This window comes from Larimichthys crocea, chromosome XXII, assembly GCF_000972845.2.
Source record: "Larimichthys crocea isolate SSNF chromosome XXII, L_crocea_2.0, whole genome shotgun sequence".
Lineage (NCBI taxonomy): Eukaryota > Metazoa > Chordata > Actinopteri > Sciaenidae > Larimichthys > Larimichthys crocea.
Genome location: NC_040032.1, coordinates 708811 through 840089, shown reverse-complemented (window position 1 = coordinate 840089; position 131279 = coordinate 708811). Strand labels below are relative to the sequence as shown.

At 40.2% G+C, this 131279-nt stretch overlaps 18 protein-coding genes, 1 long non-coding RNA gene and 3 other non-coding genes across 25 annotated transcripts; 5 read left to right on the top strand and 17 right to left on the bottom strand.

The window, feature by feature from the left end:
• Positions 1-15127: 15127 nt before the first annotated feature.
• On the bottom strand, positions 15128-17134 carry LOC113744294 (uncharacterized). The gene is made up of 4 exons (XR_003461423.1): positions 17055-17134; positions 16220-16303; positions 15461-15544; positions 15128-15217 (listed from the first exon to the last, which is right to left on the bottom strand). It is a non-coding gene; the product is annotated as an uncharacterized LOC113744294 (long non-coding RNA).
• A 1159-nt stretch (positions 17135-18293) lies between these two features.
• On the bottom strand, positions 18294-28541 carry nf2b (NF2, moesin-ezrin-radixin like (MERLIN) tumor suppressor b). Its single transcript, XM_019272892.2, has 17 exons — positions 28213-28541; positions 27819-27934; positions 26807-26932; positions 26363-26485; positions 26118-26201; positions 25930-25998; positions 25710-25792; positions 24808-24883; positions 24581-24718; positions 23488-23562; positions 23273-23386; positions 23030-23152; positions 22584-22801; positions 21948-22050; positions 21411-21550; positions 21161-21329; positions 18294-21069 (listed from the first exon to the last, which is right to left on the bottom strand). The coding sequence occupies exons 2-17, from the start codon at positions 27906-27908 to the stop codon at positions 21022-21024; spliced, it is 1779 nt and encodes a 592-aa protein (XP_019128437.1). The 5' UTR covers positions 27909-27934; positions 28213-28541; the 3' UTR covers positions 18294-21021.
• Positions 27853-33234, top strand: mettl27 (methyltransferase like 27). Of its 2 annotated transcripts, none has more exons than XM_010739505.3 (6): positions 27853-27951; positions 29754-29884; positions 30156-30284; positions 30681-30816; positions 32641-32733; positions 32850-33234. In XM_010739505.3, the coding sequence occupies exons 2-6, from the start codon at positions 29765-29767 to the stop codon at positions 33056-33058; spliced, it is 687 nt and encodes a 228-aa protein (XP_010737807.1). In that variant the 5' UTR covers positions 27853-27951; positions 29754-29764; the 3' UTR covers positions 33059-33234. The 2 variants fall into 2 exon arrangements, with proteins under 2 accessions (XP_010737807.1, XP_010737806.1); XM_010739504.3 differs by lacking the exon at positions 27853-27951 and adding an exon at positions 28687-28974.
• A 2463-nt stretch (positions 33235-35697) lies between these two features.
• Positions 35698-38116, bottom strand: LOC104925799 (claudin-4). The gene has a single exon (XM_010739502.3). The coding sequence runs from the start codon at positions 37467-37469 to the stop codon at positions 36492-36494; it is 978 nt and encodes a 325-aa protein (XP_010737804.2). The 5' UTR covers positions 37470-38116; the 3' UTR covers positions 35698-36491.
• A 516-nt stretch (positions 38117-38632) lies between these two features.
• Positions 38633-40158, bottom strand: LOC104925798 (claudin-4). The gene has a single exon (XM_010739501.3). It carries the CDS (start codon positions 40006-40008, stop codon positions 39376-39378), a length of 633 nt encoding a protein of 210 aa, XP_010737803.1. The 5' UTR covers positions 40009-40158; the 3' UTR covers positions 38633-39375.
• Positions 40159-40792: 634 nt separating this feature from the next.
• Positions 40793-44876, bottom strand: LOC104925797 (claudin-4). Its single transcript, XM_019272883.2, has 3 exons — positions 44549-44876; positions 43914-44156; positions 40793-42662 (listed from the first exon to the last, which is right to left on the bottom strand). The coding sequence occupies exons 1-3, from the start codon at positions 44681-44683 to the stop codon at positions 42147-42149; spliced, it is 894 nt and encodes a 297-aa protein (XP_019128428.1). The 5' UTR covers positions 44684-44876; the 3' UTR covers positions 40793-42146.
• Positions 44877-45107: 231 nt separating this feature from the next.
• LOC104925796 (claudin-4) lies at positions 45108-47727 on the bottom strand. Its single transcript, XM_010739499.3, has one exon. It carries the CDS (start codon positions 46338-46340, stop codon positions 45783-45785), a length of 558 nt encoding a protein of 185 aa, XP_010737801.3. The 5' UTR covers positions 46341-47727; the 3' UTR covers positions 45108-45782.
• A 38-nt stretch (positions 47728-47765) lies between these two features.
• LOC104925795 (claudin-like protein ZF-A89) lies at positions 47766-48584 on the bottom strand. The gene has a single exon (XM_010739497.3). It carries the CDS (start codon positions 48582-48584, stop codon positions 47874-47876), a length of 711 nt encoding a protein of 236 aa, XP_010737799.3. The 3' UTR covers positions 47766-47873.
• A 480-nt stretch (positions 48585-49064) lies between these two features.
• cldn29 (claudin 29) lies at positions 49065-51938 on the top strand. Of its 2 annotated transcripts, none has more exons than XM_010739496.3 (2): positions 49065-49291; positions 50500-51938. In XM_010739496.3, exon 2 carries the CDS (start codon positions 50741-50743, stop codon positions 51371-51373), a length of 633 nt encoding a protein of 210 aa, XP_010737798.1. In that variant the 5' UTR covers positions 49065-49291; positions 50500-50740; the 3' UTR covers positions 51374-51938. The 2 variants fall into 2 exon arrangements, with proteins under 2 accessions (XP_010737798.1, XP_027129627.1); XM_027273826.1 differs by lacking the exon at positions 49065-49291 and adding an exon at positions 49713-49831.
• Positions 51939-53602: 1664 nt separating this feature from the next.
• LOC104925793 (claudin-4) lies at positions 53603-55013 on the bottom strand. Its single transcript, XM_010739495.3, has one exon. The coding sequence runs from the start codon at positions 54748-54750 to the stop codon at positions 54115-54117; it is 636 nt and encodes a 211-aa protein (XP_010737797.2). The 5' UTR covers positions 54751-55013; the 3' UTR covers positions 53603-54114.
• Positions 55014-56031: 1018 nt separating this feature from the next.
• On the bottom strand, positions 56032-57015 carry LOC104925792 (claudin-4). Its single transcript, XM_010739494.2, has one exon. The coding sequence runs from the start codon at positions 56865-56867 to the stop codon at positions 56223-56225; it is 645 nt and encodes a 214-aa protein (XP_010737796.1). The 5' UTR covers positions 56868-57015; the 3' UTR covers positions 56032-56222.
• A 7879-nt stretch (positions 57016-64894) lies between these two features.
• cldn3d (claudin 3d) lies at positions 64895-66663 on the top strand. Its single transcript, XM_010739493.3, has one exon. The coding sequence runs from the start codon at positions 65167-65169 to the stop codon at positions 65836-65838; it is 672 nt and encodes a 223-aa protein (XP_010737795.1). The 5' UTR covers positions 64895-65166; the 3' UTR covers positions 65839-66663.
• A 2437-nt stretch (positions 66664-69100) lies between these two features.
• Positions 69101-71017, top strand: cldn3c (claudin 3c). Its single transcript, XM_010739492.3, has one exon. The coding sequence runs from the start codon at positions 69330-69332 to the stop codon at positions 69978-69980; it is 651 nt and encodes a 216-aa protein (XP_010737794.1). The 5' UTR covers positions 69101-69329; the 3' UTR covers positions 69981-71017.
• An 8044-nt stretch (positions 71018-79061) lies between these two features.
• abhd11 (abhydrolase domain containing 11) lies at positions 79062-86262 on the top strand. The gene is made up of 6 exons (XM_010739490.3): positions 79062-79351; positions 80786-80921; positions 81310-81483; positions 81656-81826; positions 82466-82647; positions 84019-86262. The coding sequence occupies exons 1-6, from the start codon at positions 79227-79229 to the stop codon at positions 84152-84154; spliced, it is 924 nt and encodes a 307-aa protein (XP_010737792.2). The 5' UTR covers positions 79062-79226; the 3' UTR covers positions 84155-86262.
• Positions 86263-86676: 414 nt separating this feature from the next.
• Positions 86677-90881, bottom strand: bicdl2l (bicaudal-D-related protein 2-like). The gene is made up of 6 exons (XM_010739524.3): positions 90146-90881; positions 89407-89526; positions 89160-89312; positions 88571-88641; positions 88277-88397; positions 86677-87563 (listed from the first exon to the last, which is right to left on the bottom strand). Exons 1-6 carry the CDS (start codon positions 90668-90670, stop codon positions 87201-87203), a joined length of 1353 nt encoding a protein of 450 aa, XP_010737826.2. The 5' UTR covers positions 90671-90881; the 3' UTR covers positions 86677-87200.
• A 3717-nt stretch (positions 90882-94598) lies between these two features.
• On the bottom strand, positions 94599-98716 carry sumf2 (sulfatase modifying factor 2). Of its 2 annotated transcripts, none has more exons than XM_019272891.2 (9): positions 98583-98716; positions 98356-98497; positions 98151-98265; positions 96733-96777; positions 96496-96646; positions 96111-96166; positions 95304-95388; positions 95011-95152; positions 94599-94924 (listed from the first exon to the last, which is right to left on the bottom strand). In XM_019272891.2, exons 1-9 carry the CDS (start codon positions 98635-98637, stop codon positions 94822-94824), a joined length of 894 nt encoding a protein of 297 aa, XP_019128436.2. In that variant the 5' UTR covers positions 98638-98716; the 3' UTR covers positions 94599-94821. The 2 variants fall into 2 exon arrangements, with proteins under 2 accessions (XP_019128436.2, XP_019128435.2); XM_019272890.2 differs by having other exon boundaries at positions 98356-98500; positions 98583-98681.
• A 1235-nt stretch (positions 98717-99951) lies between these two features.
• cct6a (chaperonin containing TCP1, subunit 6A (zeta 1)) lies at positions 99952-107644 on the bottom strand. Its single transcript, XM_010739488.3, has 13 exons — positions 107393-107644; positions 106665-106728; positions 105449-105583; positions 105146-105319; positions 104884-104987; positions 104531-104801; positions 104020-104102; positions 101914-102010; positions 101678-101825; positions 101084-101217; positions 100795-100897; positions 100420-100492; positions 99952-100322 (listed from the first exon to the last, which is right to left on the bottom strand). The coding sequence occupies exons 1-13, from the start codon at positions 107527-107529 to the stop codon at positions 100250-100252; spliced, it is 1596 nt and encodes a 531-aa protein (XP_010737790.1). The 5' UTR covers positions 107530-107644; the 3' UTR covers positions 99952-100249.
• Positions 101319-101453, bottom strand: LOC113744430 (small nucleolar RNA SNORA22). Its single transcript, XR_003461521.1, has one exon. It is a non-coding gene; the product is annotated as a small nucleolar RNA SNORA22 (small nucleolar RNA).
• Positions 103298-103432, bottom strand: LOC113744431 (small nucleolar RNA SNORA22). Its single transcript, XR_003461522.1, has one exon. It is a non-coding gene; the product is annotated as a small nucleolar RNA SNORA22 (small nucleolar RNA).
• Positions 104177-104312, bottom strand: LOC113744429 (small nucleolar RNA SNORA22). Its single transcript, XR_003461520.1, has one exon. It is a non-coding gene; the product is annotated as a small nucleolar RNA SNORA22 (small nucleolar RNA).
• A 741-nt stretch (positions 107645-108385) lies between the features above and the next one.
• Positions 108386-117309, bottom strand: LOC104925785 (protein NipSnap homolog 2). Its single transcript, XM_010739487.3, has 10 exons — positions 117031-117309; positions 115380-115507; positions 115210-115255; positions 115009-115103; positions 113939-114009; positions 112414-112554; positions 112273-112304; positions 111604-111698; positions 111208-111291; positions 108386-109764 (listed from the first exon to the last, which is right to left on the bottom strand). The coding sequence occupies exons 1-10, from the start codon at positions 117120-117122 to the stop codon at positions 109700-109702; spliced, it is 849 nt and encodes a 282-aa protein (XP_010737789.1). The 5' UTR covers positions 117123-117309; the 3' UTR covers positions 108386-109699.
• A 373-nt stretch (positions 117310-117682) lies between these two features.
• On the bottom strand, positions 117683-119734 carry mrps17 (mitochondrial ribosomal protein S17). The gene is made up of 3 exons (XM_010739486.3): positions 119603-119734; positions 118583-118726; positions 117683-118201 (listed from the first exon to the last, which is right to left on the bottom strand). The coding sequence occupies exons 2-3, from the start codon at positions 118703-118705 to the stop codon at positions 117890-117892; spliced, it is 435 nt and encodes a 144-aa protein (XP_010737788.1). The 5' UTR covers positions 118706-118726; positions 119603-119734; the 3' UTR covers positions 117683-117889.
• Between the last annotated feature and the right edge of the window lie 11545 nt (positions 119735-131279).

Genomic DNA, 131279 nt, shown 5'->3' with positions numbered 1-131279 from the left:
CACACACACACACACACACACACACACACACACACACACACACATTTTAATATCTAAATATACATATACAAACAGGGTGAAGCTGCCAAATCTCGGATGATAAGATGAACAGCCTGAGGATTTAGGAGGTTGAGCCAAAGCACACATACACACTCTCTCTCTCTCTCTCACACACACACACACACACACACACACACACTTGAATCCATTGATATCTAATATAAGATAAAAGCTGCCACTTGGAATTTATTTTACCCTCTGTTCTATGCATTTTTGAAAAGTATGACATGTAGATAAGCACTTTTTTCATTTCTCAAGATCTCGTAAAATAGAAGCAAGTTTGTTTGAGATGGCATCTTCTAACAGCACAAATGCACACAAACATTTTATGGTTTAAAAAAACATTTCCACACGTCAGCCTCTGACAACAGAGGCCAGACCTGCAGCTTGTCGTTCTGTGCAGACATCTATATTCTGCTGTGTGCTGCTTCCTCTGCTGAGTCATCTTCAAATTGTCTTTCTTCATGTCATATCATGTTTTTAAACTAAACCTCTGAGAGTCTGACACTCTGGAGGCAAAGTTTGAGCTCATGGAGTGGCTCAGTTTGGCTGCTTCAGGTGGCTTTCTTATGTGATTATCTTAGTGTATGTGCAGCTGTAAATGGACGGGACATGGAGCCGCGTTGGTATTCATCTGAAGTCATGTTCCTGTTCATCTGGTAAATATCAGTCCAAGATTTACTTTTTTTTAGCGCTGGTTCTTGACCAATTCTTGAGGGAATATCTGGCTCTGTATCTGTTAAATGCTTCACTATGTTCACCAGCTTGTCACTACCGTGTCTATTTGCTCTCTGGTGCTAAGAAAGACGCATCAAGTTTTGAGATTGTAGCAAACATGCTGCCTGCTGAATATCAATATGAGACCAGGGAGAGTGTACTGAAACATTAAAGCTGTGTGCCAGACAATCTAAACAATAAGCTGAAACTCACTATAGAAATCTGAGCTACAGATTGAGGTCATATTCTCTATAGGTTCATTACTATGAGCGACCCCATTTCATATTGTCAAATACATTGTTTTAAAATATAGATTACAGCTGCCTGAACATGAAAACGCATGTACGCATACGAATACATTAAGCACGATCTATTAAAGACCAAGAGATTTTTGAACACAGAGTACTGCCGTGTAAAAAAGCTCAGTAAAGAAGTAAGGAAGCTTGATAATGTATCATTGGTCATAAACAAAATGTTCAGGATCATTGCACCTGAGAAAATAGAAAGTATGAAGTGTGTGTGTGTGTGTGTGTGTGTGTGTGTGTGTGTGTGTGTGTGTGTGTGTGTGTGTGTGTGTGTGTGTGTGTGTGTGTGTGTTGTACTGCTGAAATTGTAAGGAGAGTGTAAAAGTCAACAACTTTTTGGTTGAACCTAAAGTGTGCTATATTACAATATATACTACTAGATAAAATATTTCTATAAAATTACAGTGCATGTCAAAGAAATGCATTCAAAATGGTGTGACAGTGTCATGGAGAATATTACTATCATAATGTTTGTGTTTCGTCGTAATATCAAAAAAACATTTGTAGGAGTAATAACACAACCCAACCAGCCATAACATCTTTATATTTCATTTCTTCTCTTGAAATCAAAACAGATCTCAGTATCGACTGCAACCTTCACTCTGCTCCCCACATCCTTCACTGCAACCCCTGTCTTGTGATTCAGAGACCTGAGCAGTGGGATGATTTGATGGTAGGGAGCTGTGAGGTGGTGCACTATGTGTAAATGTAAGGAAATCAATGTGAGCGCCATTTAATGTTAGCGTTGATCCCATGCACAACAGGACTTCACTTGTCTATAAAACAGCACGCAAAAAGACAATATTTGTCCTGGTATCTGAAGCGGTGTCACTTTTCAATGAAGTATATCTTTGTAGCACTAAAAACAATTCTAAATATCCTAATCTTTGCTTAAAATTACACAGCAGACCAAATAAAATGTATTAAAAATGTCATTAACCACATGATGCTGTGAGTGTGAGTGTGTGCCTCATTAGCTCCTGGTTTGACAGCATCCTCTCCTATTGATCTACCCTCAAATCAACAGTGTCACCTTATGTTGGTGAGCAGCATAACAGATAAAGGAGGCTCAGCCTTCACATTCAGGGTCTGTCCACACAAATAAGATCGATGCGCTAATATTTGTTGAATGCATAGCACACATTTAAAGAAGAGAGAAGGCATTAAATATTCAACAAATGGCTAATCGCTAACATGTCCCGAGGATCTGAGTATCAAAGAGTGACCTGCAGTTCACGGAGGCTTAAAAGCTTTTAAATAAATTGAATATAGTGAGACTGGAAACGTACCCACAATAAGATCTCACACACACTAAAGATCAATATCTAATCTACACAGCTATCACCTTCACCAGATCTGTGGAGCAAAGCAAAAACACAGAGTGCCTCCGACTCTCATCACTGAGCGGTGATGGTAACCATATGGCTCATGTTATGTGACCAAGACTCCTCTGATCTCGGATTATGTAGGATGACTCGTTGTATGTTACTGGGTAGTTAGCGTAGCTTTCATAGGAGATGATCTGTCATTAAGCCATTTTCCCAAAGGGAGAAGAGACTAATGCTGGGATCAGAGAACATGATGTCAGCCTGATAAATACACAAATCTGCTGGGAACAGAAATGAAAAACAATGCAAAAAAAGAATAAAGTGCAAAGAAATGGACAAACCATGACATACGTTTGTTAAATGTCACTACTGCACAAAAATGTTGGTGGATGAAAGCAACGGATATATGTGGACAGTGAGGAGAGACTGTAATGTTACTAAAGGAATGTATTGAAACCAAACCATGGATGCCAGATTTCCATCATGTTCCACATCTTGAAGTTTGACTGGCACTGTTTCAAAATATACCATCTTGTTTCGTCCCTTCTTCTGCAGAAGAATAATGACACCAGCCAAACCCTGAACTAACGCAGTACCAAAAACTGCAGTTACTCAAACACCTATTTGAGGCTGGCTACAGAACGTCAACCTCCATAAGCCCCCATGTTAAAATGTCCAACTTCAGAAAACTGTGGTGACATCATGGATATGACATCTGTTACATTTACATTACATTTAGTCATTTAGCTGACGCTTTTACCCAAAGCGACTTTCAGAGAAGGGAACAATCAAGGTACAGTGTGATAAGAAAGTGCAACAATAAGTGCTGTGACAGTTCTTAAAGGGATAGATTTATCATGTCCAGTTGTTGGTAGTGTTGGAGAGGAGGTCCTCTCTGAAGAGCTGGACTTCAGGAGTTTTTTAAAGGTAGGAACTGGTGCACGTTCCACCAACGTGAGACCAGTGTGCCGCGTGTTTCTGATCATCTGAAGAGGTTTCACTGTGGAGGCTGGGAGGCCCGTCAGGAGGGCATCACAGTAGTCTAGTCTTGAAATGACCACAGCTTGTGTCAGTAGTTGAGTGGCGTGTTGAGTTAAGTAAGGTCTGATTTTTCTGATGTTGTAAAGTGTGAAGCGGCATGACCGGACAACTGACATGTGACGTGATTGGATAAGGTTAGTGGTCATCAATCATAACCCCTAAGTTTCTCACCATCCTTGCGGGGGCGAGACATAGGGAGTCAATTCTTGATTGTTGATGTCATGGTGCATAGTAGGTTTGGCCTGGAGGACCAGCAGTTCAATTTTGAGAGGTTCAGCTGGAGGTGATGTGTCTTCATACATGTAGCGATATCTGAGAGGCAATCTGAAAACCCGTGCCCGACTGTGACGTCTCTTTGTTTGTCTTGGGGCAGAATGATGTCTCTGTGATTATCTAATCCGACATGTTGACCTCTGAAAAAATATTGCTTTATAGTCTCAGTATTGCAATAATGTTTAGAAAGGTTAATATTTCAAAATATTTTGAGTGAATTTACACCTTTACACCTCTGTTCTGGATTTACATGTAACATTTACTGTTGATTGAGAAACAAAACTCAACAAACTGAATTCCATTTACTTTGATTTCACTGACTGAACTGAAAACTTTTGGCTATGATAACCTGAAGCTGAAAGGGATCTATAATTGGAATACAATTGTTCTGTTATTGAATAAAGCCCCACATGGAATACCTGTATGCAGCTGATTGGATTTTGTGAGGTGAGGCTTGATTCAATTTGTGCTTTTACCCAGATTACCCAGATGGCTCTCTGTGTGCTGGACCTGAGCAGCGGCGGTGTGTGAATCACTAAGTGACTGATCAAGAAGAAAGACACTCTCACTATGCAGTGTCTCAGCAGATGCATGTTTAAAGGAGAAGCTGGGTCTGTGGTGTGTGTGTGTGTGTGTTGTGTGTGTGTGTGTGTGTGTGTGTGTGTGTGTGTGTGCGCGCACACTGGCCCAGCTCCGTTGGCTTTTTCCCTCCTCTGCGCTGCATGGATTTGCATCTCATTGGCAAAGTTTATCAGCTGAAGAGCCCGCTCTCTCTGTGAGTTGACAACAAAAAGCCTCTAAAACAGCCCATTTGAACCAGAGTCTCTGTTTCATCTGTTCTTTCTTCTGTGTTATGTCAAATGGCGAGAATAAACAATAAAAAATGAAGTTCTCATATTGCTGTCTGGCTGGTCCCTGCTGAGGCTGCATCACGTTTACAGTATGCCCATATGAACACGCTACTCAAACCTTGTATCTGTCTGTTGTCTGTCTGTCTGTGTCTGTGGTGCGTGCCTGTCTTGCTCTCCACTCTCTCTCCCTCTCTCTCTCTCTCTCTCTCTCTCTTCTCTCTCTCTCTCCCTCTCCCTCCATCACCCTTACCACCACCATCTGTAAACATACATGTCTCATTAATGCATGTTACTAACTAAACTTCTCCCAGAGTTTCTGTGCTCTGTCGTCCCGCAGGTTCTCATGGATCGTGGCTGCTGCTGTAGTCCTGCATGACGTCCCTCATATATTACTACTGTCATTATTGTTACCCTATCTCTATTACAGTTTATAGTTAGTGTAATGATTTGCTGCTGCGTGCATCTGTGTCTCTCTATCTCTATCACAGGTTCCATGCTACTGTAATCATTTTATCATTCATTGTATTCATTGTCATTTTATCATCATTGTAATTCATTGTATTTTATCATTCATTGTAATTCATTGTCATTTTATCTTCATTGTAATTGTACAATATGTTTATATTGTTGCCTGTACACGTGACATCCATTGCACGTCTGTCCATCCTGGGAGAGGGATCCCTCCTCTGTGGCTCTTCCTGGAGGTTTCTTCCACCTTTTTTCCCTGTTAAAGGGTTTTTGTGGGCAAGTTTTTCCTCACTCGACCGAGGGTCTAAGGACAGGGGTTACTCCCTGTACAGATTGTAAAGCCCTCAGAGGCAAAATGTGTTTTGTGAATTTGGGCTGATTGATTGATTGTTATATACAGCATATTTCCTGGGAAGGTGACAGCTGGGGTGGCTCAAAGTGTATTTGCTCAAAGTCTGCCTATATAGATGGTTAAGGGGAAGAGTTTGTATCTGTATTTTGTGAGTATATTGTATATCTACATTCAGGAATAACTGTTGTGGTACATGGTGAATTTTGCTGTGATTGCTATGCAGACCAGGTGAATGTAAAAAGCACTTTTCTCCATATTCTTCTACACTTGTTGGCTAATCATGGATTATGCTTTTTTTGTTTTACTCCATAATGATCATGCATGAAAGTTACTTCTTGACCTTGAAAATAAAACCAGACCAGACTTGACAGACTCCTCGCTCATCAGAGAGCACCACAAATCTCCCAGTGAGACTTCCTTATGTGGCTTATCTGGTGCTTGGACAAAGATGTGTACAAAGAGAGTGGGATGTAGAAGTAGTTTAGAATTTTAGAAGAAGTATCACTTTCATTTCACGACTACGATGAGAAGACTGATGCCACTCTCGTGTTTGGAATGATTATGAAGCCAGCAAAGCAAATGCCTCTGTCCTAGTTTAAAACACACCTGATAACCAAGCGGTGACCTCCTGAAAACGTTTCTTGGAGAACAGCAGCCGGGCACAGTCATTAGCTGGAGCCATGTTGTCACTGTGGGGTTGCCAAGCAACCAGCACTCCAACCAGAGACACTGCATAGATGTGGTGGGTGGATGGATAAACTTCTGGTAGTCAAGAAATAGAGCGACGCTTCAGATTACAGCCCACAATATATAGCATAATAGTCCAGAAGGTGGACTACAAAACGTGCATCTGAGATACTGAGATTCTTACCGTGTTGTTTCATGCAGGAAAACTAAAAGTGGACAACCCAGTGAATGATCTGACTTCATTATCAACGTCGGAATTGAAATAACACAAAAGTGAAAACAAAGTGTTTGTCATATTGACACTGGTCGCTCACACTCCTGTCCACTCTTTTATAGCAAGTTATGACAAAAGACGGATGATTAATAATCAACAGTAACTTCTAAGATGATCTGCAGGACACTGGATGTCAGTCACAGTTAGAGAAAGTATTAACAGCATCACCCTGTTTAAATAATTTGATGTGTTTTTTTATGTCTAGTTGTAAATGACCACACGGTGCAATTTCTGCATGGAATTGTGGGATGGCATTACCTCCTTTCCTTTAATAAAGGACGGAGATTAAAAAGGAAGCATAACAATTTTGCATGCCGACCCTGACAGTCAGTTCAGCTGTTTACTTTACATAAAAATGCATTCCTTTGTACTATACTTCATAACAGGAATGAACAACATCCTGACAAATGTAAATCATTTCACAGAATTGTCCTGAGCTGTCTTCATTTGAGAAATGTGGACATTTGGAGAGAGAAGGGACAGGAAAGAAGACAGATGACAATGTGAAACAGCAGTTTAGACTGTGACGTGCTTGAATGAAATATTGGTTAAATCACCTTAACTCATCTCCAGTCAATGACCTAACAGAATGAGGATGAAATGGGATAATCCTGCCCGGCTCTTGTCCTATTGTTCTTTAAACCATAGCCCAACTAGGAGGAAGAGCAGGGATTGAATTCATTGCTTTGCCTCCAGTTCTTTCTCAGGCATTCATTCATTCCTCGCCAAGTTCACCGGGGTGATACCAACCAGGGAAGCAGCCCTCTTTCATCAGCAGCGGAGCAGAGTAGCCATGAAAGGATCAATATCTCTGAAGAAGCAATGCAGTGTGTAGATCCCCTGATACCAGTGTATAACTTGGCGTCTTCCCAAGATACAATTCAACAGAAGTAATGCCCTAATTCTGCTTATATTGAATGTAGTGTGAAAGAAAATATATTAAAACCCCTTGGTTGTGATTTTACTGGATGACAACCCGTCACCCGACTTTACCTCATCTAGATGTCTCACACTCTTGGAAAGAATGGGGTTTGCATTCTTGCTTTTGCTGAGACGAGGCCTCCAGCATCCAATTATTTCACTCCTTTAAATGCCTTCACAGCAAAAGCCCTTCAAAGGCCTATTCTCTCTTTCTCTCTGTGTGTAGGATGTGATTTCACTCCTTTATGTCTTTGTAGCCCTTCTTGTCCAGTCAGCGCTGCCCTAGAATGCAATTCACAGTCTCTAAATGTACCCCATCCTCTTCTCTCCTATTACTCTAATCTGTGAGCCAAATGCCATGAGACAGATCGCAGCTAAAACTGATGGGAGGAACAGTCTCAAGGTTTCCATAGATAAAGAGGTAGCAAACCAGTCTACAGGCAAAATGAACTCTCTGGGTGACACTCATTCTCCCAAATCTGATATTCCTATGGCTGCTGGACATCATGCTGTGATGAGTCCCTGTAAGGGAAACCCTCTTCCCGCCCTCATCCACTTATCTCCCTCACTCTTCTTTAGTTCTTAGAAAATCCTTTTTTGTGTGTAATCATAATCTCATCCGAGCGGATCCATCACTGCCATTGAGACAGTTTATGCAGCAAAAGGCCCTTAAACTGATTTTGTAACTGGGAAACTTTCTTTTCTTTTTTTCTTTCTTACTGTAGAACACCCAGTCTACCTTATTTCAACTTTCTGTCTCCATCACAGCAGCAGTGATTTCATGTTGACCCATTTATATTTCATTTTTATTTGTGTTCCATGTGTTGGATAGTTCATGCATGAGCACTGCTGAGGCTGAGGGACTCATTTACATTACCCTTTCTATTCTATATTTGTTCATTTTGTATATAGCACTGCTGCATCCTTTATTACTGTCAGCTTTGTTGTTCATTATGAGCATGTGCTTATATTTACATATAGCCATATAGCTGTGTGTAATGACACTAAAGCGAAGTTGAATCTAATCTACTCTAACATATGTAAAGTCTAAAAAAATTGTTCATTTTCAGTTTGGATCATATACTATATGATGAAATAAGACATGTATTTTTTAAATAATTTATTATTATTATTATTATTTTGCACAATAAAAATGACAAAATATAAATTAAACTACATAAAAATGACAAAGATAACAGATAATGTAAAGTGCAGGGAGAGGCAGAAAACCCAGCTTATTTAAAGCCTCCACCTATAGTTAAAATTTCATAGTTACAGAGTGAGGAACAGAAAATTGACATACAGAGAATATTAACTACATAAAGTAATAACAAAGTGATAATCGAAAAAACATATGTATAACACCAATAACAAGTTGCAATGACAATAACAAAAATAGGAATATAAAAACAGAATTATGAACCTAATATAAAAGTGTGTTTGTGTATGAATTAGAATTTCAAAACAGCAGTGAAATGCGCTTTTAAACATCTTTTGAAACATTTAATAGAGAAGGAGTTCATTGCTAGATGGGAAAAGCTATTCCATAATTTGGTACCCCTAAATTTGATAGTAAATTGACCTCTGCACGTAAGAAAGCTTCTCTAGAGTTGAATAAGAGTGAACCTGTGAATTAAATTTAAAGTAAGTCTTCAAGTGCTCTGGAAAGTTTTCATGACTTGAATAAAACGTACAAATAAAAACACATATTTGAGAGATATTGATACCATGAACAGTATCTGGAGTTTGTGAAAAAAAGGGTACAGATGAGGCATGTGACGCAGATCGGGTTGCCATCCTAACAAAATGTTTCTGAAGGACCAAAATTCTGTGGAGTGTACAGTAGTAGGAAAAGTGCTTGCCCAAACTATATTACAATATGAACGATATGGATAAATTAGACTGTAATAAAATGTAAGAAGACAGTTTGTTGTAACAAAATTACTAATCCTCCTAATTATACCGATAGATTTGTGTATTTTTTTGCTAACCCAGTCAATTCGTGCTTTCCAACTCAAACTCTCATCAACAAAAACTCCCAGAATCTTTTTGACTGAGACTTGAGGCAACTCAACAGACTGAATTATAACTTTACAAAAATCCTTAGAGTATGATTTTTTGCCACACACAATTATATAGCTACATTTTTTTATATTCAGAGATACCTTATTTAATCTGATCCATGTAGCATATGTAGTTAAACCAACATTAACATTTTGAATCAGAACTGAAGAATAATTGCAGAATTGAAATTTGAGTGAGAAAGAAGAGTTGTTTCATCTGCAAACATTATTGGAGAAAGAATATTTGAGACATTTGATAAATCATTAGTATAAATAAGTAAATAAATAATAATGGTCCAAGATGAGACCCCTGTGGGACCCCACAAAGTAGTGTAGCTGTGTTGGAATAGCACCTATTAATACAAACAAACTGTCTTCTGTTTGAGACATAGTTTTTTAACCATTTGAACATGAATGGAATCATGAAAACCATATTTATGCAGTTTTTTCAAAATATGATAGTTGACTGTATCAAAAGCTTTAGAAACATTGATGAATATACTACAGGTAAATTCATTATTTTCTAATGCAGAGGTAACTTTGTCAAGTGGAGTGATTTTTCCGGAAACCATACTGATGTTTGTAAAGAATTGAATTAGAATCTACATGAGAAAGGGTCCTTTTGTCAACACCTGTTGTCATAGACAGAGAAAAAATGGAAGGATTTGAGAAATATTGTTTGTATTCTTTTTCCTCTGCAGTTTCAGCAAATCAACTGTAAACCAAGGCTTACTAAAGTCCTAACTGCATTGCCTATTGGAAAACATTCATTGAAACTATAACTTTCATACTGCTAAGCATATCTTTAAATTTAGAAATATTTGACTTGCTCATAATTCTTTTGTGCATCTTTTTCTTATTTTGTTCAGTTTTATTAGACTTGTAGATTTATGAATAAAAAATGTAATGTCCAGGAAACTTTAAGTTGATTCATTCAGTTTTGTCTCGTGTCTATGTTGTCTTGTTATTTCCTGTTTTATTTTGGTTCCACTGCCTGTCTGTGTCTATTGTCACGAGTTTTGCTTTCTGCCTTTTGTCTGTTTCCTCACTCTTGGGATTACCTGTCTCCTCCTTGATTGTTTCCACCTGTGCCCTTACCTTGTGTGTATATACTGTATAGTCAGTGTCTCCCTTTGTCCTGTGCCAGTTCGTCTTGTCCCATGTGTCAGAGAATCAGCACTTCATCCATTTCATTGCCATTGTCAGGTCTTGTTACTTTTTTGTTCAAGAGTGATTTTCTGTTTGTTTTGTTAGTCTTACTTTATTTTGAAACTTTCATCTGAGAGTTGTGCATTTATTTAGAATAAAGAATATTGAGAAAATCTACTGTTAATGTATATAATTAATTTTTTTAAAGAGGTTTATATTAAAATCTTCTAAAATATAACAAAGTTTATCCTCCTTCTTTATCAAGTCAAGAGAAGTGGACAGACTTTCATTAAAATCTTTGACAGTAGAGTCAGGTGGGCGATAAATAACACCAACTATAACATTTTTTCCACCAAAGACACCAGAGAGCTCCACAAAAACATATTCCACCTGAGCCCTAGCTGACTGTCATTTAAATATTTCTCTAGAATCTTCTGTAAGCCATGTTTCAGATAAGGCAATAACAGAGAAATTATGTTTAAGTGAAGATAAATAATGAATAAATTTGTCATAGTTGCAAGGAAGACTTCTTATATTCAGGTGTAAAGTGGAGAATATATTAGAGGAGGTTACTGGCATCAAATGATGAAATAAAATGTAGATCTGGGTCAACATCAAAATTGCAGAGGAATCAAAAGGCTTAAAAATATGGCCACCAAAGTCAGATGTGTTGCAGTAGTCCATAGAGTATAAATTTAATGTACTGTAGACATGTGTAGCAACCAATAATGTAATAAAGTCCAATAATGTAATACCTGCCAATAACGTGATAAAGCTTTTGAGCCAATATTGTAATAACATTTTGCCAATAATGTGAGTAATGAGTTATTACGTTATTGGTATACCATTAAAAAAATGGTTATCCAGTAACGTAATAATATATAAATAGGGCTGCATTTCTTGGAAATAAAAGATTATTTTGCAGGTTTTGTGCAGTTTGCTCATCAAAAGTAGATATAGTGGAGGGCATAGTCGTCATATTCATTCATCAAGCGTAGATACTATGCAGCACTCTCTCTCCTTTATTATGATCTGAGACAATCTGAATTATTTGTTGTACAAAAATCTTTATTTATAATATTGTTTATTTGCTTAGATATGTAAATTCAGGAATAGTATTTCATTCATTACTGTGAAGTGTATATTGTAGTTAGATCACTTAGTGGAATGTGCTAGAATTCAGGAAGAGAACAGTGACCTACATGTGTTTGCTCAGTGTTAGATGAAAAAGGCTAATCAGTCTAGTTATTACTAAGTTATTAGATTATTGGCATGTTATTACATTATTGGTTGCTACAACATGTCATAAAAAATCAGAGTACTGTATAAATGAGTTATGGTGGGCACTACTGAGCCAGACTATGAGTGTTAGCCCTCCTTTGTTGCGGAGGGTTTTGAGTAGGTGGATGGACAATAAGTTTGTCGTATCTCAAATATGCAATGTCACCTCTCTCTCGAGCTGCCTTCATTGCAGGGAGCAGATCTTTCCTTCTTTGTCAGACGGTTTCAGGAAAGTCCTCATTGATGAAGATGCCTGAGCCCTTCAGGTTTTTAGCTTTATCTAGAACAGCAAGTTTGTCCTTCAGCCGCAGGAATCTGACCACAGTGGGTCTCGGTTTTTATGATGGTGTCACCAGCTTCCTAGTTCTATGAGCCCAGTCCAGCTTTATTTTCAAGTGATCCAGCTGTAATTTTTCACTTGAATAGTTTTATCGCTTTTTCTTCAGATTCAGACACCTTTTCTTTCACAGGCTCTTTGATGACATCCACAAGAATATTATGCCATCTTGTCTGTCCCTCCAGATATTCAGTCTTATCTGAGATTGTCTCAAAACTTTTACAAATTGTGTCCAAATCTGTCCTGGTTTCACTACAGTTCTTGGACAAAGTGCCACAAGAGATTTTAAAATCATCAAATTCCTTTTGAGTCATTTCCAGACTCACCTTGAAATCATAAACTTGCTTTGACAGATCATCTATCCTCTTATTAGAAGAATCAACTATGATCTATACACAAGATCTGAAGCTTTTTTCTTGTTGTTTAAGCAAAGTTCTGTAGAAGTCCTTTTGCTGATCCAATAATTCACGCACTTGAGCCATGGTAACATATTCCTCAGTGGTGTAGTTGGAAGCTTTAGGTGGCATTGTTTGACGATCAAGGCCTACTAGGCCCAAAGATTGAGCAGTAGAGTCCCAGAAACACATCACACAATACAAACAATGGTCACAGTTTTACTGTAGATATTTGATTAGACTCTTATAGACTCAGCAGATATTATGAGTTTTAAGTAGGATTCCTCAGATTATTGTTGGAGAGAAAACCAGCCATAAGTTCAGAGAAACACTTACTTATGTTTTCAGTCCATTTCTATTGTTATTACTGTCTTCTCCGACGTTTTTCTTTGTTTTCCACAGAAAAGTAGAGGAGAGAAAATGTGTTATTATATTGTCACAGAATTTAATTTTATAAGGGGTCTTTATCTGCACATGTGAACACCTTCATTCATTCTTTCTCTTTCCTCTAAACATTTCATCCGTTTCTAAATGACAATAAACTGTTAAACTGTCCAACAGTATATAGTATAGAGTTTATTCCACCTGAAGCAGCTACTTCTCTTCTTTTACTTAAGTAAGATTTTGAACAAATCTAACCTGTGATTAAATATGTTTCCATTCTTGCTCTTATTAAAGTAAAGGTTGTCTATACTTGTCCCACTACTGCTGCAGCCTGTCCCAACATTCATAGTGCTGAATGTATAGAGAAGCATCCTACACAGGCTGACATCAATGATTTTCCAACTCCACACAGAAAGAATCACAGGAGGGGGAATCAACTGTGGAGTGTTGATTGTTGGCACGAGGCAAGTTAAGTTACATGTTGACTACAGATGTTCTTTTAAGATGGACTAAGTCCATTTAAGATGGACTGAGCTCATTTAAGATGGACTGAGTTCATTTAAGATGGACTAAGTTCTTTTAAGATGGACTGAGCTTAATTAAGATGAACTGAGCTCATCTAAGATGGACTAAGAGATTTTAAGATGGACTGTGCTTATTTTAAGATGGACTGAGCTCATCTAAGATGGACTGAGTTCTTTAAGATAGACTGAGTTCGTTTAAGACGGACTGAGTTATTTAAGATGAACTGAGTTCTTTAAGATGGACTGAGCTTATTTAAGATGGACTGAGCTTGTCCTGTGGTCTGATGAGTCCACATTTAAAATTTAGTTTTGAAATCATGGACGCCGTGTCTAAAGAGGAGAGGAACCATCCGACTTGTTATCAGCACAGTTTAATAGCCAGCATCAGTGATGGTATGGGGGTGCATTAGTGCACATCACATGATGCATGATGGGTAAAGGCACCCTTAAGACTGAATAAAATAAACAGGTTTTGGAGAAACATATGCTGCCATTGAGACGTCTTTTTCATGGTTTTCCAGCCAGACAATGTCAAACCACATTGTTCTACATTGTTACAGCATGGCTCCATAGTAAAAAAAACATGTCACCTATTTAAAAGGTTTGCTTTGGTCTTTTTAAAATGATTTTATTTTGATAGAGACAGCTAAGGAGTGACAGGAGAATAGGGGGAATGACGTGCAGCAAAGAGCCACAGGTCAGACTCAAACCTGGGCCTCTGCGTCGAAGCCTAAGGCTCTGCACATGGGGTGTATGCTATACCAGGCGAGCTGTCAGGGTACCATACACCTCTCTGCTCTCCTGGCTGGCCTGCTCTCGGCTTTATCTTGCTGTAGGACAGGTCTGAATCAATTAAAAGTTGTCTTTGTGCTACTCTCTATTAACTATGCTGTTTCAATGTTTTACACATCATCGCATTTTGTTTTTATTTACATTTCATACAGGATACATAATCCTAGAAAATACGATGTACTGTAATCTGAAATGATGTAGAAGTTTTGATTTATTTGAACATTGTTTTCATGTGACAGACACACAGATTTGAGTAGTTACAGTTTGTGAAGATCAGAGCAGTTCATAGAATTATCTCATGTGAAGTTTCTATATGAAGACCAACACTCAGTGATAACAAACACAGTCCAAAATCTTCCCTGCATCTTTGATTTTATTTAATGGAATGTTGTTTTAATGTGACAACACAAGAGTGAAAGTCATAATGACATTTCATACATGCAGTAAATGTAAAGAAATGCCTTCTGAATCAGAGTGTAGCCAATAACAACAGGGTTTGTGACAAATAAATCACACAGCAGTCAAACCAACATCCTTAAAGTGGGAAGAGGAGGGCACCACTGAAGGTGCAGTGGTTATGTTCACTGTCAAAGACAGCAGTGCCTCCTGGAAGAATCAGGCGAAGTTCATCTCCTGCTCCAGGATAACAGAGTTAGTGAAATATTCAACACCACTGTCATGCTGCCACTCCACATTAAACATAATATTTTGGTTGTTCTTGTACACATATACACCCACATTGTAGTTTAGGCTACCAAACACAGTGAACTGGAAATAGTAGACCCCTTTGACTGGTGCTGTGAAGAAACCTACAGAGTGAGAGCAGAACATGAAAAACAGTTTATCTACATGACAACACGTGATCATGTGACCTGCAGTGTATTACCTGTAGCTGGACTGTAAGCATTGCCAATGTTGGTGAAGACCTTGCTGTATTTCAGTGTTACATCTGTGTTGTATGGACCAACATGCCCTGCATCAGACAGAGCTGTGGAAAAGGCCACCTTTGTTTACTCTGTTAACACAAAAAGTAGATTCAGACATGATCATCACTGATTCTTGACCAAAACGACCTTTTTCTACCTAAACACAATGCAGACTGACTGTTAAATGTACAGTGTTTGTTTCAGTCCAATTTATAGGTGTGTCTGTGTGTGTGTGTGTGTGTGTGTGTGTGTGTGTGTGTGTGTGTGTGTGCGTGCTGTGGATGTGGATGTGGATGTGGATGTGGATGTGGGTGAGTAGTTACAATCATCACCTGTGGTTTCTCTCTCCAGCTCGTCAATCCTGGACTTGATGATGAGAAGTTCACTCTCAGTGCTGCTCAGTCTGGCCTGCAAGTCTGGAGTTAAAGCACCGACAGTGAATCACTGAGCAGGACAGTCAACATGTCAAAACATTACATGAAATATTATAACTTTCTTATATGTTGAAGTGATACTCAAAAATGTACTAGAAACTGCTGTAAATGTCCATGAAAAAATGAAACCATATTTAGCTTTCACTGTCTGACAAAATATGTCATTTAACTGTGCTGTCACAAAACTACCAAGATAAATATTAAAAAGAATTCACATAAGTCATTTCTGATCTGACAAGAGGTTTTGACCAGTGAAGAGTGCTTTCCTTTCTGCGTGTACCTGCTTGTTGTAGTTAGCTGAAGTCTTCCAGGGTTACTTTAATTGTCATGATATCTAATACAGACATGATGACCAAAGGATGAGTCCTACTGAGTTTGGTGATACTCTGACTTTTCCTCTGGCGCCACCATGAGTTTAACATTTGTACTTGCTTTAACACATCACATCACATCACCATGATCTCTGAACTGCTCATTTGTTTATGAGTAAATTCCTCATTTCAACAGTTTTTTTTAGCTACTTTTAAATAAACTGAAACTAAAGTTAAATTCAGAGATGTACATATGGAACTTCTGACAGAGGTTCTAATCAAATAATAGCATAGAAAAGAACAAACTATCAAACTTAATAGAGCATCATGTTGATCAGTGAAATACCTGCATTCTGTTTTTGGAGGTCACTTGTTTTGCTCTCCGTAGCAGTCAGTCTGCTTTTTAAAGACATCAGTGCTGTGGCTTGGGCTGAAAAACAGAAGAAGTTGTTTGTGTTTCTGAAAGTTTCAATAACACACTGTGAGCTGTCGTTTCATTAAATGTAGCTAAATGATCCTCTCCATATCGTTACCAGTTCCTTATAGAATTGACTATAAACTACTATAGAGTGTCTATAAATGCCTAAATGGTCTAGCCCCGGCCTATCTGACAGATCTCATCAATACATATGTCCCACATCGCTTGCTCAGGTCAGTCGACCAACAACTATTAGTAGTTCCCAGATCTAGACTGGTGCTCAGGGCCGACAGGGCTTTCTCAGTGGCAGCTCGAAAACTGTGGAACAGCCTCCCCCTCCGGATCAGGTTGGCAACCTCACTACCAGCCTTCAAATCTGGATTAAAAACACATTTATTCATGCTGGCATTTAAGAGTTGATCAATTTTCAATTTTGTAATTGTCTACAGTATTTATGACTATCCATTACTGTAATGGATGTAATTGCTTAATTTGTCTTTAACGTGTTTTATTGATTTATTTATTTTTTTCTTTCTTCCTTCTAATGTATTTTATTTTGTTTTGATGTTGTGCAGCACTTTGGGCAATGTCTTGTTGTATTTAAATGTGTTATATAAATAAATTGACTTATGACTTATATCATATTGATCTATTCTAGAGCTCACACTGAATGCATCAGTGCACTGTCACGCTTCAGTCAAACTCTTAAACATCATCAACACGAGAAACAGTGCGCGCGTGTGTGAGTAGTTACAATCATCACCTGTGGTTTCTCTCTCCAGCTCGTCAATCCTGGACTGGCCTGCAAGTCTGGAGTTAAAGCACCGACAGTGAATCACTGAGCAGGACAGTCAACGCAGCATTTATTAAAAAATAAATATTTTTCATCACTGTTTCTTTTTAAATAAACGACTTTTTGGAGGTCACTTGTTTTGCTCTCCGTAGCAGTCAGTCTGCTTTCTAAAGACATCAGTGCTGTGGCTTGGGCTGAAAAACAGAAGAAGTTGTTTGTGTTTCTGAAAGTTTCAATAACACACTGTGAGCTGTCGTTTCATTAAATGTAGCTAAATGATCCTCTCCATATCATGTTGATTTTTAAAGATTGATTCTGGAGCTCACACTAAATGTATCAGTGCACTGACACACTTCAGTCAAACTCTTAAACATCATCAACGTTGAACGAGAAAACCAGTGTGTACCAGAATTCTCTCTCTGCAGCAGCTCCACGTGCACCTTGGTGACGATCAGCTCAGCTTTCAGTTCATTTACTTGGCTCTCACTGTCCTTCACTCTGCTCTCCATGTTCTTCAGCTCCACCTTAAGCTCCACCACCATGTCTCTCAGTGCCCTCACCTCAGCCCAGATGTCAGTGTAGGTTTGCTCTGTGGTCTGCTCGGACGCTTCCTCAACAGCATCTCTTGGATCAGTCTTCTGAAACTCACTAAGCTCAACCACTTCACTCAGGCCTCCACCCTCCCCCTGAGCTCCTGAACCACACAGACCGAGCAGCACCAACTGCAAACCAAGAACAACCCTCATTGTCCAGTTACCTGTCTTAACAAAGGTACAGTGGTTGAGTTGGTCTGTCTTATATCGTCTCCAAACTTCAGCTGGCTGAGCCAATGAGAAAAACAACAGTTTGATTCAAGGTCTTTAGATAATTCAGTTTTATTTCTGTGCTGCTGAGAAAATACAAGCTGCTGCAGGCTGCTGAAACATGTTTGCTATGATACACTCACTTTTTTTTCTTGCAAACAAACATTTGCGTTTTAATATTATATTTCACACACTATGAAAAGTCTTGATGAATGAATCCTTTGTCTGTACATGCAGCGCTCGTGATTAGAACTGCCTGACAGACCAAATTCATTTGTACTTTTGAAGCTGAAGTGTTCTCGCTTAGCATACATTGACATGTTCTAACATATTCATATAATACTGTTTTCTATATTTAAAAATCACAATCCAGAAAGCAGAACTGCAGATTAACATGGCTCTCATAAGGTCATTGTAACTGTATTAAAGACAGGCACATTTTCATTTCACCTCACACAAAACCAAATGATTTTAGTGAACACAAAAATGCTCTTTATTCTATATTTGAATATGAATATTTCTGAACATACACACACACTTATCAGTTTGTACAAGTGTACCCAAAGGTATGTGCGTGTATTTCAGAAGGGCCATGTCACATTTAGTGCAGTCTGCAATATTTTACTCATTTGTTTAAAGGTCCAGTGTTAGGAACAGACTCAGATTCATAACTATGTTTTCATTAGTGTATAATCTGAACCACCTGAAAATAAGAATCCGTATGTTTTTACAATTAACCTTTTATATCAGCAGAGGCTGCAGGTCTTCCTCCATGGAGTCCACCATTTTTCTACAGGAGCCCTGAATGGATAAACTAAAGCCTGGCTCTAGTTAGGGTCTTCTGTGGGGGTTTTTTGTGGGCAACCATAGTTTATCTCTCATCACCAGAAAGCAGACCAGGAGGTTGCAATCACCAACTACAAGCCTAGATGCTACTAAATCCTACACATTGGTCCTTTAATGCAAACATGCAACAGTGCTGAGTATTCCCTCAGATGTGACCCCTGGAGAACAGGACGCTGTGATCATTGACTACATTTGATCTGCACTAAACAGTATAAATAGTGACATCATGCAGCTTATGTCACAAATGAAGCACATTCATTTGTGACACCAAATACAACTTTTCAGTTCTTAATGGCATCTGGTCTTCTGCACATGTGAGTGATCACCCGTAGACTGCACTACAGGGACATAATAACTGTAAATAGACACTGCAAAGATGATAACCACAGTCACTGTCTGTAAATATTTAGATTTGATTGATTCAACTGCAGATTATGCAATTTTAATAAGAATGTATTATCACACATTTAGAGGCCCATGCAGCCTTGATGGTAGTGTTCGCTCTGTAGTTCACATGATTGCATTTTAAGAAGCCAGAATAATTATATCATTATTTACAAGACAGTCCTTATGTCTGCACCGACATCAGGCAAAACAAACACTGCTGTAATGACACAGAGAAACCTGTCACTTGAGAGTGAAGCTAATCCCATAAGACACAACACTGTTTCAGATGTGGAACACTTTTCTAACACAGGACATTCATTTGGCAGAATGCCATTATAGAAAAATAAAAACAAACAATAAATTATATTACAGACCCCGGCAATAAAAGACCTCAGAAAATGTGTATGTGTGTAAGTTATTGAACGGTTTATAGCTCAAATAAATAAAGTTAGAGATGCAAACTGAAGCACTAAAGCAAAAAGAACATTTCTACTTGGTCATTTGACACAATACAAATGTTAGCCTAAGTTATTTATAACCTGATCATGAGGGCAATAACGAAGCAACTGTTTGTCATCAGTCCATAATCAAGTGGTTCTAACGGGCCGGTCTAAATAAACATCTCTGCCTGTTCGTAGCATCCAGCCTCTCCCCTTTAAGGATGTACTGAAGATAGATTTGTGAAGTTACGATTGGACAAAGAGTTCATAAAGGTAAACATCGATGAATACCATACTGTATATCTCAGGGGGTGAAAAACAATGAGATTCTACCTGCAGTGATTGTCTCTACTAACCCTGAGAAGAACACGAGCTGAAGAACAAGAAGAAAATGATGTGCTGTTCTGTAAATCAGTCTTGGTATGACATCAAACCCAAACATAACCCTAATGCTAAGACGCATGAGCACAATGATCCCAAATAAAACTGAAAAAACACAAATCATAATAGTACAAAATAAAGTTCACGGCACATTGACGGTCTAGAGTACAAAATACATTTGAAATGACAGAGCTCAAGCTTGTGGCTGTACACTACACTTCTATTAACCTAATAACTATCATGTTGACGCACTAGAAACAATAAAGGCACCTGTGTGTAACAGAAAGAGCAAGCAAATACAAATGAAAGACCAAACACTGGATTTTACATTTTCGTGGAGTGTCACATCTAGACACCGTCCCTGCACGTCTAGAGGTCAAATTTAGACTTTTCTTTAATAAATTACCTTTATGAGCAAGATCACTATGTTCTTTTTCACACCACACATCAGTCATTAGATCAAAAGTGATCTTGAATGTTTTCACTGTTCAAAGCTACATTGGACCATACCTTGTTCAATGGATTTGGAATTTGGGACTCACTGAACACTGAAAGAAAATGACCAAATGCTTCCAGACATACAAAATATTTATGCCTTTCCAGATTTGTCCCACAGCCTGAAGAAATGACCTCAATACATCTGATGCAGGAACTTTGTCTATAGCTGGTTTGTGACAAATCTGAACCCAAAATGTGTTAAGGCATAAATGTAAAACTTTCACTGAAATATGATTCTGTATGCGACCATCTTAGTGCTGAGCATCCCTTACAGCCACAAAAACACATCAGCAAATCAAAACTCGTCATACATCCATCTTCAGCACCCTTTCCCCGAATCAGTGTGATACACGTTGTTGTGTCCACATGTGAAAGGTGCTGTAGTGTAGCAGGTGGTACAATGTAGCAGGACAGCCTGTGCAGGCTGCCGAGCTAGTGGAAAGTCTTTCCAAAGCGCACAGTCATGGTGTTTGTGTCCGTCTGTCTGTTAGTTTCAGCCAGGTAAAAAATTAACCAAACGTTTAGAGAAAGCACAGTGTCACAACGACCGATGCCATCCTTCCTCATCTTGCAGGGCTACGATCACACTTCTTCGAAGTAGGCCATCTGGGACATGTATGCAGAGTTTCGCTGCAAAACAAGACGAGTATGAGCAGTTTGAGAGAGAACTAATGGTGTGATTAGAAACTCAAAGAAATGTTGTTCATGTGATCATACGCACGTTGCTGTGAGGTATGTACACAGGCTCCTGGACGTATCCCCTCGCCTCACTGCGGAGGTTGTAAAGGCCAGCCTGTTGCTGCTGCTCCTCCAACTTCAGAGACTCGATCTCAGTCTTCAGCTCCTTCAGCTGGTCCTGCAGGTGTTTGCTCTTCTCCATGTACTCCAGCCTGAATCGAACCGTGACAAGTTAGCACAAACAAGCTGACCTTAACTTTTTCTAAAGCATCCCATCAGAGATTTAAACCCACCTCTCTCTCTCGATCTCCATAGACAGCCTTTTCATATCAGAGTCCTTGAAGTCAAGGCGTGTAGACGCAGATTCGTAGGCGAAGTCAGGTGTTTCAGGAGGAACAGGGGGAGCAGGGGGGGTAGAGTATGCCGCTATGAGCTGGAAGACAAGTCAAGTGAGTTGTTACAGGTACAGTGGTAGCACATGTTGCATCACTTCCTTACTCTGAGCTGACAGCTTCTGAACTGAAAGCGATATAAAACATAACTTAATACACATCATCAGCAAGTCAACACTACTTTCTGATTCCAGGTGACTATTCTGATCCAACTAAAATCAAACATGGTTTCTCATTCCTGCTTGTATTTTCCTGATTAGTGTTTTATTTCTCTGTGTGAACTCACACAAACGGACAAAAGAAGTCCTGAAATTCACAGAATGACAGATTGGCAATTCTGACATTTATATAATCAATAATAAGACTTTAAACTAAAATAAACTGCATTCATCTCCAATAAGTTACAACAAAGAGTTGGCACAAGCAGAATCACCGTACAGGGTATGTTGTTTTGGTGATCTCCAGCAGCTTCTGTTTGGCTCTCCGCTCAGCATCCTTTGCCTCAGTCAGGTCCTGTTTCAGGTGATCTGCCTCCTTCAGCCTGAAAGCAGAGACTTGGTGAGTTCAAGGTTCATGTAAGACAGCAATAGTGTTACTAAAATACAGTAAATACTTGGGAGTATTATAGCAATACTGTGAGGACTGTGGGGTGGTATTTACTGTATATTAGAGGACAGTATCGTGTATCCTCGAATTAGAAAGAGAAGGGAACACGTTAAAAACAAGTTTACCAGTCCTCTGTTGCCCACTACATTAGCTGCTACTAGTATCACACACTTGACTCTCTGACTTAATTGTTGGTAGTCAGGGTGCATTGTGGGTAATGTAGGCCCCAAGTTTTTGACAAGAATGAAGAAGATTACATAGCATAGAAGAAAACTATAAAACTTTGTCTGGTTCTGCTGCATTTTCTTTTTTTTTCAAAAAGTTTACAGCATTGTCATCAATAGTGTTTTAATTATTCATGGTGAAGTTACTGGATGCTGCTGTGTGATTTGTGGGGAAATCAGATTCACTGAAAATAAGATAAATGTAGTGCACATAGAAAAACTTTAAGTGAAACAAACTCCAGACCTCCTCTCAGACTGCTCCACCAGTTTGACAGCCAGCTGCTCGGCCTCCCTCATCTTCTGCTCCATCAGCCTTTTCTCCTCCTTGGTCTTCATGGCAGTGACCTCCAATCTCTGCCTCTCCTGCTCAGCCTCTGCAGCCTTGTGGGCCAACAGCTTGGCCTCCTCCTCGGCAATCTGAGCCTTCTCCGCCAGCAGGTCTGCCGTCTCTTCGGATCGCAGCTGGATAAAAATGTAACATTCCAAAAACATGTTTTACTCCAGTATAAGATAAATCTTATTGTGATGGAATCTGTCATTTTATTAATACTATGTTAATGGGACCATTTCTGTCATCATTTCTGTCATGACTTTAACAACAGGAATATTAAAGCTGCCCCCAGAGGAGTTCACACACAAGGAAGACTGGAAGACTCAACAATTATGTCACGTCAAGGATGAAGCTCTCACCAGTGCCTCGTTGGCCAGTCGTGCCTCGTCTTGCAGCTGGAAAAGTCTTCGTTCCATCTCTTCTTTTGCTCGTTCTGCTTCCTCCCTCATCTGTTTTTCTCTTGCCAGGATTTGACGCTCCATCTAGGTAAAGGTCAAGAAATCCAAATAAAGCTACACGACCAACTGTGATCAAATATTTAGGACTGTAGCTTCCATATGCATGCATCCCATTTCATCTGTTACTCTCACGAGAGTGCTAACCTTCTTGCGGGCCTTCTCTTCTTTAGCTTGAGCCTTCATCTGCTGCACTTCAATGGAGTCCACCTTCCTCCTCCTCATGAAAAGATCATGGTTACCAATGCACAGCTGCAGGATCTAGAGAGACAGGCGATACAAACAGCAGAATATTAATTCATATATCTCTGCTATGACTTTGGTATGGCTGAACATTTGCATGCACACAGACGTAAACCAACCAGCTTATTGACACGCAGTTGAGATGAGTAGAACTTGAAAACATCTTTCTTCTTGTCCAGGGGTTTGATTGTAAACTGAAACATAGGAAAGTGACAAACTTCAGCTCCACTGCAGTCCTGACAGAGTGTTTCGCCTTTTTTTCACAGACAGGACAGATTAGAATGAACTTTACAGCAGCACAGCTAACGAGTTCAATTAGAATGCTGCACTGAAAGGTTGCAGGTTTATGAACAGCTGTTTGTGTTGCTATGAGAAATACTGAAACATTTCAACTCACAGGACAGTGATGAGAGTCTTACATGTACACATACACAGTGATGCCTAAAAGTGTGTGAACCTAGAGCATTTAAGTTTTCTATTCTTTTTACTTATTTAACCAATACCAGACTTTATATGAAATAACATGGCTATGTTTATAAATGTATTTGTGTGTTTAAGGAAGTGACCTGTGTAGTCAAAAGAATTAAAGAGTTAATGATCCCTGAGCTGCATTGCTTAAAGGTACAATATGTAACCTGATTGTAACAGTGATCTCTAGTGGTTAAAAATGGACAGTGCAGCCCGAATTCAAAACACCGGAGAGTCGTCTCTCCTTGCCCCCCTCCGCACACTGAAGCTCACGCAGGTTGACAGAGAGAGAGAGAAATACTACATTCTAATTGTTTTATAGTGGTTCAAGCTCAGCATGAAAAAACTAATCTGTAGATCTCAGTAAAAGACCCGATCAGTCCTCCCAACGGACTCTACGGCTCAGTTCTCCCGGGAAAGCAGCCTCCTTCTCAGGCAGTAAGAGCCGAGTAGGTTCTACTGTTCACCGATGATGATTACGTGAGGTGATTTCAATACTCAAACTCAGTGACCTTATAACTTCCCACAGTGGTGATGTAGGAAGTGTCTTTGGAAACTTTACAAGGAAAATAATTGATGAATTTATACATGGAAAAGTCACCATTACCTGCACAGTCCTCCATACCGACACTACAGTGAACTCAGTGAGAGCTCACAGTGAGTAACTTTTACAATGTGTTTGTCACTTTCCACAATGCACTCCGGGACAAGTTTCTCTCACGACACTGAGTGCGGTGCATTTACCTCCTTTTCGCTGTAAGAGATATTGCGGATGCCGCTCCACGGAAAGGACTTGTTGGGGTTGAGTTTGCTGTTGGGGCTGTAGATGTGAAGACCCTGAGCATCAACTCCGAGTAGCAGGTCAGTGTCCCTCTTATTTTGCTGTCAATTCAATGTGCAAAACAGAAACTTAAACCAACATGACAGTCATGTTTAAATTTTCCAAAATGTATCACGGCACAGTCACTCACAGTGATGGCAAAGTAGCTGACACCGTACATCTCAAGGTCCTGAGCAATCTTTAGGTATTCCATCTCAGCCTCATCCCTGTATGGGTGGGGTAAGAAAAGGGCATCAAAACCATGATATATTAATCACACTCAATCTTTTGTAAAGGTGTTTAAGGGCATTATTTCCCATGTCTTTGTGTCAAATGTGACTAATGGGGACAAGAGGTTTGGAATTTGGACCAGTACAGAGAGAGAACACAGCAGCCTGCAGTCACTGAACAGACTGTAATGTAATCTTTGTGCACTGTCAAAACAGATCCATTAAAAGTACCACGAACGACCTTGGGTTGTTATTAAAGGTGTCTGACAAAATAAAAAAAAGGGCTGTACAGAAAAATGAAACTTATTTTGTGCCTTTCGTTTCATCCAGTCTGTGAAATCTCCTCCATGGGTGTAGGTGCTTCACAGCATCCACAGGAACACCATCAGTGTTCTCCAAAATTTCCCTCCTTGTTGCAACTGGTTCTCCCTCCTCTGCCTCCTAATCCACTGTTCACTTTGTGCTCTGTAGTAATCGGTAATCAGTAATAGTTGTATAAGTAATCAGTATACTCAAGCTACACCTTCTGTACTCCAGCACGACAAACTGTTCCCAGTCAGACTTCTCTTTGAGTGAGATTTGGTTAGACAGACACACGTTCTTCAAACATTTCTCTGTAGTCACATTATAAGCATTTTAACTGGACGTATTTTGATGGTGCACAACTGCCCGTAAAGATTACACTGTACCCCGTTTTCTCACTCAGAACTGGACCAAATCATATTGTACCCATTAATCACTTTGATATGATAAAACATGGGTCCAAGTTGAAAGATACCAAAGTACATGTTGGATTTCAGAAGCCCTCCTGGGTCAGTCCTACCTGGCAATGCCTCTGTGCTCTGCATACCAAGCTGTGATCTTCTCTTCCCACATGTCAGCTGTCATTTGATATTGCATCAAAACCTGGAATACAAGCAGATGATCACAGCAAAGAACAGAACATTAGCTAACTGCTGTTAGCAATTGCAACTAGTGAACAAGCCATTAGAAGCTGCTTTCAGGGATGCTCTCTCTCAATGTGTACAAAGAACTGTACTTACTCTTTTTGGCAAAAGTTCATCTTGTGCGAGGAAGCCCGGCTTATGAAAGTTTGGGTCATAGTCCCCGTACTGTGAATGAGACAGAAGAATGTTAACATTAATACAATAATGATGAACATTAGCAGAACTTTGTATGTATGCAGCAAAAGACAGTGAGGGACCATTAACCTTGACTATAGATTTCTTACCTTGGCTTGGACAGCATATGATGCCAAAAGAACAGACGCTTCAGGGGAACAGAATATCTCCTCATCTAATATCTGTTTTTTAACCTACACAGGAGATTGAAGACAGGTATGAACACAAACGAACCATGTGAAACTTTTCAAAAACACAAAGGCAAATGCTACATACCAAAATAAAAGTGCCAAAAAAAAAGTGTTCCTGCAAAAAATATCAGGCCAATGTTATATAAGATTATCAGCTACATTACCTGTAAGAAGAAGAGGTGCTGGGTTATTTCTTGGACCAGCTCTTCTTCTACTTTTTCTGGGAAGAACTTGGCCAGGAAATGAAATGTTATAGGAGAGTCCTTGGGAACCTCCTGGTCCAAGACCTTGATGAACAAATAAACAGTACAGGAAGAAAAGTGCATAATAATGTAATAAATGTAATGTAATGTTTGCTAGACCAGACGTTAGACACTGCCTCAATAATTAGTGCTTAATTGGTCAACTCCATTTACCAACAATTGAAATAACAAGCCCATAATTAAGTTAATTTATCATTCAAATGAAACAAACATTAGCTTGTTCTGGCCTCTTGAATATGAGGATTTTATGTCAGACAGAATTTGTGCAAAACGTTGTAACCTCATGTCACGTATGACACATTGTTCAGGTTATTTCTGAATCAGCCAGTTCACTTTTTCACTCACCCGTTTCTCTGGTTTCAGCCAGGCATAGGTGTCCTTTACTGTGTACCTGAGTCCAAAGAACCAGGTCTCCCTCAAACCAACAGTGCGACACACCAGGTCAAACAGGTCTTTACCTTTCCACTTCACCTGAGAAAAACAGTGAGTGGATGAGATGCTGACAGATGTGTTGGTTTGCAGCTTCAACTCCACAGCAGCAACCCTAAATGTTAAGAGACCACTTCAATTTTTTCTTAAATCTGTGTCTCTACATGTAAGGCAGCCATTCAGTGTCAAGCACACCTCATTCTACTTAATGAGGTACCAGTGAATACCTGAACCAGATCTTATTTAATGAGTAAAAGTATAAAAACACTTCTGTGGTCATCACTATCCTCTTGCAATGGGACCAGCTGGGTGGCAGAAACAGTGCTAGTAGTACCTCAAAAGTAACTGGAACCAAAAAATAAATATTGACCATGTCAAAAAAGTTGAAAAGAAAAGTTTGAGTGAGAATAAAAAAGGTTCACTTCTGCCTTTACTGGCAGAGGGATACAGTGATCAGGTTGCTTCCATCCCTGCACCCTTTTGTTAGATTAAGCAGTTGTCATTTTTTGCAAAAAAGACAAAAAAAAAAAACTTGATGACAATATTTTTATTTGGAATTTGGGAGAAATGTCATTCGTTTATAGAATAAAACAAAATGTTAATTTTACTCAAGGACATACTGAAACTAAGAATTTTAATTTACTGTTACATCATTTTGCAGAGGTCTCTTAATTTTTTTTTTCCAGAGCTGTATATAATGAGAGTGACTGTCATCTACCTAACCGATCACAAGATTAGATGTGTCAGCACTTTCACAGAGTGATTTTTGGATGGCACCGTTTTTGTCATGAATGCACCTCATGTGAGAGGCTTCTTTGCATGAAGCATTAGCTGGTAGTTATGATATGTTATAATGCATGATATATTTAGCTCCAGAGATAGATAAAGCATCATCTCAGGCTAAAAGCTTGACTGAATAAATTCATACCTCACAGCTGAACTCCATCTCGGCGTCCATGGTGATAACTTTAACTTTGAAAGTCTTCGGCTGCTTCTTCTTCAGTCCTAGGATAGACATGTTGAAGGTGTCGCTGTCAGAGGAACCTGTGGAAGAGAACTCTGTAAGTATGCCAGGAGGAAAACTGCTTTGCAGAAGAAGTGTATACATTTTACAGCTGGTTGGATGGACAGAAGTTTACTTTTTTAAACTTGTGGAGAGAGTTAAAGCGTCGCTCTGTCAGTTAACTGTTACTTATTGTGGGAATTAGCGACCAGGTTTCATGACTTTTAAACGGTTTTACGGATAATATGACTTGTTGCTGTTACTTTGTTAAACGCAACATGCAGATGTAATGTAGGACTTGACAGATGTGGTCCATTACCTGTGAATAAAGTTCCAACCTTCTGCCGTCCAACAAGGCTCAGGAGGCTGTTTTGTTAGGGAGACCAATGCTAAGCTAACTGTTATTACTAGTTTTCCAGCTATGCCACGAAAACGGACCAGAACAAGTTATATAAAGAGCGGGACCTCTGAGACACCTCCATGATGAAATGTGTCGAGCGAAATGACTATGTAACTGTTGAAGTTGTTTGAAATATGAGCCGTAAACAACTTTGCGAACTTTTCTCGGCAGCTCCGTGCTTTAGCTCGGTTAGCTTTAGCTCCGTTAGCTCTCCCTTCAGGACTTTCCCGAAGATTTGTGTTTGGGCTCGTGCTCCCTCTACAGGCGGGAACACGAACAGCAGCTCGGGACGAGGCTACTGCGCATGTGCACGAATTTGGAAGCACGAATGCCTCCTTCAAGGGTTATCGGAAATTTCGCACCCGCAGGCGTTTGGGGGCAGTGTGATATGGTGGATACAGCGTGAGGAACCCATGCCGCAGATTTATCTGTCTAGCTACTGATAGAAAGACAAAGACAAAGGTTAAAGCAGCAGAAATGTACCGCGGGCATTCCTTCTCCTGACAGTCTTTACTGAGGGGATATCGACCTTTACTCCCTACTATGATTGCTTCCTGGTTCATTTTAACACAACACTGTGTTTGCTGCAAGTCTTCACTGTTGTTCCACTAAACCAACCTGACATCCGATTGTAAACTTGTTAAGAAGAAACAGAAGAAAGAACCAGCGAGGCTACTGCAGGTAACTCAGTAGTTGTCAGTAGTTGTAGTAGCAGCAGACTGTGTTTTCTGAGCATAGGAGAGGCCAGACAAGCCCAGGCTCCCAGACAGTGCAGTTCAACTAACAGAGATTCCTCTTGGTTCACTTGAATTCATTTGCAGAATTTTCAGTTTACAAACTACACGACCTCACAGAACAAATCACCATGAGACCAAATCCAAGTCCAAGAACCAAACTCACAATCACAATTAATGTTAAGATGAGATGAGACAGACTTTAATAACCCGATTCACCTGTCACAGCAGCTGGTTTAAGCAAGGTTGATAATTACTTATAAACAAGACATGTATAGGTCAAGAAGTCATGTTGGTGTTAAAGAGTCTGAAGGACCTGTGGTAGTGGTAATGCTGTGGTCTGAGACCTCCTGAAATCGATCAATATCTCTGTGGTCTTGCTTGCGTTGATGTGGTGGTGGTGGTAGTCTGTGATGACCCCCCTGTACCCGTGTTTCCTTCTAACGATGGCTGTATCATCAGAGAACTTCTGGAGGTGACAGCTGTCATGTTGTGTTTGAAGTCTGATGTACACAGGCTGAAGAGAAAAAGAGAGAGCACCGTACCCTGTGGGGCCCCCGAGCTGCAAATCACCACATCAGACACACAGTCATGAAGCCTCACATACTGTGGTCTGTTTGTGAGGTAGTTGATAGTCTACCCAGCCAGGTGACCGTCAACTCCAGCTGTTCTGATATGAGCAATTATTATCACCTGACCATATTATCTCTCTCTTTCTCTGGACAGGTTCGGATATAATGTCAGCTGTCACTAACTCATTTGAAAATGTGAAAGCAGTTATCTTATCATGTCATAAGGACTCCTCATCCAGAGAAAAGGTCAACTTCTACAACTCCTGGGCAGAGAACTATGACCAGGTGAGAGAACTGAAGTACAGTAAGATCCTCAGTAACATACTGGCAGTGAGTCTTTGTTTTCATTGGATTTATATATTTATTTTTGGGAAAAGACAAAGACAATAGTGTAAAGAATTTGTAGCTGTTTTAGTATTTTCTCAAATAAAAATGAAATGTTTCTATTTTCTTCACATCTAGCCAAATGTAGTTTGAGTGTTCAGATACCTGCTCAGGTTTACCTTCTTCATCTGTGCTAAAAGCCACTGTTCTTGTGTGAAACTCATTTGAATAGGATGTGGCTGTTCTGGACTACCGTGCACCAAGTCTGGCAGCAAAAAACATCTCCTCTCATTTTGTCGGCGATCGTGAAGCAGCTGTCGTGTTGGATGTGGCCTGTGGTACAGGACTGGTGGCCAAACAGGTAAACTCACAAGATGGAGATACAACCACCTGCACTGATGAGAAAGGAAAGAAAACTAAGTCAGAAGAGTCAAATCAAATATTTGACTAATGCCTTCTTTTGAGTGTGTTAGGATGGCTGTGTGGCGGCGGGAGGCAGAGGTTATGTGCAGATCAACCAGCTGTTTTATTTCACCAACATTGAGACATTTTATACAGACGCACGAGCAAAAGTGGTCCTACCAGCAGCTGCTTGTGGTGGAACCTGGCAGCCTTATATAGCTTATGTGCCACAGTATGAGGGAATCTGTCCCTCCCAAACATCACAATGAAGCTGTTAAATTACATTTCTACCATGATACTATCAAGATCAGCGTTTAATTCCCACGTTAAACTGATTTGTGTCTGTGTTGTACAGTTGAAGAGTTATGGATTTGCACACTTTGTGGGTATTGATGGAAGCGAAGCTATGTTGGAGTTGGCCAGAGAGAGTGGATTTTACCAGGACCTGAAGCAATGCCTGCTGGGAGAGGACCATCTACCTGTCCAGTGCGGTAATTTAATGGTTCATACTTCACATGGCTCATTGGTCATTTGGCACCACCAGTGTAACAGACATTACAGTACAGTGGGCCAACACTGTACAGATACAGACAGTTCACACAGGAGAAAGATTTATTCCAAACAGGAAGATTTTTTTTTATTATAGGAACCAACACTAACACAGGACACAACAACAAAGACTAAGGCTGAGCAATTGTATTGATCCTGTGATATATATCGATATTTTGTTTCCCCAGAAAGTATTGATTTTTCAGCCGTGAGTATCGATACATTAAGTCCCATTCAAATCCGCCTGGCACTCGCTGCCCATTTGCCCCCATTGGCGTTGCAGGAAGAGTGATTAGGTCAGCCAGCTGCTAGTCTCACTGTAGAGTATCTAGCAAGTTACCCGTGTAGATACTCTCTTTACACAGACGTCGAATATGAATATAACATACGTGTTGACGTGATGTAAAAACTCTGATCATGAAGTGTGTTCTGTGTTGACTGTGGAGCTGCGTTCACGCAGTACAAACTGTTTGTAACTGCGTTCACACATGCACGCGTTCACACACGCAGTAAAAACTGTTTGTAACTGCGTTCTCACATGCAGTACAAACTGTTTGTAACTGCGTTCACACGCGCATTACAAACTGTTTGTAACTGCGTTCACACGCGCAGTACAAACTGTTTGTAACTGCGTTCACACGCGCAGTAAAAACTGTTTGTAACTGCGTTCACACGCGCAGTACAAACTGTTTGTAACTGCGTTCACACACGCAGTACAAACAGTTTGTAACTGCGTTCACACTCGCAGTACAAACTGTTTGTAACTGCGTTCACACGCAGTACAAACTGTTTGTAACTGCGTTCACACACGCAGTACAAACTGTTTGTAACTGCGTTCACACACCAGTAAAACTGTTTGTAACTGTGGCATCCAGCGTCCTGCAGATCATCATGTAGTTACCGTTGATTATTAATCACATATCTTTGCCATAACTTGCTAATATGTTTCTATATTAGTGGACAGGAAGGTGAGCCTAACAAACACACCAGCGTAAAAAACACTTCATCGGACTCTGTGACAGGTGGACAACATTCATTTATTATTTGAATTCTGACGTTGATAATGACGTCATATTTTTAACCGGGTTTGTCGTTTATGTTTCCTGCATTAAACTACATGCTAAAAGCGCACGAGGAGTATCTAGGAAGTATCTCAGATGTGTTTTTAGTAGTCCATCCTCTGAACTTTGTAGTTTTACCACAGGTCACTAACATTCGCCGTCGCATAATGACGTAGTCTAAGTGTAAGTGCTCTCCGCGGTCATCTTCTCCTAACTCCTGATGAACTCTTCTTCACATCTTTCCTTGACCTTGTGACTTTTTCTATCGAGGTCAAGGAAAAGTGGTTAGGAAAGGACTTAGGAGATAATATTTTTGACTATTTGACCGTACACAGAGTGAGGAGATTCAAGAGAATGGCGGCAACATAAATCCAGCAGAAGTGCTCCCACTGCTTCGGGTTTAGGATTGAGTGGATCTGCCCAAAAAGTCTTACATATCTATTAATATCTCCGAAACGGTTTATGATAGAGAGATGTGTTTTTTTGCACACGTTTTCTTGAGATTCCACTAAAGACGGAGATTTGCAGATATTTAATTTCTTTCTTTTTTTCATTTGCAAGAAGGTTCAATAAATACTCCAATATTATCAGATTATTATTATTATTATTATTATTATTATCATTATTATTATTATTATTATTACTGGTAGTTGTGTTTCTTGAAATGAAACTCTCCTCCACCTCGTCCTTCTTTACTTGTTGCAGGTTTGTTTGATGTGGTTGTGATCGTTGGAGCGCTGAGTGTTGGTCAGGTCCCGGTTGATGTGGTCAAAGAGTTATGCAAATGCACCAAACCAGGTCAGAGTATGTTTTTTTGTTTGTTTGCAGATGTGATCTTTGGTTGCAAATCAGTATCTCCTCACTGTGAGATGAGTTTTAACAGCACTGCTGCACTTTGGCCTGTTTTACACTAGGTGGCTACGTTTGCATGACAACCAGGGGTAATCGTGACAATGTGGAATACAAAGCTGCCCTGGAGTGTGAGCTGAAGCAGATGGAGGAAGAGGGGCTGTGGACTTGTGTAGAGGTCGCTGAGGTGGAAGACTGGGAGAGAGCGGTGTCAGAGCAGGAGGACGGCTACATATCTGGTGCTGTGTACATCTATAAGAAACTACAACTATAGCACAATGCATGACCATGTAGATGTGACATCACACCAGCAAAGATGCAAAACAACATCATTCAAGAAGATACAAAACATTTGATTAAACCATTTTATTTTCCTACAGATGTACAGTGCCATGTTAATAGATGATTGCATAAACGTGAGAACCATGTAATAAATGAGGGTGTAACTCATTTCTGTGCGTTTTTTTTAGTGGATTAATATCTAATCCACCTGCATTAATCAAACAAATGAATGTTAATGAGCCTGAATACACATCATGCACTTCAGTCAGTACAAAGATTCTGATTTTTGATTTCAAGCAATTAAAGCATCAAATCCTAATAACTAAAACAAGAATAGTATTTGTGTACATAATGATATAGTATATATAAGTATACAGAATTATATATACACTGTATGTGTAGTATATATAATACACATCTTATATACGTTATAGTGTATAATATACTATAGTCTGTATATAGAAATGGAAGAAATACAGTACAACTAATATGAATACAATAAGTACAAGTAGTATGGTATTGCTATGTATAGTGATGTAAGTATTAAATAATATGATATATAATGTTAAATATGTCACTACTCTTTATATTGTTACCTCTTTCTCTTTGCACCATTCTTGGTCTTCATAGCTGGTTTCCCTGTTTATAACAGCAGTGAGTAGGGTGATATACTTCTTTCCTGATATTTAGATTATCCGGGAGGAAGGAGAAGCAGGACATCCAACATGGCTGTGTCCACGTTGCATATTTTTGCCACCAAAAGTTGCCTGGTGGCCAGGGTTGAAGACTCTCGTGTTGGCCTCCTAGACATAATAGATAGCTAGCTGTTGACGTTCCATTAGCATGAACAGACGACAGTGTCTTCAGCCTAGAATGTGTTGAAGGTGAACACTAATGTGGGTAAATGCATTCCTTTTGACTATTTTGGGCGTAAAGTATTTGTGGCGTCACCTGTAAGGGTTTAAAGTCTGACCACCAGCATGAGTTGGGCAGAATAGAAACCGACTCATATGCATACCTGATTGTATGTGTGAATGTCTCTGATTCTGCTTGGCCAAGCTTACATAAATATTACAGTATAGGACATTTGTGGTTGTCCCCAAATGGTGGAATGACCTACCAACGGCTATTAGAACAGCAACATCCCTTTCTACCTTAAAAAAACTTGTAAAAACCTTTCTCTTTTGAGAATGCTTCCCTGCCTAACAAAACTAACAACTGCTGTGCTCCTTTACATCTTTGTCAGCTTATGTCCTCCTCTGTAAGTCACTTTGGATAAAAGCGTCTGCTAAATGCAATGTAATGTAATAATAATGTAATAATAATAACATCAGATCATCCTGAACACTTTCTTCTCTCCTGACCTGGTGCCATTGACTTTCAGCAATTTCTCCACACAATGAATCTGACTTCACTCTTTGTCACGTGAAAACAACGTTCAAATAAATCAAAGATGCATTGAAGATTTTGGACTGTGTATGTTATTGAGTGTTTTTGAGTATAGAAACTTCACATGACATAATTCTATGAACTCCTCTGATGTTCACAAACTGTAACTAGGGTCAAAACCGTAGCACATAATTGTGTAAAGTCTGAGTGATTTTTTATTGCTTAATATGAATCATGTAGTGTAGCATGCATAACTAGCATCTATGTTGGTCAGTGACATTTCAGCCATTTTGTCTCCTTTAAGTCCTCTCAAAGAAAAAAAAAGAGAGAGAAGCGACAGAAATAATAATAAAAAGACATACATATTCTTTTAATGTATTTTATTTTATTTTTTTGTTTTTTTTTTCATATATTCAGTCATAGACCTGTTGATTAATGGTTGGGTAGTTATGCTCATCTAACAGTACACTATTGGTCACTAGATGGCAGTGTTTTACACAAGACTATGAGATGTTTCTGATCAGTGATGAAGTGGTTTACCAGTGGGTCAGTTCAGCTAAACATTGTTTTTAATCTGTATAGGCACATCAAGAACTTTATGGAGAGAGTGGATACAATTATACACAAGAAAGACATCAAGACTATTTTCATTTGATAGAATGGTGCAGCCATAACAAATATAAAGTCTGAATATTTGAATCAATTCACAATTCATATAGTTATTAAATAAGATGATTGTATCCTTAAAACCACTTCACACGAAACAAAAGAACAAAAAAACTGAATGAGTGAATTTTTTTACTTTATTGTTGTTTGATTTATGCATTGGCTCATTACTCATCCTCATTTTTAAGCAATTTCCTCACTCGTATGTATTCATGCACTTACAGTAGTATCGATTCTTAACATAAATTATTTTTTCAAGTAACATGTATATATTTTGCATCAGATTATGACTGCTTAATTATGCAACTGCATGTTTGAAGCAACATCAATACAACACAACCACCTTACAGAAACATGATTCACTGAAACTCAATTTGAATCCTACACAAACACTTTGTGCCTCCCTCCTCCACACTCTCTGTCAAACCTGTTTGTCCTGTGGCTTTTAATGGCCAGGAAGAGGACTGAGAGTCCAGGGGATGCTGTAAACTTTAAAGGAAAGGCTCTTTTGATCTCAGGCCTGACTAGTTAGTGTGTTTATTATATGTAGACAGTTAAAAAAATGGCCTTGACTTGTTTGATCAGATTACAGTAATTTATTCAAAAGTTATTATACAAATATCTCCGTATTATCTGTCCATACAAATCAGACATAAAATTACATTTCACAGGTGACAAAAAACAAAGTCAAAAGAAACCCCTGTTAACAAAAAGTGTCACCTTTTATTTGCCACACGTGGATTTTTCATGGCTGCAGAGCTCATCAAAATGAGCATATAACTTGTAATGCTACAAATTTAAAGTAATGGTGTAAAACATGTAACTGCTTCATTGCTAATGTTGCATTCACATTGCTGTATATCCAGTAGAAACATACAAGCTCAAAAGTCTGAGGTAAAATTCTTCATTTGGACGGATTCATCTTCATTTAGTGCAATAACAGTGAGAAAAAGTTAATACCAGTCACTGTTAACATATCAAACCTACCATGTCCAAATTTATGTCCAGTATTAATGAATGTTGTTTATCTGAAGATGTTTTTAGTGAAAAAAGAAGATAAAAGGTGTATACTTCAACTGCACGTGGATTTAGTTTGTTTCTGTATGTGGTGTTATGTTCCAGTTGTAGTGCAAATATTATATTATAACTACTATTCTCCTGCACATTGATGAATGTAGTCCAGATTGTTCCTCGTCTATCCTTTGAAAACATTATGGTGTATAAAGACAGCTACACTGCCAACCTCACAAACTGCTTTTCATCAGTAAACAAACATAAAGTAACCTACTACTTCTAAATAACTTGTTGCATTTGTATGTGTGTGTGTGTGTGTGTGTGTGTGTGTGTGTGTGTGTGTGTGCGCACCCGTTTTACAGATATGTTCTTGCTGGATTTGAGGATGGATCCTCATTTTCACTCTCGACTGGTAAAGTCTCTTCCCTTTCTGTTCGTTTCAGTTCAGACTTTGTAGACGGTGCCTCACTGTGTTCAGATTTTGTCGACTCTGGTCTTTTCATCTGAGACTTTGTCGACGGTGCCCATGATCTTTCTGACTCCTGCCTCCAGCTCTGCTCAGACTCAACCTCATAAGGTGGCCTTGTGTACAGCTGAGACTTTGTTGATGCCCCCTCATAGCTTTGAGATCTGGAAAACACCGCTCGGGCAGGCTGAGAATTTGCTGGTGGCATTCTGCTGCGCTGAGAACCTGCCTGGCTGGACCCATTAGAGGAACGGACCACCAGGTAGCGGACAGAGGGGCTCTTGTCTGCGTTGTGGGCTTTGAGGGGGCACGCTGAGCTAATGAACAACCCACCTCCCAGAATAAGCAGGATGGATGCTCCCCAGCCGATGTAGAGACAGGCTCCAAGCTCCCTCCGCTGAGCATCAATGGAGGCACTGTAGAACGTCCTCACAACAGCGCCAGCTGCCCATGATGTAGGAACCAAACACAGCAGTCCTGTGGCAATCAACACTCCCCCTGCAGCTATAGCCACCTTGCCCTTAACCCCGCCTCCTTCTTCATCCAAAAAGCGGGTGCACTTTCCTCCAACGAAGGCCAAAATGAGGCCCACGCTACCCGTAGTAATGGCAAGGACGGTGAGAGCCCTGGCAGCCTGCAGGTCTTTGCTGAGAGCGAGGAGAGACTCATAAGGTTTACACTGGATCTGCCCTGTGCTCTGGACCACGCAGGTCATCCAGATGCCTTCCCAGATGGTCTGGGAGGTGACAATGGTACTTCCCACAAAGGCTGTGACCCGCCACATAGGCAGTACGCAGCTGATGATGACCCCTGCCCAACCCAAGAGGCACAAGGCGCTGGCCAGCATCTGCATCCCCATTGAGGCCATGATGTAGAGGTGGAGAGAAGACCTCTGAAGCTGCTCGAGGAATCTTCACTGGCCTTTGAAATGTGTTCTGATGTGTTTAGTCTTTTCTGTGAAGCTTCTTCTGCTTCACTCCTGGTCTCTTAGATCACTCTTCCCTTGTCTTGTATTTTTCTGTGAGTTTTTCTCTGTCAGTCTGTCTTGACATGTGACGTTGCTTTTTTTCTTGCCATTGTTGCAATGTTGTGAAGTATCTATCCCAGGAACACAGAGCTGACTGTTTCAGTTGTCCATCCAGTAGCGTGTCTCACTTCAGCCTCAGTTCATTTGTTTACAGCCTCTTTGCCTCTGTTTCCCCCTCCTCCTTTGTATCCTGCAAATGCTGTACTCTCCTTCCCCCTCTGTCTCTCTCTGTCTTTTCTCTCTTTATTTCTGCACCTGAGAGTGTTCCTTCTTTTGTGTCACCTGAGTGGCTGCCTGTGTGCTACTGGTCAGGTGTACATGCACCACACCTACTCTGTTGGGAGAAGAAATGGGAGGAGGTTGACAGTAAAACAGAGAGGAGGGGGGTGTGAAACTGTGACATCATCTGTTCCCTCCCTCTTTATCTTGTATGTATACTGGAAACAATGAGCTTTGGATAAAGTAGAAAGAATGATAGGTCTCTGAGCATTAAACAAATTTTTAAGATGCACACTTGTGAGGAGCTTCACTGTTGTCGACACTCTGCCTCACACCATCTTTTGCAGGAACAGTGAATGGGATTGGGAATGGGATTGAACATCCTTTGTACATCCTTTTACAGTGTATGCGTGCATGCAGAATGATGCGAAACATAATCTCCTGGGAGAGTTTCATACTAGCAGCAGGTGCTGAGCAGAAAAACCTGTTTGAAACATGCAAAACCTCTCCCCACACACACACACACACACACACACACACACACACACACACACACACACACTCGCTCTCACACACACAACTACACACATAACCTTTTAATCGAGCTCAAAATAATCTTTAATCTTGCTGTGCTTGTAAAGTTCAGAGGGATACTTGTGTCTCTTCTTTTCCCCACAGCATTATGATATGAATTAAAATATTCATTTCCACAAACCTGATCAGAAAAATGAGGGAATACTACATACACAGATCTGAAACTCAAAGCACACACACAAACACACACAGTAATTACTCAGTCTCTTTATTTAGCAAAGTTTGTTTGTCAGGAACGACGCACATTGTTACACAGCCTGTTCGTAAGGATTCTTTTAGGTACACTTGAAGAACCAGATCCACTGCTCAGCCAGTATTTTTATTTTTTTTTTATTTTTTGTGGCATTTGTCAACACTGTAACTATTCTTCTCTTTGAAAAAATAAAAACTGCCATGACAAGATGAAAAAATCACCAAACCAAATGCTCACAAATACGTGACTTAACACACCTACATCTAATACCATGCATTAATAGAAAAAAACATACAAACAAATTATACAAAGAGAAAAACATCATATAGTTTGATTGAGAAATATCAGGCTTAGACACAGAGTAGTAACTACACAGGCAGATTTTACATCAATAAAGTCATTTTTTAACAGATGCTCTGAATCTGACACATCATAGAGAACACGCTGAGTGTCTATATGGGACTAATAAAACATAAAAAAGAAAAGGTATATTAAAAATACAAAATTTTTGTATCTATCTTCACATATAGAAAATCAAAGAACTACATGTTTCCAACACATATTAGACGTTTTTAAGACTTAACACACACTTAAGGTAAATATTCATACTGAAAAAGTTCCTATCTAGACATAATTCTGAATTATGGAACCTGACTCATCTTAATGGGACAAATATAAGGTATAACCTCTTCATCTGTCTATTTCCAACATACTGTCCCACTTCTGCTTTCCACTGAAGATCTAAACATAGGCCCTGCTGCTTTCTACAGAACGTGCCTTTGCATACTTCACATCATAGTCATTCTCATCTCTGGGGGGACAGGAGCTGCAGAGGAGAGCCCCACCCAGGAACAGTAGCCCTGCAGAGCCCCAGCCGATGTACAGCGAGGCCCCCAGCTCCCTCCTCTGAGCGTTGGTCATTACAGGGTTGTAGAAATCACGAATGATGGTGTTGGCCGTCCAGCAGACAGGGACAAGCACCAAAAAGCCTGCGATGATGAAGATAACTCCTGAGGCAATGGCCACTTTGCTCTTTTCCCTTTCGTCCTCCACAAAGTTGGTGCACTTTCCCCCAACCACACCAAGAAGGATCCCAAAGACCCCAGCGATGATGGCGATGATGACAAGTGCCCTGGCGGCCTGCAGGTCTTGAGGTAAGGCCAGAAGAGAGTCATAAACTTTGCACTGCATCTGGCCTGTACTCTGGGTCACACAGTTCATCCACAAACCTTCCCAGATTACCTGAGAAGTGACAATGTTGGCACCAATGAAGGCTGTGACTTTCCAGGTGGGTAGGGCACAGATGATGATGCTCCCCAGAAAGCCGATGATAGCTAGGGCCAAACCCAGAATCTGTCTTCCGCCGGACACCATGCTGTTGCTCTGTCAATGTCTTCAAAGATCTGAGAGATCCGAGAGTTGCTGAGAGCTGGGGTAAATTACCAGTGAGAGAGACAAAAGGAGTGGTAGTAGTTTTTATTGCTCAGTCAGAGGAAAGCTTGACAGTGTCATTGTCACTTACAGGTTTCGTTGTTGTTGGAGAATTCAGAGGAGGAGTTTTCCAGTGTTGCCTCCTAGCTGAAACTGGTTTATGAAGAAATCTCACCTGACTACATTGCTCCACAAAACTAGTAGAAAGAAGAGTTTCAAAGATGCACACAGCGAGACCTGTAGGAACTGTATTTCTCAACAACACAACAAGCATAGTTGTTCTGTACCTTTAAAACACAATTTTAAAGCATTCATGAAGAATGAAGACAGTCCAATGTTTGCTTGGATCATGCAACAAAGGGACTTACCAAGTGATAAACACTCAAAATAGTTTCAGTGTCAATTACAACATCACTTTAAGACAACAAAAGATCAGCCTTTGATCCCCAGAAGAAAAATAATGAATAGCAGGTGGTATATATAATACTAAAATAAGACTGGGAGTAAAATTGGAAACTATAGTATAGTATAGTATAGTATAGTATAGTATAGTATAGTATAGTATAGTATAGTATAGTATAGTATATATAAAAAATATAGCAAAGAACATCATAAAATATAGATGGAGTGGAAGAGACATGTGAGTGTGTGTTCATTCATTTAAATAAAATGCAAATGAAGTTTAAATGAAATGTTTTTCAAACCATTATTTTTTATTCGTGTCAGTCTTTACAATTATTCATGTGACTTTTAAATACAAATTGTCATCACTTCATAAATGACTAAGTGAAGTTCCGGTTGAGAAATCAAAATTCTTACAGCATTACTGAAATATGTGACAGTCATTCACAGTGAATGTAAATTCAATCATCTGTCAGAGATCAAAAGACATTACCCAGAGAGATCACATGACCTCCACAGCGATCACACCGCCAATCGATACCAGCAGCACATGAAGGTGTGTGAAAGCACCGTGCCTATATCACAACATGCGTGCAGGGAAAATCTCTCCAGTCCTGTCAGCAAAGGAGGATGTTTATATATTTAATATTCTATGTTCACTGTGTTGCTGAGTGTTTCAGCAGATATTTGCTGAACAGGCATCTGTTCTCCAAAAATGTCCTTGACATTAACACTTTTGGCTAAAGTTGTGACACTTGTGACAAAACTGTACCTGACCTTCATTCAGATGAGTCATTGTAACAAAGTGTAAAAATGTATCCGAACAAAAAAGAACATGAAGTGAGGATTGTGTTTCCTCAGTCCTGTACATAAAGAGAAAGCAGCAAAGTGAATCTGAAATGAAAACAGTAATTCTGATTATTATTACTTGTTTAAAACAGAAAAAAAGATATTTATACTATCATTTTAATCTCCATTATAATTCTAAACTCCTGTTTGTTTTTTATCATTGACATGATAATATTATATATTTTGCCTTGCTCAGAAAAACATACTGAAGTCTTAAATCAACATTTATCAGAACAATATCTCTGGAGGAAGAAAACTTGTAGATCCTATGATGAAATATAATGGGAAACCTAAAATGTGTGTTCACTATCTACACAACAGATTTTCCCTTTTATTTCCTTTACGGTAGAAAATATTATTCCAGAAATTCCAGTACAATGTTCAAGACTTATTTTAAGGCTGCACCATTCCATCCATCCATCCATCCATCCATCCATCCATCCATCCATCCATCCATCCATCCATCCATCCATCCATCCATTTATCCATCCACCCATATCAGTAGCCTCATGCATTATTTTAGACACAGTTTAATCATATTTGGAACCGTCTAGCTCTCCACTACAATTAGAAATAAAGTGTTGTAGGTTTGTACTATTGCTGGCCAATCATCATAAATTTATAATGACTGATCCACCACCAGCTTGTAAACCTAGATATCAAGAGTAATGAAAATGATATCAAACTTTATTGATCTGTCCAAAAATAGTGTTAATAATTACTCTCCTAACAATGATCTATGGTGATACACACATCCAGATTTAGATTATACTGTGAATATAGTCAGTGGGCACTGGCTCTGCTAGAGATTTTACACACCAGATGTGGATTCATGCCCATGAATAAGCCTTTTCCTCTTGTGTGGTGTCTCTAAAATAGAAGACTCCTGGTTGTGTCCCCTGAGGCTGATTATACCTCCCAACCTCACTCTGAGCTTGATTCGGGGAGTTATAGTCATGCACCTGAGCTATGTGCTCTACCACCCTCCTTGCTGAAGGACGATCAGAAATCCTGGAGTTGTATGATCTCGTGTCATCAGACCTCAGAATGGCCACACGGGATGAACTGTCACCTAACTGAGCATCAATGCTGTATGGCATGTGGGAGTAGTAATGGGGTTGGGATCTCTCCTTATCCCCACAGACCAAGCAGATCAGAACACCACCGAGCAGGAGCAGCAGGGAGGAGGCCCAGCCTATATAGATGGAGGAGCCCACCTCTCTCTTCAGGGCTGCAGCCACCAAAGGGTCATTGTAGAGTAAGGAGGTTGCTGCTGCTGACCAGCTGACTGAAACCACGCACAGGATGCCAGCTACGATACAGAGAACTCCACCCAACAGTGACGCCTGGAAAAACAAAGGATCAATGATGTGAAAATGATTTTTACAGTTGTTTTTTATATAGAAGAATGATTAAAAATGTTGCTGTGAAATCAGTAAAATGTTGTTTTGATACTGAATTCTTGAAGATGCTTAAAAAAGAGGCAACCACTCTGACTTGTGGATACTCGCAAGTTAAATAATGTCATCAACTCTTCCAGCTCCTTTCTCGTCTAGAACATTGCTCTTTCTTTGGAAACATCATCTCCTTTTTAACCTTTCACCTCCCCTGGGATGTGATGTAATCCTGTTCTTAAATATCCAATGATCAATTGCACAACTTGTTATGAAACTGTCCTGGGGAACTCAAGCACTTCACTTGTTTTCAGTCCATCTGTTAGCAATTCATTTATCAAACTAAATCTGCCACGTATTACATTTATTCTCTGCAACAGTTACACGACCACCAAACTGAAACATTTTCAAATGCCACACATTTAATGTGGCATCCACAGACACTATGGACATTATGGTTTTATACACCCTTTGGACATTTTTTCAGGAGATAACCAAAAAAGTTCAAGGTGTAGAAAAGCATTCTCAACAAAAGACATTTCCATCATCAATAGACTGTTGTTTTTACTTCTTTACTCAGTTTCTAATACTTTTTTTAACTCTTAATTTTAGAAAGAGTGTTTTCAACTGAAATTGAGAGTGCACCAACTCAGAAAATTCTTTATGTTTCACAACAACCTCATTGAGGACTTCCATTCATTCCATTCCACACTCCTAAAGATTCTTTTAGCAGTTAGAGGAAAGAGCAATTTTTATCCCTTTAGATATAAGCACGGCCTTCGACACTATAGATCATTGAATTTTAATTGAACATCATGTATGGCCTGGATCAGCATCAAGAGCATTTTCAAAATAGAACTGTTGCAACTCACTCCTCTCTAGTATCAACGAAAAATCACTATAAAATCTCCAAATGGTCAGAACACAACAGCTCAGCTTCTAACATCACATTTCACTAATTCTAGCTTCCCTCCACTGGCTTTAGGTGTCTTTTAGGGTTGATTTTAAGATTTTACTGATCCCTTTCAAAGCCTGTCAGGGTCTGGCCCTTAACTACGTTGTCAGCATCCAAACACCTTAATTAATCTGTCTGATATTATTATTGCCCTTCATTTCCTTTGTTGTGAGGTCAGTACCATTTTAGCAGTAAAAAGCTGGAATAAATATTCATTGTAGCAAATCAAACAAAGCAAACTTCAGCACCTTCTTCCTGGAAGAAGAGGTCGTCAGAGGCTCCAAAGGGTCAGGAGGAGCCCCGCTGCAGTTGGCCACTCCTCCGCCCATGAGGGTGACAATGAAACCGAGGAGGCCGAGGAGGATTGAGAGCAACGTGAGGGCCCGTCCAGCCTGAATGTCAGAGGTCATTGTATTGGATGTTGTGTGTCGCTTGCACTGCATCTGACCTGTGGCCTGAATGATACAGTGAAGCCACAGACCATCCCACACCTAATGAAGAGACGGGAAGAGGGAATCATCAGTGAGATTCAAAAAGCTGGATAGGGTGATATTAAGTTTTAAGTGAGGTTGTCCTAAAAAGCTGAATTCCTGTTTTTAGGTGAGAAGAAGCTTATAAGATCAGTTATTATCTGTGTTGATGCTGAAGTGCAAATGCAATTAGAAGTCTTTTTATGCAATTAGAACCATTTTGTTGTAATCCACCATCATGAGCAATGTTTCATGGCTATACTTTATGTTATATTCTTACCACTCTTTTTATATGTAATTTCATGCAGCCTACAGGGTGCTCTTGTTATTAAATAGATACACATGGTAGATGATCAAATGTAACATTAGCATGTAAAGTACATTTCTCTACAATGTACTGAACATCAACTTACCGATTGTGCAGTCACAATATTTGCTCCCACAAAAGATGTCTCCCGCCACATTGGCAGTCCACATGCCAAACACACTCCTAAAACACCTATCATAACCAGTGCCAGACCCCCAATCTGCTTGCCCTGTCCCTCCATTTAAAAAATAGGAAGCTCTTCAGCAGTAGACTAAAAACAGACATACAAAAAAATACATAAATAAAAAAATCTTGCTAATTCACCAGAAATATCCACCATGAGGCCTGAAAAAGTTATAATCTGTAATATTTCTTGGCAGATTTTTCCAGGAGAGCATTTCTTGTGTCTTGTCTCTGTTGAAATAAAGATCGTCTTATCTTAGCTGTTATGTTTTGCTGTTATGTTAAGTAGTCAGATGACACAAAGACAGGAGTGCAGAGACAGGCAGCTTGACAGGTGTCTCTGAGTACACACAGTATTCAAATAGCCCTGAGCTAAAAACCAAATCAAGCTTTTCAGGCTTTTATACAAATGACTGCTGGAGAACTAAAAAGTTTTCAGTGTCACATATTTTAGAAAAGAAAGATGCAGAACTTCTGCACAAAAATATTCAAGGAGAATTTATTGGCTTATGAAGATACAAAGATACAAACATTGATAGTTTCCTTCACCTGCCAAACAGGTCCAACAAGTGTATGACTTAGCAAACAATATAACAATATAAACTATTACTCAATACTCAAACAGATGGAAAATATTGACAAGTGAACTGAGACATTCTAGTTCTTTCTAATACAATTTAACTTCTTTCACAACTCTTGTGTAATAAAAAAAAAAGTATTAATTGACAAATATACAAAAAATACACTTAATAAATTGTATTTATTTTGTTGATTTATTTGCCTTATTCTGTTTCAGGCTCCTGTAAGTAAAAAACATTCATTCACCACACTGGCAGTTACAAAATGACTGTTAATCATGAAACCAGTGGTCTTTATTGGTTTTAATATCACATTATATTATAGCTTAACTTCAGTTTTTAATCCTTCACTTTGAAAACGACCATAAACACATGCAGTTTATTGTCCACTTCCTTCAGAATGCTGCACGTTAATATTTCACACAGATTTAGAACTCATGTTTTGTAAATCAGAAAAGTGCAATTAACTAATGCTGAACAATTCAAAAGATCTCAATAAGTCCATCACAGTTCACACATTATTGTACAGTTTCAACTACAGGATGTAGTGTAATGGATGCCATCATGTCTCTCTTCTCCTCAGCATCTGTAGGTGCTGCATAAAACTCCTCCTCCAATGACGAGCAGAGCTCCAGATGCCCAGCCCACGTATATGGAAGCCCCGAGCTCTCCCCTCCTCCCCTCGGTTGCCACGGGATTGTAGAAACCTGTGATGATGCTGTGAGCCGACCAGCTGACAGGAATAATACACAGGAGCCCCGCTATAATAAACACCACACCTCCAGACAAGCCAATATTAGATTTGGCCAGCGAGTCGTCGCGGTAGAAGTTGGTACAGCGGGCTCCGACCACAGTCAACCCAATGGCCACCACGCTGACAGCGATGGAGACACAGATCAGAGCCCTGGACGCCTGCAGTTCTTGGGGTAAAGCCAGAATGGAGTCGTAGGCCTTACACTGTGAATGACCCGTGCTCTGGATCACACAATTCATCCATAAACCTTCCCAGAAGACCTGAGCTGTGACGATGTTTGCCCCAATGAAGGCTGTCACTTTCCACATGGGCAGACCGCAGATAAGGATGGTGCCAAGAAAACCGATGATTGCCAAACACACACCAACAAGCTGAGTCCTCATTTTGCCAAAGAAGCAAATCCAAAGGCCACAAAGTCAAAGACGGCAACAAAATCCACCTTGATTCGAGCTGAAGATCATTTTTACCACAAGCTTTCACTCGACTGTAAACGCTGCTGGTTTTGTTTTGCTGAATGATTCTGTGCTGCAGGTGTGTGAAGGAAAGGCAACAGGGAGGGGACTCTGCTAGTTTGTGGATCAGGTTTCCTGCTTGTCCTGATTCCTGCTCGCTATGAAGAGGAGGAGAAAGACTGTGAACAGAGGCAACCATGCATGAATAACTGCTTTATGCCCCAAAACAAAAGGCCCAGGTCACAAATTTTCTAGAGGACTCCTTTAAAATCTTTATATTACATGGCTGCAAAACTTCTTAACTGTCTCTGTAGACTGTTCACTAAAAAAAGTAAAACAGCTCTGTCAAACAGCAATAAAACTGCACCAGCAGGTTTAAACCAGTTTATGCGAGCAGACAATGGGGAAGAATACGTGTACTCAAGCAACGTATTCAAGTACAATTTTGATATTTATTTCATGTGGCAAGTTCAGCACCCAACCCAACAGAGGTCTGATAATCCGCATATTTGATTTGGCATCAGCCACGCTCAAGTTCCCAAACTAAGTCCCTGCAGACTGAGCTCCAAGGAGTTTCCTTCAGGGAGCATCCGATTTCAAAGACCTCTTGATCTGCAGTCAACTCTACAACTGAGCGATACCCCTCCTTAGAATTTAAATCAAATATTGACCTGTCACAAAAGTGAAATGAAACATTTATAAGAATGCAACAAGTGAGGACAGTACAGACCTGTAGTCTAACTTCTAGTCATTAACATTTTTACTCACATGCAGCTGTCTGATTCTTTCATATACAATGGTCCAGTGTATCCTTTGCTAAATGAGATGAGGCACTGAGCCACATTTCTTCAACTTTTAGAAAACTTAAAACAGCCCTCATGGCTGCTACGTAAATACTTCCTGTTATTTCCAGTAAGAGCCTTCCCATTGAGCAAGTATTAAAGTTGTTTAGGATGTACATTTTAGCTTATATCATGCTTTCATTTTACCACCTGCAACTAGCAGGTGAAATTCAACCTACCTCTAAACTGCACTGCCTTAAGATACACTTATCTACATTTGCTGTAAACCTTTTCCAAAGACTGAAGAGTTCATAGGGAACAAGTTCAACAACCTGTGCTTCTACAGCTAAAGGTCTGAAAGAGCTGCTTCACGTGGAAAGTTTTAAACTGGCATAACATTTTGAAATATTGAAAGTTGTCAACCAATGAGACAAGCTAGCACAAAAGCTAACACTGGCCCCAAATTAACTTGCTAAAATGCTGAAGTACAAAGTAGCTTTTGGCATGTTTGAAAAATAGTGCTAAACTGAAGATTGGAGGCACCCCAACAAGGCTGTGATTAAGTCACACCACATTTAATTTAAAAAAAGTTTATTAAAATCATTAACACCTTTAAAAACCATTACAAGAGTTCAGTCCCATTCCATGGAGCAATAATGCAGATTTCAGACAGCTTGCAGTCTTAAACATAGGCTCCACCGCTGGTTGCTGAGCGCGGGGCAGAATATTTGACAGAGTATCTGCTATCCTTACGCTGGTCACACTGACAGCAGAGAAGTGCGCCACCAATGAGCAGGAGTCCTGCTGATCCCCAACCGATGAACAGTGATGCTCCAAGCTCCCTCCTCTGTGCGTCACTCATAATGGGGTTGTAGAAATTCCTGATGACCTCATTAGCAGACCAAGACACGGGGATCAGGCACAGGATACCGCCAACAATGAAGAACACCCCTGCAACAATTGCCACCTTGCTCTTGGCCGCCTCCTCTTCAATGCAGTTGGTGCACTTCCCACCTGCAACAGCAAGCAGGACTCCCATGAAGACAACCAGGATGGAGATCACAACCAGAGCTCGGGCCGCCTGCAGGTCACGTGGTAGAGCCAGCATGGAGTCGTAGACTTTGCACTGCATCTGCCCAGTGCTCTGCTTCACACAATTCATCCAAAGGCCCTCCCAGAAGACCTGTGCTGTCACAATGTTGTTCCCAATGAAAGCAGAGACCTTCCACATTGGCAGGGCGCAGATGATGATGTCTCCCAAAAAGCCAATGAATGCCAGAAAGACACCCAAGATCTGGAGACCTGCTGAAACCATGGTTGTTTTAGGGTGCACAGGACAAGTAAGCGTGGGCTCAACTGCTGCAGTGACAAAACTCAGTGATGCGGCTTCCATCTGCATCTGGTCTCTTTTATACCCCCATGGTTGGCAGTAGTTGCTCCTGATTGGTTGTTCAGAATTGTTCAAATTTAAAACACCTGTGGTCATTAAGTCAGTCCAATGGTTCTGAGGAAATTACAGCTGTCCATATATCAAACATTTGGATTTAAATAAAAATAGTTCCGATATCTTCACTAATTCACATTTGTGTTTTATTAATTGTAAATAGGTCCCTAAATCAGCACACTCACACATTTCACACCTTTTTAAAGTATATATGTATGCTCTTTTAATTTGATTTGTTAAATTGATGAACCATAAAATAGCCTATATCTAAAACAGAGCTAAATGTCTCAGGTACATTTCCACATGTGACTTTTGTGTATGCACATGAGATGATTTTACAGAGTGGCTTTCATCTAAATCATGGGGGACAAATAAGATGCAACATCGTGCAACAAAATATTTTACACAGTCTGTACAGACCATGAACATCAATCTGTCTGCTTGCTGCCTCATTCTCACTAAGTGACTCCACCTGTGTTGATTAGTCAGCGAGCCTCAGCTGATCTGTTGGGTTTGCTTGTCAGTGTGAACGCTTCATGCTACCCACCGCAACAATTGACATTAGTATAAGGACTAATGTGCAGTCCATGCAGTATCATAACTTATCATTGTATGTGTTGAGTAAAGTGAAGTACATGCATAACATTTCATTGCCAGTAAGTCAAGTGTCATGATTTCAACAGCTCGTTATTTCATCACATTGAACTGAATTTTCTGATATGCCTTGAAAGCACTTGAAGTAAAAGTTCAGTTTTTTTGATGGGCTTAATTGTTCCTGGAGTCCCCCAGGAATTATGTCTCACAAGACAGCTTATTGTTGCTGTTAGCAGGTTCCTACATTTCTCCATGCCAAAGCCCCCAAGACAGCATAAGCCAATCACCTGGGAGCCTTAAAAGTATTGTTATAGTATACTGTACTATTGTACTAGAATATGAAGTTAAGTTTACATGGATTTGTTGTTGCATTTTAATCTGTGATCAAAATCCTTTTTGTGGTAGACTGTTTGTAACGCAATGAGTGAAAATAAACCATGAGCCTCAACGAGTGTGAAGACGTGTAATTGTTCAAAAACCTTAAAAATGCATCAAGAGGCTGAAAATGAATTGTGTGGAACGGGGAGGACAGGTGAGGCAGAAATGCAGCCCAGTCTTTCCCTGGTCAAGGACACATGACAGCTGAAATAAAGTTGAACGAGGTATGGGCGAGGCTGAGCACATGCTATGTTAGCAGTTGTGATATATGCTATGCTAGAAGTTTTAGAAAACCCAGCTCATATAATTTGACTTTTTGATTGTAAGACAATGAAATGGGTGGTACTGTACTAATGTTGCATTTATACCTTTTTATAAAAGATTATGTTCTGAGCTGAAACATCTCCTTCTGCTGCACTCAACTTTTGTGTTGTACCTGTGAGGCCACCCACAGATTTCTGAAGAGCCTTTGTGTATTCCAGTGCTGCATCTACCACCACCTGGCTAATCTAAAAAATTGACACATGGAGCTTTCACACTAAGTAGAAAGAACAGTGCAAATGCTGACAGCTAAAATTATTCTTGCATTTAAAACTAAAAGTTTAATGTCATGCAATCTAGCGGTTGGTAGAGTGGTTTACTGTCCATTACTGAAATAAATATATATAGATATAGGTATAGATATATTTTTAACCAAATTAAATTTCTATTTTTTTATATTGTTTTTTGTACTTTTTTATACTGAAAACTTTTAAGTCACTCATTATTTTTTTATTCTTCCCTTCAATGATGTTAGATTTTTATGTCTGTGTTTCATGTTTCACTGCTTTGCAACATCAGACATGCAGGATTTTCAATGAACCACACTGTTAACGTTTCTTTTCTTTCTCAGAACTCTACTGGAGCACCAAAGGTGCTCTTTGAACCTCTGAACTCAAAGGCAGCATGATGAATGTAAATATCTGAGCAATGAAGCCAAAGCCCACCCAGAGGAGGGAACTACTTGGGGGTATCTGCAGGTCATATAAAACTCACCCGCAGTAAGAGAGCATTTAGTTAGTAGCCTGGTGAAATACTGAGACAGTGAAATACTGAGACAGAGCAACGAAGAGAAGGAGCAACAGAAAACAGCAATGGCATCTTTAGGGCTACAGATTCTAGGTGTTGGACTGGCAGTGCTCGGGTGGATTGGAAACATACTGATCTGCATGCTGCCCCTGTGGAAGGTGTCTGCTTTCATTGGGAACAACATTGTGGTGGCTCAGACCATCTGGGAAGGACTGTGGATGACCTGCGTGGTGCAGAGCACGGGACAGATGCAGTGCAAGGTCTACGACTCCCTGTTGGCCCTGCCTCCAGACCTCCAGGCAGCCCGGGCTATGGTGGTCATTGCCATCCTGTTCTCTCTGTTTGGCTTGCTGCTCTCTGTGGTCGGAGGGAAATGCACCACCTGCATTGGGGACAAGGTAGCAAAAGCCAGAGTTGCCATCTCTGCGGGTGTTTTCTTCATCCTGAGTGGGGCTCTGTGTCTTGTGACTGTGTCTCTGCCTGCTAACACTATCATCAAGGACTTCTACAACCCCCTAGTTCCTGACTCCCAGAGGAGAGAGCTGGGTGCATGTTTGTACGTGGGCTGGGGGGCATCAGGACTACTGCTGATCGGTGGTGCTCTTCTCTGCTGTCAGTGTCCATCAGGAAGAGACCGCTATAATGGAACAAAATACTCTGCGCCTAAATCCACAACACCCGGGAAGGAATTTGTCTGAGTTGCATCACATCAGATGCAGTAGATCTTGAAAACATCTGACTCTACGTATAATTCAAACCTTTACAGTCCCATTTGCTAACAGTAAACAGTTTGCTTTGTGACTAACTTTTTTGACTAACACTGTGTGCCTTTTGTTTCTGAAACATACAAGCAGCTCTAAGGTATGTGCCATGTTAGGATTACATTAGAATGAATTTCTTTGTTTTTATATTAATATTTGGCTCAGACTCTCCTGATGTTTCACAACATAAGCAGTTCACGATGACTCATGTGTTGATCATGTGAGATTTAGTTTTCATTTTGTTTTTCATTAAACAATAAACTAACCTTTTTTTTGTCTTATTATACCTGATCTGATGGCACATTGAAATATTCTGCAAGGAGTTCTTGCACGTTTTGCTTACTTCAGCTAATATGGTGATTTAAGATTTTACACATAAAACACATGCAATTTATTAAAACGATGCATTGTTATAGATTACAGTACCAAAAAATTTGTCTAATGATCGAGGGTACTGCATCCTGTACAGGCAAATTTGTGATATTTGGCTCTATAAATAAAATTGTCATTTACTTTAAGTACAACATTAAAATGTTTGAAAACTTGCACACTTGCACATGAGTATGAATAATCCAATATGACAGTGTTCTTTAAGTAACACTTTTAATGCAGGATTTTACTCAACTATTTTTACATTGTGGTACTGTTACCTACACTCAAAAAAAGGTATTAATGTGAAGCAAGTAATATGTAATTGTACTAATAAACTCAATGTGCCTGAACTACTGTACACAATAGTGTAGTAGTAACCAGGTTTATGCATTCAACATTAATGAAGCCAATTTGTTTACCCAAACCCAACATTGAAAATTAATGCAGTCATTTTAAGTTTATTAGTGCTATGACATAAATATTATTTGCTTCACATTAAGTTTATTAGTTAATTTATATTTCACCTACGTAATTCAAATGGATGGAAATTTTCTATGTAATTAAAATGCATAAGTGGCCTAAATATTTGTGTATAGTCATAAAAAACTGTTAAATGACTGGCAGCAGTGGATGCCAAACAGAAAATCCAAGTAAAATCTAATTTAAAGAAATGCATACATTTACAGGTTTTTCAAAGAAACACTTTTACTTATTTTATTACGATCAAACACCTTCAGTAAAGTGAAACACTTTCACACAGACTGGACACAATCACCCACACACATTCCTTCAGTGACATTACAGCCACCGGACAATTCATCTTGACAGAGGGAGCCAAGAACTGAACCAGAGAACCCACTGAACCACCTGGACCACCTCAACCACCTGGACCACCTCAACCACCTGCATTAGCATGCCTTTTACTCACTGGGTGTGGCCAGAGACACCACATGCCACAAAATTTCAACCTCAAGGGAGCAGTGCAGTTTTGTATTATTATTATGTTTGAGTTTGCTAAAATTGCATTCAGAATTTAAGATGAACGTAAAAGTAATTTGTATGGAATTTAGGATAAGTGTAGTCATTATTCTGTACAAAAATGAAGAATTTTGATTTGTCATTAATGGGATAATACTTAAAAATAGCATTCACAATTACATTGTTTACAGATTTACAGATCAAGTCTATAATGTAACAGATTTGTATGCAAAAAAAGAATGTAATAATTTAGAGTGATTTTTTTTACAGTGTAAAAAATGTGAATACTTGCACCACTGATCCAACCTCATCTGAGTGGCCTACATGGAAACAGACAGAAGGGTGAGAAATTACAGGGTTGTATTGTTATTCTTGTCAAACTGGTTTCACTGAAAAATGTCTGTAAACAAAAAGAAAACTGTGAAAGAGGTTTAGGATATATCAACCAGACAAGACTTGGCAGATGTTCTCTTACTGGGCAAAGTGTAAATATCCATTCTTTGGGGATCTAAAACAGTTCCTTAGCAACATGAATCCAAGTACACACAGAGCATTGTTGTCTCTGCCAGTGACATCCATTTTACTCAAGACAGAAACTGTAAATTACTGTCTTAATACAAGGGCACTCGATTACAGCATGGCAAACATCCCAAGCAGATACAGTAAATTCCCAGGACTCCACTCCCCTGAATTCCTGGATGCTTTATCACAAGTGGTAATTGAAAGGTTCGGTTGCATTTCTCTTCATATGTCTGCAGATGCAGAGTGAATGTGAGAAAGGAAAAGTCAGGATGAACAAACAAGTTTTATTTCTGACATTTGAAAAAGTAAGTCCAGCAGTGGTAATTAAATCATTATATAAGAGATTAAAATGAACTTCACACTTGATTTCAAGCACAATATTAAAAGAAGCTTCACAACCTGACTGAGCAGCAGGCTAAACACTAAGTTTTATTTTTATTACATCACTCCATTCTGTCTGAGTCTTCATTAATTAAAGCTTACAGTAAGTATTTCATGCCTAAAAAAATATTGTTCCAGAGAAATGTTACAGGTTTTCAGCTCTTAGATTTACAGTAGGCAAATATTTATTTGAAAAAAGATCACACAAGCAAACACACCACCAGATACTACTTCTCTTGTTACTTCAGTGCTCTGATTTATTTATTAAGTAAGTAACTCGATTTCTGAGCAGAGTTTTTTAAATCAAACTAATACACAGATTTCTTGCTTTTGTCAGGAGCAACACTTTGAAATCACCTCAATGAACTGATCCTTTTGTGCAACAAAATTTAACAAAAATCTGGGGACAGCTCCAGTCCAAACACTCACACATAGTCCACATTTGAAGATACGGTTCTTGCAGGGGCAAATTTGGCAGGTATGTAGGGTCTGTTGTCTTTCTGTGGGCAGTTGTTGCAGAGTAGGCCTCCTCCCAGCAGCAGCAGTCCAGCAGAGCCCCAGCCAATATAAAGTGCTGCCCCGAGCTCCCTCCGCTGAGACGCGACTACCAGGGGGTTATAAAAGTCCCTGATCACCGCGTGAGCCGACCACGACACTGGGATCATGATCAGCAAGGCAGCTATTATAAAGATCACTCCGGACACAATGCAGGCTTTGGCTTTGGCCACTTCGTCCTCCATGCAGTTAGTGCACTTCCCTCCAACCACGGCCATGAGGAGGCCAAACACCCCGACGATTACAGAGATGATCACCATGGCCCTGGCAGCCTGCAGGTCTTGAGGTAGAGCCAGCATGGAGTCATACACCTTACACTGCATCTGGCCGGTGCTCTGGACCACACAGTTCATCCATAAGCCCTCCCAAATCACCTGAGCAGTGACGATGTTCGCCCCAACGAAAGCAGTTACTCTCCACATGGGCATAGCGCAGGTGATGATGGTGCCCAACCAGCCAATGAAGGCCAGCAGCACACCCATGATCTGGAGGCCCTGAGAAGCCATGGTTACACCACTGCAGCCAAGAGTCAACTTCTACCAGCTGAAAGAAAAGGTCACTCTTACGGAAATGTTCTAGCCACACGGACTATTGGACCGAATTTATAAAACACAACCCACTCAACTTTTACACCTAATTGAGGAAGTTCGTGCTGTGCTCTGATGCTCTGAGGTCCCACTGTGAGAATAAAACTGCCTCCAATTGTGGTTCAAACTTTCAGGGTGGAGTTTCTGTGCTGCCAGACAAAAGGGGAAAACTGAGACCTAATATCCACAACCCTTGTTCTCTCTCTTTCTCTCTCTCTCTCTGTGTTCATTGTTCCCACTCATACAAGCTTTGTTACCTCAAGCAAGGCTTTCAGACTAGGAACAATGGCTCAAGATCCCACCTGTACTCACACACACACAAGATACACACAGAACCCCCCCCCACACACACACAGGTCAAGCCTTGAGCAAACACAAACAGTGTGGGTGATATTCAGCTAAAAACAGGACAGGAAGTGGATTTTCCTCAAAGGGAATCCAACTTTCATTCAAACAGAAAATTAACCCTTTATTAACTTCTTTCATTGACATTAGAATTAAAAATGATTACCTGTCTATGTCACACAAAGTACTGCGTTAACTGTTCTCTCTTTTGGTTTGTGTTTAATTAAGGGAGTTTAGTCAATCGAACAATTACTCCTGTAAATCCACATAGAGTACAAATACGTTTGCCTGTAGGCTGACAGTTTGAGGAAAAACCAGTTTCTAGCCTCTGCAAGCTGTTTTTCTGCCACACCTAAACCTGATCTACAAGAAAGTCAGACAATAGATGCTTCTCAAATGCTATGAGGGTATTTCTTTTTACAGAAAATCTTTGTTTTAATTGTAATGCAGTGGTGAAAAATCATGTATGCATCATTGATCTAGTGAGCAGAAGAATTCATATTAAAAACTGTCAATACAAAAATAAACGTTGACTGTGATTGTATTTGATTTAATTGTTTTGTTCCATTTTCAGACCACTGAATGTATTGTGTTGAACGCAGCTGCCGTGTGAATGCATGTGAAATTAAAAAGGAAACACAAGTCATCTCAGATTTGTAAACAAAATATTTATTTTCTGTATAACTGGCACATCATGAATCTCATTACAATGGTTCATAACGACAACCCACATCCAGAATTTTCAAAATAAGACAGAGATTATAGTATATATGACTAAGAAAGGTTTTACAAATGACTAATATTCATATTGACAACCATACATATACACATAGCCGTGTTAAAATAGAAAAACAAATTTACTCCTTGGGTGTGGTTCCATTCCTGCTACTGATTTCCTTTGAACACTCTCATGAAGAGTAAAGCTCAGGAATACTTTTTGCTCAAGTAGAATCCCCAAATATCGACACTCACGACCCAGTACAACAGTTCATCTGTCCCAGTAAACATTTTTTTGTGAAAGCTATTTACTGAGTTGTAGTTCTGTTTCAGACATAGTCTTTCCCGGATACTGGTGCTGAGGCATCAGATCTGGCAGGTTTGTACCTCGCAGTGTAGGAGCCTTCATCCTTAGGGGGGCAGTTGCAGCAGAGCATCCCCCCTCCGATCAGCATCAAGGCAGCTGCCCCCCAACCGATGTAGAGCGCTGCACCCAGCTCTCTCTTCTGGGCACTGACCAGCAGTGGGTTGTAGAAGTCTCGGATGATAGTGTGGGCTGTCCAGCAGACAGGGATGAGGCAGAGGACCCCAGCTACGATGAACATAACTCCAGCTGCAATGCCCACCTTCGTCTTAGCTGACTTATCCTCCACGCAGTTGGTGCATTGCCCCCCGGCTACAGAGAGCAGGATAGCCATGATGCCCACCACAATGGAGACGATGGTCAGGGCCCGGGCAGCCTGGAGGTCAGAGCTGAGGGCCAGCATGGAGTCGTAGACCTTACACTGCATCTGGCCTGTGCTCTGGACCACACAGCTCATCCAAATACCTTCCCAGGACGTCTGAGAGGTGACGATGTTGCTGCCAATAAAAGCAGTGACCTTCCACATGGGAATGGCACATACAATGATGGTACCAATCCAGCCCAGGATCCCTAGAGCTGCACCCAGCATTTGTAACCCAGCGGACACCATTTTGACAGAGGATTTGTTCTTCAAATTAAACTTCTTCCTCTTCTCAGTCGTAGGTTCTTGCTGTAATTCCTGTCTTGCAGTGAGTCTCCTTCTGTGATGGAGGGAGGTTCTCTGGTCGACAGGTGCATTTGCTAAATGGGAGAGTATTCAAAGGAGGGCAGATACATATGATTTAGTCTTTGGAAGAGGAGGAGCCATGGAGGAAAACAGGTCACATTCATCAGTCCCTGCTCTTTAGGTCCACCCCCAAACTCCACAAATCTGTTAATACTTCCCCAACCGTCCATGTAACAAAACAAAACATATGAAACTGATTTGCATCAAGCAAAAACATGTATGACAAAACACTCAATTTTAAAGCAATATAACTAACATCTTTTCAAGAAAAGTTGATAGCAAGACAACCTTTTTTTGTTTGTTTATCTCCCCTCCCCATTAACCCTCCCCCACAGTTTCACCTGAACCAGCAGGAGGGCGGGGAGTGAGAGATGACGCAGTCTGTTTTGAATGACAATAGCTCTTACAAAAAGTTCAGACTGACCATATATGGTCTTGTGCTCAATGATTTTTCTGTCTTACACCTTCACAAACTATGGATGACATGCTGCTGCGGTCACATTTAGATGCCCAGAATGTTCCCAGTCAACTGTAAGATGATCTTTGTCAAAGACCCAGCTCGATCAGTTGAGCAACAGAAGCACTTAGTTAAAGAAAGATTGTGTTTTCAATTCATTTGGTTTTCCAGCAATATCCAGTGAGGAACATTGTAGCAGCTAGACGATAGTAAGGTACACTACCTTACTATACTAGGGCAATGTTTAAGTACTTGATTCTAGTTCAAGAGGAACTTAATGGTCTTGCTGGTCAGTGGAGAGTAATTTTCTGTAACATGTTGCCTCGCAAAACTTGTTTGTTAAACCACATAGTCACATTGCGGAGGCACTCCCCTCTGACAGGAGGCTGCAAAACCTCACAGCACAAAAACAACTCACTGTCATACACGTTACATAAACATAAGAGCTACTGAATCTATGCATTATATTAACACACAGCTTTTATTTCACATCTTTTGGACTTCCATGTTTTGATAAATATCTTTTACATTTAAAATATTCTGTGAGACTGAGACTGTGCACATTACCTGGCAAATGAATTTCTTCCTGTGCAGCTCATTGTACATATATTTATATTTATTTATATATACATATAAATATTAATACTTTACTTTTTAGATAATTCAGATTCTTGAAAGTTGGGACGAAACACTTTCTGAAAAACTTTTTTTTTTAAATTTACACAATATTGATTAGAGTTATATATTCATGTAGATAAAGATCTGTGCTATTTGACCATGTAAAGGTGCAGGCTGGAGGTTAAAAAACATTTTTAACAAATTCACATGTTTACCTTAAAAACTTGATTTTTGTCAACTTCGTCAGACACATTAAAAGTATATAATTATATAATTATAATAGCCCAACAAGAATCTTAATTTCTGATGTATGTTATAATAGGGTTTAGTTACTTTGATATGCAATAAAATATAATATATAAACTAAAGGCTTAATTTCACACTGTTATGAATACACAGATTTCTAAAAAATTGCATTTTCAAACTTTATCTTTTATTTTGCCACTAAAAAAATCCTTAAGTGAATAAGAGGATGTAGATCTGATGATCCTTTATTACTTAAACAACAAAAACTGAAGAAAGAATTACAAAAACATGCTGTGCTGATGAAGATCTGACGGAGTTGACTCTTAAAGGTGCAGTGTGTGTTCCTACACCCAAACATCTACACACTGGCTTGTGCAGACAAAATCAATTTCCAGTGGAGGTAGTGGGAGATAAGACAGCCATTACAATATTCTAAGAGTATAACACAAGATGTTCAGGATTTCTTCCTGAACTCTGCATGTGTGAAAACTGAGTTAACTGATAAGAAGTAGCAGAGAATAATACTGACAGACTCAATGATCAAATTCCACATTCCACATTGATTGATTTCCTCTAGGAACCCCACTGCAAAGCTGAGCTTCACTTCATTCTGTGCTCTGAAGCCCTTCTATTATGTCACGGTATCTAACATCTGATTGGAAGATGTGTCTGTTTTGGACAAATCTGCCACAGATAACACTTTACTGGAATGTATTACACTAATGACGATGGAAAGGCAGGGTTTTGCACACAGTCCGAGTCAAAGAGACAGGATGCTGTGGCATTCTGGACACGTAGCTATGGATCCTGTCTTAAAATAGATCAAGACAAAATTACCACAGGTGCACTTTTGGTCTGATGGTCCAAGTAAACCGGATTTGAAAAAGCAGTATTGAACTTCTTCCCCGCTCTATAAGAAGCCAGTGTGTATATTTTCAATAGTAAAAACTACACACTGCACCTTTAAGCTTTTACATCAATCAATCAATCAATCAATCATGTAGACAAGTGCTTCATATAACACATATGCTGGAAAGTTATTCAATAATAAGCAGATAAAAGAAAATGATTCAATAAGCAGACCACAGCCTGCCCATCATAAGTATATTGTTAAAAAATAATGTAATTGCATACTATATGTCTACATTATTGTGCAGATAAAACCCTAAAATAACATTCTGTTCCTTATAATGTTTGAAAATAGTACAATATTAGCACATTAAGCGGTTATTGGTGGATTTGTCAACTCCGTCAGCTTACTGTTGAGTTGACTCTGGCGGAGTTGACTGACGGAGTTGACTCTGACGGAGTTGACTCTGATGGAGTTGACTCTGACAGAGTTGACTGACGGAGTTGACTGACAGAGTTGACTCTGACGGAGTTGACTGACGGAGTTGACTGACAGAGTTGACTCTGACGGAGTTGACTGACGGAGTTGACTGACGGACTTGACTCTGGCGGAGTTGACTGACGGAGTTGACTCTGGCGGAGTTGACTGACGGAGTTGACTCTGACGGAGTTGACTCTGATGGAGTTGACTGACGGAGTTGACTCTGGCGGAGTTGACTCTGACGGAGTTGACTGACAGAGTTGACTCTGACGGAGTTGACTCTGACGGAGTTGACTCTGGCGGAGTTGACTGACGGAGTTGACTCTGACGGAGTTGACTCTGATGGAGTTGACTCTGACGGAGTTGACTGATGGAGCTGACATTGTTCATCTGAAATATGTTAAAATGTCAAACATATGAGAGCATGTGTGGTACTGATGCTTTCACCACAGCCAGCCATAAACCATGATCTGGTTTTGCAGCTTGCTTGTAAATTAAATGAGTACTGTAAAAGACTGGGGAGGAAATTGTACTGAGAAAACAAGATTTTGCAGGCTAATTGTAACTATTCATTTTAAAGATATGGGGGGCCTTGTCTGAATATGACCTCTTGTAGTTATCTAGCCATATTTTACTTGCACTTCATGTATTACATTATTAGTCAAACACATTGATTTCCTCTAAAACATTACATTATTACATTACATTGCATTTAGCAGACGCTTTTATCCAAAGCGACTTACACATAATAAACATTAATTCCAGCAGCTGAAAATGAAAAAATGTGATAAACTTACAGCCCTCAGGCCAGAGGTTGGCCTTATGTGAAACTTAAACTGTATGTAAAACTAGAAAAACAACATCAACAACATGTTGCTTCAGAAAACAGCAAGAACATACTTGAAGATACTGTGAGTGCCTCTACATGTTCACAACATCCACACATCATGTGTTCAAGATGTTTCTGTGTAGAAAGAATCATCAGGATTAATAATGTGCTTCAGTATAGCTGTATTCAGTGTTACAGTGGTAAAGCAGCTCAGTCTGTACCAACCACAGAGGCTCACTCACACTTTGCCACATGTGTACACAATTCAAATGTTTTAATGAGGAGACACATTGCCGGCATGTGACCTCACACTGAAATAACACACGTCCTCCCACAAGAATTTAGACACACCAACATGATAAAGAACGCTCTCTGAGGTTACGTAATGACATCGTGTGCATGCACTGGGAAAATGTGACTGAAGCCAGTTTGTTACAGTGAAGAAGTAGAATTCCATTTCTCAAAAGAACAAACAGGAATACTCTGGAAAGTAAAAAATGACGAGGTCATGTGAGATAAAGGCCGAAATCAGTTTTGAGCTCTCTTATGTTCTGTCTGTGTGTGCTCTGTGATTCATACTGAAGGCTTATTGTGAGTGTGAACATACGTTTTTTGTTCAGAAAAGATCACAGGAAAAGAGCCTGTATTTGATTTATGTGAAACTGATGTTAGGTCTACAAAGAGGAGTCAGTGTAAGTCCAAGTGCTATGACATACGACGTATTTGACAGGTCCCCTTGCAATGTTGTAACCCTGACATGAAAAAAAATGTTGAACTCTCTGAAGTTTGGCTTTTCTGTCTGCTGTTCTCTAAATGACCAAAGGGAGGCAGCAACCACACTGAGTTTTATTTATCTGGAGCTTTATACACAAAGAGAAAGAAAGACTCAGGTGGGTGTGAAAGTGTGGCAACACCTGGTGTTCAAAGAGCGATTCTGAACCAAAAAAAAACGAGATTTATGAGGTTGTCTCAGGCCATTAGTTTCTATTGCATTATACTGCCACCAACTCATCTTGATAGACAGTTTAAGATTTTCAGTTTCTATGGTTTCATTCTTGTCCGTTTTTTTCATGTATTAATGTGAGGAAGTAAAGTGTGTCCATCTTATATTAGCTCGGAGTGCAAAATATAAGATCCTCTATTAACAGAATAAAGCAGAAATGTAATATGAGAAGTGTCTCTATTAGCTCAGTTGGTAGAGCATCTGCCCCATGAGGGGCAAGATAACATTTTTCAACACGCAAAGCATACAGATTTCCAAAATGTATGGAAGTTTTTCACTTTCTGTCAACAGCATGTTTTGACTAAAGCAGTGTTGTCGTCAAAACCACCTAAACCGAGACCAAGATAAGACCAAAGATTGTGTGTGTCACTAACAGTGACATAAATTTGAAATTAGAAATGAGTGAAGTTATTGGTGTCATTTGAGGTAGGAAGTTTTACCTAGTTCATATTCGTTTCTTTTTTCAGTGACCTGCTTCATAATAGAGTTTAATTGCAGCTGGCTCGTGGTCTTGTGGTTAAACCTTGACCTGACCTCTCTTTAGTTTTCTGTGCACAGGTATTTGCTCTATTAATAATGCTGCAGATAAAGTATGAAAACATAATTTTACATTTACAATTTACACCTGAGCTGGTTCAGTAATGACTTCCAGCTTTAACATGAGCTTAAAAGTGACACAGCTTTGCGTTCATGCTGAGTAAATAATGCACCATATAAGTGCAGATTTTGTCCCCTGTCACCTTTTTGGATTGAGGCAAATGCTTCACTCTCCTGAAGCTTGACCTATTTACATTTGGAATACTGAGGATGTGAGGCTATGAACACAAACCACAAATTACACATACTTATATTTCTACATGTCTTGTTCCTTCACTTGAGCTTTCTACTGTACATCTGTTCCAGCAGGACAGTATGGATATTTATACAAGTATGTTCCATCCTGTATCTAGGTTACTGTGATCAGCATGTTGGCTGCAGACGCACATACAGTACGTTATCTGAATCTTCCTTGGCAGTCAACCAAACCGATAAAGCCAGTTATTCATACAGTATGGTGAAATACCATCTCCACAGGCCAGTTGGATTTGATGATAGATCATTTGTGTGTTTCTCTCTGCAGCTGGAAAGGCGGAAGAGCTCACACATTCACAAACACAACAGTGCACGCAAGGGACCGGCAGGGAAATGAATAATCCTTGTGCTAACTGAAACTCACTCAATCAGCTGCTGTGAGAGATAGCTGACCAGTGAAACTCCCCTAACTGCACAAACGGAAAAAAAGGTTATATGGAGTTTATAAGGAATTTATTAGGAACTGTTCATGTTCAGCAGTTAATCTAGGCTCCACAGGCTCCAAATATGTAGTGAATGTAGTATGTTGTATAGTGTAATATAGTTCAGTTTACTTTAAAGGAATAATATGTAACATATTTACTCTATTAAATCTTAAAACTACCTTCCTACAGTATGTTATCAGAAAAACATGCTAAATTGAAATACTGGCCTCTTGACAGCAATGCCACAGCCAGTATGTTCTCCTTTGAACATTTCCACATGCACAGACGATGATGTGGACACCAAGGTCCTTAAAAGAAGTGCTACGGCATCTTCTGTTGATCAGTTGGAACAGTAATCAAACTGTAGTAAGTTCAATGTGTGGGTGAAGAGCAGATGGCATCCTTGACCAACTCAAAGCACTTTATCACTACAAAGACGAGTGCCACTGGCCAATAGTCAGTCACACACGGCAGTCTTGTCTTCTTGGAAACAGTTATACACATAAATGAACCAATTAGAGCTTTGTAGGTTGGATCAAAAATGGGAGTATATCTTCAACATGCATGGAAGAGATTGACATAGCTTTCTCCAACCAGTAGTCTACCCCTGAAAATGACCAAGAAAATAATGTTATCAGGAAGTTACATTTCCCCTGATTGTTATGGTAATGATAGCACTTTTTCTATGTAGTGGAACATTTAGCAGCAAATGAAATAGAACCGAAAAAGAGGTAAAAGAAGTGGTCGAATGAACACAACAGTGTTTCACTTGAAACTCAAATATTACTTGTTTAAGCAAGCAAACAAAGAATAACTTGATAACAATGACTGGCAGATATGATTTGAATTGTTAATAGTTTGTTTCCTTCCTTAATTCTATGATAACTCCCCTTTATAAGGCTTTATCTTATCATAGTTACTGGGCTACTATTGCAATCGTATTTAACTAATATTGAAGTGTGGTAATGTGTACACGCACACAAGATAACAGGGTGTCAGAGTCTGATAGTGGCATTGTGCAAATCTATGTAGACATACAGCAAATGGAGCCACACAGAATCTGTGTCACTATTATCTAATTTCCAAGGGTCATTCATAACTTAAGAGGAGTCATTAAGTATTGTCTGTGTATCCAAACCCTGATATAGATTTTTCCTCAGTGCCAGAGCCGTTGTCGCTTGTTCCCCAAGTTCTAGTAAAAACATGTTTCTGTATTACAAGAAAGATATGCACTGCGGTCATTTTGATTCAATCCCATATACACCGTTGTGCTGCTGTAAATATTCACAGTGCACCAAATGTGTATAAATCCACAGCTGGAAATAGTCCCCAAAAATATTTTTTTTTTACTCCGCTGTGAATAATGTTTGCTAAGATTACCTATACAGTATATCTGTGACCTGGTGCTGTGTGCGGCAAACAAAACACTCTATTTTTTCTTTTTCTCATTGGACTCATGTTTCAGTTTAGCTTTTAAACATGAATTGTTTACTCAAGTTCAGTTGGTTCGCAAAGGCTGTATAGATATATTTAGAAAATATATTAGCATTTCTAGTTTTTCATTAACTCCAATTTTATTGTACGATTGCCCATAGACTGTGTGACCCAGTGTAGACGGTACAAGTTTCTGCTATAAAAACTGTAACATCATGGTTCAGTCAGGACTATAAAAACATGACACAGCACAACAAAACTAAAAGAATCAGAACGGAGAAAGCCTGCAAAGATTTCATGCGCTCAACTTTTCTTTCTCTCTTCCTCTGATTCTTTCAAACACAATGCTACTCTATGAAAACACACATACTGGATAAATACACACACATCTACAATAAACATGTTTGGGTATCTCTTACAGTTTCATATGGTCACCTATCAACCACATAACTTGTGCCTTGGCCACTCATTACCTACTGACAGTAATAAAGCAAACACACCCAGAGCTACCATGGGCAAAAGGTTAAGCCATAAAAATATTCTTCTTTTGAACGACACACACAACACACCCAGGTGGTAAATGAGGCCAATGCCCAGAGCTAACCTGATTGGCTTGGTTTAGCAAGTGATGTCATTTCTTAGGAGGTTCCTGACCACTTGGCAATAAAACGATGCACAGATAAGGGTCATCGAATCCTTACGTGCAGCAGAACACAAGAAAAATCATCTCAGTGAGCACCTACAAGCAGAGAGGAGGAAGCACGCCGTGAAAAATCAACACTACTGGATTCAGCGGCAGGTGCAGGAGTGACAGCTTGAGGAGGAGGCGCACCAGGTGGGAAGAAGGGTCAACAAAGAAGGAGCAGATATCGAGAATTTGTCAGAAAATAAGAGGGGAGGGAAACAAGGACACCCGGAAGAAAGAGAATTAAAAAAAGAGGAATCAAGAGGATCTGATCCAAAGGGGGGACTCTTGTCTGGGTGTACAATGGTGTCTCTTGGACTTGAACTGGCTGGCGTCACTCTGTCAGCACTCGGCTGGGTGCTGAGTGTGATCAGCTGCGCCTTGCCTATGTGGAGGGTTTCTGCCTTCATTGGCGCCAACATTGTCACAGCTCAGGTGTACTGGGAGGGACTGTGGATGAACTGTGTGTTCCAGAGCACGGGCCAGATGCAGTGTAAGGTCTACGACTCTATGCTGGCTTTGCCTCAGGACCTACAGGCTGCCAGGGCGCTTACCATTGCCACCATCATCGTGGGTATAGTAGCTCTGCTCATCTCTATGGTGGGGGCAAAATGCACCAACTGCATCGAGGATGACAGGATTAAAGCCAGGGTGATGGCCTCCTCAGGCGGGGCGTTCATCACAGCAGCTCTGGCCCAGCTGGTACCCGTTTCCTGGTCAGCACACACCATCATAATTGAGTTTTACAGTCCACTCATCCCCTCTGGTCAGAAGATGGAGATTGGGGCGGCGTTGTACCTGGGTTGGGCTGCTGCAGCTCTGCTGCTTTTTGGGGGGTCCATCCTCTGTTGCAGCTGTCCTCCCGAGGAAGAGAAACCAATAAGATACAGCGTGCACCCCCAGAGTCGTATAGCATACTCCGCCGCACCAAGGTCCACCGCTCAAAGCTCGTACACTAGGAGGGACTACGTGTGAAGGAAGACCGGAGAGATCAGGAAGAACACTATTACTGTTTTCAGATTATTATCATCTTATTTGTACATTTTCTTGAAATGTGTACAGAAAGATAGCAAAATAATAATCACACTGGTTTAACTGGAAACTGGATTGGTCACTAGAAAATGGTTAAAGAGCCAAACCATGTTTTAGGTTTTTGTGGATATTTTGGACCTAAATGTGTAAGGTTTTTTGATACTTTGGGAAAATAGATTTGGAAACAGATTTGATGGTCCTGTTCACTTACTTTACTAATTACTACAGCAAGCAGAGAATAAGATCAAATTCAAGGTGTGACCAAACAAGTTCAAACATTTGGTCTATGCGCTCAGTTCAGACTTCATCCCATATATATTTATTATTTGTGCTTTACAGTGTGAATGTTCCTCATTGTGCTGATGAGTTTGTACATGTTATATCAGGTATCATACTGTCAGCAATGGAAAGCAAATAGGGATACTCTTGTGACTGTTTTGACTATATTGAGTTTGAAATGTTTTTTCTTTTTAATCTGGGGAAATAATAGTTTTTTTCTTGCTATTATTTCAAAACACAGACATAGGCTGAGTCACACAAAATCTAGCTCACTTTGGGCTCCAAAGCAAGGTCAGTGTGGAATGAGGGAATGAACAATGACGGGAATATATAAAAAGTAACAGAGTCATTTATGAGTGATTTTTCATCACTATCACATTTCTCTCATGTGCATGATGTGTTTTTCTACAAAGGTCGATGCTTTTATATAACTTTGTCTGTGTTTTACACAAATGTATCAAGTGGATATTATTTTTTGAATACAACTGTTTTGTTTTTAGATCCACTGAAATGATTGACATAATATATGATAATACAAAATAAATGAATAAAGATTATGAAGAAGTATTATGTGGGCCTAATTCATCCTGGTTAGATTTAAGACTGATTAGGATGATCATTAAATGTTTTTATACTGGGCACGAGAGAAGAGCCTCATAAGATTCTTTACATTGTAAAATAGAAGTGAACATACAAATGACCACAATGAATATAAAGTCATTCATTTCATCTGTAATCTGTTCTTTATTTGTTCCAGCATGAAAATGGGTGCTGCTGCTGTTTACATCAGAGTTTCATGTGTCAGTTCTGATTCTGCTGAACAGAAGTCTGATGTGAAGGGAAGTCCCTTCTGTTTTGTGTCTGACTCAGTGTCTGACCAACAGATACCAACTTTTTCCTGTTTTGAATAGTCAAATTTCCCCTCTGTGTTTCAGCAGGCGTGCTCAGGTATACTGACGCACCAGGAACGTTACTACATGACCTATTTCGACCACTCTGGAAAAACACTGAACAAAACACAACCAGGAAATAATCCTTCAATTAATTTTTTTAAACAAATAGTAACACCCAGTAGTGGAGGAAGGATTAGTAAAATAAATAAATAAATAAAAAGAAACAAAGCAACACATACCAACGCATGAAAAAGTACTCATTATGCAGAAGGCTTTCAGAATACTACTTAGAGTTAATGTACTTAGTTACTTTTAACCACTGTTGACACCATCATTTGTGATAATAACGGCTCATTTTTCTGAGTGTTTTGGTAACAAAAGCAGCTGGTCAGCACAAGTACACTGATATAGATAGTCTACAGATTATGACCGTTATCTCAGCGATGCATCGCCTGACGTTGTTACATAAACACAAGAAACTGACCAGTAAAGTTGCTCTCATACAAAGCCTCCCTGTCAGGTTTGTTTATGTGTGTTTTCATATCTTTGTGAGAACTGTTTTGGGCTCCACACGTGTAATGAGAGGACATGTGGAGACATTTCTTTGAGTGTGTTTGCGTGTATGACAAAAGCATCAGATCCTGCAGCCTGTTGTTCAAATGTATACATGATGAGCAATCGTAGCACCTTGAAATATATCACTGTGTGGAGAATTGGGTCTATTCTAATTCCAAGACACTTCCTAGCAAGGCCTAAATTAGTACTAATTATTGGAATGGAGATCTGTCCATAGGTAACAGAACATGTATGGAGAATAAAGTTGACAATAATAAATAAATAATGAATAATATTTACTTTGGTTTAGATGGATCTTTTTAAAATATTTTTTTTTTATTATTTCTCTTTTTGGTCATTTTGTAGCTAATTATTAGAAAATGGTGCACTTGTAATATCAAGCATTAACAAATAAAATGTTGTTTTTTTTTATATTTGCTATTATGAGTCTGGTTCCTTAACTCAAATTGAATCTATTTATAGAAATTACACTCTCCTGAAAGTCTTAAAGAAACTTTAAAACACAACAAATGTTTTGCTATTTAATTTAAAAAAAAAAATAATAAAGAAATAAATAATAATAAAATAATGTATTTATTTTTTTTCTATGTCTACCCGTCATGTGACAATATACTCTACCACGGGTGTCACATGGAAAATGTTTGATCAGAGTAAAGAGTTTAACCGATACTGAGAAGATCAGCTGTCTGTATGCTAAAGGTGTCCAAGAATCAGCCTATTATGTTTTCTCTCCACACATATTTACTCTGGGTGCAGTTATTCCGGTTTCCAGCTGAGTTTCGGGATTGTTTTCTTAACACTGAATCCTGACTGCTTCGGAAACTCACACGACTGGTACCAGGAAGTAACAAAAGACCAGTAGTATCAGAGGGATGGTTGGTATGTGTGTGTGTGTGTGTGTGTGTGTGTGTGTGTGTGTGTGTGTGTGTGTGTGTGTGTGTGTGTGTGTGTGTGTGTGTGTGTGTGTGTTTCTATGCTTACTCTCAACAAACTTTCTGAGTAACCAGAGGCTAAAGCTACTTCTCTGTTCTCTGATACTTCATGCATGCAGGTCAGCATTTATGTTTAAGGAACTACATGCTTGTTGTTTTCTGATGTAGTCTGTTTAAAACAGAACTTCTTCTTCTTTCTCCACAAAGATTATCAGTGATTTATCAGATCAGTCCTCATGTTTACACTTCTTTTCACTTTCAGTGTGGATCTATTCATCACACTTTAATCTCCCACATCAGGTAGAACACAGCAGGTGAAGTGCTTTTTTTCTGAAGTGTTGATTTTGGTAGTCAAGAGGCAGCCATCTCACCTGTGACCAACCCCCACCAAACACACACATAGGTACACACACACCCTCCCTCCATCACATCCTTCTTCACCTGCCCTGCCTCCAGCTCCCCTCCTCCACTGTATGTGCACAGGTGGTGGCTTTTTTTTCCCTTTTTTGTGTAGACGGCCTCCTGTTGACGACATCACCAGGGGACTCCTCCTTGCTCCCCTGAGGTATAAAGGCTCTTTTGTTTCCGTGGCAGCATCTCAGAGCTACATCACACCCGCTTACAGGTGCTCACACTTTTCAAAGGACACCTGAACAACAGTGGAGGAGACTCTTCACTGCGACCTGAGAGGGAGCTTTGTTAGTTGGAAAATCACTATTTAAATTTTTGTTCTGTCATCAGACAAAGAGCCAGCATGTCGATGGGCATGGAAATTGTGGGCATTTCCCTAGGAGTCATTGGCTTTATCATTGCGATAGTGACATGTGCCCTGCCAATGTGGAGGGTGTCGGCCTTCATCGGAGCCAACATCATTACGGCTCAGACCATCTGGGAAGGTTTGTGGATGAACTGTGTCACCCAGAGCACGGGCCAGATGCAGTGCAAGGTCTACGACTCATTGCTGGCTTTGCCTCAGGAGCTACAGGCCTCCAGAGCAATGATGATCATCGCCATCATCCTCGGGGTGCTGGGGGTCCTGATCTCTATCACCGGCGCCAAGTGCACAAACTGCATCGAAGACGAGCCATCCAAGGCCAAAGTGATGATCATTGCTGGAATTTTCTTCATCCTCGCAGGCCTTTTGGTCCTCATCCCTGTCTCCTGGTCTGCCAGCGTGCTTGTCAGGGATTTCTACAACCCACTCGTGGTCAGCTCACAGAAGAGGGAGATCGGGGCATCGCTCTACATCGGCTGGGGAGCGGCCGCCCTGCTCCTGATTGGTGGGGCCATGTTGTGCAGCAGCTGCCCGCCAAAAGAGAAGCAGTACAAGCCTCCCAGGATGGCCTACTCCGCCCCGCGCAGCACCAGTGCAGGTGCAGGCTACGACAGGAAAGACTATGTTTGATTGGATCATTCTTTTGGATGAATTGTTTGTTGCACAGAAGTGTTTTTTTGTGTCTGTGTTGTTTTTTTGCTTGTTTATTTGTCTGAAACTATAGGGTTAACTCCACAAAGAGACTCCGAGATGAAGATGAGTGTACAAATATTGATCTTTCTGCTTCACTTTGCATCAGATATTCACTGACATCCTTTTAACCCCTTCTAACGCCTTACTGTAATCCAGCAAGTGTGGCTTGTCAGTGACTTTTATGTAAACGTCTCTGGCATTATGTGAATTTATGTGAACACCTGCTTCTTGTATGCATGTGCGTGTGTGTTGCTCTCTATCATTAGTGGCTGGTTTCAAGTTACACTGAAACTTTTCGTTAAAATGCTGTGTGTCATTTCACTGACAATGACAAGGAAGAGCCTGCTCTCATTTTACATGGATTTGGTTGTGTGATTGTTCAGTGTGTGTGTGTGTGTGTGTGTGTGTGTGTGTGTGTGTGTGCTTTGCATGTAATATTTGCTTAGGAGAGTTTCTGCTGAGACTGAAACTAAAGATGGATCCATGATATGGCCCTAGGTAACAACTCTATCTGCCTCCTCAGAGTTTCACAGTTTGAGGACAGAGAAGAGACTGTTTCAGCTGGCATGTGTCCACATGTGACTTTATTTTATATTTATGTAATAGAAAATTATTTCTTATGTGTCTGTGTTTCAAATAGATTTGTATTGTGTCTTAGTTTCAAACATTTTTGTATATTTTATATCAGAAACAACAGCCTGTACGGTCCTCTGTATGTCAAACAAAGAGCCAAAGAAACTCTTTAGTATGTGTGTGTGTGTGTGTGTGTGTGTGTGTGTGTGTGTGTGCATGTGTATGACTGGCTGTTGTAGGATGTTTGTTTCTAGATCAGCAGGATGTGTTTTGTGTGTAGAAATATTCTAATAAGTCATCTCCATCTCTTTTAAAAACGACTTTGTGTTCAAAGTTAAACACAGTTTGTTACTTTAGTGATGTTTAAATGTTTAAGAGAGCTGATTTAAAAATAAAATGCTTTGTTAAATGTTTTGTACTACTGCTTGAACTGAAAATGTTTTGGTGATTTTAATAAACGTCATATTAAAAATGAAGGATTTTTTCTCTTTAATCAAGAAGTGCTATTTAATCCTTTTTGTAGCATGTCAAAGAAAACACAGGAGGGACATCACAAAGCAACCAAAATGTTGCTACCAAAACAAACAGGGAATGGTCCAAAGCAAATAGTTAAAAAAGCTGAAAGTCGGGTTGGGCTTTGGGAGTTGGGTTTCTTTGTTTAGCCGGCGGTACAACTGAGGTAAACTCATCTGGCAGTTCAGTCAGAGCTACATAGGGCTTAGGTGTGGTGGGGGCTGTTTTGCCTGTTGGCTATAGCATGGAGAAAGATAGGAGAGAAGAATTACACATATGAAGTGACCATTAGTGTGGCTCCAGTGCTATTTCAGGAGGAAGTTAAACAAAATGGGGAAAAAGAGTAATGCTGAGTTTTGTGTCAGCGCTGTGTTTTGGGGGGGCGGAGTGTTTCTCTTGTTCAGCAAGTCAGGTGTACTTTAAAGGTGAAAGCCTTAGGACGTCAGCAGTTTGTTGATCCGCTCTGTCAGTTACAGGAGACTCATACTGGAGCTTCCTGTATTTATCCTGCTTGTGTTCTACAACAACTAGACTCCACATACTCTTTCTGAAAGTTTGAACTGCAACAGGATCTAAAAATGGCTCAACTGATTTATTTGGCCTGTAAATAAAAGTCAGTCTGCCCAGATTTGTATCTCTACTCTTTACATGTGTTTCTGTTATAACAGAAGACTTTATTGTCTGTTAAACTAGTCGTGGGGGTTGGAACCTCCCCAGAGGGTCATGAGATAATTTCAAGTCTTTGGAAATAAAATAACATTGTAGTAAGCAGTGTGGAATGAGAGACAGGAAGGAGCCCCCATCATATATATCAAGCCTTTTCAACACAGGGGACAAGAACTCCTCAAAAACACTATACACTATATATTATATACTCCAGTAATATGAGACTGTTATTGTTCTATTTTTGAAAGAACATTTAAAGGACATTATGCTGACACCTGAGCTGTGACCTTTTCCAACAATCATCCCAACAGTTTTGACAAAATGCCACAAGCAGAATATTTAGTATTTACCTTGAGTCTCTACAGGTTGCTGTAGAGCTGCTGTGAAGCTCAGAGTGTGGTGGCTCTGGTCCTCGCCATCTTGGTAGTCCGGTCTCTGCTGGCTGAAGGAATTCTAGTTGTTGAAACCAGCAACATGTGACAGCACCTGCATCTGTCTCTCAAAGTGGCAGCACTCTTACTTCAACTTTAAGCCTTAATATAATTTGGTGTGTTACATACGAAACATAACCTCTGTGCAGTTAATGTGAATGTGTAAATCATTATTTACAAATAGAGATTGTCAGTGATATTATTATTTAACGTAAACATGTTTATTTCTGCTGTAAAGCTGGACATTTTAACATGGGGACTTATGGAGACTGACTCATTTTGTAGGCAGCCTCAGTGTAGCTTTTTGTGTTGGCTTCATTATTGTCATGTTGTCACTTGGTTATCAAGCTAATGGATGACTGACTGATCAGGGTCTGATGCGGTCAACATGATTAGGCCGCATTCAGACAGATTTGTTCTGTACACGTGACATCCATTGCACGTCTGTCCGTCCTGGGAGAGGGATCCCTCCTCTGTGGCTCTTCCTGAGGTTTCTTCCACCTTTTTTCCCTGTTAAAGGTTTTTTGTGGGCAAGTTTTTCCTCACTCGAACCGAGGGTCTAAGGACAGAGGGTGTCACTCCCTGTACAGATTGTAAAGCCCTCTGAGGCAAATGTACTTTGTGACTTTTGATTTGATTTGATTTGATTTGATTTGATTTGGATGAGAGTGAAAAACATTCCAGAAAAAAATAGAAGACAGCAGCTTTGTTGAACTGCTGATGTGTCGGTTTAATGTAAATGTAACTTTGTATTTATAGGTTGTTTAAATGGAATAGACAGTGAACAAATAATGTTAATGAATAATATTCAGAGCATCAATGTGTTTTGTCTCCATTGGATAGGGTACAGCATGTACTAAGCATGTACTAACACATGGGACTGAGATAATAAATATTATCCTGGTTAATGCAGAGGCAGGATGTGTTGGACAGTCACATGAGGGGTTTGAACCACTGACTCATAACATTTTACAGCTTTATCTGTAGAAAAGAGAATCAAAGGTGCTTTAACAGCCTTGAAACACCCCAGCTACCCTCACTGCTCGATCAACAGTTCTCTACCACCAGATGTTACCAAACACTTAATCACACACACACACACACACACACACACACACACACACACACACACACACACACACACACACCTTGTTATACCACTGTAATCTCAGAGGACCATGACTGGGGTCACTAAGTGGAATTTGAGCAATTCACCAGAATAGGTATGACAATCTTTTTGCTATTAGAATACACTACCTGTGAATATACATGTTCATATGTTGTTGTACATGTTCATAATTGTCATCTTTTCTATTTGAAATAATATTCAGTATCTTGAGTATCAGTATCAGTCTGTCTCGGTTGCATTTTTACCACAGACTGTATGAAACATTGACGCCATATGCGTGATGTCACCCACAGGTTTCTGAAGAGCTGTTTTGAAGTTCAGGGTGGTGACTCTGGCTGTCACCACCTTGGAAGTCCAGCCTCTGCCGCCTGCTTAAAAATGGTCAAAGATGTGGTGTTGGTGGACCTGTGGCAGGCTGAATAAAGCCATGGTCATGCTGTTTATTCTGCATAAGTCTAAGTCTTAATATAATTATAAAAGGTGAGGACATTAAAAATGTACCATTTTTTGTACCAGGCTATAAACATGTTTATTTCTGCTATGAAGCTGGACATTTAATATTGTCCGTATTAAAGGAGGAATTTTGAGGCTGCTGCTTAATTTTTCTGTCTTGTCCCAGAGTTCTCAGGATTTTGTTTCGACACTGGTCAAGACCACAACTGCAGGGATATCACCAGTTATCACCTAATAATGTCTAATTTGTCCTGCTACAATTTCATAATGGCCCAAAAATATTTTTACACTTCATGCTACATTGGTTTACCACTGAAGAGCGTGAGTGAAACAAATGGTGGTGAAAGTGGTTGAGAAACATGTTATCATAGAACAGCAAAGACAGCAAAGAGAGGAAAGGACTATTCAGGTTGTGGTTTAAAGACAGTGAGCCGACAGCAGCTGCTCAAAAGTAACTAAAGTTAAATGTATCTAGTTATATTCCACCACTAATAAGTTAAACAATACAAGTAATTTGAAGATGTCGACTGAGCCCTGGGAAACTAGAATGGGCATTTTTGACAATTGTTTGAGAATGTATAGATTCAACAACTGAAAAAAAAGATCAAATCAATAATGAAAATAGTCATTGGTAGTCAAGGGCAGTTTATTGTATGGTAGCAAACCAGTGCTAACAGAGACACTTCATTGTTCACAGGAAAGTTCAAGCTAAATCCAAGTACACGTGATACAAACAAAATGGGGACACATTCGTAAAAACATTTGCTCGATAGCACAGCTAGTGGTCAAAAACACCACAGGGTGCTTTTAATGTGCTGTAGCAAAGATTCAAAAACTAAAATATGAAGAACGAAGAAGAAGAAATAAATCAGTGTGAGAAAGTGAGAACTAAAGTAGCATGACAGGGGAAAAAAGAAGAGTTCTTTGTTTCGACAATGCAGTACAGAGAATAAACCCATTGTTCTTTTAGGCTGCACAAATGTCATTGATCGCACATTTGAATGTCAACTTCTCCTTCCTGCAAGAACACGTGAAGCTGACAGGTAGAATATTTCTGACGAACAAGACGATGACCAGACAGCAAAGTCCAACAGGTACCTGATAGAGACACTAGAAAGTAGTAGCCCAAGTTATCACTGATATTTTTTTAACTTCACTGATTAATGGGCCGTAAAGTTTTGTAAAGCAGATAAAGTGTTGCATGCATGAGTCAATAAATCTGTTATTCTGAGTATGCATCTGTTATATAAATGCTGTAAATTCTCTAATTTCACATCAGGATACAGGTCATATTCTTTATTTAGAAGGAGCTTGTTGGTTTGTGCTGTGATTGATAAGAGTGGAACATTGAATATTTCCATGAGAAACTTCTGAATTAGAGTTATGGATGAAATTACATTACATTACATTACATTACATTGCATTTAGCAGATGCTTTTATCCAAAGCGACTTACAGAGGAGGACATAAGCTGAGAAAGGTGTAAAGGAGCACAGAATAGTTGTTAGTTTTGTTAGGCAGGGAAGCATTCTCGAAACAGAAAGGTTTTTACAAGTTTTTTAAAGGTTAGAGTAGACCTATTCAATAAATATCAGATAAATCTTAGTACTCGAGCCAAAACTATGAGCCTGAGCTAAGTTCCACAGATGTCAAATAAAACAAAGGGAACCATAATGATGATGGTAGGCTATAGATAAACAAAATGTTGTCCTAGATGTTAACAGTCTGTAGTATACATACAGTATTCTGACTTCTGTTTTCTAACTTCTGACAGTGTTTTCCCCAAACATTCCTGTCCTCCCTCATAAAATCCTGATAATCCTGTTCTTATCAGGGAGCTTTGTGCTGTGTTTTACGATGTAATGAGTCGTCACTGCTTAAAACTGTAAACACAGATAAATTGGAGATGTTTTGAAAGAATAAAATTGCAACTCCTTGGATGAAAATAATTTGGTATCACCATTTATGTCACAACGATGAATAATAAATACAGATATCAGGATTCTGAACAAACTCTGTATGAGAAAGAGCTTCCCGTCATTTTTTTATGTACAGTATATGTATCAATGTACTTTATAAAGACAACACAGACAGAGGATAGAGGTACAAAAAGCAACAATACACAAAGTTTGCAATTTGTTGAAACAGTAAGAAGAGTGGAAAATGAATATTCTGTACATATACATCATGAGTGACTATCATAATAAATGTCAAAACATTTCTCTTTATTAATTACATGTATAAATCTATTGCATATTTCCAATACATTTCTTTAAAAAATAAATAAATATATATATATATATATATATATATATATGAGGTGGTTAGAGATTTGTAGATTTATAAAGCTGTCAAACTGCAAACTGTCAAAGTGCATAAGTGAAATCAGAAGTTAAGGTCTCTTGCATTGTAAATCAGCAGATATCTGATACTACGGCAGGTCGTTCTAAATGAAATTTAACAGTCGTAGGTTGACACACATGATATATTTATTTAATCAAATACTATAGTCTTCACATTGCCCTAAAAGACTATGACTAAAAGACTAAAAGAATGTTTATTGGACGACTGCACGCAGTGTTGCCTGTTTCACACGGTCAGCTGAGCCAACAAAGCAAAGTACTGTTTACACATAGCACTTCAGAGAATAATAAATGTAACATACCTCTGCATTATCATGTGAGAGCCAGCAGTGGAATAAGTACTCACATCTTACTTCTTTACTTAAGTACCAATATCACAGGATAAATGTATTCAGTGTAAAAGTACAAAAGGACTGACATCAAACTACAAAAAGTACCAAAAGTAAAAGTACTCATGATGCTCTTAAGAAACTTTATATTATATTATTGCACTGTTATATATGACTCTATCTTTTCTTATCTGTAGAGCTATTATTTTATAAACATGTATGTTGTATGTATATTCCTTTATATACTGTCCCATAGCTTGTGTATTTAACCCCTGGGGATCAATACATTCTTATCCTAATCTATAACAATACATCATACATTATTTGTTTATTCTGTTTTGTATTATTAATCTCAATCTGCCAAGTAGCTGGTTACTAAAGTTATATAAAATTGGATTGGATTGAAGTGCAAGTGCCTCAAAATGTAAGTATAGTACTCTAAATATATAGTTAGTATGGTATATAGTAAAAATAAATGTATTCAGTTACTTGTGTCAGCAGCCAACCTTTCACTGTAAATAACATTTTGCTTCATGTGACAGTTTAGAGTCCTGTTTCACATCAATCAGAAACACTGAATTATCCCACTGCCTCTACTATTCCTCCCCTTGTATATTATCTCTTCCCTTGTGATAAGTCAATTTGGATTGGAGCTTAAAATGCAGTATGTTATACTGTGACATTATTTATTGGTAAGTGTGTACTACGCTATCTAGCTTGGTAATAAAACTGCAGATACTATCAATTTACATTCTTCCAGATGTTTCTCCTATAGTTTGAAAAACTAATGTAAAGTGTGTGTGCATGTACAGGCACTTTGAAAAGAGCAGGATGAGAACAAACTTTATTTGCTGTGCTCTGTGTAGCATAAAGAAGGGCTGACGTTAACTTTCAGGACACGTAGCTTCATTAGGCAGTCAAGAAGTAAAACCACGGGCAGCATCTGTCCATTTTAAAGTGGAATGGAAGATCAACCTTTCTTTACAACTGTCACTGACAATCTCTGTTTGTACATTTTAAACAAAGGTAGTACATTTCAAATAATTTCATTACTTAAGAAGGTCAGTCAGTTAGCATCAGAAACTGTGCTGGCAGTTTTTTATACTTAGTTTAAGAAAGGTAACTGTTGAGATACAGTGCTCAACAGAAATGCACAATCGCTGGCCAATTCCCTTTTCTTCTGTCAGTTGTGTTTGTAACGTGTCCTCCCCCAGGCCTCTGTCTCACACCATCACTATGGTGACAGTTTGCAGCATGCTTTGTCCCAGCAGACACGTCTCCCATAGCAATGAATGTCTGGTGACACAGCGAGGGAGGCCAGGTTCTCCAGGCCTATAGACTGATGATTTGTTTTCATGATCCTGTGCATGACAGGGGGCACATGCAAGGCCAAAAATCAACTAGACTAATCAAAACAGAGTGATACAGAGTGAGAGAGAGGATATTAGTTATCAGAACGTATAACTAAAATTTAAATTTGAACAAGTGAACCTGCAAACTTTAACAATGAAGTCTAATGAGGTGTAGAACAATCCACCGGAATAATCTGTGTTGTCACAAGGCACAATGCTGTTTAATAAAAAGCACTGATGCACTATAGCAGAGTAAATACAGAAAAATAATAAAACACAATACACATTTATGAATATGGGTGGATATTTTTTGTGCAATACTAATTTGTAAAACACCTGTAAAACACTTATTTTCATAATATTTCAATTAGTGTAATATATCTTATTCATATAGTATAGTCATATCTATTTATATAGTATAGTATAGTTATATTATTCTCTTTTTTTTACCTTTTTTTTTTAATAATACTGCATTTCACTCCTTATTTCTATTCTTGTTACACAGTTATTGGCTCTTAATGCTGAGCTGACCGGTTCCTCTTGTCCAACACATTGCATTACATTGTTGACCCTGTGTTAACCTGTATATGACAATATAAAATAAAAAATCAAATAAACCTGAAACTTGAAACTAAACTCTTCTGTTGTACAGTGGAAAAACATAAAACGCAGCAACGTGAAGTTTTGTTTTTTTCTCAGATAACAGAACAGCACAGCCTGGTGTAGGAGACAGACTGAAGACAACAGCGTTTGATGTGTCTTCTACAAATGTCCCCATCAAGCATGACCCGATAGCTGGCAGCTCAACACACTGTGACACAGTGGCGCCACCTAGTGGATCGACGAAGCAATGAGCATAGTTGTGTTTACACTTCTGTTCGCTAATTCTAAATGAAATGTAGTTTAAGACAGAAACACTGAGTTTCAGACTGCAGTCATGTTAAACTGAACATTAAAAAACATTTCCATCTAGTCATGTGAAGTCATATTGGTCTGTTTCACTATTTTCAATAAATTGATAATAATATTTCACGCGCTAATCCAGCTCATTGTTTAGAGCTTAATCTCATTCTACATAGATCTAACCAAAAATGTTTTATTTTTCTTAGATTTGTCGTCTCAGTCTGGATTCCTCGCAGTGTTGCTCCACAGGTCATTTTTACGCCGCCTGCGAGACTGAGCTCAGGGAAACGTGAGACAACACGTCTCTGCGTGCTACGTCATGACGCAGCATCAGCTGTTGACAGACTGAAGCTCCCTTCAATCTCGACCTCCGGGGCTCTGCACGCACACACTGAACCTCTGCTGTCACTGTGGCCGTGTTTTAAACCCACATGCTGTTTGTCGACCGCCCGGTAACGGAGCGTATGCTGCCATGAGTGCTTTGTGTCGCCTGTTCCAGAGAGGACTGCTGAGCGGCCGGCCGTCGTGTCGTTTATTCCCCGGACAGCAGGATGTGTGCGGGGGGGCTGCTGCGGTCCGGACAGCCAGCTCATCCAGGTATCCCCGCTAGCTTCTCTGCTAACCGATGCCCTCTGTCTGCCTGAGCTGCAGCGGGTCCCGGCGGTGCTGCCTGGCATGACAGCCCGGTATTAGTGTGTTAAAGCAGCCGGTAACTCCGTGTGAACGGGTCTTTTTACACCGTTATTAAGCATTAACTTCACACAGTCTGCATAAATGACATTCAGGCGGCTGGTTAGCATGAGGGTCGACCTGCAGCCGAGCACGGAGGCTTTCAGCCGCGGACCGCTTCACGTTATTCGGTTATGAAGCTGAACGAACGGTGTGTGTGTGTGTGTGTGTGTGTGTGTGTGTGTGTGTGTGTGTGTGTGTGTGTACGGTGTGCTATGCTACATCACCAGTTAGCTGAGTCGAGCTAACATGAACGCTGCTCGCCGTTATAAACCTGCGTCAATGTTCCGTCAATGTTCCGTCAATGTTTCACTGCTAGTTTGTGTTTCCACTCGTTTCCAACGTGCTGTAATCATCACTGACAGAGCTGTGTGTAATCTTCCATCTGTATGGAGTGTAGACAAAATATTAGGAACAGCTCTGGGCATGAAGCTCACACTGATGCAGGGCTGCTGTACTACATGTAGCTAGGTGTGTGTAGTGAACACACATCTGCTGTGTGGATGATATACTGAAATACTGTGTGTGTGTGCGCGTGCACAGGTGATTCTGAATTTGTAAAGAGCAGGCCTGCAGGTTTCATCAATACACCGATGTAATAAACTACAACACACTATAAAGCATAGAAGAGATTAGTGCTGCTGAACATATAAATGTGTCATCTCTGGGTTTAAAATATCTAAATCATTTGGAGATGTCACCTCCAGTTCTGATATGTGTGATGTGTGTTTTCACTATTTTTTCACATTTTACGAAGAAGAATTCAAAGATGAATGGAAATACTTGTGTTATTTACAGCCCTGGTAGTCTTTCTGATGTAACTTCACAAAGATCATTTGAATTCATCAGAGCTATTTGATTTGTGCAGGTGTGTCATGTGATTGTGTCCTCTCCCTGTATTCTGTTACATCTGCAGCATGTTAACGGCAACCAAATATTTACATATTTTTTCAATCTACACACTGTAGAATGGCAAATGATCGACGATGGTGTGTTTATATAAAAGACTAAAATATTGTACAGTATCTGTACCTGTATTGTTACCTAACATGGCACCAGTAGGTGGAAGCAAAACCTTTCTAACCAAATAAGTCACGAATCACTGAATTTTATCCCCTGATGTCCTGATTGAATGGGACAAGGGTCAAATTAGGAAAGCACAAGGCTGTGAGTTAAAACAATTCAATCATCATCTCCAGTCCGTGACAGTTTCATCAGTTCGTCAGAGGATGTAGAGACATAATTCTCACTGCAGACACAGCCAGGGGACATTCTAACTAATCAATCACTTTTTTTTCCCAGCCCAGTCAACTTGACCTATGATGTCTTCGATGGGAAGGGAGAGAGCACTCCCCTGGTGTTTCTTCACGGCCTTTTTGGCAGCAAATCTAACTTCCACTCCATAGCGAAGTCCTTGGTGCAGCGCACAGGTCGAAAGGTAATGCAGTGATGAAGACCTCACACCTGTCTGTTGTTACATGGAAAACAATTAATCTCTATGTGTTAGTTTGCACTCAGCAGCCTGATACTCTCTTACAAAAGCAGGCCTGGGAACGTACAATCAGCCAGTGTGCGGCCAGTCATTTGATACAACTCCTCAGCGGTCTGTTCTTTTGTTATGAATACTGACAGATAATCTGCTCTTTGGCTTGCTCGACGAAGTTCATCACCTCATGTGCACAATCCAGCCTTTGTTTGTGCTGTCACTCACCTGAGCTGGAGCCAAAAAAACTAAAGTGTATACAGTTTATAGCATTCTTTATATTTCCATCCTGCTGCCTCTTTCCCCCCATTCCAAATATCCTAACTGTCCTTTGTCCAGTTAGGTGCTGACTGTAGATGCCCGTAACCATGGCAACAGCCCACACAGCTCAGCGTTGACCTATGAAGCGATGACCAATGATTTGAAACACCTCCTCGCCCAGCTGCGCATCGAGAAGTGCGTCCTCATTGGCCACAGCATGGGAGGGAAGACTGCCATGGCGACCGCCCTGATGCAGGTTAGCTGTCGAGAAAAGTCACCACATGTTTGTCATGACTCTACAGTCCCCCCACTTGATGTCACCTGACCTCTTTCACTGTACATCTGAACTTACACTTCCTCTGACCTTTGTTTTCAGTGCTGTCTCTTTTCCTGCCTGCTTACCCCAATCTATCTCTCTCTGTTTGTAGCCTGGTTTAGTGGAGAGGTTGGTGGTGGTCGACATCAGTCCAGCCCAGACAACCACACGCACCAACTTCCGCTATTACATCCAGGCCATGCAGGAGATGAAGATTTCCAGTGACATCCCACGCTCCACCGCCAGGCGGATGGCTGAAGATCAGCTGCGCAGTTTGGTCAAGGTCAGGACTCCTTTTTGAGCTGGAGACTAGAAAGGGATTTTTTTTTTACTGATGCTAGAAAGCAGTGAGTTACAGTAATCTAGCCAACTGATTATGAATGCATGAATGACAGCTTCCAGATTTTTTGCAGGCAGGAATGATCTTTTAAATGTTTCTCAGGTGATAAAAGCAGGACTGGACATAAGCTGAACTAAAATGACTCCAAGGTTTCTGCAGTGCTGTGAACAAGACAGAGAGCCAAGACTGTTTGAGATTTGAATATTTTCAGAATCTCTCTCTCATATTCAGCTGCATCCACCTGTGGATGTCCTGAAGGTGGTTTAGAAGGTTGCCTGCATCCCGGAAGTGATTAGGGTCACAGCTTCGATAGAGCTGTGAAAAACTGGAAAAAGATTGTGTTTATGAATAATGTGACCCCTGTCAGTAGTTTTCTGTATCTGATATTTTTGACTCACCAGTCGGCCTCTAAACACGTTGCTCAATAGACACTAGTGAGTTTTTCTGAGCTTTCGTTGCTAAAACTGTGGATACAATAAAAGAGTTTAAAAGAGTCTGTGTGCTGTTTGCTGCTGAGCAGGTCGTGTACAAACTTCAAACTTCACTCCTTCCATCAGTCTGAACTGTCCTTCCCTCTCTCAGGAGCGCTCAGTGCGTCAGTTCTTGCTGACTAACCTTGTGGAGAACAACGGCCATTACGCCTGGAGAGTCAACTTGGAGGCCATCTCCGCGCACCTTGAGGACATCATGAGTTTCCCCAGCTTTAACACCATCTATGAGGGACCTACACTGTTTTTGGGTGGAGCCAGTTCTGCTTATATCAGGTATAGCCCCACACAGACACAGTGTCTATCTTTATAGGGACAGCTACATAAGCTTAGAACACTCTGTGAAAATGCTCCATATTGTAACATCACAAGCTTATTTGAAATGTTAGTCTCTAAATGGACTACTCTGTATTCCACAACCTGTCACTGAAGTTGTTACACTGTGCAGAGGCCCCTGCCTGTGGCTTGGACCCGGAAAATGCCAACCACCACCTCACACTGAGGGACAAGGCAGACTGGGTTCTGGAACTGGGGGTTGGACAGGGGGGGGGGGTTCATGTAAATAAAATAATGTGTGTATATACATTAGACAAGCCAAACACAAGGCCTGAGAGATAATTTCATACGTCTCCCACTGCTCATACTACAAATGCCACAATGCACTGCATCAGCCGCCGCACAGGTCAAGATACTGTCATTGGTCAAGACCTGTGCACCACCCCTCCTGCTTCGGTTGTTTAGTGACACACTAATCAGCGGTCAGTGGATAAACACACAGCGACATTAAAGACACCCAGAAAATGTCCAAACCAAAGGTTGACTTTGAGAACAGGGGCTTTCAGAGCAGGTGGGAGGCTACTAACAAGACACACAAGCTTAACGACATAACAACATGTTTGTGGAGCTAATGTCCATACGTAGTCTCAGTCTTCAATTATGGCCCACTGGGTGATTTGAGTTTGACACCCCTGGTATACATGTACATATATCCATACATGGACACATGCAGACTAAGAAGATGAGGGGAAGAAGGAGTAAGAAAAAAATTTAAAGAAGAAGAAGGGAAAGAGAAAAAAACAAATAATGACAATAATGTTAGCAATAATTGAATGTAATGTAATATATAATGATACCAGCTGTTAAACATGGTAAACATAGTGTACACACAGTGCTCTTTGGGTGAAGTATATATCTCTTCTTTGTCTAAACTACCTGTTCTCAGACAGAGGGTTGTTACATCTCTTAGCATGTAAATGCTGAAGCACCGTGTCCTCAGGTCTTTGGTTTAGCTGAAATTTAATATATTCTAGACTGAGTTTCTGTGATTCTTGATTCCTTAAATATGATAACCCACATACAGTAGATATATACTGTTTAACAGGCAGGAAACAGTACATACAGATGGAAAATGACATGTAACACAAGGACAAGGACATACAATTACATGGACTTGTGTGCCGATTAAGTCCCTTTCAGATTTGCAGTGTGCAATAAATTTTGATTAATATTCTCTGATATTCATTGTTATGTAAAATCCATGTCTAGAATGACTGTGTAGATACAAGTTCTGATACATGTACATGTACCATGTGAACACACCAGCTGTGTTTGACCTGACATGCTCACTACTCCCTCCCTGTGTCACAGCTCTGAAGATTACCCAGAAATCCAGAGGCTGTTCCCAAACGCTGACATCCAGTACATCCCAGACGCGAGCCACTGGATCCACGCAGATAAACCCTTAGATTTCATCAGCTCCATCATCTCCTTCCTTCAGTCCTAGCTGCCTCCCGCCCTGCGCCTCTGAACTGTTTTATGCTTGGCACCTCTGAGCATCCCCTCCCCCTTTTTTCAGCAAGAGCGAGTGGAGTCATTAATGATGCTAATAGATGCCAACACTGGACCAAACTCACCCTTTTACAGCAGTCAGTTCTTATCTGTAAACAAACTTAGCTCAGTGTAGGTGAACTTTTCTTTTGTTTAGTCTCTCTGCCAGACAGGTAGTGTTATTAGATTGACTGGTTTCAGTGGTTCAATGGTTTTTAGATCAGTAGAGAATAGAAATGAATATATCTCCAGTGTATCATAACAGGGCTGTTTTTGGAGGTAATGTACTAATCCAAAGAAACTCTAATTTGCACAGTGCTTTCTTTATGTTGAGACATTTATGCCAGTATAATAGTAATGTTTTAGGCCAAGTACAATCTGGGACTGCTGGCCAGCAGTGAGATAGGTAAGATATAAAAGTTTTGACAGCACTGGAATGAAACATATTGTATCTGATAAATGAGGAGTGTGCACAAGGGAGTTTTGTTATCATGTGTCAGGGGTTCGGAGCTCTGCAGAGAGGCGGTAATGCAGACTTTACACTTTTTTGTAGAAACTTATTTTAATGTTAATAATAGTGATATTTTCAATATTTTGGAACCTTATGTCCTCTCCTCTGTGTATGTCCTGCACATCAGATGATGAGGATTTACAGGTTGGTAACTTTGTCACAACTTAATGTCATCGAGAGCGCTGGTTATGTTTAATATTTTCTTTTATGCCAACATAATCCTCCTCAAAAACCAAGCTGAAACACTCAAATGCAGTATTCACAATCGGTTTCCTGAATATCTCAGGTTACAACTGGATATGCTAGTTATTGTACACTCATACTATTCTTGTGTCTGTCTGGCAACAAGCTGTGGTAATGTTGTAATGTCTTCGTATTTGTTCGGTCCAGTTAGTGTTTTGATGAAACATGGTTTGCCGTTTTATTACCTGTATCTCTATCTCTTTACAAATAAGGCGCCATGCTCTATGGGTATCTCACACATATATGCTGCAACAATGTATGTTGTTATCTTATCGTAATAGTGTTAATATCTCTTCTGTTTCTATGGGTTTGAACAGTATGGTCCACAGTAGTGAAACTGCCATCTGTATGAATAAGCAGGGTGTTGTAAATTTGTATGTGCCTCTTTTATCGAGAGCTCCTTTTCCATGTCTGTAAAACTTGATAAAACAATTTTATTCTACAATACTAACTAGCAGACTTTAGATTGGCAGCTGGGTTGCCAGTTCTGTGTGAATTTTGAATTATGGCGCTAGATGTTTACTGCAATTAGTGTTTTATGTTCTTTTGATGCGAGTACAGAAGTCTAAAAGGCTTTGAATAAGCAGAGTTAAGTTGAGTGAAACTCCCCTTATTTTATTCATTTGGTCAAGCTCCAGTTCATGGAGAAGCACTACACAGCTCTCTTCACCACAGGGCAGACATGTCTTGTTGCACAATATGAATGGATTGTCGCGGGGGGTTGGCGTCACTGATATTTCAGTGCAGACCCTGCTTCAGCTTCTGTAGTGTTGCAGTGGGATAAGAACATGTACAAAAAAGAAAAATGGAGAACTCAATATAGAAAAGTGAATTTATTTGACCACGTTCAAAAAGCCGTTTGACGACTGTAATCATCTGTTGAGGATCGTTTAACTATGAGCATGCCTTTTCTCTCGTCATCGGGTGTAACTTTGCTGTGCTATATACAGTACATCTCCGTTTGTTGAACATGTTGCCACAGTGGTGGCGCTCATTCTAGATAAGGCCATATATAAATATAAATGTGTGAAAGATGCATATAGGAGTGGATTATATATTATTGAAAGTGTACAAACTAATATTCTACAATAAAACGTTGAAAATCTCAAACAAAGTTTATTCATTTTCTTTTCATTCATGAAACTGTATCAAGCAAAGGTGCATCTGATCTAAAGTGATGTAGTGACTCAGCAGGAGAAGAATTTTATTTATTTACAACACGGCAGCTATGTGATATATTCAGGAAATGAAGTGTGAGGCTTTACAGTATCAACAATTGGAATGGCTCATTCATAATCATATTTCAAACATACATCAATTGACTCAAAGATCAAAAGCATGTTTTCCCAAGAATACTGTACATTAAAGATCCTCACCAGACTGTTATGGAATTTTCTATCCTTAGGTAACACAAGGTCACGTGTGGGTCTTGAGGTCCTCTGCAGTATTAGTTGTTTGGCTTTGGTTGAGAACAGTAGGTGCCAGTCTATCTCAACACTGTGGTGGCCAGGGTCGAAGAGACATATTGCTGCCTAGAATATGTTGACATTAACACCTCCATGGGTAAAGACATTTTCTTTGTATAATTCTGGGCGTATAGTATTTGGGGTGTGATCTTTGGGTTTAAAGTCGATCCACCAGGATGAGTTGGGCAGAATGTGAGACCGACTCAGGCACTTCTGATGAACTTTGAGTATCTCTATTCTCCTTGGCCAAGCGTCAATAAATAATACAGCATAAGACATCAGAGGCTCCTGAACACTTTCTTCCCTCCTGACCTCACCATTGACCTTTGACTTCAGCAATTTCTTCACAACACAGACATGTTAAAGACAAAAAAATATTCCATGTGGACTAATTTATGTCTGATATCATTTTTACACAAAAAGGATAGATTCAGAAATTCAGAATCTATAAATGTGTGGATATCGTTCATTTCAAAGTTTTAACTGTTGATGCAAGATGTCTCATCTAATGAAGAGTCCATTCTCTGTGTATATGACCTGAAGTAATAGATAACACTTACATAACGTAAGTCACATATTGATCTCTGATTGGCTCAGAACTAGCCGTGATGTCACCAAAGATGAATGGATCATGCCTCTAGTGTCAAACTTTGTACATACATATGGACAGTAAAGCTCAAACATCCAAGTGGCAATAAGCCAAACCCAGTTTTGGGTGGAGGGACACTCTTAACAGTTATGCATCACAGTGATTGTACTCAAAGTGCAAAGTCATCACTGTTTCAGTCGAGTGATATGACCTGGAAGCCGTTGTCACCCTTGTCCCACTCTGAATCCTGCTGCGCTGCATCCTGGTCTTGACGACTGATCTTCCCTCTCCTCAGCTTTTCCTTCCAGCGTTGGGTGCCGGTGAGAGTACTGGGCGTACTGGGCGCCGGAGAAGCAGAAACTGCAGATCTGGAGATGAAGATTTGGTTTGAGTTGGTCGTGTGTGGGGTGGAGGTAGCCACAGGAATGGTGGACGGCCGCTGCATGGGTGGTCTGTTGTTTCTCCTCAGGATACCCACGCGGTATGTCTTCTTCTGGGCCTGCTCTGTCTGCTGCTGACTCTGCAGCTGCTGCTGGAGGATCAGCTGAACATCCTCCTGAAGTAAGAACAACAAACAGGACGCCAGAATGAATCATCATCTCTTTAAATGATTTAAAAAGATACATGTGGTGGTTAGCTCAATTTTAAACTTTAAATGTGTGTGTCTGCTTCTAGAAAAGGGGTTCAGGGTTACATCAGTACACTGAGTAAATAAAGGACTGTACACAAATTATTAGGAAGGGAAGGGTGCTAATGTATTTTTTTGTTTTTGCTGAAGGGAGGAAAGACTTCATCTGACTATAAAAGGTAACAGTGGTGCTAACGTTTTAGTATTTGAGCTCTAAACAGCACTTTTAGGTTTGGGTGAGCGTACAGCTGAAGCAGATGCTGCAGCTCTGTCTCACCAGTAAATTTGACAACACTTCCAAAGTGCTTAGCGTGGCTTCAGTTTAATGCTGCAGTGAGCCAGGTGCTCACCTGAGGCCAAAACACTGTGGTGCGATACCAGCTGGACTGCTGTGTGTAATGTGTGTGCGTACACTTTAATTGTTTTACGTCTGAACACATTCTGTGCTCTGAAAGTATACACACGTGTGTGCTTACACTCATTATGTGGTTGTTGTGCGTGTGTGGGTGTGTCCCATTCTTCTAGACGTCACACATATTTACATTTTCACACTGTTTTCATGTATTTTTCAGTTATTTGTTCAGCGATTAGACCCTTAGATTTTCACTTTAGTCCTTAATTTTCATCAAGTTCGGGTGTACCTTCCAGGCCTCGAGCTCTAGCGCAAGCTCCAGACGTTTCTGTACAGCCTCCAGCAGCTGGTTGTTCAGTAACATCAACTCTGTCTTACTCCGCAGCAGCTCGGCCTCCATCGCTTTCTTCCTGCACAGCGGAAACAGAAAGAATGACACATTCCTCAGAATGGATCCACGACTTTCAGCTTCCTCTTAAATCTTGAATCACTGAGTCATCCAAAGAAGAGATGAGTGTGTGACTGTGTGCGTCATATATGTGTGTGTGTGTGTGTGTGTGTGTGTGTGTGTGTGTATACTCACTTCTCTATGGCTTCATCTCTGTCACACAGTGCCTGGTGTAGAATAGCACTGTCCTCTGATTCTTTCCCAGACTTGGATTTTTAAAAGAAGAAGCAGGAGAGGCACGTTATGTTCTGTCGCAACTCTGGCACAGACTCTCTTATCTGTATACACAGGGTTCTGATCTAATCCCACTGTCACACACACCTTGTGACCTTCTCTAACACAGATTAAATACCAGAAAGACTCACTTCACTGATACTGTCAGTTGTAAATTTGTTGTCAGGCCACATAGCTGTCAACACCTCATGGTCTGACAGGGAAACAATGAAGAAACAGTCATCAGGACGCCTGGCGTCCCTGAGCATTAAAATCTCTCAGGGCTTATAAAGAGTATTTAACTACCTCACTGATGATTCCTTGCTGTGTTGCCAAAAATATTTTATAATTCTCAGGTGAAAGCATCTTTAAATAAGCCAGATCCAAACCCTGTCCACTTTTCCTTTATTTCCACTTATATGGACAGAGCAAACACTCTCCTCAGTAACATGCCCACTATACTACAGGAATATGATAAGGAGCTTTGTTTGAGTGTGGGTGTTGCCTGTACCTGTTTGGTGTGGCTCATTGCCAGATTGCGAGCCACATTCTGCAGCTGGGTCAGAGCCACGTCCAGTTGGTTTTCCCCACGAGAGGCTTGAAGCGGGCCGGACTCCGTCAGCGGGTGCAGCAGCCGCAGAACAGACAGAACCTCCTGTGTGACCTGGGATAGAAATAAACAGAAATAAATCATAATCATCCAGGGCGGAGTCGTGTCCTGGTATACACTGTGTCCTGGTATTTAGTGTAACCTTTACCCTCTCTCTGTGCTGGCTCCATCCCAGTCCTTCCTTGCTCTCCTGTAGTTTGTCCACTTGGGCTTTAAGTTTGATGCTTCGTCTACGAGAAAGCTCCACTTCCCTGCGCACTTCTTTGAGCTGCAGACAATGAACATCATATCAAAACATTTAACAAGCACTTTTACGTCTGTGTAGATAATTGATGGCCCGCACACAGCAGGTGCTAGCTCATGACTTTTCTACACAGTGTAAATAGAAACTGCTAATCAGGATTCTTGGCTGAGACTGTCAACAAGAAATCCAGTCGTACCGGCTGAGATGTTGTTCAGCATGTACAAACACTGCAAATATGCACAAATGAAGCCATTTACGGAAACTCCCAGAAAGCCACAGAGAGACATATTGACATGAAATATGAGGCACAGTTTCCATTTATATGACCACAAATCAAGCTCTGTTGTCATCAGGTGATAAAGAGTCATGTGAAATCAAAATGTTGACTGCAAGCTGAGATTTACTGTGTGCTGACGTCAAACTCATTTTGATCATAATTCATTACGTCGAGGGATATGATCTGTTGCTGTTGCATCTTTAATGGGTGGCTTAGTGACATTGAGAACTTCCTCCTCCCTGTATAACAGGTTTTATTGTTTGACAAGCCTGTTCATGGAAGAATAGATTTCACATATGCACTGTTAAAAAGACTCCCCAACAGTCTCTCTTTCATTTTAAACACACCAACATATAAATATCCTACCGTGTCTGAGAAGTGTCCCAATGTCCGGCGTCGGCCCAGTGGCCTGCCACTCCTGATCAGGTCTGGTAATGTCCCATCCACGTAGGTCCCCTTTAATGAGTCCCTACGTTCTCCAGCTGACTCTGAAGAATCACTTGTCCCCTCCTTTAAGGACAGCTCACCTGGAATGTCTTTCTCCTCGGATGGCGAGGTGCTGTCTTCGTCACCTTCATCTTTTAAATTCAATTCAGTGATGGGGCATGAGATGTCAAAGTCACACAGATCAACACAAGGTTCTTCCAGGTCATCAGAGCCCACATTTTCCTGATCTGCATCATTTCCAAGTTCCTCTGGATCTTCTGGTTCTGAGACTTTTGTTTCTGGTTCCTTTTGCAGAACTGTAGGTCGGTAAGATGAAGACAGGCTCCTGAGCGAGCCCGACTGTCTGTCCTCCAGTCTGGTCAGGGATGAGAAGAGCTGTTCATTGGTGGTTATTCGAGGTCTCAGCCTCTCGTTGAGGGCTGAGAAAGACTGAGAGTAGTCCATGATCAGCTCGGAAGGAATGCCTTGAAGCACCTGGCGATACTGCCAGGTTATATACAAAGAGCAAGAGGAAGACAGTAAAACAGAGAGGAGGGAGGATGTCTTCAAAGAATGTCTTCAAACTGGTTTTTCCTGAACGGTGTTCTTTACTCACAAGAGCACGACATGACACCATGTGATGTCACTGGAGGCTGTGGCTTCATGTGGCGCGTCTGGGTGTTCTTCCTCCTTTCAGTGACTGCACAAACACATGACGTGCAAACATACCACGGCTGCAGAGGAACAAAAGGAGGAGGGCTTTTTGATCATTCAGATTATTCAGGATTGACGTATGACACCTGATTTAACCTGCTGTTTTATCAACTAACACAAATATAAAGAGCAGATGGTGACAAGAGGAAACAAACGTCATAATTTACAGTGGTCAAACGCAGATCCAGCGGTGGAAGAAGTATTCAGATCCTTTGTTTAAGTAAAAGTACTGATACCACACAGTGAAAATGGTCCACTAAAAGTCCTGTAAAACCTTGCTGTTATAGAAGTATGCTAGTATTATCAGCCAAATGTACTTGAGGTATCAAAAGTAAAAGTACTTACTATGCATAAAAATCACTGTCAGTGTTTCATTGCTATTTATTATCATGTTTGTCCTGTGAGAAACACATATCTCTCAAAAGTCATCTTTACATCAGCTCAGCTAACATAAAGTGGTGGTTGAAATAGTTCATAAATAGTTCATTTATCTTAAGACAGAGTTTTCTCTCTATAAAATAATAATTGACCTACTTTGGAGGTATGTGATTTACACTGGACAGGAGGCCTATGAACATTTATAATCTGTGTAAAAATCATAGCTGGATTAAATGGAAATACTCAAGTAAAGTACAAGTACCTCAAGTCTGTACTTAAGCAGTACTTGAGTACATGTATTAAGTTACAATCTACTGTTGTCAACCTCATTGTTGTACCTCAAATATCCTTTTTCCTTATTCGATGAAAACAGTTCAAACCACAGACTCGAGTCATCGACTGCGTGCTGTGGGGAAATCACCACATGTAGTCATTCCTTGCAGTTATAGTTGAGATGTTAATTTTAGGTGACAAACCTCCTACATACATGAGCAGAGATGAGTCAGTGACACATCCACATATCCTATTTGAACTGAATGCTTGCCTGTGTCTTTGGAGTTGCTTTTTTAAGTTAAGTTGTCATTTTCAGGCATGTGTGAGTTGATTTGAAGTTCCCCAGCAAAAAATAAACCACAACTATCTGCTGCTTTACTGCCAATTAAACAACTTTCCTGTTTCTTTATATCAGAGGGACGCATAATGTTCTGCCAGCTTCAAATATTTGTGCCACATTCTAAATAGTGATCACGTTTTACTCTTGTCAGTGCACTTGCTGTAAATGAACTTTAATTGTAGACTTTTCTTTTGTCCAGCAGCAGGAGGAGGTGACTCACGTTTGTGTTGTCTGTGTTGTATTCTTTATTGGTGTCCCTCTTAAAGCTGTGTACTAAACATTCTGTACTGCACACTGCAGGAAGTAGGTCAGCGTTTAATACAGGAGGACCCACTTTTAGAATAAAACTGTTCTGATCTTCAGTCATTTACATTTTATTCTAAATAGGTCAGGCCTCATTAGAATATGTAGGAAACCACATCTGTACCAGCATCAATAAATAAACCCAGCTTGTTTTTTGAAAATAAGATTTTAGTCCTCAAGTTAGTTAGAGGAAAATACACTTGTTTTCTTGATACCGCTCTAATGTCCATACAGTAAATATGAAGCTTGTTAGCGTAGCTTAGTACAAAGGTTGGAAACAGTTAGCATAGCACCGTACCAAAGAAAACAAAAACCTACCAGCACTTTGACTGGTCGACTAATCAACAGGCTGCATTTCATCAATAAATAAATACAATAAGAATAACATATTAAACAATTATTTGTGTTTACATGAGCTTATTGAGAGCTTTTGTGTTGACTGCTTAGAGCCAATAAATTGTCCGTCCACCTCCTGTAAAACTACAAGATGACGTTTTTTACACTTCCACTTCAGTGTTATTATGATATGAACTGCATCTTTTAAAAAATACATCCACATTTCAGGAGAATTTAACTTTACATAGACTTCAATCATACAGTGGGATGGCAGTCAGTGAAGATGTGGGGTTGTTCACATATGAGAAGAAAGAAATGAAGTAGTTTTGTATAATTTGCATTCTTTAAAAAAAAAGAGTTGATTATTCCTATTAGAACTTTTTAACAGCAGCCATTTTGACATGATATAGTAGGTCAGCACACGTGTTATCAATGATACTAATTAAGGTTCCGTTCCATTTATTCCTGCTGAGCAGTAGTGACCTGAATGGAATGGAACCTTAATGCTGGTTCTGGGGACAGTATCATCTTTTTTTGGTAGCTCAGGCCATAGAGACTGGGTTTGGGAACCGGAGGATGGCTGGTTGAAGTCCAGTATGGACCAGAGTGCGGAAGATGGACTGGTAGCTGGAGAGGTGCCAGTTCACCTCCCGATATTAAGTAGCAAGTGAACACTTTGTCCTCAAAGTTGATGTGTTAGAAGCAACTTGTGATGGCTCGACGACTGGGTCAGAACATCCCCAAAACTGCAGCTCTGGTGGGGAATATGAGGAGCGAAGGCTGGCCAGTGAAGTCTGATCCAACAGACTGTACTACTGTAGCTCAGGTTGCGGAAAAAGTTCATGCTGGTTCTGATAGAAAGGTGTCAGAACACACAGTCCAACAGAGTTTGTTGTGTATGGGGCTGTGTAGAAACCAGTTGGGGTGTCCATGCTGACCTCTGACCTCTGCTGAAAACACCAACAATGTGAGCATCAGAACTGGACCATGGAGTGATGGAAGGTGAATCACGTTATCTTTGACATCACATGGATGGCCAGGTGCATGTGCGTCACTAACGTGGGGAACACATGACATCAGGATGCATTATGGGAAGAATGGCGGAGGTGTGTGATGTTTGGATAGTGTTCCTGCTGTTGTGGATTACTTTCTAATCGCCTTGTTGTTGGTGTTTTTACGGCTGCTAACCATTCATACACATTCACACACTGATGGCGCAGCAATTTGGGGTTCAGTATCTTGCTCAAGGAAACTTCAACATGCAGACTGGAGGAGCCGGGGACCGAACCACCGATCATCTGATCAGTGGACGACACACTCTACCTCCTGTGCAGGCCACAGCCAGCCTAAACACTGTATAACTGGAAAACAGTAAACCCTGGTGGCAGTGGCCTCTTTCTGTCAGCAGGATAATGTGGCCTGCCACAGAGCAAACATGGTTCAGGAATGGTTTAAGGAAAACAAGTTCCAATCGAGCATCTGTTGGATGTGCTGGACAAACAAGGCCGATCCATGGAGGCCCCACCTCAAAACTTACAGGACCTGCTGCTAACATCTTGGTGCCAGCACACCTTCAGAGGTCTTCAGAGTCCATGCCTCGACAGGTCTGGGCTGTTTTCTCTGATTGTGCCTTGGGTAAATATTTGGCAATGAAAAACTGAAAAAGAAACTTCACTCAGTTCTCTTGCACAATGTCTGGACTGTGTGGTCAAAGGTACTCGACCATTTCCAAAGAACATAAACGAGGCTTGCCCTCATAGTTACTTGATACTGAACAAAACTGGAGTTCTGATAAAAACTTCAAAAACAAGAGACAAAGAGAGGATTAGAGGAGGCAGCGACAAAATCGGCAGACCAATTTACTCTCCAGTCACATAGAAGCAGCCAACAAGGAAGGAAGGAAGACTACCAATGCTGACAGCGTGTCCTATTTCTGACATTCAATCAGACAATGAGACGTTCCAGCCAGCCTCTTCAGTCATGCCCGGATAATCACTGGCATGAGGTTTCTAAGGAACGAATATACATAGACAAACAATGACAGGGAACTTTTTGTGAGGCGGGAATGATTTATTGCTTGAATGTTGAGTGTTTAATCAAAATCATTAAAAAAAGTCTCCATGGGAGAAATCCAGTGTTTCATATATTCATTCTATTCATTGTTAGTTGGTCCCTTCCTTTTTTCTTGCTCTTAGTCATCAGCTCCATTAATAACGCCTGAATCATCGTTTCGTATGAAACAGCATTACTGTCCTTCGCTTCCTGTTTGCTGCTACAGTTCAGTATTGTCTTTTCCCTTCCCGTGCTTCTGTCCGTCGCTGGCTGCACACCTGAATCCAAGGTTATCAGAGGCAGAGTCAGGAGTGTTTCCCATCCTGCAGGACACAGAATCAGAACCATTGTGATGTCAGTCAGGACCGCTGTACACTTCCTTTGTGTTGTACTCTTTTAAATGACTCACCTGGTCGTGACTCGTGCCTTATGATTGGCTGAACCGTCCACCGTGTCGATCCAGGAGGCCCCACGCAGCACATACATCGGTTGTGCTGCTCGGAAGGGTGTGGACGTCCATTCCCATGTGTTTCCCATCATGTCGTAGAGTCCTGCAGGAAGAATCAACATTTCTATTAAAGACACGAGAGGATGGAGAATACATTTCTGTAACATCATTTTCTGTCCATTCAAGCGAAGTCATCTGTTACCAGGACACTTTTAATCTTATGTCATCGTTTACTTTAACTAAGTGACAGTTACCATAACTGTTCTGGGGAGGAAATGCTGTGACAGGAGAAATGCCGTGGTATCCATCCTCTGCTGTGTCTCTATCTGGGAATGATCCCTGAAACATACAGAGAAAAACACCAGTTAGTTATTACAAGCAGGTTTTCTTTTTACCTGGCTTACATCTGATTTTTAATTTAGTATTAAAGTTGAGTAAATGTACATGTCATACAATAATTAAACCAAATTATGCGTGATTTTTCTCATCAAATGTGACAATATAGACTTCTCACTTGATGAAGACCATGAAGAGAATCTCTCTGACCCACTTCAAAACTCTGATGAGCCCAAATCTACAGTTCACCTACTAACCAGACATTGGAGTGGATGATGCAGTCGTCTACACCCTGCACTGATCCCTCTCATACACAAACCTTGGAGGCACTGTGAGGATTGTGTTGAGGTGCTTTCAGCACAATACAGCCATCACTGCTGAGGAGGAAGCTAGAAGGGGCTGGAGTTGAGCGCCACCTGGCTGCATGGACCTCACCAACAGGCCACAGTATGTGAGGCTTCATGACTGTGTGTCGGTGCTCTCTCCTGTTCTCTTGTACATCTCACCTCACCTCACCTCATCTTACAAAACAATATTTTTAGAAGTATCTCAGATAATACAATGTTCCAATTAGCAACACAGTCGGGTCATCAATCAAGGTCTATTAAAAAACAATAAATAATTCTTTTTAGAAGAAATATAAATAATTATATCATATATAATATCATGAGGACAAACTGAAGTCATGCAGCTGCACTGTGTGTTATTGTAGTAGGCTGACTGACCTGCCACAGGTTGGTTCTGTTGGCTTGGAATTTGTTTCCCCATGGATAAGCCCGACCTGGAACACAAGGGGCAGCAGAGAGATAAGAGGACAGCAACTTGTTGAAATATTTACTAATTACTGGACATGGTGTTCATGGAAACAAGCCCACACCCCACTTGTTTGATTTTCTTGTGTATCTGAAACAAGAGCTAAACTGGAGTTTGGTTTAGTAGTAGAAAATTAAATGCAAAGAAAAGTCTGAAGAGCTTCTCCCTCCATAGAGAAGACTGGCCAGAGGCATTCAGTCAAGAGCAGATAGGAACAATCTGTCAGAAAACGTGCAAAACTCTCAGAATGGCAGCACACAGTAAATTTTCTATACTTTCAGTCTAGAAACTTTGTACCTTGCAGCCCTCCACGTGCAGCCCACTCCCACTCCTCCTCGGTAGGTAATCTTTTGCCCTTCCATTGGCAGAAGGCCTGAGCATCATTCCAGCTCACCTGAACCACCGGGAACTCCAAGCGCTCCCGAATGCCTGAACCAGGTCCTGCAGGCTGAGCAGAAGAAAGTCAAAAGGAGTGAAAGGTTAGCAATGAAGGCATGCGAGGAGATCTGAAAGAAACAACGGAAAAGAGCTCACCTGTCTCCAAAACACCCGCTCCACAGGCAACCACCAGGGAGCAGACTGGATGGGAAAAGTAAAAAACAGTCATATGGTGACTTCTATCAATCGTGAACTTAAAAGCATACATTCTGTATGAATGTTTTGAAGTTTCTGAAGTGACAAATATTGACAGATTATTGGTTTTAACAATTCATTGTTGAGTGTATAAAATATTTTTTTTGTTTTGTTTTTTGTATAACTAACAGCTCATCTGTTTAAGTAGAAGTCACAATAAGTAAACATACATTATCATTTTGTACTTGTACATGTTAAAGACTGGAGTATCTTAATATATAATAATAATATAACATTTATATACAGTATAAGCACAGAGAGGGACAGACAGAGACTGAACAAACTGGTCGAGAGGTCCAGCACTGTCCTGGACTGTCCTTTGGACTCCATAGAGGAAGTGGGGAGTGGAGGAGAGCTAACATCCATCACAAACAACTCCCCTCACCTCCTGCATGAGACTGTGGAGGTCTTAAACAGCTCCTTCGACGGTCGACAGCTCCTTCGACAGCTCCGTCGTCACACTCTTTAACACTGCATGACTTCATGACTTTCTTCAGCATGACTTCATGACTTTCATCAGCATGACTTCATGACTTTCATCAGCATGACTTCATGACTTTCTTCAGCATGACTTCATGACTTTTTCTATAGATTTCTTATTTAGGAGTCATTTCTTATCATCCTTGTGTATACAAGCTGCTGTGGGATCATTAAAGTTTATGTTGTCTGTTGATAATATTATATATTCAAAGTTAAAGTTACAGTATTACAGTAATACATTATTAACATGATTTATTTATCTAAATATGCAATCTAAACAATTCAACAGAACACATGTATCAAATAAATGTAGTGTAGTAAAAAGAATATTTCCCTGTGAATGTAGATTAAAGATTAAAGGTCCAGTGTGGAGAATTTAGTTCATCTAGTGGACTAATCGCTGCATTGCAATCTCCTCACATCACCCTCACCTTCTTAGTGTAGAGGAGAAACAGCATTTAAAGGGCACTGTCTAGAGTCACTCTGCAGTTTAGTGTTTCAACATGGTGGAAAGACCCTCTTTCATATAAAATCATCTCATCATTTTTAAGTAACAAATACAAAAAGATTTTTATTTTCAGGTGATCATACATGCATGAAATCATAGTAATGAATATTATATTCCATGTCTGCCTTATTCTGAAAATAAAGGCCCCATATCTGACACACTGCACCTTTAAAGGTATACAGTCATCTAAAATGGTAACAGTTAGAGCACGGGGTGTCAGTCAGTCAGTGTACAGCACAAACAAAGATGAATGGTCAGCTGATCAGACTGACACTTCATTCATTGTGAACTTGAGAGATGAATGGTGACAAAGCAGACTGTCTGTCAGTACCTCGATCCTCTGCGTCACTTTGCTCTTCAGCTCTTCTGACACGAAGTCTTGAAACACAAAACTCCAGCCGAACGTCTCCGCTTCAGTCCTGTACTTCTGAGCTCTCACAAAGTCTCTGTGGTGGATGGAGACATGGCACAGGCTTCATCATGTTACACACACACTGACGTCACGGTGTTACGTCATGTGTTACGTCATGTGTTACCTGAAGTCGGAGTTGGTGACGGGGTATTTGTCTATTCTAAACGGCTGCAGCTGGACGTCCACGCTGGGTGACCCTCCATCTCCATCAGCTGCGCTGCTTCCCATCAACATCTGTCCAGCTGGGATGTGCCGCATGTCACCTGCTGCTGGGTGGCGCGAGGACACGTCAGCATGGTGCTTCAATGTTAACATCATATTTCTATTAGAAGATAAACTGTGACAACGTACCCGACACTGCCAGCAAACACGCAGCACACATCCAGAACACGACGTTACCGGCCATTATGCACGAGCTGCTGTCAGCTGATCTCTCTCTCACACACACACACACACACACACAGATACACACAGATATATAGAGAGGTTTTGATAATCAATAATCAGAACTTCTGGAACTTCAATGGATACATTCTGCTCATGTCGGACCAGTTTGACCGTCGCAACGGAAACGGGCACCACGGAGAAAAGGTTCCGTGTAAAAAATAAAGGTTTCCGGTTTAGTTTAGTTTTTTTAAATTACATAATAACACAAATATTAAAATGGATGTTTATGCATTTTTTCCCGCATGAACACTGTTCCATAGCAATGAAGTTACACTATGAAAACATCAAATTATGCGCTATATTAAATCAAATAAAAGCTTGTTTTGTTGGCTCACCGAAATCTTTCCATGAAAATACATTGTTAAAATAAAATCTACAACTTTATGTCAGAAAAATATAAATCTATGTTATGTTGCAATATGTTCAGGGTAAAAAGTTAAACAATAAAAAGGACTGGAACTTTTGTAGAGAGCATCAATACTTCCAGTTAAAGATGAACCTCACTGAAAGTTTCCTCTGTGCTCATGAATGGATGGATTTTATGTTCTGCAGTGGTAGAGAAACAAATATTCTGAACCTGTAATCAAAAAAGAAAAATTCAAGCCAAGCTGAACTATTTAAAACACATTCAAGCTTTTATCTGGTTTGTATTTTGAAGGAAAAGAAGATTTTGTTTTTAAAATGTTAAGTCGAAATACCAAAAATGACACATATTTAAAGGATCAACGTGTAGGATTCAGTGGCATCTAGCAGTCTAGATGCAGATTGCAGCCAACTGAATACCCCTCACGCCTCACTGGGAATGTAGGAGGAAGTGGTGTGGCTGCAAAACTCACAGGAAATGCAAAAGGTCCATCCAGCACAAATTTAACTCTGATTCTTATTTTCAGACAGATTTCACAACAGCTTCTTCCCCCACGCCATGAGACTTAAACTCCCTCCCACACATTAGTCCCAGACACTAGTCACTTTACATTGATAAATGTTACTCTATTTGCACTATTCATGTTGTCTATTTCAGTGTAGAGTACATCCTGCTGATACACAAGCTGCTACATTTGCTATTTTATATTTTTTGTACATTGTGATTGTACATTTGATTGAGTCTAAAAGTCTACTGAGAACATGCTATAGCATATTATATTCCATGTCTACAATGTTCTGTAGAGCCCCTTTAAACGACATCCCACCCCATGTTGCTGTCACTTCCTGTGTGAAGAGCTTTGCGATACATAATCTGTGTCCATACGAGTAAAATGACAAAACAATGAAATCTTTCAGAGCCGAGAAAACTTTTAATGGGTAGAAACAAAACTGAGTGGCAGAGGTCAGTGCTTTAAACAAAATCTCTTAAATAAACCAGTCAGAGGGAGGCATTGACAAATCCATGAAAAAAACAACATGACTAGCATAACGATGATTTCTGACAGACACTGTGATGGATGCCACAGTGTTCACGACGGGCTGTTCATCAGACCGGGGTGTTCAAGGTTCCAAGAGCGGGACGCGTTAACTGACCGAACAACTATCCCTGCACGTATGAGAACTGCTGCAGCTTCTTCTGATGACCTTTAACCTTTGAGAGAGGACATTCCAGCTCGCATGATCTCATCCACCAACAGGATGTTGCTCGCGATCACCGTGCTGTAAAGTAATAAATAATGAAACGTTGTTTAAGAGACAATGCGTCACGATCATCTTAAAATATTAATTTAGACTTGTGGAGTTTAGAAATGCTCACCATGAATGGAGGAGCTGTTTCTTAACGCTGTAGTTATCCCATACACCTGCTTCTCCTGCCACCATGGGTTCACCTGAAAAACAGCACGCATGGAAAAAATGAGCTTGTGATAGAAGCACATTATAACCCGAGCTGGGAATCTGAGGACTTAAACTAAAACCTAACCAGCCAAAAAAGCAGTAGTATCATTAGAAAGGATACTATGAGAGAGAGCTGAGTCCTGTATTACACATACAACATATTAATCATCTTCTCCTCTTTGATAGTCAGGCAGTTTTTTTGCTGTTTGACATCTTTAGAACAGCGGGCATGAACTTGATGCTGTCAGTGTAAAGTTTGACCTCAAATGTGTTGACAGTATGCTGTGGTTCTCACCTGTGCTGAGGTCTACTCCAACTAGCTGACCGGACTCTTTGTACTCCGTCTGCAGCTTCAGCAAGGTCTCCTGTGGGTCATAGCCAGAGTTCTGGGCCAAAACCTACAAGAGGAGATGCAGATATAAAATCAACACACGCCAATACACCAGAACACAATAACTGTTACTGTTTGTTTGTTTGGAGGAGCACATACATTCTCATTAGTCCAATACAGAAGTAGGAGTTTACTATTAGACAGAATGTAGACAGATGCTGAAATTCCAGATAGGACAGTGTTCACTGCTCACCTTGGGGATGACGAGGAGAGCATCTGCAAACGCCTGGACTCCCAGCTGAGCTCGCCCTTTTACGTTGGGCTTGTGTTTTACCAGAGCATCTGCCACAGCCACCTCCAATGCACCCGCACCAGCCACCACACTGCCTGAAGAGACCATGATGGAAAGACATTCAGAAAACATACAACGTACGCCGTGGCTCAAAGCAAGAGCAATGCTAAACAAAATGAATCCATTGATTCAACAATATTGTCCTGATCAGCTGAATACATGTAGGAGGGACAGGAACTCTCCTAATGCAGAGGAAAAGACCAGAGTCACTGTAGCACAGACATGAGAGCAGGGAGAGCCACGTTAGCATCCCTGGGTGTTCGCTGTGCAAGGACACTTCATAAAGATAAACTGAATACAATTTACTTTGAGAAAACTGACATCTTTTTTAAATTGTTGATATAATGTGTGACAACATCTGTTTTCAAAACTACGGCTGACTGAATGCGATTTAAATTAAAAATATTACAAACCAAATGTGTCTGGAGGAAAAACTAAACTGGACCCAATCATTTTTGGTACGAGAAATATTTTTCTCAAAACCGGTTCTCTTACCATCTTCTATGGCGTTCTTGACCGCCCGCAAACCATCCCTTACAGCATCTTTGATCTGTGTGAGAGTGTGTTTGTTGGGTCCCTTCACCAGCAGGGTGACCGAGCGAGGGTTTCCACACTTCTCAATGAACGTGTACTTCTCCTCTCCCTGTAAACACGACCAGAGGAAATTACATCTCAAACAAATGAATGTCAAGTCTCCAGGCACTGACAGAGGAACACGTATCAGTACTCACCAGTGTGTGTTCGTAAACCAAACCAGCATTTCCCAGGCAGTCAGGTGTGAGGTCATCAACTGAATTCATGGCAATGCCACCGCAAGCGAGGGTGAGCCTGGCAAGGGAACAAGACACAGCTCAGATATTTGATAGACTTCATTATACAGCCTCCTGGCTCCTTCCCACAAAGATCCAGCGCAGTGTCGACAATACTGCAGACGGTACCAATTTGCCAGTCCACCTCAGGCTCCATTTTTCCATCATGAACAAGACTGCGAGATACCTGAACTCCTTCGCTTCGGGCAGCAACTTGCTCCCAAAAAATGCACGTCATCCCAAACTAACACATGAAGTGACTAATGAAGGTCCTGCATGTCTTCATCTTAACAGATTTCTCAACATCTTCGTTCAAACATTTTACAGTTTGGATTCAAGGACAAACTAAATGAATTAATAGGTTCATTTTAGCCGATAAAAAGATCAGATAAATTAATTAAATTGGGGAAATTGTTTGCAGGCCGAGTAGCCCCAAAAGCGTCTTACAACAAATTATTTTTTTGCTACTCTTTGGGGACTAGCTCGCCGAGTTTTCATCGCACAGTGATGAGACATATCTTTGTAATGAGCGGAGTCTCTGCTTTCACATGATGTTTGTGTGGTTTGGTTGAAGTGGTGAAATTAGCAGAAGCACTAAAGTGGTCATGCGTTGTTTTTGTGTTTTTGTTACATGTTGAGCTAAATGCTTGGGGAACTGTATTTCGTTTGGGTAGCAATGCTTGCAGCTTTTAGCTGAGTTTCTCCCCGTCATTTTGGTATGCTACATGTTAGGATTGGTGCTTCCTAGCTGACGCTGATCGTCTGTATTGTGCATGCATCTCACGCTGCCCCCCGTACGGGGGACTGTCGGGTTGAAATATGAAATATGAAGTTATTGGTATCGGCCGTGAGAAGCAGGAAATTATCGGTTGAAATTTTTCATATAGTGCATCACTAATAATGAAAGTATTCTGGTCCCACATGTGCTGGTATAAGATATTCATGGTATGTCCAAAATATTATGATCAACCATCAGAAGCCAAAAGTAAACCAGTGGATTCACATCACAGCATCATCTTCTGGACCTACGAGTCCACAAACACGAGCATAAGAATTCTGTTATTTTACAATTATTTTAACTACACAAGCTGAAATAAAACTTTAGCTGAACTGAAGCGAACCCATTATTGTCAGTCTGTAAGAAGCTTCAGTTTTCACTCAGTGTTAGGTTACAAGTTGGCAACAACAAACTGCTCACACTCATTAGGCCAACTGACATTCCCACATTACCTAGACGACGCGCAGATTTACCTGGCCTTAAAAAGGCGAGAACAATGAAGTTTACACCAAAATGAATCACTGCTTTGTTTGTCCTGATCAGCTGAATACATGTAGGAGGGACTGAAACTCTCCTAATGCAGAGGAAAAGACCAGAGTCACTGTAGCACAGACGTGAGAGCAGGGAGAGCCACGTTAGCATCCCTGGGTGTTCGCTGTGCAAGGACACTTCTAATTTAACTCATAAAAAAATGATAAACTGAACACAAGTTCAGACGTTAGTTTTATGATACAATTCAAGTAAAGAAAGGTGACTGGTGAGCTCAACAACCGCTTGCAACTTTAAATTCAGGTGAACATCGCCTCCTTGTGGCTAAGCAAAGTAAAACTAAAACGGGGGAAGGAGCGCTGTGATGTGTTCAGGGAACTCTCTGGAAATTATCAAAGTTTCCATGTCTGTATTAAGAAATGTCTGACATGCAACATCTGGGTTGATTTCCAGTAGTATACGTTTCTGTAGTCTCTGTGTGCACTTCCTGGCCTAGACATTTACTTCAGAAGGGTGGAGGTGTCTCATTTTGAACACATTTCACAACATTTTACTGCTTCTTTGCCAAATCGTAACTGGGCAGAGTAAATATAAAACATATGTACAACTTATTACTGTATTCACTGCAACTGCTATGGCTCCAGCAGCTTCCTTGGCTGCCATTTTCACAATGCCGGTGTTCCCCCCCTTGTCCTGTTACATAACTAACACACTGAACTTCTCGATTTAAATAGATAAATAAATAAAATAGGTTTTCTTACCTCTCCATGTTCCTTCTCTTTGCCCTGCGCAGGGCCACAATGCCTTCCTTGGCGAGGGCGTCCAGGGAGAACGGGTCAATACCCTACATAACACAGAAAACACATTCATCATCAATTCAAGACAGAATTTATCATCATTCAGTTTGCGCAATGTTAAGGTTATTCTGATCCGCTGAATACATCTAGGGGAGGATGAGACTCTCCTGATGCAGAGGTACGGATCAGATTTACTGTAGCACAGATACAAGAGACAGAGGGAGCCACGTTAGCACCCCTGGGTGTTCACTGTGCACAGAATCAAAATGCTTGGTGTTCTTATAGAAATTAAACATCAGTTTAATGAGACGTGAACTGGCCTGATACATTGGATGTTGTATGACCTCCGCTATGAAAGCCAAGACTGGAGACAAATTTAGGATCGTACTGAACAAAGGTGTCGATATTAAGTAAAGGAGACAAAGAAGTACAGTGGAAGTGTCCTGCAGTTAACACAGCGTCACTGCATAAATACCTTCTGGTTAATGACGACAAAACCCTTCTCTCCATTGGGACAGACTTTGTCCTTGAGGGCGATGATCTTCTGCACGCGATCCTCGATGAACTTCCTTTCTGCACTCACAAGCTTCTCCCTCTCCCCTGCACTCTTGTAGAAGAAGCCAGAGTTGACCTCCGTCTTTTCGTACTCTAGAGAGACGTTGCAGGTCAGCACGTAGGCGTCCTCCACCCTCTTCTTCATGTCTGGGTGCCGGGCACCGTGGTCCAACACCAAACCTCTGATCAGTCTGAGAAAGAAAAAGCAGCAACCTTTAGATGTCAGGGACCCCCATACACCCTACAGTGCTATCAGCAAAGAGGAACACTCACTGTGTATCACAGTCGGTCTTGTGCTTCATCTCCATAATTTCCACCATGTACAGGTCTATGGGCTCATTGGGTTTAGCGATGGCCAGCACAGCATCTACTACAGCCTGCAAAGAAACCACAGGACAGAGGTGGTTTATTATTAGATTTTAGAGGCAGAATGGATAAACTAGTCTACTGGGAGTAAACACAACCAACACAACACTGGTTGGTGCCATAGGCTAAAAGCTCTGCATACACCGAGCTCTGATCCCTCATGTCTCACCTCAGTGAGCAGGTCTGCCAGCTCTTTGTGGACCTTGGTCCTAAGGGAGGTGCGTGCTACGTTGATGAGGGTCTCTCTGTCCATTTCCCGAGTCACCTTCACCTCCTCCAGAGCAGCCAAGGCCTTCTCTTTCGCTGCCTCGAAGCCCTCAGCGATGATTCTTGGATGGAGACCCTGCAGCAAGAAGTCAAATGGGGGTTACGTTACGAGTGTCATGCTACAGCTGATGCCAAAACACCCATTACATTCACACACTGACTGCTGCATATGTAGGATGGATAACCGAACAGCTGTGTCTCTTACCTCTGACACGTAGAGGTCAGCCTGCTTCAGCAGTTCGCCGATAATGAGGACGTTGGAGGTGGTTCCGTCTCCCGTGATGTCATCCTGTGCTGTGGCAACCTTGGCGATAAGCGACGCTGTCGGGTGCTGAATTTGCTGAGAAGGAATAAGGATAGAAAAGACAACAAAAGCAAGTTATCATGGAGTTATGCAAAACCACTTCAGTTAAAACGACGGGCCACAAATAATTATTTTCATTATACGGCAGACTTTTTACTGCAACGTGAACTTGAGAATGTCTGTGTCTATTGTTTCACTCATTTAGTTTGAAAATGCCTCAAACACTTTAATTACATTTCCTGTTGAGCAGATAATCGATTGATTGAATAATCATATCAGCTCTAAAAAAGGACAAGATGTCCTCGACAATAAAACAAATTCAACTCAAAGTCCCCTTAGAAGCTTTCACCGGAGCTTTTGACTCAATAAAATGCTGATGAAGATGTGGATCAAATTATACAGAAAAACAAAAGTTGCATGTTAGCATGTTTAAAAGTGGTTTATTCTGTCAGAAACTTCATGTAAATGTAACAGATCATTATTGAAGCCGTCTTTATCTGTTCACTGTGTCCCTCACTGCTTTCAGAGGTGTGGTATGGCACTACAATGAAGTTGTGCATTGGAAGAGTACACAACATAACATAAAGACAAGTAATTTATATTAAAATGGTGCACTGGAGTGTTAAATTTTGTTTCAGTGGACATTATTTTGGAGTGGACATTATTTTGGAGTATGTATTTTTTTTTAAAAACACTTGGGAAGCGTTTGTGCTGGGGACTGAGAGAGAGCCTGTCTGTGTGTGTGTGTGTGTGTGTGTGTGTGTGTGTGTGTGTGTGTGTGTGTGTGTGTGTGTGTGTGTGTGTTCACTGTGTAGATCCTGATTCCTGGTCTGAATGACATTCTTCAACATGTGAGCAGCCCTTACAGACACTCCAGATTTCTATTGTTTTGTAAATTAAGCAGATTTTACCAGGTGGAAGCTGCTCAAGAGAAGACTGTGGTTTGAGTCTCAGTCCTGTAGTTAATTATCCATGCAACCACTCATGATCATCATATGTTTAGATATAATAAACATATTTCACAGGCTTAAAAACGCACATTAGGGGTGTGGTCACTCTTCAACAATAGAGTACAGTTAGTAGAATGGTTTCATGTCACAGCGCAGCTCGTCCTTACCATCTCGTGTAACAGGACATTGCCATCTTTGGTCAGCTTTATGTCTCCTGCACCAGAAACCAGCCTGCGGACCCAAACAGACAGTGAAGGGTTAATGCTCAGCAGAGGCACACTGCCGGCTGCTCCGCACGGGTCAACAGTCAGTCAGGAAAAGTTTGCAGAGCTGTGCTTTGCAAGAAAATGTCACTTCAGTGATGTGCTGTCCACTCACTGACAGACAGACATCACAGCGCTGTCTGCCGAAACTTCCTCACATAATCCTCCTAATGCACGAGAACGGTAACTCGGTTACCGGTCATCAAGTCGTGTATTCACTCATTCATCCCAGCTGTTAATACAATAAACACATACATCCACACGGACACAAACTTTGTTTTTGGGTCCTTACAGATTAGCTATGACCATGTCCACATTAGCATAATCTGCTAACCGACTGATGCTATCATGCTAATGTTAGCTTGGCGGTTGTCAAAGTGACGATGACTGGGCAGGCGCGTGCGCTGGGAAAAGCCGTTATCCGGTTAGCAGGTAGAGGCCTACCGTGTTATTTCATATGTCTGTGGCAGATAGTAAAAATAAGACACGTGTGACAGCGCAGAGTTTACATGTGTGTAAAAGACGGCGGCAGGTTGAACGCGCTGTTATCTGCGCAGACAGCTAGCGTTAGTTAGCTACTTAGCACAGTTAGCTTAGCACGCGTGCCGCACAAAGGGCTCCGCAGCACTCACATCTTCATGGTCCCCTTCGGTCCCAGGTTACTCTTCAGCACGTCCTGCAGCCCCCGGGCGGCACTGATGTTAACCGCCAGAGCAGCCTGGGCTCTGGCCACCTCTGCTTTTGGGTTCAGAGCTTTCACCGCAGCCATGGCGAAGCAGCACGACCAGCGAAGTAACAGTCAAAGTATCGCCGGTAGGCAGTCCGCACGGGTCGGGCTCGAAAGGAGAGTCGGCTTCCAGAAGGCTCCAACACGTGTTCTTGTGCTGCCTTCACGGAACAAGTCTGGGCTCGGACATTCAGCCTTGGTTATAAGTGAGTGCGTTTAGATTAAATAAGGCGACTTAGCGCCCACCAAATAGACGTGGATATAACACTAACGCAAAATATATATATATTTATCCTTTGTTCATACGCATGTAATGGTTGATGTGAAGTTTCTATTTTGTAAAAGTCAGAAACAGATGCACGGTGTGCAGTTAGCCTGTTTGCTTCTTTTTGATATTTTGGGGTAAAATGGATTCAGTACATATACATGTACACTGTACATTGAAGATTTCCGGGACTTTCACCGTGTCCTGGAGAAGCATACTGTCATCCTCAATTATCATCAACTGCAAGACTCAAATTCTGCGAAAATCACCACCTCCTCAGAGCTGTTCTGGTAGGTTTAATACAATTCTTGGGATCTCCGACAAACACTGAAGGCAGCAGAAGTCACACCCTAGACGACGCGACGGTAGTGACGTCACTCCTCAGGGCGTCTAATATGGAAACAGACATCCATGTTTTAGCTTCCTTCTATTTTAAGTCATCAAAAGTTTCTGCACAAAGACCTCGTATGTTCGCTGTGTCATGTTAAGTGTGTGAGACGTTCTTCAACATTTATTCTGATGGAAGGAAGTGTGTGTGTACGTGAACTCAACATAAGAAACAAACATGCTCTATGTTTATCTATGAGCAACACAAAACTAGCATCAACATATAATAAAAAAGGTGTCAAAGCCTTTTTTTCTATTTCCATCATAACTTTAATTCAATATGTACAACTAGTCTTATTAAAGCACTGCAATTTGCATTTACCACATTGAGATATTACTCATCTCCTGTCTACTGTTTACCGACATAATAAAGTCCAGAACAGGGACTGACCATATCTCTGGCTTGGTCAATAAGCCCACTATGTATATCTACAATCTGATCATTCGAAAAAGTTTTAATCTCAGCTAGAACACACGATCACCCGGTTGGCATTCGTTTGCTTGATACAAGAATAGGTCGAAACAGTCAGAGTACAGCAGTCTGTACATTCTGATTAGTGGGGTGTCAGAGTATTTGAGTCATCTTTTCCCCCTCCCACAATTAGAAGAGACACCATGTTAAAGTTAGTAAAGAGATGTGGTCAGTTTGACAGCAAAGACACAAACAGGCTGAATGACTCCTTCAGGGGATTCAGCACGACGTCACCCCAAGAGCTGGACACTTTGGACATTTTTCTTCATAACTGTGTCGTTATGAATCCTTTCATCCGTCCAAACAGATCACTGGTACACACCATAATCAGTTGGCTAAATCAAAGCTATGTAAACACCAAGTCACATTTTCTGTTAAGTGTATACCTGATCTGACTACGAGCTCACTGTCAACACTGATTTGTAAACAGCATGTTTCTCTTTGTAAAATTGACCATCATCTGTAACGTTTAACATTTAAAGAAGCTTTCCACTGCGCATTGATGGTGAACTGTGCGCTTTGACACTTTTTGTTGTGAGATACTGGAGGCAGTTAACCCTTGTTGGATTTGTTAATGCTAGTGCAACAGGGCTCATGTGTCATGTTTCTACTGGAACACATTTTTTATGAAAAGACGTTTTCAGCCCGTGACCAGCACTAGAACTGCTAAATGTTTGATTCACATCTCCTCGTATCTCAAAACTCAAACAGAGATGAAAGCAGTTTTTATCTCATCATAAAAAATAAAAAAAAAACATTTAAATCCGGACCCTATAAATGACAGACTGTGAAGAGGAGGAGCATAACAAATTAAATTTGTCTATACACTGTGCATTAATGGATCAGTAACACAGTAACCACGGTAACAGATATACAGTTTGATGATAATCACCTGAAATAAAACGTTCTAGGCCCACACAGAAAACCAGAGTAAAGGAACAAAAAAGAAAAACAGAAAGTGAAACATGTTGATGAAACTCAGATATCCCTGGCAGTGCACACTCTGATGGTTGGTTACGCTCTCTACAGCTCTACAGATCAGTGTGATAGTTGCAGTGGCTGATGAGAGGTTCCCCCGGTACTAGTGGTTACTTCAGGGGTGAAGTCTTCATGGGAATCATTATTCTAGATTCCATGTGCTGAATGAGAGGGACTGTGAGACGGAGAAGAAACAACAGTCTGAGATTCCGGTGTCATGCAGCACTGTTTGCACATGCACACACAAAAATCTGTCACTGGGATGAATCAGACAATGTGTTTGCATGCTCTGTAGTAATCTGGACTATGGAAGCCCTCAGCAGTCATGCATTCATACATGTTATTTCCTCCCTTTTCTTGTGATTACTCTTTTTCATAAATAATTCAAGATCTCTCTTTTGTCGTGATCTCAAGTTATTTCATATCATTATGTCAAAATAACAAATAATTAATTCGCCATCTCAAGATAATGAATCAAATGTGATAGAGCTCCATCACACGTGACGTCATGCCTGGCTGACCTGCTGACTGACGGATGTGACGTACTGATGATATACTGCTCTCTGACACTGCTACACTGAATGATGTTTCCTGCAGTAATTTAATAAACTGGACTATCCTTTTGTTTTCTCCAGATCTTAAATGAATTATGTCATCATCTTCAAAAAACAAAGTTTTATTATATTGAGAAGATGATAATTTGTTATCTTGAGATAATGACATAAATAACTAAAAAAAATCTAATTAACTAATTATTACAAGAAAACAGAGGAAATAAAAAAGTATGACCACTTGGGGCTTCCGTAGAGGACAGTCAACAACCTATGTATTTCCTTTGATTAACATTTCATGAATTTCTGTTTAGTGGAAGTTTAGTTTTTGTATTGGAATAGAATCCAAAGTTTCTAGTGAGTAAGGTTCTAGTAAGGTTTAAGTGGGAATAATGACAATGAAATCCTTCGTTTACTGTTGGAGGTTTACTGTATGCAGGTTTTGCAGTGATGAGCCACAGGGTTGTGAGTGCCTTTATTTGTGATGAAACCGCTATGAATCAATAAATCAAAAAAAAAAAACTTTCTGATTTACAGAGTTTCTTGCCATTAATGCTAAAATAACTATCGTTAATATTATTACAGAAACTGGGTTTCTTATGTACATGATGTACAGAAATTGTCACCAGGTCACTTCAGTGCATGCAGACACACCAAGTCTATGAGGTGGGTAGAAAGTCAAAAAGTAGCATTGGGCAATATGGCATATGAAATGAATAACATGATATTTCTTATTGTGATATACATATATCACCATATGACAAATAGAGTACCAGTCAAAGGGTTGGACACACTTCAGAGTGGCTACTTTGAAGTATATAAAATATATTTGATTTTGTTTACCACATAATTCCATGGGTTATGTCACAGATTTAAAGTCTTCACTGTTCTACAGTACAATGTAAAAATAATACAAATAAATACAGAATAACCATTTAATGAGAAAGTGTGTCTAAACATTTGACTGGTACTGGTTCTGCTTGGAATCATTCATTTGGACCACAGACACATTAGGATCATATCATCATCATTCAATAATTCCACTCAAAATTGATCATATGACTTACCTGTGTAATAGACGACCTCGTCCCAGCCATCACGCTGCCAGGCTGCATTTCTGATGTTTTCTCTGGACTGAAGGTCTTTGTAAGCTGGAAAAAAAGAATGTTCATGTTTAAATGGTTTCTGAGCGATGGACTCTAAAACATATGCACTAAGTCATATAGATCAAGTCCATGACCTTAAACATATGTAACATACGGGGTTTCCTGAGTATTAAAACGTCAAGAGGACATCAAAGATGGCTTCTAGTAACCTGATTAATATATCATCATCATGTTTGTGTAATTATTTGTAAGATAGTGATGCATTTGTATACATCCCCAATATGTAAATATTATAGAAATAAACGTTTGTATGTAGTTTTCTCTGCACAGTTTGTTAAACATGGAATCACTGCTCACCCCATAAGTGGTGAACCGTGTACAGACTTCCAATCTGTGAGAAAAAGCCTCCCACAGCCTCCTGGTTCTGCTGGCGAATCTCAATAGCACGTGCCCTGAGGAACACCAAAGAATTTATGTTACATGAAAAACATAAAATGTTATTAAAGGGTGGTATCAATTAAACCACCAGCACAAATTTGTAGGATTTAAAGAAAAATTAAAGTCATGAAACTGAAATTCACTCTTCTCCAAATCATTTATTTCAAATCAAAACATCAAAGAATTTTGATGGTTCAACCTGAAAATTGTTCATTGTTACATTACCAGGCAAATTTCACACAAATCAAGTTTAATCAGATACACACATATATTAAATATAGGCCAAATATATCAGTTATTCTTGGGATTTACAAATTGTGTGCGATACATCGAGTCATGCTTTGGAGTCATGCATAGAATGCGCAGACAAATAGTACCGTTGACTCATATTCATCTGCTACAATCTGCAAAACCAATAAAATGGTAATGAGAAATAATAACAATAATAACAGCAGTTAATAACCGTAGTTCTACAATTGCCACTAACAAAAAGAAACCAAATGAGCTTCTCAAGTTTATTAACAAAATAAATATAATTGAATGACTATCTGATAATAAATGAAAAATGAGAAAGAGAAACAAAGTTACCAGTAATTCCCCCACTCGATCATCGTCCCTGGCTGCAATAATAATAATGTGACATATATAAAACAAGTTGTCTGACAGAGAATAACATATTCATGCTGAATGTAAGAACGCTCATGAATGAACTCTGTCAGAGACAGTTACCCTGAGTTGGTATGATCGGAGCTCATAGATGTTGGGTCCTGGACGGGGGACAGGTTCATTCCAGAAACTGAACTCCAGCAGCAGCTGGTTCCTACGAGACAGCAGCATCTTCCCCCTCTCATTCCTGTAGTCCATAAACTTCTACAGCAACGACAAAGAACAGCAACATAACGCTTAGTACTCTGACTCAGTACACCAACTATTACATCTGTAATATTAAACTCTGGTCAGATAGCAGGATAGGTAAGACAATAAAGTCAGCTTGATTGGTGGCAGCAAATGAATTAGGATCATTTATGTGGATGAACAGTCTAAAATCCTGGAATAACAAATCACCTGTTCTCATGACGGGGTATAATAAAATATACAGTCTGTAAGATCTAAAACTGGAACAGAGAACAAAGATAGAACAATCGTGGTTACGTGGGACAAAATATTTGTTGCTAGTGTTATTAAAATTTGAATTATACTGGGGTTCAGATGTTTTGACTCATATAGATAGTGTGTGTATATCCTGTCTTTTGCATGTCTTGTGCACTTCCCTTAGTTGGCCTCTGATTTACTGAGGCTGGCAGGGAGGGACAATTGTAAATCAGTAGTACAAGGACAGGAGAGACAGGCTAGGGGAGTACCATGTGGATGTAAAATATAGTGCCCATTGCTGAGCATGTTAAAACCAAAAAATGTTGTGATGTTATCTGTATCAGGTGGGAGGTGTCCAAGACAGCCCATTTTTAAAAAATGTAAAAGAACCTACTGATAAAGCTCCTCAGGGAGCCTTTTCTCTGTAACCCCTTTTGTGTGTTGCACTGTTAAACGCTCCTCCTTGTACAAGAATAATAAATCCAACTTAAACTTTGATACTTTGAATCCAATCTTCCTTTAAAAATTCCCATAACAATTAGCTGTTAACATTCACTTTCATCTCCTCTTGGGTTATCTGATGTATTTTGTTGGAATACATGTGAATTCCTATAAGAATTTATAGAATAATCTGTTATATTTTGTGTTAATCGCCTAAGATGTTATTGTAGTTGTGGGAATGGGCAATGAAATAATGTTCAGGCCGTGTTAGAGATAAATTTACCTCCTAATCCCTAATCTGATCAACAACTTCTTTATTTCCATTTATTATTATTTTATTATTTTAAATAATTAGTGTTTACTTCGTAATAAGTAATATCATAGATCAATGTAGGTACAACACCTGAAACAGTTAAATAGTTACATAAATTTGCAATATAAATATTGTACTTATTTTCATGCTGAACAATGTTCAGACAGATAAGACGTGATGGGTTCCATTAACTGCACTTACCTCATTTACAATCTGCCAAGTTCATTTCTGTAAAAAGTTTTAAAGATAACTGCAACAAAATTACAATCACACCACACAGCTGGAAAATCACAGATAGAGATGGTGAAACACATGATGGCCTGTGGGTCTAATTTGAGGGGTGCACTGCCATAAAACGGTGGCCTACAGGTCACAGACTGCCAGTAAACTAATCCGAGCACCCGTTACCTTATTCTGCCTGAGTTTGTTCATGACTTCGGTGAGAGCCGGGTATCCTCCCCGATATCTCCACAGGTGAACTAGAATAGAAGGAGCAGAGGAGCCAAAAATAATGCAGCTCTTGAATAGATCTCGCTGTGTTAATCTCTCTAGACCACCTGTGATCTGAGCTGACATGATGAGATCCATTTCTAAAATCCCATCTGCTGACTGAAGATACATTCACATTTAGTAAAATGAAAATGTTCAGTGCAAATGTTTTTCCTGTCATGTAGAAAAGCATTTTCTCTGCTACACATGAGTTAGTATCAGTTAAGTCTGATCACTACCAAAAACCCAGCCACACTGTTTGGTGATAAAGTGACACCTGTGATGAATAAAGAAATCATCTGCTGATCTTACAGAGGAACCATGAAAAGGGGGCAGCATGTTTCCTACAGTTTCTTATGAACGTAATGGATATAGTTTCCCAGTGAGCACACTGTGAACATATTTTATTGATGCAGCCATTTAGATCATCTTTACTGAGTTTGCAGAGATCACTGCGCTGTAACGTTGGAGGCAGATTACAGCTGAGGGGTGATGAATGTCACAAGGACAATATGGACAACATTCAGGAAAAGTGCAGTACAGTCACAGCTATAATTAACTCAAACATAAAAAATGCCAAAGCACGGATCTGAATACAATCCAACTTTATTTAGGATTCAAATAATGCACAGATTATATTTGCCTTGCATCATGTGATTGGCTTATATAGTCCACTTCAGTCAGGGGTTCAAATCATTTCATCTTGTAGGGCTGCAACTAATACTTCTTTCATTATCAGTTAATATGCTCTGTATGTGTACAAATATGCATTTCCACAGTAATGACATTATGATTATTTTTGTCGATTTATTATCTGTTGCTTGATTCATCAATTGGCGCTTTGACTATTTTGTCTGTCTTCTAATGACTGTTGTATGAACTTTATGTTTTATTTAGACTACCTGATTGAATTGGCTATCAGCCAATCACTGCAGGTTTATCACTTGTTTGTGTGTACGATAACATTCAGACATGGACCGTGCTCTTACCTGCTTGATCCTGCTCTCCGTACCATGTGTTCCAGGTGCCCACAAGCTCACAAGGGTATTCAGGGTCACCGTGAATGGAAGGCAAGACGTCCTCACTAAAGGGCACAAACATAGACTCATGTCTAAAAGAGCACTGTTTACAAAACTAGCAGCTTGGCAAAGCATCGGAATGAAGTCAATTAAGGAACAGAGGCTCCTTACCAAAGTTCATTGTAAGCATCGAGGCACTCAGGCTTCACATTGTGAACTGTGAAGAAACAACAAAACATCCGAGGATAACACATTATTTAGATTATTCCACAATAAGATGTGCATTTTAGAACACAGAGTCAGACTAATCTTTTTCAGCACATCACAAACACAACACGTACACTGTATTTTGTACAGATTGTTGTCCTCCTTCTTGGCAAGCAGATGAGAGTGAGCGTCCTTTCTGGGGTCGACCTTTCTAACAAACAGAGACTTGAACCAGCTGTCTTCACGGAAACCGGAGAGGCTCCTGTGATGGAACAAAACACACAGGGTGGATACGATCAGACTCTTTCTGCTACACAATGAACAAAGAAGAGACTAACGACAACAGCAGAGCAGACCAACAAGTGCAGCGTACAATTATGTTGCCTGTACTCTGCTGTAATTCACTAAGTCTCTGAAGCACATCACGTTTTGGCTCCTCCTCAGTCAGTACACTTCTGGCATGCTCAGTAGCTACAGTCTGGTTAATTCTTGCACTCGGGCTCCCTGCAACAATAGTCATTTCTTACTTACTAATATATTACTGTGGCAGCCTGGTGTGATAAAATGAACAAACTCAGTCAGTCATGAACTGTAGTAAATGTATGTGATTAATGAGAACCGGTCATGACAGGTCAGAACAGGAGGGAGACAGGTAGGTCTAATGCACACACATACTGCTGTTAAACAGTGCAGTAATGTCAGTCATGAGCTTGAGGGCTCAACAGTCTTGAGACCTGCTGGTGTGGGATGGGATGCTGCGGTAAAAACTTTAAATGTGTCTTACTTTCTCAGTGTTATCATTAGCTTAGTTTATGTGCTGTAGACATGGACCTGAAATTCAGGGGAGGGAGAGAGGGGATGCACCAAAGGACGTAGGCTGGAAACGAACCCTGGTCGCTAGGGTAAGGACTTTAGCCTTGATGCATGGCGTGCATGCTCTACCCGGTGAACACTGAGCCACCCCACGTCTCTGTCTGTCACTGCCTATGGTGGCAGGGTTATTCTTTCTATAGTTTATTATTAGTATTATATTCTTCTGAGTTAGACTGACATACCAGCAGATATCAGTTTACTGCACACAAAGTTTGGCTCGTGATGAAATGCAGTATAAATAAAACAACCCCACGCTTCTTAATAAGACTGAGGTCAGGGTGAGAGCACGAGGTAACACTGTATAATAGACAATAATAATTATAATAATGGCTCAGCAATAGAGGCTTAACTGTCAATACTGGCAACAAGTTATTGAGTCCAATGAGTTCCTGTTGTTTATCAGGAAGCAGTCCTCTGACAGTCTGTCTGCTGAACCTGGACCTTTATTACTATTACACATTCAGCCTAACTTCTACACAGGGCAGCATTTCAGCCACATTCACAGCACAGCTCGGTTTACAGACAGATCACACCGTCCTGCTGAGCAGCGTCTGTGTGACCTTGAAGTTAAACAGTTCAGGGCTGACACAAACTCAGCTGTGATTTTACATTATTAAGGCAGATGTAAAACTTTCACTTTAAGCATTAATGATGAAGTATGGAAGGACACGTGCCGACCCAAGCTGCCCCACAGCTTTGTCATTCGGCAGTGTAATAGTTAGCATTAGCAGAAAGTTAGCGAGTTTAGAGCTAGGGAGCTAATGTGACAGAGTTGTGAACATGACGTTAGCGTTAGCTTAGCCCGCTAGCACAGCGGACTTTGTCATTGGTGCCAGCTCCGCTGAAGCTGAACACGTTTAACACTCTTCATTCTGCATCGGCACCGGATCATTTAACACGCAGAACACTAACCTGGCGACGGCCGGGACCTGTCCGCTCGTCTGAAGCCCTCTCGTCGTGTGTTGAAGGCCTCTGCCGGCTCTTTGAAGGACTCGGGTCGCCATGTTTCCCCTGAAAGCTTGTTTGACCCGGCTGCAGCCGCCGTCAGTCAGCCCGGCTGCTCTCGGTGCAGCTGACGTTCCTTACACTAACGTAACCCCGTGCTAACTTTATGTACCGGAATCAGTTAACGTCGTGTGGTTTATCACAAAGAACCTGGTGCTAATATATCAAAACTTTAAATGACAGGAGTTCATTTTCCACCTGCTCTTGGCTCAAGTGCAAATCTGACATCACTCGTTGTACCTGAGGTGTTAGACTTAAACTAGAATATAATAATACAATGCAACTCATTTCATTGTTAATATAACTTGTATATTACACATGCCTAAACATAAAATTTTCAGTCCTGTATGGACATTTCATGAATGGATAAATCTGACCAACTTACTGAACATAGAAAATATCAAAGCCAGAAAAGAATGTGGCAGTGCATTACACTGATAAAAAAAATGCTTGTGCATGTGCACCCTACAAACTAAGTATCAAAATTTAAAAATCACTTTCAAACATAGCTCTTTGGTCTGACAGTAAACAGATAGAGGCACCATGCATACAGTAAAGGTTCGTTCTCATCGTCATTTTATTGGAAATTCCTCACATACGTGTCTTTAATTCAAAACTACCCGAGCTGGTAGCAAAGATGGTTGGCTGGTCACAATTGATATATGATCACTGGTTTATACACACATATTTACACAAACATCTGCAGAAATGTTATTGAAAAGAGACGTTTAAGATATGACTGCTGCATAAAAGAACGCAGCGTCTATCATGAAGTAGGAGGCTGAGGTGGCTGAGAATCTGCTCCGCTCGGCACAGCTGAGATGCTGAGCTCCTGCAGTTTGTCTGATAACGTTTTGTCCTCTTCCAGGTCAGTCAGAGCCTCCACAAAATCAGTCCCTGCAACACTTTTTCCTGTCAGTGGGTCGACCACCCGACCCACTTTGTGGACTATCTCAGACAGTTCATGTTTCACGTGCTTGGACCTGGCCTCAGGCAGAGCCTTGAGAAGGACAATGTCTCCCACGGTGCACTGTTGCAAAGCATCATGGGCAAAGTAGGTCTTCCTCTTGTTGTAGTACTACAGAGAACAAAAGACAACATTAGACTTATTTAAACGCATCAGTCAGTCTTGGATCAGCCAAACATGTATTCATAGTGTTCCCAATTTGGCTCTGGTGCAGTTACTTGACTTATGACAACATGATCCACTGTTGCACAGAACAGTTTGACAGATTTAAACAACAGTTTTGTTGCAAAACACATCTCTATGTCTTAAATGAAGGCACTGAAAAGGTCAGGAATCATAATAGCACTGGTATAACAGAAATTAGAAACAGTACTCCGCTCATGTGGTCGTCATGTGAGAGAGTAAAATAACAGGTAGACATTACAGAGAAGGTGTGAAGTAACATCTATGCTACAGTCGTCTCTGCACACGTCACCAGTGAATGAAGATCACCTTGAGCAGGTAAGGATCCAGCACCAGCCTCGTGACTCGCACTTTAGCGGTCTTGTGCATCTTGGTCCCGATCACTCTGCCGATGATCCACCTGGCATGGACTGATGCGTGCTTCACAGACATTGTGGAAGGTTCTATCCTGCCCTGCAGAACAGAGGAGCAGGAACATGTTTACATTCATACATTGAAGGCTGAATTCCATTTTTTGTAAACCAAATGCCATGATACAATATTACCTGGCCTCTATCACACTTTAATATATCAATGACTCAGTGATGAGGTACCTTACTACCCCTCTAGAACACTGCGCTCTCAGGATGCTGGGTTCCTTGTGGTTCCTATAGTTTCCAAAAGTAGATTGGGAGCCAGAGCTTTCAGCTATCAGGCTCCTCTTCTGTGGAACAAACTACCTTTCTGGGTTCAGGAGGCAGACACGGTCAACACCTTTAAGAACGGACTTAAGACTTTCCTTTTTGATAGAGCTTATAGTTAGGGCTGGCTCAGGTCATCCCTTAGTTATGCTGCTAGGACTAGACTGCTGGGGGACTCCCACTCTCTCCCTCTCCCTCCCTCTCTCTCTCTCTCTCTCTCTCTCTCTCTCTCTCTCTCTCTCCATCTCCACCACCATCAGTAAACGTACATGTCTCATTAATGCATGTTACTAACTAAACTTCTTCCCCAGAGTTTCTGTGCTCTGTCGTCCAGCAGGTTCTCATGGATCGTGGCTACTGCTGTGGTCCTGCATGACGTCCACTACATATGTTACTACTGTCATTATTGTTACCATATCTCCATTTTAGTTTATAGTTAGTTAATGATTTGCTTTAATAATGACACCACCGTCATCGTCGCAGACTCACGAGGAGACAGACTGAGGTTACGTGCAGTAGTTAGCTCGTGCTAGCGTAGCTAACGTTAACATATTCCACTTTATTTAAAATAAAGAAACACGGCCTGCACACACTGTGTGACACGAACACAGATGAACAGTGAACACAGGATGAGACAAATAAAACTCACAGAAACGTCCAGAATATTTCAGAAGGTCAAAAATCTTCAGTGTGATGTTTCCACCATGCTGCACAGGGCGGCGTGTTTTGATGACGTAACTACGGCTAGTATCGAGGGACTGAGCGCGAAGCGGACAGTTGATTTCAGAATCACTTCAGTGGCCAGGCGTGTGTACACACAGGAGGGCCAGGGGCTCCGGTTCACTGTGCTCTCAGTTGTACATACAGGAATAGACATAGGTACACATTGTCTCCACATTGTCACGTTCTGAAAATCTATAACATGTAAACAAATACGAAGTCAACTTTAATGAAGTAATACATCTGAATTTAATTTTCAGTTTTCTTTAATGAATATTCTGTGTTATGGAGCAGTTAGACAAGTAGTAATTGTACAATATGTTTGTGTTGATTTGTTCTGTACACGTGACATCCATTGCACGTCTGTCCGTCCTGGGAGAGGGATCCTGAGGTTTCTTCCACATTTTTTCCCTGTTAAAAGGGTTTTTGTGGGCAAGTTTTTCCTCACACGCACAGAGGGTCTAAGGACAGAGGGTGTCACTCCCTGTACAGATTGTAAAGCCCTCAGAGGCAAATGTACTTTGTGACTTTGGGCTATACAAATAAAATTGATTTGATTTGATTTAGACCGCCTCGTTAATACAGGTGTGTAAATCATTAATACAGGTGTGTACCTCGTTAATACAGGTGTGTAAATCATTAATACAGGTGTGTAAATCATTAATACAGGTGTGTACCTCGTTAATACAGGTGTGTAAATCATTAATACAGGTGTGTAAATCATTAATACAGGTGTGTACCTCGTTAATACAGGTGTGTAAATCATTAATACAGGTGTGTAAATCATTAATACAGGTGTGTACCTCGTTAATACAGGTGTGTAAATCATTAATACAGGTGTGTAAATCATTAATACAGGTGTGTACCTCGTTAACACAGGTGTGCGCCTCATTTGTGTGCAGTACGTTGGAGATCAAACAGTCCAAGTCTAAGAAAAATATAATGGACTAAAACTAACAACCTTTTTATCCTTTTCTAACTCATTCAGCTTTATTCTGTTGATGCTGATGACTGATGTGCTTTGAGACTAAAAGTGTTTTGTCACAAGTAGGAAATTTATTTTTCATTTTGGCCACAAGATGGTAGCAGAGAAATATTACTCTCTAATCATGAAGGAAAAGCCTCAAAGCACTGAAAAAATAAAAGAAGAGACTCTAATGCTCCAAGTTGAGAAACTGGATAACAGAATACAAACTAATATAAATGTAAATGTACTTTATTTATACAGCCGTTTACAACAGTCCTTTCAGTGTACCAAAGTGCTTTACAGCAGATAATAAATAAAGAGAACAAGAAGTAAAAACAAACAAAATAAAAACAATAAAGAACAATAAAAACAATAAAATACAACAAAATCGAATAAGATAAGATAAAACTGGCATCATACTACTGGTCATACGATCAGACTCATCATACGATAAATATATATATAATATATATATATATATATTATATATATATATAATATCAAAAAGGAAAGTCTTCGTCCGTTCTTAGCATTTGTTATCACAACAGGTCAGGTGTGATGGACTTTTGCCTGTGCCTCACACCACCATTCACTTTAAGTGATGTAACTGCATTTACATTTACAAGGTAAAGCAGGTGAGAGTGTTAAACAGACAGAAGAGATAACAGATTAGTTTTAATGCTGTTGAATAATATATAAGCAAGATTGTGAGAAAAATAACTTCTACCTTTTCACTCCTGTTATCTCAAGATCATAAGCATATTTTCTTGTTATCTGGATAAGAAAGTTTTCTCAGGATAACAAATATTATGTCTTCAAGATAATATCAGATCTAAGAGATCCCATTACTGGTCAGTACTTCAGCATCCTAATTAAGGAACACAAGCCGAAATGTGAATCTGTTGGACACAACACTTCATCCTCATTTAGCACTAATGTATTTCAGTGATCCTCCAGACAAAAAAATACAAATCATAACCTGTTAGAACTGTCCCAAGTTAATTAGACTAAAGGCCTCTAGGCGGCAAAGACGTTGATCATCTGTGAACTGAATGACTCCTGGGTGCTCAAACAAGCCACCTGTAACAGCACCCAATCAAAGCATCCACACTCTTAATGCTGCATAACTTTAGGCCTCAATATCATTTAAACAGGTGAGTTGTATATAAATTTACCCTCAGTACTGTCTTGAACGGGGAAATTAGCTATAGAGACCAAAACTGTTTTTTGTTAGCATGCTGACATTTACTAATTAGCAGTGAAGTAAAGCTGAGGAATGCCATATTTAGTCATAAACCAAATCTAAAATTTGTGCCAGGTGCTATATGAAAAGTCAGGCCATCAACTCTGGGGACCATGAATGTACACAATTTCATGGCAGTTAATCCAGGACTTGCTGTAATAGTTCAGTTTAAACCAGACAAGCATCGCAACCCCTAAAGCAGTTTCTCTCTTTTTCTTGGAAGAGGATTGATTTGATTACATGAAAATCTCAAGATAACAATGTTTTAAACAAGATAGTGATCCTGCTGTCAAAAACCCTTTTGTCTTCTTAACCACTTATCACATATTAAGATAACTCAGTAGGGGGAAAAAGGAACCATTGACATCCATATGGTGGAATATTGTCGATCCTTAATTCTTGTGTCTGCTTTGACATTAGTTTCTTTATACCAAACTTCTGTAAAATGACCACATAAGCACCAGTACCCTCTCCAGCCATTTGGCAATGATAGGAGCTCTCCTGGATCTCTGCTAAAGCAGATATAAGAGACTGAAAGAGGGGAGAGATTAACATAGATGAATTCATACCACAGTGTTAACAGCCTTGTCCCTGAGTAGGAATTGGCTGTGGCTCAGAACCAACCACAGGCAGTCCAATCTGGTCTTAATCAGAGCCATGTTGTAGTAAAGCACAGGTCTGGGTCTCTGTTTCCCATTTAAGGCAGTGCAGCATTGGTATACCTCTGCCAGAATTACAGCATTAGCCAACTTTAGATACAAGAACACTGAGACAATTCACGTAGTACCAACTGTTTTTCATACTGTTCACTGTTCAACGTGTTGTGTGAAAAATAACATGAGGCTAACCTGATGTTGAGCAGCGTTCCGCAGAACAGAGATGCTGAATGCACTGGTTGCTACTACACCTTTATTTAACATATAGTTATGGGACTATAGACTATAGAGTCTGTTTTATTGCACTCATATGATGTAAAAAAGCACAGGAAGAGCTCCACTATAAAGTCTACCGCTTATCAAACCTGTGGGTGGGCCTGCAAGTGCAGATCACATGGTATCAACGGCCATATTGCAATATTTATCTATAGATAGAACTAATTGCTTTGCAGCCAATGTTTTTCTATACGAGAAGGCTGACACTTATCAGCTCCGAATCATGTGAAAGCAGAGCTGCTGTGACATAAGACAGAGTCCTGATAGCACATAGACTGTGCGATTACACATGCATGTTTTCTATGATAACATAGTGACCTCTTAATCAGCAAGTTTTATATTTTCAGATTAACACGCTAGAATGCTGGCCTACATCCTCTGCGTGAGTTATTAGTCTCCAGACATTTCTCAATAGATTAGAATATCTATCTATAAGTGTTTGCGTGTGACTTTGACCTATTGAGCCTATTAATGAATTCAAATCAACCTTTAAGATCTGTGCACAGGGTTATTATAAGCTGGGAAAAGTTGAGCAATTATTAGTGTTCAAAAAAAGCCATCATCATATCCCACCAAAAGTTGCCACATTTATAGCTTTCTCTTTCTTTCTCCCAAACAGCACTTCTTCCCAGGCTCTGCATTGCTCCCATCAAGCTCAACCAATGAAATGCTTCATATTTACGGTCAGGGCCAAAGGTTGATTAAGTGGTGGTTTAAGTTCACTTGAAACAAGCTAGATTGTATCATATGTGTTTTGACCACGTCTAAATGAGTCTTTCTATTTCTGTTCTGACTGGCAATAACTGAAGGCTCAGTGAAAAGCTGGTCACCATAGCCTCTTCCTGGCTGCATCCCACTGCCTTGATCTCTTTCCAAGAACTCTGCATCTTTTGCATATCGAAGCCTTTAGCGTTGTGAGCTTCATCCAGCAGAGAAGCCCAAGGAAGGTCTATCTAGTAGGCACTTCGTGAATATCAGTAGATTAGGACTTGAAGCTTGCCTATAACAATGATATGATATTTCACTATTGCTGAAGGCATACCTGGTCCTGGGCACAAAGAGTAGGCGTATTTGCCTAATTATTTTTAAAAAAATTACTTTTGGACTCATCAACTTTATCTGAGATATGGGCGACTAACTGGGCTAAGGGCTTGTCATCCTAAAAAGTATGCACAAAACCATATCTAATAGATATAATAAGTCTGGACCTGGTCTGTGTGTAAAAACAATAAGGTCAGTCAGTCTCTGCCTCATTCAGATTACAGCACTAAGGGTTAAAAGTTGAATGTGAGATAGCACAGTGGTGGCACCAAGAACCGAGGAAGGGCGAGGTATGGCGGACAGGAAAAAGCATGGCAGCGCTAACATTTGTGGTCAATGTGAAAGGGCAGTGAGTCATAGAATGTGTTTGTTTTCATGGTGGATTGACTGCGGGGTTAATGAAAGTGTTCCCCTTTTTTGGGCTGCAGCCAAAATGTAAACAGAGCTGGTGATGATGAGACAGAGATGGATATCCTCGAGGTCATGTCTGTCTCACTGACTATCTGTGCACTTTCTCTCATCTTTGTTCTGTTCGTTACAGCTTAAGCACTGGCTTAACCTCATCAAACTGATCTTTGAGACAACAGACAGAGGGATGTGACATGTGGTCTGGACAGAGAGTTCATGAAGTCACTCAGCTACAGCAACGTATTTGTCAAGCTTGTGGTTCAGCTTTGATTTTATTGCTCTGTCCCCTTTAGATTATCTATATTATAAAGCATATTCACTTGTATGGCCTAGCTGTATGAGTTATTTTTCTCAAAATTAGGTGTCAAATTGTCTGTTATGGGTGATTGATAAAGAAATAATGGTAACAAGACCCCAACAGTGCTTTAGTGTAGTGAAATAGTAAAATGAATCAATAGCATAAATGGTCTGTCCCAGTATTGACACACTGACACACAGTGTTTCCCAGTCACACATTATATATACTTCTACTATAGGTGTAAATCACAATGCACCATTCACAATCTTCTCCACCACACCAGTACAGCTGTTGAAGGTAATGCATTTATAGAATTGGTTTCAGTCTGACAATCATCAACATGGCCAGTGTTTCAGGGCTTTGGATTCTGTATTCACATGCAGGTATCTGTTTATAGAGATTAAAATTATGTAACAGGATGGTCATGGCTTTATCTCTTTACTCTAATCTGGGGATCGCCTGGGGATTATTCATGAGCCTGAAGTCATGACCAAACCATGATGTCAAGTGAAATATTAGCACACTCCTAATGAGAGTTTTGTAAACAATTTCTATGACTGACTGACTCAGTCTACAGCTTTTCAGTCCTAAAAAGACCAATCAATCCTTTGTGTGCATTTCTTCAATAAGTAACTAAAATATTAACAATATTTTATTGTTAATATTTATAAAGAATCTAAATCAATAAGCTGAATATGTATCGACAGTTTAAGATGATGGTCAAGTTTAACAGGCCCTCTTCATTATGAGTCTGACAGTGCTATAGGTGTGCACTGCTAATTTGAAGTATTACTTTATTGTCATTGTAAATAAGGTCCAGACACTTTGCTGAGTCATTATTGGGAAGATACAGAAGAGCTATTAATATTTCTATCCCTGTCAACAGCCTGCATCAAGTACAGACAGTTAAGTCCTCCCTTATGTAAAAATCTCAAAGTGGTGCTCTAGTATTTATGGATCATTAACATATGGAGGTGAGAATTTAAACTGTCACTAAGCTGACAGTGTGACACTTTCACAACAGATGACATCCTGTCTTTTCCTTGGCTTTCACGCCACATTTCCGTCACGCAGAGCATTACAAAGTGCAGTTATAGTATGTTCTCACCCTCCTGCCTCTAACAACATTCGTTGTCACGACTTATAATAATAATTAAAAGCGACTGTTTATTCCATATTTTGCATGTGTGTGAATGTGAGGTGAATGTGTCACTGTGCTCTGTTTATGCTGGTGCGCACAGGCCTCCGTCTGTGCCCTGACAGACGTGAAGCTATTACATCAACATCTGAGTCCACGGGGAGAGGGGCATAAATCATAGTATTTGCCAAAATAATATCCAGCTTTTCTGGATCACATGCTAAGAAAAGACTCATGTTCTCACTCTATTGTAGTCTCTGTAATGATGGGAGAGGCACTGACAGGGCATATATTTATTTCTTTATTTTCTGAAACAATGTGTCATCTCTGAATGCTTTACTGTGGAGCTTAACATGCACATTGAAGCAGTGGCCACGTTAATGTTTTCAAATTAATCCTAAAATGGACAAAGAGGATTGAAAAGATACACTGATGCTTACATGTGTAAGCAATACTAAGCAACACTATGCACTAGTCAGGTGCATATTGCTTGGTAGCTTCAACTATAACATTATGTGTGATATGCATAGACAGTATAAAGAATGGACGTTGTATCCGTGACATCACCCACAGGTTTTTGAAGAGCAGTAGTGAAGAGTAAAGTGACTCTGGCCGCAGCCATTTTGGCAGTGCTGCCTCTGCCACCTCCAGACTGATCCAAAAATGGGCAAAGATGTGGACTGTTGGTGGAGCTGAGGCAGGCTGAATAAAGCCTGGTTGATCAAACAAGTGAATTGTAACAGCACCTACCTGTCAATTAAAGCGGCCACGCTGTTAATTCTGCATAATTAAGCAAGTTATGCAGAATTAACAGTGTTCTTAAAGTTCTATAAATTCAGTGAATGAGTACAGTTGTCATGAACGGAGAAATAAGCTATAGAAACTTTAAACTTACCTGTTCAAATGATATTAGGTCCGCCAATGGGTGGGTGGGTGCTTGGGTGTGTGATTTGTGTGTAGTAGTTCAAGTTAAGTACAAAAAAGAAAAAATGTGAGCATTGTTCCTTTGTTCAGAGATTTTTGTTTTTTCTCTCTCTACTCCTTGTGCCATCTATGTGTGTTGCCACTGCTATGTATGTGTATTGTCAATGCTCAATAAAAATTATTATAAAAAAAAAAGGATGGTCCACCAATGATTCACATCTTTGATGATATTTAGAGTAGCCAGGAGACGGAAGAGGCAGGACAGCTAACATATTTGAAGCATCAAAACAGCACTTCGGAAACCTATGGGTGACATCACTCATGCACTGCCCATTCTTTTTACTGTTATTGGGTGTTGTTGTAGTTGGGACATCTTGGAGGTTTTAGGATGTCAACCGTGTTCAGCCAGTGATGCCTGCGCTCTTTCCACTCTTTTTTCCGTTTCTTCTTTAACATAAAAGCAAAAACATTCATTTCAGTACAATTTTTGTTTAGGTCTAATGCTTGCCGCTTTTGTCTGAACTGTCTCTGCGCATGGTCTAAAACCTCTGATGCAACAAATAGCATGTTAGTTGGAGGTTGGTAAAGCTAACAAATTGGGGTTGAGTGGAAGGTGTGACACTGAGGCAGCTGAGTTATGTTACTCTGCATGGAGCGGCACCAAAGTCATGTTCATTGCTATACGTTCTACCACAAACACACATTAAACATTAAAGTAGGTCATAGTTAACAATATGGTATCACTTTGGCTAATGTGCTGTAAATTAAACATCCAAGTCGGGAGGGATTCAGAGATATTCCCCAGGTAGTGACATCATCTCTTCCTGTCTCCACTGCCAGCCCCCTGACCTTGTACAGTGCGTGTTGTAAGCGAATACTCCCTCTAAATGGAGCGTTAAACAGTTGGCCCTGTTCAGGCTTCATAATGAGACTCTGGTTTGACCTGGGTGATATCCTTGTCAATACCTGTGGCTGAAACACATGAGAGATTCCTGTTTTCGCTGCAAAGCAGGCATGTTATCGGAAACCCCTCTTAGATAGAGGATGTCGTGCTTGCAATATGGCTTAGATTCACAATTCTTAACTCATGGTCAAACAATTTGATTGACTTTATGAAGTCTTTCTCCAGTCTTTCTCTTAGAAATTTGGCAATGTCTTAATATAATACAAACAGTGATCTCACAAACGTTGATGGACAAGATCTTGTTTTTTTATGAGATGCAGAAATAGAGAATACCTACGAAAGTAAGAACAATATGTAAACATTTCACCACATTCATTCTGATTTTGGACAATTTGAATTATTAAATAAAAAGAAAACCATGAATGGTTTTAAGATTTGTAAATAGGATTGATATGAAACAAGCAAAGTATGATTTAATCAATGTCCTTTTTGTCTTCCCGACTGATTTTTCTGTTCTGCAGTTTCCTTTTGATCATAACCTATAGATTTCTATCTTCTTTATTGTCACAGATGGACGGGAAGGGTCCAGCAGCAGTCATTTTGCTAAATATCTGGAACATTTTGTGGGGTGTGTTTTCATTAGCCTTGGACAGATATTAGTGGAAATCACAGACATGTTGGCAAAAAGTGAACAAAATGCTTGACAAGAGTATAAAATAATAGTTAAAGTGTTCCAGGGGACCAGTGTCTGTCAGTGCATGCCTTGTATACTTTCCTGGGAGAACAAAACATTAATTACTTAATTTAAAGCTGCAATAAGTATTTTCTGGGCCACATGGGAGCAGTGATAACAAGGTGGCACAGACACAACATTAACACATGTTCAACGTGTGTGAGCACCTGATGTGTCCTAATCTAATTTTTTCTCTTTTAGCTCTGATTTTGGTCTAAACCACTTCTCAAGCAGAAATGTCTTTCCCTTTTAGCTGCTACACGACCCACTATTTTCTCCAGCTAGGTGTTATCTTTGTCTGTCTGCTGGGGGGTCGGGGTCTTTGATCAGAAGTGAATTAAGCTGCAGAAGTGAGGTCCGAGAAGTTTCTATTGGTTTGGAATTCATTGTAACAGTTGTGAATTTAAATTGATCACAGCTTTGTCCTCCACAAATGAGCTATGTGCATACAATTCAGTGATTTCAGGATTGAATATTTGATGCTCAAAACATTCAGAGGACTGTTCCTTTAAGAGTCACTGGGAATCCCAGCCGCATCCACGTGAATTCCTATCATTACACTAACAAAGAAAAAACATGATTAAATTAAACAGCAATGGAGGTAGAATACCACCGACATTTCCCACAGTGCAGTGAGGTCATGGTTTTGGCTTGAGTTTGGAACCTCCACAGATAATTGAGCTCTATCTCTGAACACATGATGAAAAGACAACTTCACATCTCCAATGGCTTGTCTGTTCTAAAAAATACTCATGGAGTAAATGTGGAGCATGTTTACAGAGGCAGCCTTGGACCAGAACAAGTGACGACTGAACTTTAAAGGTTTCAGTAAAGTACCAACAGCTTGGTGGTGGGCGGAGATTTCCATTCTGTGTGATTACATGTATCAAACCTAGACCTAACCGTGCAGGTTGGACTGAAATTTGTGTTGACAACCACTGATTAATCTATGAATGAGTCGTGTCAGGCAAATGTTTCATATCCACAAGTTTTCTATCACTCTGACAAACTTGTAAAGAAAAGTCAAGTAGATTTTTCAGGTTTTTAGGATACGTGAATTTCTAAAGGATTTAAACAGCGTAACCATTTTCAGAATTTGGTTGTGTTTTCAACATAGACTAGCCTAGCACATAGCATCTGCAAGAAGCCTTTAGGAAAGTAGTTAACCAAGGTTCTGACTGGGCAACTCAAAAACAAATGGTGCCTCCAATAATTGTTAATATTTCACAACAAGCTGTAGTATAAAATTGGGACACAGAAAAGGCCTCGTCCACAATATTCAAACTGTGACTTTCATCCACTCTAACACATTTACATCTGAGCGGTCCAAAATTTGAACAGATCATTAGAACTCATTTTTCAATCCATCAGTGAAAAAACTACAGACGTGTTTCCAAGAAACCAAACGATAAAACCAATAATAGCAAAGTGTCTCCATGGCCACTGTTGCCTGAGTATACTTGTAGCACTTTACATCAATTTTAAATTTCAAGCCGGTGAAAGCATTGTGTCACCATCTATGATTAATGGCACAGCCAAGCAGACTGCTCAGATAGTCTAAAAAAAGATTACAGTAACTTCATTAGTTTTATTTTCTCTCTTGCTTCTACAAAACGGCCATCAGTGCTGCTCATAGTTTCAGCATTTAGATCACAGTTTCAGCTGCCAAAATGTCTCAGCTCAATATTTATATCATGGCTGTGTGATTGTGCATAATTCTATGTATGGTCAGGAGGAGAGGACATATTGCAGGTATGCGCCACAAGCAGAGCTCATAAATTCTCCTGCCAGACGCTTGAGTGGCAGCTCGGTCCAATTGTCTCATGTCTCTCTCCACTCCCAATTTTTCTCTTTCATTCTCTATCACTCTCCCTCTCTCCCTCTTTGTGCAACATGATTAAATTCTCCTGTTGCATTCTGGATGTGATTCAAAGATCAGGCACTTTACAGTCATAGCTGTGGCATGCACTGGCAATGCAGACACTTAACACACACAGTTCTGCACAGCATAGACATTGATGTGCAGAAGACAAGTGAGTTTTATGTTTATGCTCTCAATCTCATGTAGTCCAAGGCTCAGACTATCAGACTGGAGAGAGATAATTGTAATTGCAGCATTAAGTCATCTGACAAGCTATGAATCTAGTCTGGTAAGCAGCTCTTTAATGACATCATTAGTTACATGATTACCCGTATTCATTGGCCCTCTGGGTAAAGGACAGACTTTCTCCACTCTGGACAAATAACAGCATAATGACCGAGCATCCTTTCGCATTAATCACCTGGTTGTCCTTTTATTGGTTTGTCAGTCAGGTTTTAGGGTTGAAGATTAAAAGATCTCTCTCCGTTCATGCCGTGATCTTTAGCTGAATTGTTTCTCTACTATTTTTGAAGCCATATTTCTATTTAGTTTCCTCTTATGTTGTTGGCAGATGCTTCAGAAAACCTGACACTGTAGAGACAACACATCCCTCTCTGCTCTGCATACTCACAGTAATGACTATAATTAGTTTGTTTACAGTGGTGTAGTCATTGCACAGGTCAGTAGTGTTGTTTTCTCACACAAACATGGCAACAACCTTTTCACTGTAACAGCCGACATCCAGACAGTCACTCAAACAAACAGATGTTAACGTTACAAGACCTGTGGTGGGTATCCCAAAAAAAAAGAAAAAAGTTTAACGCCCCATTCTGTCATATTACGACCATAAAATTTAAATCATTTTCATGTTATGTTGATGTGTAGTCAGGTGAATGGTGTCTGAGTCATTATCATTGGGCCCTGGGTGCAATCACCACTGAGAAGTATGTAAGGCTTTAAGTCACACACCACCAACTATTTGACTGATTTTGGTGAAACTGGATCATATTTTATGGAAAAAATGTTTTTTGGTTTTCCCTCTGATGTCCTCGGGCTCTCTGAGTTTCCTGATGGACAGTGAAGTAAACTACTGACAACTGTAGCTGCTGTTAGCTAATGTTAGCTCAGTTTGTTAGCCAGGCTGCCTTGGGGGTTTT

What these genes read in the sequence shown, in the direction of transcription:
- nf2b (XM_019272892.2), bottom strand. Translation starts at nt 27,908, where the DNA reads ATGTCTATCCTAGGACTGAAGAAGAAGCAGCCGAAGACTTTCAAAGTT. An exon ending in GAGCACAGAGGCATTGCCAG is followed by an intron (nt 24,884 to 25,709) that starts GTAGGACTGACC and finishes CCACCCATACAG; the next exon opens with GGATGAGGCTGAGATGGAAT. An exon ending in GTGGAGCAGTCTGAGAGGAG is followed by an intron (nt 22,051 to 22,583) that starts GTCTGGAGTTTG and finishes CTCTGCTTTCAG; the next exon opens with GCTGAAGGAGGCAGATCACC.
- mettl27 (XM_010739505.3), top strand. Translation starts at nt 29,765, where the DNA reads ATGTCAGCTGTCACTAACTCATTTGAAAATGTGAAAGCAGTTATCTTA. An exon ending in CAGGACTGGTGGCCAAACAG is followed by an intron (nt 30,285 to 30,680) that starts GTAAACTCACAA and finishes TGTGTTGTACAG; the next exon opens with TTGAAGAGTTATGGATTTGC. An exon ending in ATGCAAATGCACCAAACCAG is followed by an intron (nt 32,734 to 32,849) that starts GTCAGAGTATGT and finishes GTTTTACACTAG; the next exon opens with GTGGCTACGTTTGCATGACA.
- LOC104925799 (XM_010739502.3), bottom strand. Translation starts at nt 37,469, where the DNA reads ATGGCCTCAATGGGGATGCAGATGCTGGCCAGCGCCTTGTGCCTCTTG.
- LOC104925798 (XM_010739501.3), bottom strand. Translation starts at nt 40,008, where the DNA reads ATGGTGTCCGGCGGAAGACAGATTCTGGGTTTGGCCCTAGCTATCATC.
- LOC104925797 (XM_019272883.2), bottom strand. Translation starts at nt 44,683, where the DNA reads ATGGAGGGACAGGGCAAGCAGATTGGGGGTCTGGCACTGGTTATGATA. An exon ending in ATATTGTGACTGCACAATCG is followed by an intron (nt 44,157 to 44,548) that starts GTAAGTTGATGT and finishes TCTCTTCATTAG; the next exon opens with GTGTGGGATGGTCTGTGGCT. An exon ending in CCTCTTCTTCCAGGAAGAAG is followed by an intron (nt 42,663 to 43,913) that starts GTGCTGAAGTTT and finishes TTGTTTTTCCAG; the next exon opens with GCGTCACTGTTGGGTGGAGT.
- LOC104925796 (XM_010739499.3), bottom strand. Translation starts at nt 46,340, where the DNA reads ATGAGGACTCAGCTTGTTGGTGTGTGTTTGGCAATCATCGGTTTTCTT.
- LOC104925795 (XM_010739497.3), bottom strand. Translation starts at nt 48,584, where the DNA reads ATGGAAGCCGCATCACTGAGTTTTGTCACTGCAGCAGTTGAGCCCACG.
- cldn29 (XM_010739496.3), top strand. Translation starts at nt 50,741, where the DNA reads ATGGCATCTTTAGGGCTACAGATTCTAGGTGTTGGACTGGCAGTGCTC.
- LOC104925793 (XM_010739495.3), bottom strand. Translation starts at nt 54,750, where the DNA reads ATGGCTTCTCAGGGCCTCCAGATCATGGGTGTGCTGCTGGCCTTCATT.
- LOC104925792 (XM_010739494.2), bottom strand. Translation starts at nt 56,867, where the DNA reads ATGGTGTCCGCTGGGTTACAAATGCTGGGTGCAGCTCTAGGGATCCTG.
- cldn3d (XM_010739493.3), top strand. Translation starts at nt 65,167, where the DNA reads ATGGTGTCTCTTGGACTTGAACTGGCTGGCGTCACTCTGTCAGCACTC.
- cldn3c (XM_010739492.3), top strand. Translation starts at nt 69,330, where the DNA reads ATGTCGATGGGCATGGAAATTGTGGGCATTTCCCTAGGAGTCATTGGC.
- abhd11 (XM_010739490.3), top strand. Translation starts at nt 79,227, where the DNA reads ATGAGTGCTTTGTGTCGCCTGTTCCAGAGAGGACTGCTGAGCGGCCGG. An exon ending in CGGACAGCCAGCTCATCCAG is followed by an intron (nt 79,352 to 80,785) that starts GTATCCCCGCTA and finishes TTTTTTTCCCAG; the next exon opens with CCCAGTCAACTTGACCTATG. An exon ending in TGGCGACCGCCCTGATGCAG is followed by an intron (nt 81,484 to 81,655) that starts GTTAGCTGTCGA and finishes CTCTGTTTGTAG; the next exon opens with CCTGGTTTAGTGGAGAGGTT.
- bicdl2l (XM_010739524.3), bottom strand. Translation starts at nt 90,670, where the DNA reads ATGGACTACTCTCAGTCTTTCTCAGCCCTCAACGAGAGGCTGAGACCT. An exon ending in CAATGAGCCACACCAAACAG is followed by an intron (nt 88,642 to 89,159) that starts GTACAGGCAACA and finishes TAAAAATCCAAG; the next exon opens with TCTGGGAAAGAATCAGAGGA. An exon ending in TAGAGCTCGAGGCCTGGAAG is followed by an intron (nt 87,564 to 88,276) that starts GTACACCCGAAC and finishes TTCTTACTTCAG; the next exon opens with GAGGATGTTCAGCTGATCCT.
- sumf2 (XM_019272890.2), bottom strand. Translation starts at nt 98,637, where the DNA reads ATGGCCGGTAACGTCGTGTTCTGGATGTGTGCTGCGTGTTTGCTGGCA. An exon ending in GTCACCAACTCCGACTTCAG is followed by an intron (nt 98,266 to 98,355) that starts GTAACACATGAC and finishes CATCCACCACAG; the next exon opens with AGACTTTGTGAGAGCTCAGA. An exon ending in ACAGAACCAACCTGTGGCAG is followed by an intron (nt 95,389 to 96,110) that starts GTCAGTCAGCCT and finishes TGTATGTTTCAG; the next exon opens with GGATCATTCCCAGATAGAGA.
- cct6a (XM_010739488.3), bottom strand. Translation starts at nt 107,529, where the DNA reads ATGGCTGCGGTGAAAGCTCTGAACCCAAAAGCAGAGGTGGCCAGAGCC. An exon ending in CCGAAGGGGACCATGAAGAT is followed by an intron (nt 106,729 to 107,392) that starts GTGAGTGCTGCG and finishes TTGGGTCCGCAG; the next exon opens with GCTGGTTTCTGGTGCAGGAG. An exon ending in AAACAGCTCCTCCATTCATG is followed by an intron (nt 100,323 to 100,419) that starts GTGAGCATTTCT and finishes ATTACTTTACAG; the next exon opens with CACGGTGATCGCGAGCAACA.
- LOC104925785 (XM_010739487.3), bottom strand. Translation starts at nt 117,122, where the DNA reads ATGGCGACCCGAGTCCTTCAAAGAGCCGGCAGAGGCCTTCAACACACG. An exon ending in CAATCTGTACAAAATACAGT is followed by an intron (nt 115,256 to 115,379) that starts GTACGTGTTGTG and finishes GTTTCTTCACAG; the next exon opens with TTCACAATGTGAAGCCTGAG. An exon ending in CGGAGAGCAGGATCAAGCAG is followed by an intron (nt 114,010 to 115,008) that starts GTAAGAGCACGG and finishes CTTCTATTCTAG; the next exon opens with TTCACCTGTGGAGATATCGG.
- mrps17 (XM_010739486.3), bottom strand. Translation starts at nt 118,705, where the DNA reads ATGTCTGTGAAGCACGCATCAGTCCATGCCAGGTGGATCATCGGCAGA. An exon ending in TGGATCCTTACCTGCTCAAG is followed by an intron (nt 118,202 to 118,582) that starts GTGATCTTCATT and finishes TGTTCTCTGTAG; the next exon opens with TACTACAACAAGAGGAAGAC.